The sequence below is a fragment of the Jaculus jaculus genome, chromosome 1 (genome assembly GCF_020740685.1).
Source record: "Jaculus jaculus isolate mJacJac1 chromosome 1, mJacJac1.mat.Y.cur, whole genome shotgun sequence".
Taxonomy (NCBI): domain Eukaryota; kingdom Metazoa; phylum Chordata; class Mammalia; order Rodentia; family Dipodidae; genus Jaculus; species Jaculus jaculus.
Genome location: NC_059102.1, coordinates 248981970 through 249126148, shown reverse-complemented (window position 1 = coordinate 249126148; position 144179 = coordinate 248981970). Strand labels below are relative to the sequence as shown.

Sequence of the window (144179 nt, the reverse complement as noted above, 5' to 3'; positions counted from 1 at the left end):
CAGTCCTCTGCTTGTGATCCTTGGAGCTCAGACCTCCAGATGGGACCGTTAGGGCTCAGTCCTTTGGCTGTGATCCTTGGAGCCTCCTCCCTCCCTCCCTCCCTGTCTTTCACATTCACACATATATACCTATGGCATGCACATTCACACTCAAAAGCACATGCACTTACACAGATATGCCCATATATGTTCACTGAAATACACATATGTAAACACTTAAGTCACTAAGAATGTGTTTGACAAGCATCATCCATGCATCAAATGACCATGTTTAAGACGTGTGTATATCTATAATCACACACATAAGCATACACCCCAAAACACTCACACACATGCACACACACACATGCACACACACACATGCATGAACTATACACATACATGTATTCACACATGGACTCTTACCCAGATGGGCACATGGGTACATCAACCTACATGTGCACACACATGCTCATAGTGGGATTTCAGCTGTTGTTTCTAAGACTTGATTGTTTATTCAAGAAGATGAAAGAAGCTAGCCAAACTGCTGACACTCCTGGAAGAAAGACACTATCAACCCACAGGCTTACCACCCACTAGTCCTCCTCCCCGACCATTGATTCCCGCCCTGTGAGAGTTCGAACTCATTTGTTTCCACAGAAGATGCGTCTGATCTTGAAGAGATTTCAGGATCAGTCTCCTGGCTTTACAGGTGCCCTGCTCCCCTGGAATAGACTCCAGGCTCCCCCACCCCCCACTTGACACCATTCTGAACATTTCCCTCACATGGAACATTCCTGCCTCCTGCAGCAGGAGAAAGAAATGGAGGCAGGGGCTGAGTAACAAGGGCCAGGAAAGCTCCCACTCCTGCCTTCATGGTAGGGAGGAGGGATGTTGTAAGAGCAACTAGAATCCTGATACAGGATAGATGATCCCAAAAGTAGGACAGCTCATTCTAGTAAAGGTGTGGCTGCATGGGGAGGCACAGAAAGAGGAGCGCATGGTAACTGAATTCAATTCTACACCTGGTTAGTTTTGAAAAGGTTACAATGTTCCGTCCAGTTCTGAAGAGCTGTGAGCCCTCTCTGTCCTATTTAGACCCCTTGGGATTGAGGGTCACTCTCTAAGACACTGGCTCTCAGGACTCGCAAATGTGAATTCTACACAGACGCAAAGGCTAACATCATGAGTCAAGCCATGTGATACCCACCTATGAACAGTAGGAACTCTGTGGCTGTACATTCTCACAAGATACAGTAACATGACTATGGTGTAGCTGTTTCCTCCTAAATCAAAACATTGACCCTGAGGGATCTGAAGATTCAGCAAGCTTCACAAGACCAGGAATCTCAGAAAGTTATGAGATTTATGAGGTTCCTCCCACAGGTCTATGAACAGCAAGCCTTACTAGGGACAGGAGACTGCAAATTGGCCTGCACCTCAGGAGACCCTTCCCCATCATGAGAGCAAGGGGGAGATAGTGAGTATCACTGGAGAGTGGGACAGGAGAGGCCATGGTCTTAGATGGACGACTACCCCTACCCACCCACCCCCTTTTGCATCATAACCAAGCAAGAAACCTGTAACAGGACCACAGGCGGCTGAGCTGACCACCTCAGCGCCTGCTTGGTCCATCTCTGCCCAGTACAATGCAGACAACGCATGAACTTGCTGCTAAAAAGAAACCAGGGTCTAGAGTCCTCTGGGAAAAGGGGTCCTGCCTCCACCTACCCTGTAGGACTCCACCCAAAGCATCACCTTCCCACCTGCTACCAAATCTCAATGGCTTAATTAAGGTCACCCAGCCAAAAGGGAGGTACACACTGATGCCCCAATAGCTAAGACCAGTGACTCCTGGGCCTCAGGGCTGGGGATTGAGAAAGAAATGGACCTTGGAGGGATAGGCCTCCTCTCCCTGGCTGCTCAGAAAAGAAACCAGCAAATCCTTTTGAATGTTGTTTAGTTCAACACTTCAAAACACAACGTAGCCGCAGAAATCACACAGCTACTCTAAGCCTGGGCTGTGTCCACCCTCCAGTCACCCATCCCAAACCTCCTCCAACTCCATCTCTTTGTCTTATCTATAATAAGTGCCCAAGCCCCAGAGAAGGAAAACTTTTAAGACCCAGTAAAATAATATCACAGGCAGGAAGTGGTGCACATTAGTGAGCTCAGCACACTCCTCACAGCTTCCATCCTGCACCTCCCCCGCCCCCGTCTAGGGAAGATTTTCCTGAAGTCCAGAACTCCCTCAATTAGTCAGTACCACCTAGGAAGAGCTGTACCCAAGCCAAGTGGAGGCCAGGAACTCTGTCTCTGCTGGCCTTTCTACATGTCCCAGTATGGATCTGCCCGTTGTCAGGGCTACAGCCAGCCCAGAGCCAATGCCCTTGCCGCCCAGAATGTCATGGGCACAGACCCCAGATTGTCTCCCTAACCTCCTGTCAGCTGCTTGGAAGGGCCTAGGCAGGCCAGCCAGCAGGAGGCTTGGTCAAATCCATTCTCTCCCCGGGAGCTGCACACACATTTGGTTTTGCATTGGCAGAGGCGTGAACGGCCAATGGTGCCGGCTGACCTGGGATGGGAGCACAGGCCAGCAGCCAAGGGCAGGTCATGGCATGAGGCTTCCCAGGAGCCCCACTGGCTCCTGGTTGGGTAGGAAGGCGCCCATTCCACAGGCACAGCCCAAGAGTTAGCTCTGATGTGCTCTTGGATGTGCAAGAGCCACGAGAAGCCAGGGCTCAGCTGCAGGGGCCCTGGGGCCCCAGGAAAGAAGAGAGAGCAGCTGGAAGAGTCCCAACAAGAGAGGGTTTCTGCCCTGGCACCTTGGCCCCCATCTCATAGGCCGTTCAACCTTTTTCCATCCATGTCTCCATGAACCTTCAGCTCTCGTCTGTGAGGCAAAGAGAATGGCAGCAGGCGAGAAGCGCCCAAACGGCCCGGGTCTGAGCCTGGCTCCATGTCTGTGACAAGGCCAAGGCATGTAACCTGCCTGTGCCTCAGTTTCCTCAGCTGCAGGCTGGAACCCACAGTGCCTGCCTGAAAGCAAAAAATCATATGGAACGAGACACAGAGGTGCACACAGTTAACACTCATTAAATCACAGCAGTGGATGGGCTGGGGAGAGGACTCAGTGAGTAAAGTGCTTGATGCACAAGCCTGGGGACTTGAGTTCTGATCCCCAAGGTGGTAGTTACAATGTGAATGCATGTCCCCCGTAGCCTGCGGCATTTTTGATTAGGCTTTCAACTTGAGTCTCCAGCAGGCAAGGCCCTGCTGGAGGAGGCGCCACTGGGGGGTGGATCTTGAAGCCCTAAGGTGTGTTCACAGAAGCTGGAGCTCTCGCTGTGTTTGCTGGCCATGTGGTGGTGTCTCTCTGCTAGGCATCTATGGAAGTGAGCCAGCTTCTTCTGCCACTGATGGAGCTTCCCTGCAATCTGTAGCCTGAAATAAACCCTTTCCTCCAATAAGCTGCTCTGGTTAGATTATTGTCCAGCCATGTGATGGTAACAGCAGCACTCCGTATGCCTGTAATCCCTATGCTGGGGTCGCAGGGACGAGAGGATGCGTAGGGCTTGCTGGCTGCCTGAGTTCAGTGAAAAGCCATGCCTTAAAACTGAGGAAGACACCCAACATGATTCTCTGGCCTCCACATGCACACACACACACACACACACACACACACACACACACCCTCTCTCTGTCTCAAAAAAATTTTGAAATAACAAATATTGGTGTCATTAATAATTAAAATTATTATTTCCAAATCAGAATCTGAGTGTCCAACTGAATTGGACCCAAATCAGTGAGTTGGGAACCCCAGCCCTGGGAGTTAGGACAGGCCTGCTCTCTGCCAGCCCCACCAAGTGCCTTCCATTCTAAACCATTCTGCTTGACATGGTTCCATCGCACGTAAGACATATCTCCAGCTGTACTGCTGGGAGTATAAACAGTTTGCTGGACAAGTCTTCACAGCAGCAAGTCTCAAACCCCCTGCAATATGCCACTTCAAGGTGAATCTTGGCTGTGTGACTTAAAGCAGGTCTCTACTCCTCCCTGGGCAAGTTTTGTCACCCTCTGTGCCATAGAACAATTAATTTCAACTAACAATGCCCTCCTCATCCTACCGGCCCTCACAAATGTGGGTGTTTGGAGCTTTGGAATGAGGCCCATGACTGCATGAGGCCAGAAGAAGAAGGCGAACTGCTGGTAATATTGAAGTCATTAAAAAAAAAAAAAAAATCAGAGGAGAGTGTGGAACATGAGCAGTGGAAGAGTGTATTTATAGGACCTTGTACAGGCGGGAAGTTCCTTTGATGAGTCTAGAAGCAAAAGCATGTGTGTTCGGCAGCCCTGCTTGATTTAGACGTGGTATAGCGACTAGAGTAACACCAGCTTCCCCTTTGGATTTTCTGATTTGCTAGGGAAAGGCAGAAGAGGCTTCATAAGGAAAAGATATGCTTGAACCAGCCCAATACCATATGCCTACATGCCTCCCTTTCTTTTCCTCTGCTCTGCCCCCCTGCCCAGCTTTGAGTGGGCGTCTGGGTAGCAGAGCAAACAGGGCCCTGGTGAGGTCTCCACAGCCCAGGCCTCCAGCCCTGACTGCAGCCAGTGTCCTTCCCTAGCAGCTGCAGACAATCGTATCCAGATGTGCGTGTGGTGAGCCAGCCAGGAAGGATGTTGGCAGCCAGGGCTGGAAAGCCTAGCAACCAGAGCCATAAAGCTCCAGAAAGATTGGGAGTAGAATCTGGTCTAGGCTCTGCTAAGCCCGTTCATTGCTCATACCCGCTTACTGCTGTCACAGACACATTTTGGGTCTGATCCTTGTAGGAGACTTCACTCAGCTCAGGGCCCTGGTTTTCCTGGACTGTAGGAGAGTGAAAGTACCCCCCATGTAGGCTTTGGGTTTGAACAGGCAGAGGATCTGGGTTGCAGATCATCATTCTACTGCTATATCCTGCTCTCTACAGATGGCTGGGCTCAAGCCTCATTAGTGTCTACGTGTCTTCTCCTATTGGAACCCTGTGATAGTCTATTTCCTGTGACTATAACACAATTCTTGAGACAGGCTCGGATGAGAAACTCATGGCAGATAGCGTCACACTAGCAAGAGCAGGAAGGGAGTAGTCACATCTCCAAATAGGAGGCGGATAGTGACTGGGTTAGGGAGAGGGCAGGGACTGGGCAGAAAGCTCAGCCAGCAAACTGCTTGCCTCACAAATATGAGGACCGCAGTTCAGATCCCCAGTACCCACATAAAAATGCCAATGGTGCACACTGTAGAGGCAGTCTATTCTAACTGATGGGCTTCAGGACAGACCCTGCCTCAAACGCAGTGAGTAGCATTCCTGAGAATGAAAAGCCAAAAGCTGTCCTTGACCTCTACACATATGCCATACATCCATGTACACATGCATGTGTGCCCACCCAACTGCACACACACACACACACACACACACACACACACACCAAGAGAAAATGGCTCAGGGGTTAGACTTATAACACCTGCTCTTATCACAACTGCTCTGGAGACAGCTCAGGGGTCTCATAGAGTTTCCTTAATCCCACCAAGGGATGTTCTCCCAGTGACCTATGGTACTCTCACTAGGCCTCACCTCTCAAAGGCTCAGTCACCTCTCACATCACCACAATGAGGACAAGCTTCTAAGTTATGAACCTTCAGGAGACAAACCACACCCAAACGCAGTGGGTTCTATTCCACAGATGTCATCAGCCCTTTTCCAGACAAGCCCTATAGCTCAGACTATTCAAGAGGCAATAGAAGCAAAATGAATGAGTCTTGTGAAGTTTCACTGTGGCCCTAGGTGCGCAAGTCCTGTGGGGCAAGTGGCTGGTCAGCCACATCTGGAGGGGGTGCTCAGCACTGAAGCCTGCTCCCACTGCATACAGGTGGGGTCCTCACCAAGAGGGCTTGGGACATCAACACCCCCTACCCACAGGCACCCCCATCTCACACAGGCACCCCCATGCAGGAGCCGTGAAATGACACTTGCTGCCCCACAGCTCTGGTCTGTCCTGGGCTTCTCCCGTTCTTGCGTTCCCAGGGCTCATGCTCACATCAGCCCTATGTGCCACATACGCACAGGGTCAGAGAAAGGGAGGTGGGAACACGAGGAAGGAGCCTTAAAGGCAGAGAAAAGAAGAGAAGAAAAAGGAGGCAGGGAAGCGGTGGAAGAGAAGGAGAAAGAGGGAAGAAAAAGAGAGGAAGGAGGAAGGAAAGGAGAACCCAAGAGCCTGTGCGCCACATGAGTGCCCAGCCACACCCTCAAGCCTGAAATCAGACATACCCTAAACTGGACTTCAATCGGCTGTGTAACCTTATGCAATTTACTTCACATTCCTAAGCCTTGGTTTCTTTTGCTATGAAATCAGGATAAGGGCTGGAGAGACGGTTTAGCTGTTAAGGCACTTGCCTGTGAAACCTAAGGACCCATGTTCAAGTCTCCAGATCCTACATAAGCCAGACGCACAGAGGTGAGGCTAGCATAAGGTGGCACATGCCCAGTAGGTGGCGCAAGTGTCTGGCGTTTGATTATAGTGGCTGAGGTCCTGGCACACCAATTCTCCCTCCCTCTCCCTCTCTCTCCCTCCCTCCCCCTCCCTCCCTCTCTCTCTCTCTCTCTCTCTCTCTCTCTCTCTCTCTCTCTCTCTCCCTCCCTCCCTCACTGTCTCTAAAAAAAAAAATTAAATTAGGATAAAAGCCAGACTAGCACTTGGAAGGCAGAGGTAGGAGGAGCACCATGAATTCAAGGCCACCCTGAAACTACATAGTAATTTCCAGGTCAGCCTAGGCAAGAGTGAGACCCTACCTCAGAAAACCAAAAACGGAAAAAATAAAACCGGGATAATATGGTTGTTACATCAAAGAGGAGCACGGAACGTGAGAACAGCACCACGGGAGGGCTTGAGGAAGCTGGAAGGCAGAGTTCACAGGCTACCGGGTGCCCACAAGGGGCCACATGCACTGCACACTTGGCTCGTGCTACAACCTCAGAGGACAGCTACTGCTTCTGTTTCATACATGATTGTCATCACTGTCACAGGGCAGGCCCACTCTCAACGCCTTCATGCCCACCATCTCACCTGACACCCAACAATCTCGCAAGTGATTACAATGCTGGTTTACAAGTAGGACGGGGAGGATGAGAGAAGCTGAAAAATTATGTTCAAGGACACACAACTGTCACGTGTCAAGGCCAGGCTTAGGAAGAGGGTTCCCAGGACCTGCGCCATGGCCCACGACAGAGCAGAGCATGGCCAGATGAAACGGTGGTGCTCCTACTGTGGAACACCCACTGAGCTCTGACTGCACACGAGGCCCTCAGCTGTTTCCTGTGTGTGCTCGAATTCTCACAACAGCATCGTGAAATAAGTACTATTACCATCGGTTATCATTATCATTAATTTTTAAATGAACTACTGAGGCACAAAATGGATAAGTCATTTGACTACAGTCACTAGTCAGTAGGGGAAGGGACTCGTGTCCCCAGAGTCAGGGAATGGCCTTAACTACTCAGCCAGACACAAAGTAAACTCAGATAGGGATACTGAACTATCTCGAAGATATATTTTTAAAACGTATTTTAAGTTAAGGCAAGGTGTAGATCAGCCTGTATAATGTGTTATATTTTTAAAGAGAGACATGTGGACGTATGTGTTTGTAGTTTTAGAGTATCTGGGAAACTGTGCAGGAAGCTGATACTAATTGTTGCCTCCGGGATAAGAACTGAGAGCCAAGGTCGGAGATGGGGGAAATTCACACGTTTATGCCCTTTATAGTTTTCATATCTGCCTTTAAAAATATGAGTTTGTAGGTCCCCTGTTCATAATGTTTAAATTCTTTTCATTACCTTGTCAGCTCTGTGGAAACACAGTGCTAGCAGGAAGGCTGGGAGAGGAGGCTAGGGTGGTGGTGAAGGAAGGCCAGCATACCAAAGACCGCCCTGCTTCGTGCCCAGTCCTCTGCCAGGAGAGTCCCTGGCCGCAGGGTCTTTCCCGTTTACAGGACTCTCAGATTGGAAACCCTCTCCTCCTAGGAAGACCCTAAAAACTTTATGTAGCTCACCAGTGCCTCCCCCAGGCAGAACCTGGCAATACATCGGCCTAGTTCCTACTGGGGAGCCCCTCTTGCCGCTCAGGTTCCTTATGGAGTCTAAAAGAGCAAACACCAGCACACCCAAGACGTCCCCCGCCCCGCCCGTGTCCCTGAAAACTGCCTCCCACCCCTTTCCGATCTCCACCTCCCCGCTTCTCTAAGCCTCCCAGCCTTCTCTCCAGGGTCCAAGGACTCAGCTGCTGGGCTCCCACCGGTGACAAATGGCCAGCCTGACACCCCAGCCACATTTTTACCCTCAGTTCGGAGGCTCGCCCTCCCGGACCTCGGAAAGGTCAACCTCACCCAGAGTGACGTGAAAACGGGCATTCAGGGAGAGCCCCACCTTGCCCTGGCAGCTTGAGCTGGGTGAGTATGTGCGCTTAAACACCCTCCCCTTCCCCCCTCCACCCGCCACAATCCTGATGCGGGTCAAAAGGGTCCAGTTGGGTTCGGGGGGGGGGCAGAGGGCTCCAGATCATGGGTCTTGTCTGGAGAGACTAGAATCAAAGTGAGTTCTCAGCTGGCCAGCAGCTAAGGAGAGGAGGGAGGAAGGGAAGGAAGAAAAGAGGGAAGGCAGGAAGGAGGGGAGAGAGGTGAGAGGAAGCGAGAAAGGAGGGAGGGGAGAGAGGAGCATGTAACAGTCTGGCAGCCAAGTGAAGAAGGCAGGGAGGAAAAGATGGAGAGAGGAAGTGAGGGAGAGGCTGAAGTCAGAGCTGGTGAAGGGGTGGAAGGAGGGGAGGGAGGGAAGGAGGAATGGAGGGGAAGAGACGGGCAATAGCTGGCGCACCAGAAAGACTTCTGGCTATCTGAGTTGGGCACCAAGTTCCTGGGCCCAGTGCCCCTGAGTATAGAAACCAGAGGAGAGGTCCCAGACTGAGGGGTGACCACCAGGGCGCCACCGGGATGCCGCTTCCCAGACGCTCAGATTTCTCAGTACGGTCCCCACATTCGGCAGGAGTCCGGCGCGGCCAGGGCAGGGCAGGGCTGGGCATCCCGCACAGAGCCCAGGCGGGGCGGCCGCGGCTGCGTGCCCACAGCGGCCCCTGGCGGCGACTGGCCTCCGCGCGCGGCGACCGCCTGTCTGTCTGCGCAGCTCAGGACGCTCAGGGCATGGCGGGGGTGGGGGGGGGCGTGCGCGGTGGATAGCCCTGGCACCAGAGGACTGCCCGGTCCACCCCTGGCGCCCTGAAAGGGCGAGCCACTTGACATTAGGCCTTGAACAAACAAGGTGCCCCTCTATGCACTTAAACGGGGACAGTTGGGTGTCCACTGTTATCACCCTTCCCAAAAAGGATGCATGCCTCCGTTCTGAAATGGTACTTGACCACAGTGACTGCCAGATGTGGAATCCCAAATACTAAAGAGACCTCTCTCCTAAGCTCAAGCAGCAAGCGCATGTCTGAAAACTCCCTTTTCTGTGCCTAGTGTGTGTTCTGAAGAGCAAGACATTCCCACCCTCACCCTTTTAGCAGCCTTCCTCCCCCTGGGCCAATTCCCAGAAGCGAGCCTGGGTCAGGCCTGGCACTATCGTCATACGGATGAGGCAACTGAAGCACAGAGAAGGAATTGCACATCGCCACAAAACACAGGTAGAAGGGAAGCCAAGACTTTTAAATTATTTTTAACACTTGCATACGTGTATACGATAGACTTTGATGTTATCCCCCTCCCCATTAACCTCTCATCCTCTTCTCCCCCCCCCCACTAAAACCTTTCTTCTTCCCAATTAATCCCCTTCCTACTTCCATGCCTTTTATTTTCTCAACTGAGTTAAGTTAGAGTTGCTTGCATAAGCACCCGTGAAAGATTTTAACCCCTGTAGCCCTGATCTGAAAGAGAAAAGGGTGTAAAAGGAATGGAGGGTAAAGAAAAAAATTCACTTCTAAGAGGATGTGATAATGTGAAGGGGGGCCCCATCTTGTCTGAGGAGGCAGGAAGCCAGTAGGAGTCTCGCTCCTACATAGGCCCTGGCATGGGGGTCAGGCCATGAAGCCAGGGCTCCGGGATGGGCTCACCATGGTGAGCTGCTCAGGATTCAGGATGTTTTTCCTGGATGTGTGGTGTAGGAAACCGGGCCAAGAGTCCCCTTTGTGGCCAACTCATAACCCCATGAAATGGGTGCATCTGCAGGAAATCTTGACAGGGAGGGGACAAGGGAGAGGAGCATTTACCCACACACCAGCCTGACTTTGCTGCTGTGTCACCACTCCCTTGAGGAGGACACCAAACATCAGATTCTTAAGATGCATTACCTTGTTCCATAAGGGCACACACCCACCAATTCCCCCCACACATTGTAGAACTGAGGGAAAATGCGTATACACACTAAACATACTCACCCCCTCTGTGATAAACGGCTAGAGCTAGACCTTGGTTTAAAACATGCTAGAATCTTGTTTCTTTGGAGTACAGGGGACAGAAATACTATGGAACTGGCAAAAACAGAGGCGTAGGTGGGGGGAGGGGCATCATAGCCTTCCAAGAAGAGGCCATGTTTCTCCTCCTAGCCTCCGAGAGATTTCTTCTGTGTCCCTCAACCTTCAGCTTCAGGAAAAACAAATGTGACTTTCTCAAGGACGCTTTCCTAATGCATTCTTGGCGGAATCTAGTGTAAAGCTCCGAGGCAGCAGGGGTGAGGGCAGGAAGCGAATGAGTCAGCCAAGTACAAGCTCAGCGAAGGTGTGTGGTGGATACTGCAGGGAATGAGTCATGGTCTTCCTGGGGCCTCCAAGTAGCAATGAGAGCAGGGCTCTTGTGGTGTTTTGAGCAGGGGTCTTGTGGTGTTCTGAATGCAAAGCATCTCCCGTCGCCTCAAGTGTCTGTGGGAAAGCCTCATACTCAGTCCCCAGCTGGCAGAGCCTTTGGGAGGTGGAACCTTGCTGGAGGTGGACCTTGAGGTTTCTTAGCCCAGCTCCAAGCCCAGTACTTAGGCTGCTTCCACTCAGAGGTGTGATCCAGCTTCTCGCTCTGCCATGCTTTCCCCACTCTGATGAAGCTTCCCCTTGAAACTGTAAGCCTGAAATAAACCCTTTCCTCCCATCAGCTGTTTCTGATTGGGTGTTTTGTCCCAGCAATGAGATGTCCACTGAAGCAGTCTTGAAACTGGACCCCTAAATGAAAGGAACCTGGAGCACTCATCTCCCAGCAACCAGATCGCACTGACTAAAGGATGCCCTCCTGTGTTGACTATTGTTCCTATTTTCTGTATTCCATGTTCTAGCATTTGACGCCTAGGCTCTAGAGACACTGCCTTCCCAGAGTTGACCAGTTTCTAGCTTTAAGGAAGACCCTCCCACCTAGACAACTCAAACCAGTACTCAAATACCCAAACCAGTCAACCCATAGCCACATGCCACCTATCTACTTTATCCATCTCTCTCACAGCAAGCAATATGTTCCCCCACCCTAAATTGCCCAGGGTCAGTTAGCAGGCAACTAGATGATGCCTTCCATAGCCCAGATTGCACCAAAATTACTCAAACCACTTTCTCTTTTATTTTTGGTTTTTCGAGGTAGGGTGCCACTCTAGCTGAACCAATCTTTCCAACCTTCAAATTCTCTATTCTTAAGCATTTTGTTTGCTTCCAGGTGTTTGATTTTTTTTTCAAGGTAGGGTCTCACTGTAGCCCAAGCTGACCTGGAATTTACTATGTAGTCTCAGGGCGGCCTCAAACTCACAGCCATCCTCCTAACCTTGGTGCTGGGACTAAAGGCGTGCACCACCATGCCTGTCTCAAACCACTTCTAAGCTAACTTCTTGTACCTACCTGCCTCTCCCATCCCTTCTGTGACGTCCCCCACAAAGGCTATTGTACATGCCTTGCCATCATTACCTTCAGCCTCCAGGCCAATCCTGACGTACAGTGCGCCATGCACCCTGTGTTAGGGATCTGTGAGCATAAATTTCCTCCAATGCAACCATCAATTCCATGTCTGGGCATCTCAACACATGTATCACTTCCTTTCTTGTTGCTGGGACAAAATACTCAACCAGAAGCAGCAGCTTAAGGAAGAAAAAAATGTTTATTTTCAGCTCACCCTTTGGCGGGGATGTCCGTCACGATGGGAAAGTGTGGCAGGAGCAGAAAGCCAGAGTGACATTGTAACAGCCGCAGAGAGGAAGGAGAAAGCGTGATAAGTGCTAAGTACTCAGCGAGCGCTCTCCTTTATGCAGCACAGGAACCCAGCCTGTGGGGTGGTGCTGCCCACAGTTAAGGTGGGTCCTCCCATTTCAGCTTATCTAATCTAGAAAGTCCCTCACAGACATGCCAAAAGATTTGTTTTCATGGTGATTATAAGTCCAGTCAAGTTGACAAGCAAAACTTAACCACCACACTCTATCATACTAAAATAAATACTAGGTGCATTTTATTAACACGGGTCCCATGGGAGCACACTTACATGGGTGAGAGGAACTCACAACAGAGAAGGGCTCAAGGCAGAGAACCAGCAGGTTCCGGGTACGCACTTGAATGGATGCTGGGAGAGAAAATTGGGAACTGGCCACCAGCTGCACAGCTGGGCTGAAGTCATCCAGTGGAGGGATGTGATGAGTGACGTGCCGAGGTGTCTGCCACATTCCAGGTGCTTGTCCACCTGCTCTCTCACCATCGACCCCCAGCTCCCAGCAGAGTGCCGGTACAAGGTAGGGTCTTAGTGCTCACATGTTGAGACTGTGAAGTACTAATTTACAGACTGAATGATCATTGTAAGGCTGACCTCCAAAAGAGAAGGACTAACAGTCTAACAAAAGACACCCAAAGGTCTTCTGTCAATTAGATCCAGTGGTCAAGTCCTTCCCCAGCAACAATCTAGACAATAGCTTTGGATACCGCAAACTCAGTCCAGCCACCAAGTCACCATGGCTGGTATGAGCTGGACAGGTTGCAGAGCTGTGGTCTCAGAAGGTACATGAGGCAGCAGGCCAGTGGAGTTTGTAGGATGCTGGGTCTTCCCTCCTCCAGTGCTTTACATTCAACAAGGTTTCCTCGAGGCCCCAGGAATCCACCCTGGGCAGGACCAGATGGGACAAACCCCATAGCAAAGAACTTCAGGATATTCCAGATTTAAGCCTGCCCCACCTACAGGAGCATCTATACATCATAATCAGAGGTGTATATTGCTCTTGGATTCCAGCAGGTGGCAGTAATGAAACTCATGCGAACAAAACCAATATAGTATAATTTTCCCATAGGTGGAAGTAAAGGTCCTGAGAAAAAAGATTCTCACCTGACGTGTTTAAATGTGCCCTGTGGCCAGGTGGCACATTTTTCTCTTTCCTTGGTGGTGTTCTTCCAGGCTCAGGAGCCCCTAAGACTTCCAGAGCAAAAACCAAGGGAAGTTAGAAAGTCATTAGACACGCAAATGAGGAAGCTGGGGCAGGTGGGCTTGATAAGCTAACAGTTAAGAGACCTTGGACCGTGGGGGTGTTTAAACAATATCAGAATTTATTAAAACTATGGGGACTTTTAAAGTTGGGCTGAATGCATTGCATTTTAAGCATCTTGGATGGTCATCAGCTTATGGGGGCTGGGGTGGAATATGCTGGTTTTGAATGTTTGATCCCCAGCTGATGGCAGTTTGGGAGCTAGAGCCTTTCCAGAGGAGGTGTCCTGCTGGAGGCGGACCTTGATGGTCCTAGCTTGCCAGTGTTCAGTCCACTTTCTTGCTGCTGTTTCCACCTGCTGTGGCAGAGGTAATGTCAAGCCTCTGCTCGTGCCACACCTTTCCCTTGCCATCATGGAGTTTCTCCTTGGGTCTGTAAGCCAAAATCAATCCATTTCTCCCAAGAGCTGCTTCTGGTGGGTATTTTGCCCCAGCAATGTGAAGGTAATGGCAAAGAGGCAAGCCCCATGAAACCCAAGAACTGCAAAGACCACAGTCCCACACAGAGATGGCAGGGAAAGAAAGCGAGGCATTGCCCAACAGGGACCGGGCTACCTGCTTAAGGAATCTGAAAGAGTGAAACCTCTATGCCAGAGCCCAGAGAAAACTTACACCAGGAGAAGCTCCAGAGGCTATAGCTGGGCTAGTTGGTAAAAGCTGTCATTGGCACAAAGCCAGTCGCTAAAGATCAAGAGATGAGGTTGCTTCCTCAGATGCTCAGATCACAACAAGTTCACAAGACATTCAGATACAGAGAAAAGCACAGATTAATCAAATGAACAAAATAAAATTCCAGAAACCAACCCCAACGCAGTACAGATGGCTGACCTTCCTGACAAAGAAGTCTAAATAACCATGTTAGAGATGCTCAAAGAGCTGAAAGAAAACAGGTAGACAACTAAATGAAATCAGAACAATGACGCATGAGCAAAACTAGACTATCCACCAAAATGAACTCAAGGATAGACTCAAACAGAAATTCTCTACCTGAAAAAAAAAAAAAATACAGTAGCTCAATTGAAAAGAATGCACTAATATTATTCCATAGCAGGTTTGACCAGACAGAATCAGCTAATCTGAAGAGGGCATTTCAAATCACTCAGAGAATGAAAAAAAAAGAAAAAGAAAAGCTTATAAAGAAAGGTAAAGAGAGTCCATGGAATTTACCAAGCTCCACCAGGCTCCATAATGCCAACACATGCACTATGGAAGCTGTGGAAGTTCGAGGAGAAAGAGACTGGGACTTTATTTGAAGAAATAACGGCAAAAAGTTCCCAAATACGAGGAAGGAAAGGACCATACAATTCCACACTCTATGTACTGCTAGAAAACCTGCATCCAAACATGTTCTAATCAAACTGTCAGGAGCCAAGATAAACAGGATCTCAAAAGCAACAAGAAAAAAGGGACTCCTCACCTAGAAAGAAGCTTCTATAAGACGACCAGTAGATTTCTCAGCAGTAACCTTGCATAACATAAGGTAGTGTGATGATACACTCAAGTGCTTAAAGAAAAAGAACTGTTACCCAAAACTATTCAATCTGACAAAGTTATTCTTCAAACCTGAGGGGGGTGGGGGAAGACGTTCTAAGATAAAACAAAAACTGAGGCAGTTTGTTACCACTAGAGAAACCACTAAGGGAAGCTGCAGGATATATTTCAGGTTGAAACAAAAAGCACAAGAGAGCAACGTGCAACATCTCATGTTCAAGATTAAATAGTGTTAAGATGGTAAAACTCCTCTCACTGATAACTGTGCACGCACAGACACATGTGGAGTTTTATTCAGTCATAAGGAAAGATGAAATTATGTCATTTGCAGGAGAAAGGATGGAACTGGAGACCATCAATATTCAGAAAAATAAGCCACAATCAGAAAGACAAGTATCATACATTTTATGTCATTTAAACAAGCTCAGATCCAAGTCCTTTAACCTCCTTGAGCCTCAGTTTCCTTGTATATAAACATGAGGATGTCACCTGCTTTCTTTTTTTTTAATTTTATTTATTTATTTATTTGAGAGCGACAGACACAGAGAGAAAGACAGATAGAGGGAGAGAGAGAGAATGGGCGCACCAGGGCCTCCAGCCTCTGCAAACGAACTCCAGACGCGTGCGCCCCCTTGTGCATCTGGCTAACGTGGGACCTGGGGAACCGAGCCTCGAACCGGGGTCCTTAGGCTTCACAGGCAAGCGCTTAACCACTAAGCCATCTCTCCAGCCCAGCACCTGCTTTCTTGAAAGGAGCAATTGGAATTATTGCTGTTAGCTTTGAGAGTTAGGCTGGGGCTGGTGTAATATCTGTTTTCATTTTGCAAGTAACCAAATCTGTCCAGACATTGAAAATGCATTGCCCTATTCCCATGGATAGCCAAGAGTGTATATTTTCTCAGATTAAATGAAGAATTTTAGGGTATTTCCCTAATGACAGAAGTCAGTGAATTCTACCACCTATATGTTTGGTACCAGCAGCACATGAACTTGGCTTGGCGTTGCATGCCTATAATCCCAGTGTTCTTCAGGTGAAGGCAGAAGGTTCTGGAGTTTCAGGTCATCTTCAGCTACATAGGGACTTTAAGGCCAGCCTGGACTACATGAGACCTTGTCTCATTAAAGAAAAATAGAGCTGGGCATGGTGGCACATGCCTTTAATCCCAGCACTTGGGAGGCAGAGGTAGGAGGATCGCTGAGAGTTAAAGGTCAGCCTAAGGCTTCATAGTGAGCCTGGACTAAAGTGAAACCCTACCTCACAAAACCAAAACAGCAAGGAAGGAAGGAAGGAAAATCGGGCTGGAGAGATGGCTTAGTGGCTAAGGTGCTTGCCTACAAAGCCTAAGGACTCATGTTCAACTCTCCAGATCCCACATTAGCCAGACACACAAAGGTGAGGCAAGCACAAGGTTGCCATGCCCACTAGGTGGCACAAGCATCTGGAGTTCAGTTGTAGCAGCGGAGGCCCTGGCATGCTAGTTCTATCTAGCTTGTCTATCTATCTCTGTCTCTCTCTGTCTCACTAAAATAAATAAATACAGATAAAAGCATTCGCAGATAAGCTGAGGAGTGTACAAACACACATACAAACACGGTGTGTTTCTGAAATGGCCATGGAACCTGTGTCTCACTTCATCAAAGGGGCTGCTTGCTCTCCTGGAACTTAGGAATATGGAAAATACTACCCTGGGTTCTGCATGGTGGGGGAGGGGGCGGGAGGTTCCCACTGTGCCAAGGAGCATCTAGAAACAAGACTGTGAAACAGGAGAGAATCATAGACTAAGGGAGCAAGGATACATGAAAGAGGGACACTCAGGCACCCTACCTGGCTGACACAGCCCGATGGAAACCATGTTCCACTTTTCCTGGGTACAAAGCGAGGTAGCACATCCAGCAGTCTGGAAGGCAGCGATGAGAATGGGCAAAGGCTCAATAGATTCATTAGCAACCCTCAACCATGTGCTAAGGACCAGAATCTGCCATAGAGGAGTAGGTCTCCAGACTGAGAGCTGGGGCTCAGATATGGGGGCATCAGGTGAATTACTGTTTTCTTGCACCAAACTCTGTCTTGCTGTTTATCTTTTGTATGTGTCTGTTCCTCTTGTCTCATGTCATTGTCCCTCCTGCCTGAGATTAGGGACCCTCTATAGAATAGACAGTTTATGGGAGCTGATGGGTGAGAATGCATTAGAGCTTCCCATCCCTAGAGAGAAGTTTGTGGGTTATGCATCTTCAGTTAGAATGAACAGATTCTTGGGCTGGAGAGGTGGCTTGGCAGTCAAGGAATTTGCCTGCAAAGCCTAAGGGCCCATATTCAACCTCTCTCCAGATCCCATGTAAGCCAAACACACAAAGGTGACACAAGCACAAGGTCACACATATGCAGTAAGGGGCACAAATATCTGGAGTTCGATTGCAGTGGCTGAAGCCCTGGCATGCTAATTCTGTGTGTGTGTGTGTGTGTGTGTGTGTGTGTGTGTGTGTGTGTCACTCTTGCACTCTCTAAAATAAAAAAATAAACATCAAACAAAATAGAATGAGCAGATTCTGTATTAAAAGCACATATGCCCCCTATTGCACATTATAAGTCTATATCTACTATTGGGACAAGAATCTTGTTATAGCATTTCTAAAACAGCTATCTGCCTGCTTCCAAAGGCACAGTCTCCTGCTCTCCCTCTGGAGATTCAGCACCAGCCCCTCGTTCTTAGAACTGGCCTGGCCTGAGCCCACCTTCCAGGTGAGGTGTTCAGCTTCCAGCCTCTCAGGACTGAAGTCCATTTCCAACTGATAGAAAAGAGAAATGAGGGTGGAAAGAGCCCTGGTCGTATGTGGCATCAGACATGCTGTATCTGCCTTCTCAAGAGTGTCCCCACAGAAGAGCACTAAGCTCTGGGTAGGGTGAGGCCAGAGAACCAGGACAGGGGCCTGAATGAGGAATTCAAACACCATGCAGGGGAAAGGCACTCTACTAATTTCTGCTCGTCACATGCCTCAGAGCCTTCCATGGAACAGGATCCTGCAAGGCATGCAGCTGGGGGAGCGTTAGGAGAACACGTTGAACACAACCACCACATCCCTGAGTGATTCCCAAGAAAATTACAATCTGAGGACAAAGTGGACTAGATGCCAGAAAACAAAGAAGAGTGGCATGAAAGGACAGAGAGAGGCGCTGTTCAGCCAGACAAACTTCCATCAAGTGGGGCCAGAGAACCAGAGCAACCAAGGGCCAGCCACAAACATGCCAGCATGCACACAGATGGACCGAAGAAGCCAGTGACAGGAGAAAGCCCAGGCTCTTAGGAAAGCAGGTTCTTTGTAGCCACCAGAGAAGGTTAATAGGACACTGGACAAGGTTCTTTGTTCATCTGTTTGGTGCCAGGCAGAGTACAGCAGCTGGTGGGAACTTGGACAAAGGGTCCATGGGAGTGTTAGGACCGGAGGGCTGCATGAGGCTGCGCTCCATCCCACGTCCCATCCCTTCCTCCCTGACAGCGCTCCCGTCCCTTAGAACTCGATCATTCTTCAGAGCACTTGCTCCTCCTACAGCCAAGAAGCAGGTGGAAATCCTGTTTCCTTTAATAAAAAAAATCACATCTCCTTGCCTCACCCTGGCCTCAGGCTGATTCTGGTAATACAGAGCTAGGCTGGTTTAGTTGTGTCGGTATGTTTTAATAAACAAGAGCCATTTCCCCAGACTCGTGTTAAACAAAAAAAAACTCTTCTTCTTCAGAAGGGCTCTGTGGTATCTTTAGAAAACAAAACTGTAAATTAAAATGGCCTCTGACACCACCCAGAGAATGGGGACAGTGTTACAGGCTTACAGAATGGGGGACGAGAGACAGGTCATTCCTACCCCACCACCTCTTCAGCTGCTAAGCTAGGGGTCCCCAGACTCACCCCTGATCCCATCACTGAAAGTGACAGGCACTTCCCCAGATCCACAGCAGGGTTCCTCTTAAAACAGACCATTCAGGATCGTGCTCTTGCCTGCATCACAGGTATGCCAGGGCCTCCAAGCTTGTCCCTCTAAGATTTGTAAGTGACAGAGCCAGGGCTGCACCCAGCCAGTGTTATGTGATTGTTTTTTAACTAGGTACATAATATCTCAGAGGCAGGCATCTATAAAATGAGCTGTTCAGCCTTGGCAATGGCAGTTGTAAATAAAAAATAAATAATATTTTTAAAAAGTGGGTTTGGCCGGGTGTGGTGGCACACGTCTTTAATCCCAGCACTCAGGAGGCTGAGGTAGAAGGATTGCTGTGAGTTCGAGGCTACCCTGAAACTACATAGCGAATTCCAGCCTGGCTAGTGTGAGACCCTACCTCGAAAACCAAAAACAAACAAAAAAAGTAAAAAGAGGGTTTGTTTGTTTTTTTTCAAAATCTTCCACCATCCTGAGTAGAAAAAAAAGACAATCCCCTCTTGACAGATTGACTCAGGGTGGCTTTTGGGGAAAAACTAGAGTGGGAACTGGCTTCACACAGGACGTGGTCTCAGCACCTTGCTTCTTCAAGATCCCACAGTAGCTTCCACAGTCCCAACAACCAGGGTGGAAACCATCCCCAAGGGGACACGTCCAGGTGGGGACAGAGTCTAGGGCCTCACAGTCCTAGACAGCAAGGGGAGCCGGGCATATGACACACAGATCTGAGGTAGTTTCATTACCTAGTGCAGCACAAGATCCTTCGAACCCAGGCGGGTCCTCATACTCCTCAGACAGGACAAGGAGATCATCCCACAGAAGAAAGTGTTCCTCCCTGGCAGGGATGGGAGAGGAGAGGAGAGGCCTCTGGCTAGGGAATGGCCCAGTTGCCAAGGTAGGGCTCTAAACAACATCAGTTAGAAAGAGAAAAGTCATGAGGAGTCCTACAAGCAGCAAAGCTCAGCTCATCGCACCTCTCCCATGATCACCGTGGTCTCACCATGGGCAGTGACTGGCTGGCCCCAAGGGGAAATTAGTGGACATGAGAAAAACAACAGAGATGGGAAGTGTGCTCCCCAGGCGAGCTTGCCATTTGATGCTGCTAAGAGTGCCCCAAGCAGCATATCCAGGGATAGCCGCTGTACCTCCAGCCCCGGGCCCAGGACAAGGCAGGGATGTAGAGACCTCAGCAGCAGAGCTGCCCCAGGGAGACACAGTTTGTAGCTCCAAATACTCACCATCCTGAGGGCCTCAGTTGGTGTGGCTGCTTCTTATGCAGCACTACAGTGGCAATAGCTGGCGAATGCATCTTTCTCTTAGGACAGTTTGAAAAATTAAAATAATGTAGAGAAAACCCCTGGGCAAAAAATTAAGTGCCAAGAAATCATCTTCAGTATACAATTCCCTCTGTCTCCAGTCTCCAATCTCCAGGGTGATCTATTGAGACTGCTAATCTAATCACATCTTCCTTACTTAATGACTTTCAGGAGTTTTCTATTGCTTTCAGAATCAAGACCAAATTCATTATGGCAGCTAACCCATGTCTTAATTGTCTGTAATGTTGGCCACTTCCCCAGCGCTCACCTCTCTGCGGCAGGGCTCATTTCTGGTCATGATTCTCTCAGTACACCAAGCCTCTTGCACCGCCACTGTGTTGCATGTGCATTTCCTCAGCCCCCTCCCCCTGTTGTCTGCCTTCTGGGCCCGCGTCCACTCTCCAAGTGCTCACCCACCTCTGGAGTTAAGGAAACATGTCTCCACCACTGTGCATACAGCTTGCCTCCTCTATGCATCCTCACCAACCTAGAATCAAACCTGAGGCTAAACCAGACTAAGCAGGGACAGGGACAGGAAGTGGGTGGAGCTGGAGACTTGCCCCTGCCCCATAACCCAGCCGTGTCTCATCCAGTTCTGTCCCAGGGTTACTGCAAAAGAGCCACAGGAAAGACCCCACCACCACCACCACCACCACAAGACTTTCCTCTTGCCTGGTGCTTTTCCCTGAAATGGTCACCAGGGCCACCATGCCTCCTCCTCAGAAGGTCCAGACTTCAGAATCATATCAAAACCTCAGCATGGGAACCAAGGGCCTGGCCTCTGGACCATCCCTGGCTCCTCCAGGCCCAGTAGGCTCTGATGGGGAAGCATGGTGAGGGAGGCAGGTTGTGCGTGCTAGTGAGGCAGGCACGGCCGTCAGTGAAGAAGGCTCGGTTAGATCGACAGGTCATGCCTGTCCATCATCTACTCAGCATGTCGCCTATCTCTGAATCCCTGCACACACCACCCGATGGGCTGTGCTCCAGCCACAGCCAGTGGAGAGCACATAGGGTCTAGACTTCCCCCTTGTCGTTTGTACCCATGTCTGTTCTTGTCTTGGCCCCCTACACTATGCCCCAGGCACCTGTCTGAAGTCCTGTGAAAGCCAGCTTCCAACGCCAGTGCATGTTCCGACCAAAGCCCTCCCACTCAACCCCCTCCTGCTGTCACAGCTCTGAATTCCTGGCGTTATGACCTCAAATGTAAGCAGGTGAATGAACCTGGCTTTAGACACTGAAAGCATTTCCACTGGTTGTGGCCCGTGGGGATCCTGGTTGGGTAATAAGTAGTCTCTTTACCCTCCTCCTCAGCATTCAACACTCGCAGCCCTCCTCTTACTGTCTCCTGTACCCCAACCCACTACCTCACCCTGTTAGGCGTCCCTGGTCCATGGTTACCTGACCATAAACAGATGAGAAGAAATGTGGAAGATTAGAAACCAACATGTTCACGTATGTGCCTTGTGATCTTCCAGATAGATGGAAGAACAGTGACAAACTTTCCAGAAACTCACCAGGTTTCAGGGCAGGCCCATCACATCCTCAGAGCAGCACAAGTCAGACGCTACCACGTGCAGACAAGGCGCGGGAAAGCAGGACTCTTGCAAGCTGCAGGTAGGGTGTGGCTGGTGCAGCCGTTCTGATTAGTGGCTTCCATCGAGAATAGCATCCCTTGGCTATGTTTGGGGAGTTTCCCCACTGCGGGTCCCTAGCAACCCATACATAAAGAGAGATACAGAAGGACGCCCCCTGCAGCTGTGCTTCAGACAGCAAAGAGAACAGGGAAATGACCTACACGTCTGTGGTTAATAGGATGAATGTTTTTTCTCATATAGAACACAGCACTTAAAAAATGAACTGGAATTGCCAGTTTGGACATAAAGCTACAAATCACATTGTTGAGTGAAATAAAGCAAGTTGCAGAGTGATGTGAATAGCATAATGCCATTTATGAGAGGGAAAACACACATGGGGATATCATTATTTCCTGTGGATATGTGAGTGCGTGTGAAAGGCTTCTCCCTTCTTTTTCAGGGTTGAATACATCAAACTCATTATAGAGGAATACCGCTGGGAAGAGGGGAAGGGATTAGGATTTACAAAGATAGAGACCTGAGATTTATCTGCTGTATTCTAAATTTTTTCACGGGCAATGGAGCACTGTAGACATATAATACCTATGCAATTTGGAACAACTATGATAAATGTTAACATGGGAAATCTGAGAATTGTTATTTCTGAGTTGACGCCATTATGTATGTTCTAAGTTTTATTTTTAAACAGTCATGGGAATTCTTCAATAAGCTACTGAGGGTCCACTGGGTGTCTGGCCATTGCAAGGTAGGGCTGTGATCATGAAACGCTCCTTTGAAGACAGGAAAGGTGCAATGCTGGGGGACGTGGGGGGTTGCAGAATGGGCTCTGTGACTGGTGATGACTGAACTATGGAGGGAAATCGCCAGCGAGTGGAGAATGGCATTTCAATTTTAATAGTGATGGAGACTAATCAAAACCAGCTTCAACTTGGAAGTGTATTAAGAACCCAATTAATAACTTTGATTCAAGCAATTACTTAAAATTGGAATTTGCTAAATGAGGAGAATGAGGCATTCATTAGCTCAGAGACGTGTTTTACCTGGCAGGATCAGGAGTCCCAGAGTGGAAAAAGATACGGAGGGGATTAGCTGTCACCTCCTGGGGACTTCCTTACAGGGTAAGGAGACTACTTATTACCCAACCAGGACCCCCAAGGGCCACAGCCAATGGAAATGCTTTCAGTGTCTAAAGCCAGGTTTATTCACTTTTGTGCTCTTTTCATTGTAAAAGCTTTCTGCATGTACTGGTTTGGATCTAGTCCCCTCCTGCTGCCCCCCCCCCACACACACACATATATCATGGACTCCAGAGGACCAGAGACAAGGGTTCAAGTACCAGTTGTTTACCTAGAAGAAGCCAACACCAGCATCTGGGCCAGGAAAGGAAGGCTGCTAGAGTGGCCACCACAGGAGTGATGCAGGACAATGCCCCCATGGTTATCCACATCCTGATCCTCAGACCCTACAACTATATTACATTACATCATGAAAGGGAATTAAAATTGGAGTCAGTGCTGGGGACCAGCTGATCTTCAGACGGGGAGATGATCCTGGGTTATCCATGAGGGACCAATGACATCACAAGGGTCTTTATCTGGGAAGAAGAAAAAGAGGTAGAGTTTGAAGATATGATGTGAGAAAGACCCAACTGGCCACTGCTGCTTTGGGACATGGAGAGAGGCAAAAGCTGAGGAAGACAGGCAAGCCCTGAAAACTAGGTAAGGGGTTCTCCCCTGACTCTCCAAGAAGGCCCTGCAATACCTAGACCTTGGTGCAGCAAGACCTGTTCCAGACGTCTGACCCCAGAAACTACAACCCACACGCTGTGGTTTAGCTAGGAAGTTTTGTCAGAGTATGTTACAGCAGTGATAGAAACGGGGAGCACGGATGGCTACAAGAGCCTCTGGGAGGTGGGGCTGGCTGCCCGGCATCGGCGCTGTAGGAGAGAGGGGACACATGAGTATCCGGTTACTAGTTGGGGCCTGTACAGCTGGGCCAGGACAGAAGCACAGTCTTGCATCCCTCCAGCAAAGCTGACAGGCACCAGGATGCGCATATCGGAAGCCCACAGGGACTCACAGAGCAGCACAGTGTAAAGGAACAGGAAGCCCATGGCTGAGCCCGGAGAATCTCGAGTCATCTAGGGGAGCTAAGTCCTTACTTAGGTGCCATGGCATGCCCAGCTCAGAGCAACTTGTAGGCCAAGACAGGTGGAACCCCGTTTCTCTTACATGATGAAACAGAAGCCTAGAGACACTGACTTGCCTGAAGTCACACAGCTCACCGGCAGCAAGGCCCGGGTTGAAACCTGATCCCGGTGGCCTTTCTACCTGCCACGACAAGAAGGTAAACATGCAGAATGCTGATAGGAAAACAACCCACAGGGATGACTGTCAGGGACTCCAAGTCCCTAGTTACTGGCTCCAAAAACTGCCCAGGCAGCCAGCCAGGGCTCCGAATCCTTTCTTCCCATCTCTGTTTGGCTTTTGACCCACTCCCTGATTTCCACCAGGAAAAGAGGGCAGAGACCATCCTAACCCCAAGGCAGGCGCTGACTGCATCAAAATGCTGGTCAATAGTGGATACATGGTCTTGGGACCTCACTGAACCTTGCCAGAAATCCCTGGGCCTCCTACATGCCTCCTCACACGGAAAGCGCCATTCTCCCAACTGGAGATGGAACATCAGAGGCTGAGGAGTTCATATGGGCCTCCAAGGTGCATGAGGAGCCCCAGGGCCAGGTTGGAAGAGTGATTCCAGGGGCAGCTTTTTCTTATTCCTAAAATGAGGACCTTACAGCAATCACAGTGAGAATTCGACATGAGCAACTTACCACACAGCCCGTGTCACATTGCAAACCCTCTATACGGAACAGTGACGATGACCCGGCTAGAGACAAGGCTACAAGGATGGTCCTGATGTTTGCATACTGACTATCCCCACCTCCACTGAGCACCTAATGAATTTCAAACCTGTCCAGATGCCCCAGGGAAAAGGAGGGCTCTGAGTCAGCAAATCTGGGTTCTAAGCCCAGCTCCACCACCTATCACCCTGCTGACCTTGGACTTATTTATTTATTTATTTATTTATTTATTTATTTATGAGTGACAGACAGAGAAAGAGGCAGATAGAAAAAGGAGGAGAATGGGCACGCCAGGGCCTCCATCCACTGCAAACGAACTCCAGATGCGTACGCCCCTTTGTGCATCTGGCTAAAGTGGGTCCTGGGGAACCAAGTCTCAAACTGCGGTCCTTAGACTTCACAGGCAAGTGCTTAACCACTAACCCATCTCTTCAGCCCAAATCCCTAACTTTTGATCCTTGATCTATGAAGCAGGAATAATCAGACTCTCTCATGGCACCATGGGGAGGGTGAAAAGGTCTCTAAGCAGAGAGCCTGGTGTGATGCCAGCCAATAGGCAGTTGGCATCTATTCATCATCCTATGGTAGAGATAGATCTAGTAACCCAAGTTATCATGGTCCTGTCCTTGCTGGGTCAGGAAAAGGATGGTACCAGAGGGGTTCCCCAAGGAGACCACCAGATGCTTCCTGACCCTCTGCCCAATGACTGATCAGGCAACTGCCTGGACAGAGAGGAGAGCTCAGGACAGCTCCCTGAAGAAGGAGCCTGCCTAGTCCTGGAAGACATTGAAGGGTACTGTGAATAGCAGCAGAAGGGGCATTTGTTGAGAAGAGGCCTCCCCTTATATCTCTGCCCCTCTGACCACCCCTATATCCTTATAGTCCCTTCCCCCAAGGAAAAAAGGACTGCTCACTCAAGGGGTCACTCTTGGCATTGGAGCTAGCCCGGAGTTCCTCCCTGGCACTTCCTACATCCATGTATGAACAGGAAGGGGGTGGAAACCTTCCTGTTGGGCAGACATGGCCACCCCAGGTGCAGCAATAGGAGGAAGTGTGCTTTCTTTAGGCCTGGTAGCCAAGCCGCGGCCCGCTCCAGCTTTTCCCAAACACCTGACACATGCTGGCCCTGCTCCTAACAAGCCCATGCCTCGCTTCACTTTGCCTACTGCTCCTCTGTGAATACTCTCTCAGGCAAATTCCCAGGACAGCTGTAAAAGAGACTCTGGTTAGTGGTGCCTTAAAGATCAGCTCAGTGGATGCCTCAAGTGGCAGCAAAGTGGCCCAGGGGAAGGGAAGAAGCTGGGACTCCAAGCAAAGCTCCGACACCTGTAGCAGAGGGGTGCCGTCCAGCTGCCTTCTGTCCCAGGCCCTCTCAAGGGCTCCCCACTCTCTGGGTGCCAAAGGCGTAGATACCTCAAGGATGAGTGCATTCTCAGTGGGCTCCTTGCAAATGGGGTTTGAGTTAGGGAGATTCATGGAGGGCCCAGGAGAGAACCACCGGGGGAATACAGTGGGATTGGACACAGCTGACTCGCAGGTGGCAATTATGGTTTCAGCTGATTCCAGGGAGCTCTGGAGCCTGGGTGGTCCTTCCAGTTGGCTTAAATTGAGGCCAGTGGGCCAGGTCTTTATAACGTACACACAGCCCCAACACACACACACCCAACACACAAACACACACACCATGAGCCACTCATTAGCTATGGGAAAGGACTTAACCTTGACGGAGGTTGTTCCCTTCAGCCAAGGGAACATTCCTTCCAGTGAGGTATGCAGCTAGGAGAGGTCCCAGAACCTGGGGACTGGGCGCAAGGTCCTAAAGAGGAATTAGGTGCAGACACCAGGACATACAACCTGCTAGTAAAGACAGAGGAGGGAAGGATCTCCTTGTCACTTTTAATCCCAGCCCATTGCCCCTGGGCTCTTCACATCTCCCTGTGCCTCCTCCTGAGGACCCTATAAAGTCCCTGCCTCCCATTCCTCATGGTCCAGGAACCCAAATAAGCTGGCCTGCCCCCTTCAGAGAAGCGAACAGAGACATCAAAGCCATACCTTCCAGGCATTCAAGCAGCTTTGAAAGGTATTTCTGAGATGTATGCGCCCTCCAAGATGAAACGTCCTCCTACTGAAGAATTTGAAGGACTCCAGCCTCAGAAACAGACTGGGTGGGCTCCGGGATGTGGGAAGGAGGAGTGCTTTGTGCACCAGGCACTGTATAGGAAATCCAGAAATAGGGATGCACAGAACTGAATCTTAGTTCTAACAAGGTAGTGAGGACATGCAGAGCCCCAGCGGGGGTCAGGATAGTGAACACATGGCCAGGAGAAAATAGAAGACCGGCCTTGATTCACTCATTCATGCATGCTTGAAGGAATAATGGGCACCTACTAAGGGTCAAGTACTGCCAGGGGCCTAGGGACAGAGGAGAAGGACAGACCTGCCCCTGTCCCTAGGTGCTGATAGCCTGCCAAGGAAGGCAGATAGCAGACAGGGAGATGCGCTGAGATGAGGAGGCACAGGGACCGTGGGAGGCAGGTGGGAGGCAAGGAGGGCTTCTGAAGGAAGCAGCTCCTAAACTGAGCTCCAAGGGGTGTGTGTGCAGGAAAGCGGAGCCGGAAGAGGAGGGTTTGAAGGAGGCGAAGAGAGAGGAGCTGATGTGGAGAGAGGACTATGATGAGATCACACAAGGCCTGGAAGACAAGACAGGAAGTGGGGGGCCCCGTCAGGAGGCGTGAGGAGCCGTGAAAGGGCCTTGAGCGGAGCGGCGCCTTGTCCCATGTGTGGGTCAGGACAACAAGCAGCCCCAGAAGCCACTGAGGACTCGCGTCTAAATTGATGCTGGGTGGCAGAACCAAGGTGCCTGCCTTCAAATGCATGAGGGCTGAGGGTGGGCCCAGTCAACGCCCCTTGGCTTGTCAATCTGTGCCTGACATGGCCCTGCCTATGCCTCCATATGCAGCTTTCTCTCGGAAAGCCACAACCCGCCCCACTCCCCGCCCATGCGCATCTGCATGTCCTCGCCACGCCGCTATCTCACTCCCGCTGGCCCCGGCTTATGTCATTTTAAAAGTCTGGAAGGCCTCCCCCTGCCCATGCGCCGGAGACACCCACCTGTCCCAAACCACCATCAGCTATCACCATCCACTCCACACTGGTCAAGAGCACTTCTCGGGTCTGCCAGGTGAGAAGCACCTGTGGGCATGTCTGTATACCCAAGCACAAGCTGAACTCTTGAAGGGCAGGACCTCGTCCATGCAGACTTCAAAGCACACCCGGGTTAGTTCTGCTCATACCTTGTAGCCCTGGCTCAGGAAAAAACCGTCAAAGATCATCTGACCCAAATCTGCTATGGTCTAAATGTTCCCCAAATTCATATGCTGGTACTCAGTTGTTAATGGGATCGCATTAAGAGACAAGACCTCATGAATAGGGCTAGTGACCTTATGTCGGAGGCTTCAGAGAGCTGATTCCTCTTCTACCCCTTTCACTTCTCTATCTTGTCACAAATAAGCATCTGCCCCTTGAGGAGGATGCAGCAACAAGGCTGAATCAGAGTAACGATGGAGTCCTGGCCAGACAATCACCTTGCACCTTGAACTGGGACGTCCTAGCTTCCAGAGAATTCCAGAGAATTCAGCTGTTCATAGATGACTCCTCGAAGGTACTTGTTATGGCATCCCAAATGAAGGGGAAGTCTCCTCCTCAAAGCAAGAAACAATGAGCAGGAAGCCATTGCGCTCCTACTGGCTCTGAGCCTTTTCCTAACATCCTATCTTATCATCCTTAAATACTTGGTCCTGCTCCAAGTGCTCAAAAGTTCAGTGTTTGTCCAAAGCCGCTGGGCTGATTCAGAGCAAAGCTGAGGTGCCCCAGCCTTTTCCAAGACTTCCCTTGGGCTTGTCCCCCAAGTCCTTCAAAGACTAACAGGCAGTACATCTATCAAAATGGTCTTAAACCTGATGACCAAGCCCACGGATCATAATCCCAGGGCCCTGCATTGTCATATATACTAGGTGCATCCCCCGCCCCAGATGGGGCTATAGATCAGGTAGTCAAGAAGAAAGAATGTCAGGCTGGAGAGATGGCTTAGCGGTGAAGCGCTTGCCTGTGAAGCCTAAGGACCCCCGCTTGAGGCTCGATTTCCCAGGACCCATGTTAGCCAGATGCACAAAAGGGCGCACGCGCCTGGAGTTCGTTTGCAGTGGCTGGAGGCCCTTTCGCACCCATTCTCTGTCTCTATCTGGCTCTTTCTCTCTCTGTGTCTGTCGCTCTCAAATAAATAAACAAAAATTTAAAAGAAGAAGAAGAAAGAGTGTCACTATGGGCTCAGAATCACCACTGAGTGGGCCCAAGCCAGTCCCCTCCTACTTCCAAGCCCCACAGCCACCCAGCCAGCACAACAGGACGTCCTCACAGCTCAGCATCCTCATCCTTTCCATACTCCCATCAGGCACAGGGCTCGCAGATGCTACCAGGAAGTTTCCTTGAGGCAAGGGAAGCAGTTGTTGGTTCTGTGTCATCTGAGAGAACTAGGGTGGACCAGCATCCCTGTGATTCTGCAGCCCCGGAGTCAGGCAAGCCTTCAGACCTGACAAGACGCCCTTCTCTGCCTGCCATGGGGGCTCTGAACCTAAGCAGATTCTCCTGCCATGTGTGTCTGCCTTGCCCACTCTCACAAGTTGAGAAGTTGCCCCGTTTAAAAAATATTTTTTATTTTTATTTTTTTATTTATTTAAGGGAGAGAAAGTGAGTATGGGCAAACTAGGGTCTCCTATAACTGCAAATGAATTCGAGATGTGTACATCGCTTTATGCATTTGGCTTTACATGGGTACTGGGAAATCAAACCCAGGCCATCAGGCTTTGCAAGCAGGTGCCACTGAGCCATCTCTCCAGCCCAAAAGTACCCCTTTTTATAATATTCTTGCCATGCCTGCTAAGATACTGGGTCAAAGCAAATATAAAAATCACAAGGAGGCTGGGTCAAGAGGGGCATGAGAGTGTGAGGAAAGTCTGACCATGGCTGGAATTCCAAATTAGCCACTTTGATTGGGAAGACAGCCTGCTGATTAGGCTTGCACAAGGGAGCCTGGGATGCTTTGAATCAGTACGTGGAAACCAGAAAGTTCACCCGGTATCAGGCGTTTTACTTAGAACACGTGTCAAAGAAGAATTTTCTGCCCCTAAGGATTAGGGAAGTGAGAACAGTGTGGACTATGAAGAGCCACAGGACGCAGGACATGCAGCATCATGACATGAATAGTCCTTATTTCCATTTCATTATGACTTTGTTGAGTGTTTTCATGTAGTTCATCTTAAATCCATTGGGGAATAAAGCAAAGCAAAATAAATGCTTAAAGTGTGGGAGGGACGGCATGCAGTCGCAGGAGTGATTGTTTGTGTCATAGAGGGGCTTTATACAAAGCCACATACATTCACTCACTACAACAGGCAGTAACAGCAATTCCAATCTAGATATAATGACACTTGCTTGATGCCCCAGAGACAGGTTTACATGTCCAATTCATCCCTAGGTAATCCGGGGCTTATAGGACCATCTCCTTCCTCAAGTACCCCTGAGCCTAGAACTCTCCTATAGAGACTGACAGAGGAATCAGAGCGTGTTCCAGACTCCAAGGCCAGGTCACAATTCACAAATCTGTGCTCTATCACTTCTTTCATGTGACTCAAGGCATGCCTCAAGTTCTTTTTTATTAGTGTATATCCATTGTATGACATAATGGGTTCCATGCACATCCTGACCCCTCCACTGCCCTCTTCCCCCCACTTCTCCTCCCCCTCCCACAGTCACCGTCCTCTTCCCAAGTAGCCCCCTTCTCCTTTCATGTCTTACAGGTTTGTTTGTTTGTTTGTTTGTTTTTGATCCAGATATGAAAGGAAACATGATGCTTGTCTTTCTGAGTCTGGCTTTCTTCACTTAACATGATGATCTCCAGTTCCATCCATTTTCCCGAAGGTTACATAATTTCATTCTTATGTCTTAATAAAACTCCATTGTGCATATATGTCATTCATATTGTCTTCATCCGTTCATCTTTTGACAGGCATCTAAGCAGATTCCATAATCTAGATATTGAGAATACTGCTGCAACAAGCATGGATTGTAGAAACCTCCACAGTACAGCTGGACCAAATGGTAGTTCCAATTGTAGTCTCTTGAGGAGCCTCCCACAGATTTCCATAGTGGCTATACTAGTTTACATTCCCACAGTATATAAGGGCTGCATGCCCAATCCATGCCAGTATTGGTTATTGTTTGATTTCTTCATGATAACCGTTCTGATTAGGGCGAGATGGGTTTTCAATGTAGTTTTGATTTTCATTTCCCTAGTGACTAAAGATGTTGAACGTTTTTTATATATTTAGTGCCTGCCTCAACTTAAATTCTTGCAATTGAAATGAAATAGCATCGCATCTGCCTAGGCAAAGTGGGCTTGAGTTTAATGCATGAAGGGGGTTCATTAACTATCAGCCCCAACACCAGAGCTGCCCCCCAGAAGTCACCTCCCCACTTGGTGATGGGGGGTATGACTGGAGGGAGATTCCTGGAATAGGGCACCAGTCCCATGCCGTGATCTAGACTGGGGATCCCAAAGCAGGGGATGGCTGGAAAGTTTCAGGAAAGTTCCATGAAGGAGGAAAGATGCCTCATTACAGAAGAGGACAAAAGTCTTTCAAGTCTCAGAAATGAGAAACACATAGTGTGGAGGACCAACAGCAAGCTAAACTGGCCGCCCATGGGAAGCAGGAAAAGCCCAGCTCAGAAAGGTGAGTTAGCTCCTGGGAACACTGCAGCAAATACACCTGAAACTGAGCTCTGGTGTTTGGTTTCCCCTGCTTGAAGATCGCAAACTAAGCAAACAGACCAACTAGACTGATCCACAGGCAAGTGGTACAAGGCAAGGTTCGCTTGTGACATGGATGGCATGTAAAGATTTGAAGCAAGTGAACCAGATCTAACTGGCAAAGGTCCTGGAACTCTTTCAAGTGTATTCCTTCCTTTTGCTTAATTTAAAGAACTGAAAAGATGAGCTGGAGAAATGACTTAGCAATTAAGGTGTTTGCCTGTGAAGCCTAAGGACTCAGGTTCAATTCTCTAGCACCCATGTAAGCCCAGATGCACAGGTGGTGCATGTATCTGGAGTTTATTTGAGGTGACTAGAGGCCCTGGTGCACTCATTCTTTCTCTCTCTCTCTCTCTCTTTCTCTCAAATAAATAATAAAATGTTTTTTTAAAGCTTTTTAAAAAAAAACGAAAGAACTGAAAAGATGCTTGTGCCAGAGGGGAAAGAACTCATGGCTTTAGTGAAGGCTACAATACTAGCATCTGGTAACCCTCAGTAAACAGCTGATGAACTCATGAAGTAATGAGGGAGGAAGGAAAGAAGAAAGGAAGGGAAAAAATATCCTGACAAAAATCATGTAAAGAAGTTTTGTTCAATTAGTTATTTATGTATATTTTGTGGTGGGGAAGACATGGGGGCAGGGACATGAAGCAGCTGGTCACGTTCAATCTGTAGTCAGGAAGTGGGCTACCGGAAATGAATGTCTGTGCTCAGCTCATGTTCTCCTTTTGATTCAGCCCCAGCCCATGGAATTGTGCTGCCCACAGATGGGGAGAGGGGCGGTCTTCTATCTCACAGACATGCACGAAGATTTCTCTCCGGGTGATTCTGGATCCAACCAAGTTGACAATTAGCCATCACAGAAAGCTACTGATATTTTTTCAAGTGTAGCCCTTGCTGTCTATGAGTTGGAGAATGGCTGTAAGTCTCGTCAGCTGAAGTTATAATATGATACCTCAATAGAGAATATGGACTTCCAGGCCAGAAACCTCCAAGATTAAGACTTCCGTGGTCTCATTATAAACGTGCGTAAATCTTACAAGGGGAACCGTCCTGAGCACTGTTGACATGGTGGTAGGAGCAGAAAGAGCTCTTCTGACTGGGGCTACAGGCCCTGCCCTCTGTATTGCCCAGTCTCTTCCTGAATATTCCTCAGGTGACCCACTTCCTTCTACTCTCCATGCCCAGTGGACATTCAGCCTGACTCCACAGAGGGAGAGTTAAAAAAAAAAACACAACTGCTTCTTTCCTCTGCAGTCCCCATATGCCCCTGCTACAAAGTAACCCTCTTCAAATCATGCACAATTATTAAGCTCCTTCTGTGTGCCTGCCCCAGTGCCATCCACCTTGTACGCATCATCTCATTAGCTCTTCCTAGCTACCCTTCTGAGAACATAATGCCAGCACCATTTTCAGATGTGGGAAACCAAGGCTCAGAGAGCTCCAAGGCCACACCAGTGGAAGAAACGCCAGGGCCTCTAAAGCCTGTGTTCTCAACACCTCTCCAGTCCTTGGATAAACATCGGGACTTGTGCAACATTCACATATCACCTATAATGTTGTTTCCTTGATATTTATATCTCTATATTTATTTTTTAATGCCTTTAAAAGAAATAATACATTACGATGGAATGTGCAAGTGTTCATTCTCTCAGTAGTAACCGGGGAGGAAAACAGTGAGTGAAATCACACTGAAGACTGCTGCCTACTGAAGACTCAGGCCCGGGGCCTCTTCCCTGTGCATTCTAAGGGCCAGGACGGGAGAGCCCAAGGGCGCAAACCTCCTACTTCACCACCACAAGCAGGAGCCTTCAAAGGGTCCCACTCACACTTAGGCCCAGTGCTGCTGTGTGTAGGGTCCTGGTAACATCCCCATGTTACCCGACTAACCTGAGTGCTCCAGCTTGTCCTGGATCGCACACATCTGGGACTCGGTGCTGGGGACCTGCTCAGGCTGACCCCAAGGCCCCAGCCCACAGTCAGTGCTCACCCACACACCCGAAGTTCATGCCTGAGTAGCACACCCAGTGAAGGAGCCTAAGCCAGGAAGGAAGGCGTTCCCTGAGAGTGCCAGGCTGCGGGTGGCTTAGATGGGGATCAGGCGTGTCTGCCATCCCTGCCCTGACGGAGGCCTCCGTCCAGTGACAGAACGGCAGTGTACCCCAACAGCTCCAACTAGGCTAGGCAATGCTTTGGAGGACAGACAAGAAAATGTTCCAACTGAGGACAAAAAGCTTGGGGGTGAGGGATGTGATGTCACTCAGCACTTAAGAAAGCCTCTCTCCCATCAGCCTGTGTGATTGTCCATACAGTACCTGAGAGGGCCTGGCCCCATTTTACAGGTGGGGAAGGAGAGATCCAGCAGGTTTCAGTTGCAAGGCCCTTCCCCATTGAGCTATGGCTGACACCCTTTCACCATGCCTGATCACCATCGCACCATTCTCCAAATGGACACTCAGCAAAGGCTCAAGACTCGAATCAAATCCCTGTGTCTTCAAGTTGTGTGCAAGAGTCATTTCTTGTCTTTTTCATAACTCTCCTCAACCATCCTCTTGTGAGTTCAGGCCAGCTCCCCATTGCCCTCTGGCTCCCACAAGTCCATCATAAGGTCCCCTGCATACCAGGCATGCATAATAGAATAAAGAAGGATGTTGTGCTGGAGGGATGGCTTAGCGGTTAAGGCATTTGCCTGCAAAGCCAAAGAACCCAGGTTTGATTCCCCAGGACCCACGTTAGCCAGATGCACAAGGGGACGCACTCGCGTCTAAATTGGTTTGCAGTGGCTGGAAGCACTGGCGCACCCATTCTCTCCCCTTCCCTCTCTCTCTCCCTCTCTCTTTCTCTCTCTCTCTCTCTCTCTCTTTTTCATTCTCTCTGTTAAATAAATAAATAAATAAATAAATAAAGGAGAATGTTAAGAACAGGGTTAGGGTCTTTATTGGGAACATGTGGGCTGGAACAGCAGATTTCAGCTACATATAGAAACAAATCCTTTATTATAATTATAATTATTTTTAATTATTTTTATTTATTTATTCGAAAGTGACAGAGAAAGAGGCAGATAGAGACAGAGAGAGAATGGGCACGCCAGGGCCTCCAGCCACTGCAAATGAACTCCAGACGCGTGTGTCCCCTTGTGCATCTAGTTAACGTGGGTCCTGGGGAATCGAGCCTCAAACCGGGGTCCTTATGCTTCACAGGCAAGCACTTAACCACTAAGCCATCTCTCCAGCCCTAATTATAATTATTTTTGTGTGAAAGTGTTACATATTCTTTCACTTGTATGTACAGAGAGGTTTTCTGAATATTTTAAGGGCTAAATCGCTTCTGCTTGTGTTTATTACTGCTTGAAGTTGTGCCTTTTAGAGTATTTAAAATATAGATACCAACAAAACTACTCTCTCAAGGAAAATATTGCCACCATTTGTAGACCATGTAACCTTCAAGTATGTGAAGTATGTGCTATTTTTTGTCCCTGTATCTAACTCAAATCAGGAACGGTATTTTTTTTTAATTGGCTTTTGAAATTTGAAGTCTTGGAAACAGTGTGATGCACATACTGCACATCTAGCCCCCTACGAGTTTTCTGTGCAAAATTTTGAGAATCAATAAAGATGGAAGGGAGACCTTGGGATGTTTGAAACTCAGCCCTCAGAACTTTAACAACAGCACAACAAATTAAAAACAACTCATGCCACAAAAAGAGAGAGAGAGAGCAGAAGAAGGGAGCTGGAGAGATAGCTTAGTGGTTAAGTTGCTTGCCTGCAAAGCCTAAGAACATATGTTCAAATCTCCAGGTCCCACATAACCAGATGCACAGTGATGCCAGCATGTCATCATGCGTACAAGTGGGCTCATGTGTCTGTAGTTCTTTCACATGGCTGAAAGACCCTGGTGTGCCCATTCTCAATCTTATTCTCTCTCTCTCTCTCTCTCTCTCTCTCTCTCTCTCTCTCTCTCTCTCTCTCTCTCTCTCCCCCCCCCCCCATCTCTTTCTCTGTCTCTCTCAAAAATAAAATAATAATAAAGAACAAGAGAGAAGGAAGAGAAGAAGTAAGTGAACACATTCTTTGGGTTTCTTGCTAGGAAGATTGTAAAACGGGGCCAGGGCAGTAATGGCGGGGAATTCCAGGGGTAACAAGAGGAGTGAAAAATCCTCGGAAAGGTTTCCTGAGACACACAAGACCCAACGTGGCTTAGAGATCCGGGCTTGGCGAACGCTGCCCACTCTTCCAGGCTCTTCAGCCACCCTGCGCTTGTGAAGACAACTGTTGGAATCCCAGATGGAAACCAGGAGTGGTGGTGCACACCAGCCATCTCTGCATTCAGGAGGCTGAGGTAAAAGGATCGCAAGTCCAAGGTCAGCCTGAACTACACAGAGGGACGCTGTCTTAAAGGACAAAGAAAAAAGACAGGGGAAAGGAAGAAGAAAAAGAACGCTGGACGCGGCGCCAACTCCTTGGGCAGTAGAACAGAAAGGGCTTTGCCGAGGGCCCTGGCTCCCTCTAGTGGCCGTGGGGGGATCGGCACGCGGCCCGGGACGCGGGTCTCAACCGCAATCCGAGAGCCAAGGTTAAGCCCTGACCGCAGGGAGCCCTGAGCACCCTCGCGCCTGCACCTGGCTCGAGGACTACTGCCCAGCCTGAGGTAGGGCAGCCCGCAGCGCTGCGGTGTGCAGGGTCTGCACAGTGTACGGGAGGCCCGCGGAAATTTCCTGAGATTAAAAATCGGAATTTTTATGAAGGTCCTTTAACTCCCCCTACGGACTTTGGTAACCAATGTTTAAATATGATCTTGGAGCTGGAAATTAGGAACACTGCTATTAACACTATGTGGGCTTTAAAAATGCCCCTAAAAGCTTTTTCCCCAGTTCCCCGTATCTAAATAATTGATAGTTTTGAATAGTTCTTGTTGAGCCGATGACAGCCTCTTATTAAGGCACTTATCCCGAGTTTTCTGCCTCCTTTTGTCATAGAGAGAAAGGAGAAAGTTTGCTGGGTTGCCGGTAGCGGCAATCTCAGCTGCTCACCAGCCTACCGCGACCGGTGCAGGCGCCCTTGGCCTCTAAGCCAGGCTACTCCGTCCTCTCCGGTCCCGGGCGCCGGACCGGAGGCCCCGGGAGGCGGAGCTCACAGCCTGGGCAGGATGGGGCGGGAACATCCCGGAGCCGCAGAGCACCAGGAACCACGCAGAAAATATCTCTTGGGGAGAAACCACCCTTTGGAGTTTCGGCTCCATAACTGCCAAGCTCAGCGCGGCCAGAACCCCTGCAGGAGGGTGGGGTTCGCACAGGGGCCATGGAGAGGAGCCTGGGGGCTGAAAGGGGCACAGGTAACTCTCCAGGGCCCTGCTGTGTGTGTCGAGGGGGTGGGGGAGCTGGGGCTGGGGTACTTTGCTGGAGGGACTGAAGGGGGGCTAGATGTCCCCCCACCCCACCCCCAGGAAACAGCCACACACGAGCTGAGCTGTTTCCCCTGCAAGGAGAGGAGTAGATGTCCTGGAATCCCGCATTTATGGAGTGGAGCTGCATGGTCAAGAAACAACCCTTGGCTGAGGGTTGTTACTCCTGCCCGAGAGAGGGAGGAGGCCCCAGAGCAAGACGAAGGCCCCGAATCCACATCAGAGTTTCTACACGTCTGTCTGACCCCGCAGAACACTCAGCTGCCAGCTACTCTCTGTTTCTGTTCTTTCATCTCTAGCCCCCCCCCCCAATTTCTAATCTCGGGCCTCAGCACCCAGACACCCCACTGGTTCATCCCAAAATCACTCTCTTGGGTCAAAACTAGCAACTTCACCTGCTCCCGGTCAGACACTCGGGTGCCCTTGTCACCCTCTAACGGGCATGACGTTTCTTTCCATTCGACCCGCCCATTTGCCCTTTTCCTGTGGTGGTGGCGGTGGTTGGTAGTTACTGTGTTAGCATGACAACCGGTGTGTTCTTTGTCTTTTTACAGATAATCATCTCTCCGCAGCTCCCTGGGAGAAGGGTACAGTTGTCACCTGCCTGGACCCTCAGCCGCGGGTTGGGCCTTGGTCGCCTCTCCCCAGGACCAAGTGCTAGGAGAATGTCCCACAAACCTCATTCTACAACAACTCACTCCCTCACTATTTTCACAGCTGCCATAAATGCACGCCCTCCCCCCCCCCAACACTCTCTCCAATCTTCAAGTGCTCCAAAACCACTTATATTTCATTTGGGATAAAACCCTTATCTCTGATTTGACAACCCTGGTGGGTGTTTTGTTTTGTTTTGTTTTTTGAGGCAAGGTGTGGCTGTGTAGCCCAGGCTGGCCTTCAACTCGATAACCTCCTGCATCAGGCTTCGGAGAGTGGCGATTATAAGCAAATGCCACCATATTCAGCCCTACCAGGTGACTTATGATGTCACCTCCCCAAGCTCTCAGCACCACTGTCCCAATGGCCATGTGGGGCTGTACGATGCTCCTGGATACATGTACCTTATCTTGTCCCTGGGCATTTGCACACACCCTTTCCTCTCTGCAGTATCCTCCCTTTCCACAAAATAGTCACCTGGGAGGGGAAAAGCTACTTGGCTTATAAATCCTGACTCAAATGTTGCTCACCCAGGAAGCCTTTCCTGGGGTTCCCATCACCCCTTCCTAGCCAAAGAAGGCAATTTTCTCTCCAGGCCACACTCCTTGATACCTAGATAAGCCATCTACCATACACATACACAGCGTTGCTCTGTAGTATGACGCAACACAGTGCTCTGACTTCCTCGGTCCACTCCGCGTGTTTCAGTGGGGGGCTGTGGGCAAGCTGCTTCTACTCAGCCAACATTGTAGAGCAGGGTAAGGTTGAGCACTACACCCTTGAAGCCTAGGAGTGGTTGACAGAATTGGCGAGTACCACATTCTTGGAGCCTATTGCAGGGCCTGGGAGTGGTTGGCAGAATTGGTGCTCAGTGAGCAAGTAGCCACGAAGCACTGCAGTGCTCCAAGGGGGTCCTGGATGAAGTCAGCCGTGGCAGAGGTGGCAACAGAGAGCTGCTTGTGGATTTGAGGACTATCCTGGCAGTATAGACAAACTACAAACTAGGTCGGGGGCAGGAGGGTTCATGTCAAGAAGTACAAATCAACAATAAAAGAACAAATGAAACCATTTTTTAAGTGGATAAAAGACAGGAACAGACACATCACAAAAGAAAATGTATGAATGCCTAATAAGCATGAGAAAATAAGCTCAACACTATTATTCATCACAGAAATGCACAATGAAACAAAAATGAGAATCCTGTCACCTCTTATCCACTAGGGTGGCTAAAATAAAAACATATTATGTTGGTAAGGATGTGGGGCAACTAGAATTCTCTCACATTGCCAGTGAGAGCATGAAATGGCTCAACCACCTCGGGAAATGTTTGGCAATTATGAAGTTAACCATACAGCTGCCTGTCGCTCAGCAATTCCATGCCAAGTGTCAAGCATGGAGAAATTTCTAAGAAGCTTTATTCATTGCAAACAACTCAAATGCCCATCAGTAAGTGGAGAGATAAAACTGTGGTCTGTGGTCTATACAATAGAATGCAACTAAACAGTAAAAATATGAATGAATCTCAAAAATGTTTTTCTGAGTGAAATGTATATAACATTTCTACAATATTATGAAATAAAATTTGCCTATGGTAGTAGCAGTCAGAGCAGTGGATACCTCCGTGTGGTGGCTAGAAAGACATGAAGAAAGATGGGAAAATGCTGTGCCTTGCTTGGAGATACGACTCCGTAAGTGGATGCATCATTTGTTCATGGTCATTGAACTGACTATTTTAATTACCCTCCACTAAAGAATAAAAGATTGCATAATTAGACAACTCATCCAAGTCCTAGCTCCAGTTGACATTACCAGATTCCATTTTGTTGTCTATATAATGGGAATAGGGCTAGAGGGATAACTCAGTAGTTAAGGCGCTTGCCTGCAAAGCCTGAGGACCCTGGTTGGATTCCCCAGCACCCACATAAGCTAGATGCGCAAGGTGGCACATTCATCTAGAATTTGTTTGCAGTGGCTAGGGGCCCTGACATATTCTGGTATTCCCTCTCTCTCTCTCTCTCATCTGCTTCTCTCTAATAAATAATTAAAGTATTAAAATGGAAATAAAAGTAACTTTTACCTGGGTGTATTTACATTATTAGTGAGATCATTTGAATGTGCACGTGTGCTGTGTGCATGTGTACACATGGGTGCACATGCACATGGAGGCCAGAGCATAACCTCAGGTATTTCTCCTCAGGAATGCCATCTTTTTGTAAACTTTTTATTGAAGATTTCCATAAGTCTAGACAATGAACTATGATAATTCCCTCTCAACACCCCCATTTCCTCCTCCCAAATCCACTCTCTTTGTTCTAATTAGTCTCTTTTCTATTTTGATGTCATTGTCTTTTCCTCCTATTACAATGATCTTATTTAGGTAGTGTTGGGCAGTGTGAGGTCATAGATATCAAGGCCATTTTGTGTCTGGAAGAGTGCATTACAAGGAGGCCTACCTCTCCTGTGGCTCATACAATCTTCCCACCACCTCCTCTTCAATGGTCCCTGAGCCTTGGAGGCTGTGATAGAGATGTCTCCATGCTGAGCACTCCTCTGTCACCTCTTCTCAGCAATATGGTGAGTTCTGAGTCACTCCAGTGGTCCCTGCCATCTGAAAAGCAAAGCGTCTCTGACCGAAAGTGAGAGAGTGGCATTGCTATCTGGGCATACACAGAAGTGTTTAGAGAGGCCTTGTTTCAAAAAAGGGGGGCTTATAAATTCACCTCTTCTTTGAAACAAGGTCTCTCATTGGCCTGGAATGCACCGATTCAGCTAGACTGGCTGGCCAGTGAGCTGAGGATCTGCCTGTCTCAGCCTCCCCAGTACTGGGATTACAAACGTGCACCATCACACCCAGCTTCATTTATTATTCATTTACTTAAGAAACAGAGAAAAAGAATTAGAGGGAGAGAGAGAATGGGTACACCAAGGTCTTCACCCACTGCAAACTCCAGACACACGTGCCACCCTGTGCATCCAGCCTATGTGGATTTCTGGGGAATCAAATCTGGGTCCTTTGGTTTTGTAGGCAACCAACCGTCTTATCCACTAAGCCATCTCTCCAGCCCACACCCAGCTTTTTTTATGTGAGTTCTGGGGATCAAATTTAGGTCCTCATGCTTGCAAAGCAAGCACTTTACAAATTAAGCTATCTCCCTGGCTCCCCAGGTGAGATAACTAATGTGTGTGAAGAAACTCTTAGACTTGGAAGCATGTATCATAAGTGTTGGTTGAGTAAAAGCAGCTTTTCTCGGGGCCTGGAGTGAAGCAAGAGGAGCGTGGAGCAAGTGAGGATGACCCTGAGAGCCTGGCATGGACAGAGACAGAAGAGGATGGGGGGCAGGGGGAGCGAAGCAGATGTATATTAGCCACCGGCCTGGAGTGGGTGACAGCCCTGGAGGAGATGACACAGGACCAGAACCCCTGGAGAAGATCCAGTGCTGGAACCCAAGACATAAATAGGGGCTGACGTTGTCATTTGTATACCGGTCATGATTCCTTGCCTGCGGGCAGCAGAGAGAGAGGTAGATAGGTGCTGCCCAGTGACTCATTGAGGGAGGTCTCAAGATAAAGAGCCGGCAGCCCCTCCTTGCCTAAGCTAGGAAACAGACAGACTTGGAAAGTGGGTGAAGGGCTGGGTGGGGAAACCAAGGCATAGTTACAGACTATGAGTCAGGGTGGGAAAGCTTTTCTAAACATGACCTCCCTACAACTCTGGCCTTCTCCCTGAGCCTAGGCATGTAACTGAGCCCCACTCTACCTGCCAAGCACGCAGGGTGCCCTCTGTAGCTCCAGGCTCCTTACACAGCACAGGATGCCCGCCTCCTGCTGGCACTAGTGGGTCTCACCCCCCTACACAACCACAAAGGACCAAAGTCAGACCACTGGGGCCTGGCTTGTCACCATCACACCTGTGGGGGACCTTCTTCTCAGCAAACGACACTAATTAATTCGTGATCCTTGGCAGGGGGTCCACCGCATCCTGCATCTGCCAACCTAATTATAAAAATCACTCTTCCAGGCCGGCTCAGGGCTTGGCTGATCCCAGTGCAGGTACCAGCAGCTGGAGGACGCAACAACGACTATCACGATAAATTAAGGACCATAAATTAGGGCTGCTAGTGCTGCTATGAGGATCACACCAGCCAGAGCATTTGTTGAGTTCCTACGAGGTGCCATGTACCATATATGTCATCCTCCACTTTTCCAAAATTCCCAGTGTGTCATGAACATCATTTCCCAAACCATGTGTTACAGGGGGGTTCTACTGGAAGGTGGTGGAAGCTTTAGGAAGTGGGGCTTCACAGGAGGCCTTTAGATCATTCATTTGACAAGAACTGTAGGACCCAGGTCCTTTCCTCTTTCTGTTTTGCTCTCTGGCTGGTGACGTAAGCACTTTTGCTTAGCCACACTCTCCTGTCACAGACCCAAAACTCATCTCAAGTGGTCTCCATCCACAGCTTTGGAGCCTTCAAAACCATAAGCCTAAATAAATCTGTCCTGCTCTGAGTTAACTGTCTCAGGTATTTCATTATCGGTATGGAAAGCTGACTAACACAGATGGGTCACCCAATGCCTGTACCTGGCTTGAATTTTTCTCTTCCTAATTTCTGTTCCTCATAACTTTTATTGCCCCTAATTCATTTAGTTGGTGTTTTTGACAGCCTGCTCATCAGAGATTAAAAAAATAATAATCTGCAAATAGAAGAACACAATGGAATGTTCTATTTGAACATTAGGAAAAGGAAATGGGACTCAAAAAGAAAAAAAAATTTGCTTCGAGTCAGTGTGACATCATCATGCATGTGTGTATGCATGCACACACACACACACAGACACACACACACACACAAATATACAAAACATGCATGCACACACCCTTTTGTGGAGCCTGGTCCTCTCTGAGACAGACAACCCCTGTCTGGGGAGAGGATACCCACCATAGGCTCCAAGAGCAGGAAGGGGTCTTGTAATGAACAGGGCTAGCCTGCGACCCTCACAACAGGGCCTGAATGAAGGGGCAGGATGAGGATGTGGGGAAGCTTGGCACTGTCTGCATTTACCCAGGGCAGCCCTGGCTCCTGCCTCTCCACAATGTCCACAGCAAGTCTCTCAGGGAAGTGTGTTAACCACATGGATTCCCAGATACCCAGACTGACATAACCCAAACTGAGAGGAGGCCTGGGCATCTATACTTTCAGCCATTTCCCCAGATCATCCTCAGCCCCGTCCCCACGCCTGCAGTGGGGTGACCACCTGCCCTGCACCCCAGCACTACCACCAGCGCCTGCCTTGACACTGTGAGGGGCTGGGCCCGGCAGCTCCTGGGGCCAGTACCCTCTGATTCCTTAGAGGTCCCACAAAAGCAGTCCTTCTTAGATCCAACTATACCTTTTCCTCCCCAAAAAACAGTGCGGTGATGTCTCCAAACAGCTAATCCCTTCCTAGTCCTGGACATTTCCTCACATGGGGCGCATCAACCTCCTCCAGCTCTCACCCCCGCCCACCACGCATACTTCCTTCCAGCACCTCCCTGCTCCTTTCTAGACATGAGGCGGGTGAAGGAAATGCCATCCGCAGCTGCTTGTCCTAACTCTTTACATGGGCATACTGGTTATTTCTTTTACATAGGACTCTTTTTTTTTTTTTAATTAATGAAGCTCTTCTTAGTCCACTGGTTTCAGCAAATGAATGGCTTAACATGTAATACCATTTAATACTTTTGACACAATAAACTATAAGGAAACAAGGACTCTCATTCGTTGAAGGCCTGCTGTGCTCCAGACCATGCACTTGAAGCTTCCTGTCCAGGAGCTGTTCCCATTCCCAGCTGAGTGCTGGCAGGGCCTGGGAGTTGGTTTGAAAGGCTAAAGTTCAGACCTCTCCTCCTAAGGATTCTGATAATATGGGGGAATATGGGACTCTGGGGGGAACAGGGTACCATATTATTTTAATCACCCTGAGATTCCAAATGCACCATCAGGTTCCAGAGCCACTGACTTGATCCTCACCAGGGCCCTTTAAGGTGGATGTTATTGGTCTCTGTTGTGTAAGAAGAGAAGTGAGCTCCAGGATATTTGGGAAGAGGTGGAGGTAGAAGACCAGAGAGGAGGTATAGGCCAAGGACCTAATGTGGTCCCCACCCTGTTGGTCCCTAAGTAGATCCTGAGGTTATCACAACTCACCAGCAAGCACTTTGGTTACAGGAAAGCAGCCCACACTAAATGAGAAGGAAGTCCTAGCTGGTGACCCCATGACCCCTGGACAGAACCCCTCCAGGTAATGACTGTGTAACCTCCTCTCTCATTTCCCTAGGGCCAGGCCTCGGCAGGACAGGGTAACTGGCAGGTTGGGACTGGCCCAGGCTGAACTAGGAGGTAAGAATAAATGTCAGATAGAACCAAAATTCTGCAATGGAAACAAAAGAACAGCAGCCCCATAAATAACATGTTGGTAGGAGGCTCTCCTGTGCCCTGATCATCCTGCTTTGATTTCCATGACTGGCAACAAAGCGGCCCCAGGGATGTGCAATTAGCAGCTGCTTTTACATCAGCGTGTGTGACATGTGCTCGCTAGCCCTTAACCCAGGGAGAATGCACATGACTTACACCCCAACCTCAATCCAGTCCACAGAAAATGTGGAAGGCAGAGGGGAAATGTGGAGGTTGGAGTGGGTGAGGAATTCCTGACTGAGCCTCTGGACCTAAGTGGTCAAAACATGCCCAAGACACCCATACACAATTAGCCACCAGTCCCCCCCCCCCCCCCGTCCCTTCCAGAGACCAATTTCCTCTCCTATCAGAGCACATGTGCCTAAGGGACCGAGCATCCACTTTCCCCCAAAGCCTCATGCTGGGCCCAGCAGCATTGCTTAATACAGCCCACCAGGAAGATGCTCTGTGTGTTCATCAATCCAGGACAGTTTGGGATTATGAACATTTGACATGGTTCAGCAGGCAAACCAGACTCAAGGCTTAGAGCAGACAGGCCCTTGGGCCTCAGAGAAGCTCATCCGGGTTCACAGGGGTTGGAGGAGGGATACTAGACCTCATTCAGAGGGTCTAAGCCGTGATCCTCAAAGCGCATGTCATGCGCCACCCATGCCGCTTGTGGTATCTGTAAAGATGCTGATTTCAAGACCCCTCCACTGCCCTGCTGAATCACTCTGGAGGTGGCAGCAGGCACACAGCCTGTACTTCTGAGATGGAGCTTCTCTCTGTTGCCCAGGCTGGCCTCAAACTCCTGGACACAAATGATCCTCTAGCCTGGGACTTCAAGCGCATGGCACCCTGCCCGGCTAAGGGAATCTTCACTTTCAGCAAGCTTCTCAGCTAGCTTATGTTCACATAGAGATCAGTGAAACCTTAATCTGAGGACATGGAAAGAGGCCACGTGGTCACTAATTCCAGTGGCCAGACTGCCAGGGAGAGCTGCTCCTAGAGGTCCTGAGGCCCCGCGGCTGCTATCCCCTGACACATACACTCTCATACATTACAACATGGGGGGTCCCCATGGCCCCAGTACAGACTAGGAACCTGAGCATCCCAAAAGTTCAGGCCCCAGTTTAAACCTATCACTTCCTCTCACAGACCATGACCCTGGGAGCCACTGGTCACTCCCTGATACAGACACTTAAAATAGATATTATTTTGTTTAGTGACCAATTTGCATGTCTTGTCCATCTGGCCCCTCTGACCTTAACAATCCTGTTTGTCACCATGACCCCAGCACCCAGTACTGAACGACAGAGGCACTGTTGGGGCTCACACTCACACCCAGGTTTGGTGAGTCCGGAGCAGGCCATGGACCCAGAAGGGCACGACTTGGAGCCACACTGTACCTTCTTCATGCTGATCTGCATTGGAGGAGCCAGCTTTGACCTGAGCCACTCTGGGTCACAGCTCTGCTGAGCAAGTGAGAAGTCTGCTCTAGGACGGGACCTGATGGACCCAGGGTGTTCACCTCCCACACTCCGCACCCCTTCCCTCCACCCAGGGGTGGAGTTCTTTCTTTCCCATCCAGGTTTGAAGGCTGAATCCCCAGGTGGGCCTCGGTCAACCAGCCCCCAGCCCTCTATGGTTCTGCTAGGGTCTATGAAGCCAGGCAAGGCAGGATGGAATGTGGGCAAACTGCCCGGTCACATCCGTGGGCCAGAGACAATTGCAGTTGAGCCTCTTTCGGAGAGAGACTAATATTTATGCTGCATGTTAAGCAGCTGCGGCAGCTGGTCCACGATGAGGCCCTCAAACCCGCCCCGCCGGCGCCTGCTCCAGCCCAGAAAATGGACTTTTAACAGGCAGCAAATGAACATGTCAAGCCCAATCATTCCACAGCCCGTGGGTAGGGGAACAATGGAGGGCCTGTGACCTCGTGGCACAGCTGTCCTGATAGCCCGGGCCTCCTCCCTGTGCATAGTAATCTGCTCAGCCGCCGCCCCTTCACATCCAATCACCGCTCACATCCTGCCCTTGCAGAGGCCATCCGTGGCGGACGGTGCCAAGGAGGGAAGAGGAAGCTGGGGGACTGGGGCTGACGCTGACGGCGACAGAGCCGGGCAGGTCAGCCCTGCATATGAAGCAGACTGCTATGAGGGTGGATGTGCTAGCCCTAGAGCCAGGGAGGGACCCCCCACACAACATAAAACCAGGAAATGCCTTTGCTTACTAGCTCAGGGGCCCCAAACCAACGTCAGCCTCACCCGCCGACACCCCTGAGGACATGTGCCGTCTGGTCCACGTTCTCCAGCTGCTGCCACCTACTTCCCACATCCTTTACCACACGTGACCCAGCCTCTTCTCTGTTGAGACAGAGCTGTGCAGCCTCTTAACACTGTAGAACGTTGTCATCTACAAAGATTTGGAGCCACAGGTTAGACACGTCCTGACATGTGGTCCACAGGTCACGGGGTGGACAGCCCAGTGGGTTTCTGCTGGTTGAAGGCAGAGAGGGGCCCTGCTGCACTGGATGGAAAGCCTTAGACGGAGGGCTTCGCCCAGGCTGAGACCTCTGCAGGCCACATGCCCTAAGAGATGACTGTCAGTACCACATCTACCTGGAAAACAGAGGTTAGTAGCGTCGAGACTCACTGAAGTCACACGCCACGAGCAGCAGACCTGCACCACGGCAGGCCACACCAGAGCACACGGCACACACTAGACTGGAAGCAGTGTGTCCTTTCTGGTGTCTGTTTGCCTATTCATTTGTTTGGGATAGGGTCTGTCAAGTTAGTCCAGGCTGGCCTTGAACAAATTCAAATGTTCAAAGGCACTTGGAAACAGCAAAAGATGAGAGCAGGAAGGAAGTTGAGAGGAATAGATATTCAACAGCCATGTCCAGATCTGTGCCCAGAAGACAAAGGTGAAGGAGCCTGAAGGCAGGCCAGGCAGGCTCACTGTCCCAGCGCTGGGGAGCCGGTCACAAGGGACAGACAACATGAAGAATGAGAAGGGGGCTCCAGGCCCTGCACCTGCCTCAGACCCTGTTTGGATATAGTACATTGTGTGTCTCTTCTGCCTGGTCTCTGACACCTTAGACCCCTCACCTCTGCCTCCCCAAAGGCCCCTTCTGCCCCTGATGCAGCACCTAGTGTCCTGCTTCTTAGCCTATGCCCCGTTCATTTCCCCTCCTGGAAATTGCACCATGCACGCCTCAGTCCCTCTTGGTCCTCTGCTGGGCAGAGTTACTGAGCCTCATCCATTAGGCTATCACCACCTCACTCTCACCTTTGAGTTCCTTTGAGGAGGGAGGCTGATAGAAGGTTATTTCAGACAGGTTTGCATTGCTGGCAGAAACCACCAGAACAAGAGCAGCTCATGGGGGGAAAAAAGGTTTATTTTCTCTTACGGACTCAAAGGAAAGCTCCACGATGGCAGGGGGAAAATGACGGCATGAGCAGAGGGTGGACATCACCCCCTGGCCCACATAAGGTGGACAACAGGAACAGAAGAGTCTGCCAAACACTGGCAAGGGGACACTGGCTGTAACACCCATAAGCCCACCTCCAACAATACGCTGCCTCCACGAGGTGTTAATTCCCACATCTCCATCAGCTGGGAACCTAGCATTCAGAACAACTAAGTTTATGGGGGACACCTGAATCAAACTGCCACAAAGGTCATGGAGAGAGGCCAGGCTCCTATCCTGGAGGGTTAATGCTTCTAAGTGAGGGAATACTCAGCAGGCATGCCCAGTCCAGCCTACCATGACTAAACCCTCAAATTCAAATTCGTGTGGCCCCTCTGAATCCCCGATGGGATCGGAGGTGGAGCCCTGGGAGCTGTATCAGTTACCTTCTTGTTGCTGAAACAAAATACCTGACATTCCCAATTTGAAGGAGGGTTCATTTGAGTTTCCAGCTCCAGGTTCCGATCCATCGTGGCAGGGAAGGCAGGCAGCAGGTGCCAGTCACAGTCAGTCCAACAGTGAAGAGACTGAGCCGTGATGAAGGCTTCTGCTCACCCGCTCTCTCCTTTTTACATCAGCCAGGACCCAAGTCTATGGAATGGCAATGTGTACAGCTAAGGTGGATCTCCATGAACCTGATCTAGAAAAATCTCTCATGGCTGATTCTAGGTCCTGTCAAGTGGATAGTCCACACCAGCCAGTACAGAAGGGGGTTCAAGAATGAGAAAGGAGGCTTCATGATGGGTGTGGCCTGATCCTCTGGAAGGAGCTGGCTGGCTGGCATGAGTGGAGCCCGGTGCTTCCCCACTCCTTGGACTAGCTATGTGCAGAACAGAGGAGATGTTGCAGCCCAGCTCCTGGAAAGGGACACTGTGTGTGCTTCCAAGCTCTTGGCAGGGACACTGTGCTTGAGGCCAGGCCAGCAGGACATGCACAGCTCACCAAATAAGCTAAGGACACTGGCACACCTGGCTCTCATCTCATTGTAGACCTGGCATGTAACCAGCTTGGGCAGCGCTGGGCATGGGAAGCCGTATGTTGCTCCTCAGCAGATCTCTTGGATCTCTGGTCCCAGGCTACTCTCACTGCCACTTCTTCCCCCACTGACTGCAGACCCGATGTCACCATACGTGCACACTCACAGATATGCATACACTCACAAACATTTGTGCACACTCATGTGCTCAGGTACGCCTACTTGCATGCACAACCATGTACACACATGCACACACAAACCCATGCCTGGGTGCCTGCACACCTTTCCATAGGCAGATTCATCTACATGCACATATACTTGCACACACCCATCCACGGCCATGTATCAAAAGCCAGGAGCTGGAAATCACAGATTTACACACACACTGAGAGCTCTCACTCACAATGCCCAACTTCCCAATTGCACCCACAGCTTATATTTAAAGCATTTTCCTGGCTCACCAATGGAAAATAAATTTCTTTTTCTCACTTTCCAGATTTGCTGTCATCAACCTGGTGCCAATTTCCATTTAAAAAAATGATACCCCAGAAAGAGCAAGAACCTGGAAAGAAAATGAATCGCAGCCCTGACAGGTGGACCTGCACCAGAGCCTCCCTGCAGTGACACTGATGTCGAATGACCTGTCTTTGTAGCTGGGGTGCAAGGTCATGGGCAGAGGGTGACATGTAAGTAGGCATGTGGAGCTGGCACCATGGGTAATCATCAGAGAAAATGAAAGGGGTGAGGGATGCGTGGCCTCCAGTAGACAGAAGTGGGCAGGCAAGCAGGTAGGGGAGGGATAATGCACCAGGCACGTTGGCGGTGGCATACACGTGCCGTCCCAGCACTCAGGAGTTGGAAGCAGGGAAATCATGAGCTCATAATAGCCCGGGTTGCATGGCAAGATGCTGTTTGAAACAAAGAAGAGAGGGATGGGGAGATGGCTAAGTGAGAACCTGAGTTTGGATCCCCAGCACCCGTGTAAAACGCGACGGTTTGGTATGTATCTACAATCCCCGAGCTGCAGAGGCAAAGGCAGGAAATCCCTGGGGCTCAGCGGCTGTCCAGTCTAGCAGAATTGGTGAACTCTAGGTTCAGCAAGAGGCCTTGCTTCGAGTATAAGTTGGAGAGCAACTGAGAAAAAGTCCAACATCGACCTCGGACCTCCACAGACACGCACACAAGTACCTGCACGTGCATGCGCACACACACACACACACACACACACACACACACACAACACACAGAAGAATGAGAGAGCATCATTAACCAGTACATTACCACTCTCTGTGTTCATGATCACTGCACCAAAGATGGTACTGCCAGAAACTCCAAGAGGGCAGGGATAGAATGGGTGTCCCAGGAAGTCATTGTGGAGCCTGAACCCTCATCAGAAGCGATGTCTCCTAGCAGGAGAGATGGCTTAGTGGTTAAGGCTCTTGCCTGTGAGGCCTAAGGACCCATGTTTGACTCTCCAGCTCCCACATAAGCCAGATGCAAGGTGACCCAAGTGCACAAGGTCACACATGTGCACTAGGTGGTACACACATGTAGATTTCCATTGTAGTGGCTGGAGGCACTGGCACACCAATTTTATTTCTCTCTCTCTCCCTCCCTCCCTCCCTCTCTCTCTCTCTCTCTCTCTCTCTCTCTCTCTCTCTCTCTCTCTCTCACACACACACACACACACACACACACACACACACACACACACATACACACACTCTTACTTTCTTGCATAATAAAAGCCAGTCTGTTGGGCTTGCCTCAAAAAAAAAAGTGACGTCTCCCTTTGTGTTAGAATGAACATAGAAGAATAATGTACCAAAACTCAAAGCTCTAGAATGAGGGAAATCAGAAAAGCCCTTGCATTCATTTGAAAGGTGTTCCAGTTTAGATCTGAAATGTCCCCCACAGGCTCATGTTTTGAATACTTGTGGTTCACGACTCAGCAGGTCAGCGGAAAGACAGACCCCCCAGCGGCAAGGGGCCCACCTTCACAATTTTCACAGAAAATCCAGGCCCTGTGCTGTTTTGGAGTTTTCTGTTGGAGTCACTTTTTTATTGTTCTTGCAGAATAATCTTCCTACAAGGACAAATGGCTTCATTTGTGTCCCTAATTGAGAATCAGTGCTGTCTTCTGTGTTGGCTGGGCTCATTAGAGCAAGGTCCACGCGGGCTCATTTTTGCAGAGTTGGTGAACAAAGTCAACCTCTTATGAAAATCAGACTTTACAACTTTAAGTGAACAAACACAGTTTTCTCCCTATATTCTAATAAATTTAGTTTCCTATAACAAGTATTCACAGTCTCGAATGTAAAAAGTCTACAGTCCTTGGAACTATTAAAATAAACCTTTCAATATTTCAGGAAAGCACCTCACCCCCTTAGGAAATACACTTGGACAGAAAATCAACTTTATGATGACAAGATACAGCATAAATACAGATTTAACTTGAATTTCATGGTAACTGGTATGTAAATATTTGGAGCACTTCTCTCATCTATCTAAATAAAGGCTAATGGCTAATCCTGGGTTTTGCATTCTCAAATGCTCTTGCCCTCTCAAGATACCCTGCTGCTCAGGCTTGAAACCAATGGTCTCAACTTTTAATCAAGTATGATTTCAGTGGTTTGAATTTATATTTAAAAAAAAAATGTTGTCAGCTCTGAGAATCAAATCCAGGGACTCTCTCATGCTAGGCAAGTATTATGCCACCTGAGAGTTTCTAAGTCTAATACTATGTAACTATTAAGAAACATTTCTTGGCTGGAGAGATTGCTCAGTGGTTACAGGTGCTTACTTGCAAAGCCTGACAGTCTGAGTTCAGTTCCCCAGTACCCACATAAAGCCAAATGCACAATGGTGGCACATATGTTTGAATGTTTGAAGTTAATTTACAACAGCTACAGGCTGTATTGTGCCTATTCTGTGTGTGTGTGTGTGTGTGTGTGTGTGTGTGTGTATGCTCTCCTCCCCCCCCCCCCTTATCTCTCAAATAAATATTTGTGAAAAGAGACACTATCACAGAGTCTTTTCAAGAAGTCATGGCCTTGCTGGCATCTGAAGGCACTTTCAGTAAGAAGATGTTACATGCATTTACTTCATGATCCTGATTGGATAAAGTATGGCAACTTGCTGAGCCTTGATTTCCTTATGTGTAAAGCAGAGACAACAATAATATCAACATCATTGGAGTGTGGTGAGATCTAATGAGATAATACATGAGTGGGGATGCTGTGATGTGCTTCACACTTCAGAAACAAAATACTCCTTCCCCCAGGTTGCTGGACTCCCTGCTAGGACACAATCCTCAGCCTTCAGCTCCCTTTGAGAATTGTCTTAGCTGGAGAAAACTATCTTGCCCAAGTCACACCTCCTTCCTAGGATAGCTAGTGTCAATGACTAATGAGTAGGAGAGTAAAGGCCTGACCACCTTGTCTCAGCAACTCTGGAGGGCCATCCCAGCTCCACAGCACTCTGGGGATGTCTGAGCTTTTGGATGGAATTGCACTATGCTCAACAAATCCCTCTGTCCACCTCCACTTCCTACCCATTTATTCTCCATGTGTTGATCTGAGACTCCACCCCTCTTTCACAAACATCCTGCACTCTGATCTTTGACTAGGAGCCCTCTTCTGCAAGAACAACCTGTGACAACGTGGACAGGGTGGAGGAGAGCACGGCATGTGGTGAGCACTAGGAATGTGCCTGTCCAGTTGAAAGGTAGCAGAGGGTTGGACAGAGGACTCAGTTGGTAAAGAGTTTGCCTCACAAGCATGAAGACCTGAGTTTCATCCCCAGAACATGTGTAAAGATGTTATTCATGCAAGCTGGAGAGATGGCTTAGCAGTTAAAGTGCTTGCCTGCTAAGCCAAAGGACCCAGGTTCAATTATCCAGTATTCACATAAAGCAAGATGCACAAGGTGGTGTATGCATCTGGAGTTTGTTTACAGTGTTCCCATTCTTTCTCTGTCTGCCTCTGCCTCTCTCTTTTTCTCAAATAAATAAAAAAAAGTTTCTAAAATATCATGGATGCGCTAGTAGACTCTTGAAATCTCAGTGCTGCGGTGGCAAAGCCAAGTGGGTCCCTGGGACCCGCTGGCTTGACAGTCCAGCCAGGCAATAGACAAGCTCCAGGACAGTCAGAGACCCCATCTCAAAAGCAGGTTGGCACTGTCTGAGAGGAATGACACTTAAGGTTGTCCTCTGCCTCCCCCATGCAAATAACCCATTCACACACATAAACATGCACACACATTTACATGAAACAATAAAAAAAGTTGGACAAGGTAGTGGTCACAGGATATCCTCCATGTCTCAGGAGCAAAAGCACTCTAGATGCCAAGTTTTCTTAGGAATAGAAACTTGAGGAATGAAATGGAAAAAAAAAGAAAGAAACATAATAATGCAGTCCTCCCCTTCAGGAGTCCCACACTGAACTCTCTAAGGAGAGAAAGAAGAAAGATCTAGGAGCAACTCTGCACCTCCCTGCCCTGAAGCCATCTGACAGAGCTACAGGGGAAGGCGGGAGGTTTGCCCTTCAACATGAGATCTCTGATGGTTTCTTCTCACTGTTGTCCCAGAGCAAGAACACCTGGGACGAGTTGAGGAGCAGAATGTCAAGCAGAAGTGGAGTAGACATCTGTGACAGCTCTTAGCCAAAGGTGCCTGGGGCTGGGTGGGAATTTTCCATTGAAAATGTCAATGCACAGTTTTTGCAGAAAGTGACTCACTCTGCTGATTTGGGCCTGTCCCCAGCCAAGAAATAAAAGGACTGGCCATATATACCCTAAGTCTGATCAATGATGAACTTGAATTTGCACAATTCATCTTCCATCAGAAAGCAAACAAGGGCTGGAGAGATGGCTCATAAGGACCCATGTTCGACTCTCCAGATTCCACATAAGCCAGACACACAAAGGGGAGGCAAGCATCCGGAGTTCAATTTTCTGGAGTTCAATTTCAGTGGCTGAGGCCCTAGCACACCATTTCTCTCTCCCTCCCTCTCTCTCTTTTAAAAGAAAGTAAACAATAGGGCTGGAGAGATGGCTCAGTGTTTAAGGCATTTCTTTGCAAAGTCTAACAGCCAGGATTCGATTCCCCAGTACCCACATAAAGCTACATGCACAAAATGGTATATGAATTTGAAGTTTGTTTGCAATGCCAAGAGGCCCTGGTGTGCCCATACTTTCTCTCCCCCCCCCCATCTCTCTCTCTCCTTGCAAATAAGTAAATGAAAATATTGTTTAAGTAAAACAATAATGACATAAGAGCAGCACCCTACTAAAACAGGGCTTCAGCTATGTTGAAACCCCACAGAGAATGGAAATTAGTTTTCTGTGGAGCTGTTATGATGGACATCCCAGAAAAGGTGATGTGTGAGGTAGACCTTGACAGATAAGTAGATGTTCTCCCATCACACAAAGGACAGGGAGTTAGCACACAATAAGCAGGATGTCCAAGAAAAGTATAGGTGACCCATTTATGGGAGCTTAGAGTACATGAGAACTGGCTTGAGAGAAAGTTAAGGAATCACAAAGGCACCTGATTTGGTCTGTCCCAGAATCCTAAACAATTTGAATTTTTCTCTGAAAACACTGGAGTAACTGCAGAAACCCCTATGCAAGACATATTGCTTGGGTGGTTTGATAAAAGGGATAAAGTGATGACCTCACCTGGCTACAAGGGATGCCTTTCTAGTTTGAGCTGGTCAAGTAGGAAACAGAAATCTACATTTTGCTGCTCTAAGTGAAAGCTGTAAGGCAAACACCAGTTTGGAAAAGGCAGAAGGGCCCCAGTTAGAGAAAGCCGGGGAGCTGGAGTCATCTCCTGCTAAACAGCTGTGGCGTATGAGTGTTTGGATTTGGTTTGGTTATTTAAATGAAATGTGCTTCTCACTGTCTCTCCTTGTTTTATATCAACATCAGAGGTGGCCGTAACACTATCCAAATTATCCAGGGACTGGCTCTGCAAACAGCAGACGCTCCGCCACGAGCCACAGCTGGAAAGCCCATTTTGCTAGGGAACTTTCAGCTGTAAAGGGACCCAGATGTTCTGAGATGATTTTTTTGGAGGGGTGCTGAAAATATGCCAGATCTTTGCAAAGACCTGCCAAGTCTTAGAGTGACTTCCTTGGAAACCAAGTCTGGAAGGAATATTGGCATGCTGGTTTATTGGGACGTGCTTCTGGCTGAGACACCTATGAGGGAGTGAGGAAGACAGAGTTGAAAGGAGGGGGAAGTTGACTTGCAATACAGTAGCGACTGACATCTCAACCAGTCCTATGGGAGCTTGGGAGGCTCCATACTGGGGGACTGAAGCCCTGATTACTGCACACATCAGCTGCCACTGGCTACAGATGTCCATCCAGGGTCAAGGAAGCTGCCACCAGCTGAGAGCAATGTCCAGTGAGTGGTGCAGCTATGAACTGGTCATCTCAACAGCAGAGCCCTGGAGAGGAGAACTGGACAGAGTCCCCATGTAGACACCATTGTGGGAATCTCCTGATCCAGAAATTCATAAAGCATACCGACTGTATCACTATACTCAATTGTGAAAGGCCTTGAATTCTTTCTCCTGCTCAGACTGGCTGGTGTGCAGACTTTAGTAAACCAGTGAAGACATAGGGTCACACACTCAGGTGCCTAAAAGGATCAAGTGGGCATCGTTGTTAGATCAAATGAGTTGAATGATCTATGATAGAAAGACGGGGAAACCCAGGGGCATGGGAAGGTAAAGATACCCTTCACTCAGGAGTCAGTTTGAAACCTCTCACCTGATAAGAAGCAAGAAGGCTAACCCAAGTAACACTTGCTTAAGGCCCTTCTCCTTTTCCAGCCATAAACCTGTAATTTTCTAGGAATCTCACCAGAAACCTTTGCAGTGAAAGACATATTTTAAACCTCTTGTGCAATACTAGTGGCTCCTGGTTCTACCTTATCAGATTATAATCCCATCCTAAATCACTGTGGGAGCCTCACTATAACCTCACTTATCAAAAAGAAAGGAAAGAAAAGTTCCTTAGCAAACTTTTGAGATGTAATATGAAATCCAGCACAATATATAAAGCTAAGACACTTAACTGTGACTTTCCACCTGGAAGGCCATATCCACTCTTGGGTATTTCTTTCCCTCAAAGCTCCTCTCTTTCTCTTAACCCTCATGCTTAAAATCTACATTTAAAGCATTTTTTGTAAAACTCCAACCCTGCTTCATAACAGCTAGTCCTGAAATTCTTTTCTGTATTGATCCCATGAATCCTGGATTTGTCTTTGTTGAGAACTCTAAAAGATTAAAGGAACTCAACAGGCTGTTGAGAATGACAGCATGGAACTAAGCTTCTCGCTACCTCACTGCTGACAAGGCCGGAGTTAATACAAAGTAGACAGAGAACACCCCTTCTACACTTGGTGGGTGACAATCAGGACTTAGCTCCAACTGGGAGCAGCAGAATGGGAACAGGGGCGTAGGGAAGCCAGGGAGTTCCATGTAAGGGAGGAGTGCAGGTTTCTATGGACATCTCTTCATTCTGAAATGTTAACCATTCATTAAAACACTCTGAAACACTCTGCCAAACCTAATCTGTAGGTCTGATTTTTTTGTTCTTGGAGTACCAACGTATAACCTCTGCTGTCAATCACCCCAGACCAAACAGTGTGAGGAGTCCTGCATAGAAAAGTATAGCACATGTGTTAACCAGTATGAACTATCATGAGCTAGACAGGCAAGACTATCCTTCTTCATTTGACAAGAGTAATCCCAGATTGGAGAGTATAGACCATACTGCATTAGGCAGTATGAATAGTCCTAAACTGGATGGAGTAGACCTGATATTCTCAAATAGGAATGATTTTTCCCCCTGGATGGATATTTGTTTAAGTTTGTTCAGGTCACAACTTGGGGGCTCATTGACAGCTGGTGGTTAGAAGCCAAGTTTGTGGCTGAATATTCTATACTGCAAACAGAGCATCTCCTGTCCCAACAAAGAACCACCTACTTAAAAATATCAAAGCCCTTAAAGAACCCTGGTATAGACCATCTTGGATGAGAGTGTGGCCATGCCTGGACTAGAAAGCGTCAAACATCCTAGACTCACCAGCATGGACAGTCCTGGGTGGAACAGGGCAGAACTCTGTGGTTCAAATGAATGCACTACCACACATCTACAACGGAGTATTTGCAAAATGGCTAAATTGAGTAACTGAATATTTTATTTCATCGTAACCTAATTCATATTTCATGAAACCTAAATACAAATCAAGTATTTCTAATGAAATATTAACATCTGAGTGAGATGTGCTATTAGTATAGATTCAGTCATCATGTTCAAAAATGAAATTTCTCATAGGTCATTTTAAATTGGTTTGATGATATTTTTGATCAGTTATGTTAAATAAGTGTTATCAGCAAGCAACCACTTGTTCCTTTCTCTATTTTTAGACATACCTAGTAGAAAATTGTACAAGAAGGCATGCATTGTATTCCCATTGGTTAGAGCTGGTGTGCAGTGACTTGATCCTCCTTCTAGATGGTGGTGGGTGGAACAGTCAATTATCCAGTGTGTTGGTATGGATGACGTCGGATTGAATAACACAGACCATTCTGGACTTGTGGACATGCAGAGCAGGGCTGAACAGAGAGGCCCATTCTGGATGGGAAACGAGACAGGGTAGGTTGACAAAAGCAGATTGGAAGGTGAGTCACCAAGTAATAGGGAAGCACCAAGGTGCTTTACACAAGGGATGGTACTACTGGATTTGTGTTTCATTAGGATCCCTTTAGCCACAGAGTACAAAAATGGCATAGAGCCAGGGGTGGTGGAGCATGCCTGTAATTCCAGCACTGAGGAAGCAGGCGCAAGAGCTCATGAGCTTGAGGATTGCCTGGGCTACATACTGAGACCCTGTCCCAGAAAAATTGAAAAAAATAAAAGAAGACAAACTGGAAACCAGCTTCTACATAGAGATAGCCAGCAAAGACTGTGACTCTATTTTTCTCATTATTTTATCCCTGTGCCACTTTGTACATGTATGAGTGTCACTTAATAAATATTTGTGGGACTCGATCAATCAATCAATATGGAGGTGGTAGAGGGACCTCTGAACTATGTTCCTGGTCCAGGGCTACACATGAACATGAGCCTGGAAGCAAAACAACCTTTTCAACCCTCTTCTCTCTCTTCTGAATACACATGAATTCCCAGCTCCCATAAAAATAAGAGAAACTGAAGAAAACACCACTCCTTGTAAGGAAAAAAAAAAAACAAAAACAAAAAAACTTCTTTGTCTTGTAGGCTAATCTTCCTGTTCAAATACTTCAATAAAATTATGTTACTTAAGGAGGGAAATCAAAGACATAAAACCATAAACTCCAGTAACAGTGTTCCCTGAACAAGGTGCTTCTTTTCTGTACAGAGAGAACTGGTGGGAGTGACTAGAACCCCCTGCAGCTGGGGAACGGGTACTTGGGAGCCACAGGGAGATGAAAGGGAAGGGCTTAGCAAGGAGGAGCCAAGTGGTAATAGGGACTTCAGCGCTGAGCCCAGAGCCGATAGCACCTGGGCCATGTAATGCTGGGCAAGGGGGTAGGCCTCCTGGACTCACCTGTTTCCCGGGGGATGACCACGTTAGCCCAAGGACAGCTCCAAAAGGCCTGGCAGAATATCTATGGGTGAGGAGGACAAGGTGTGGGTACAAAGAGAGCAAACAACTCAGGTGTGTTGCAGGGAGGGTCCCTGATTCTGGGCTACCGTTTCCCCAACAAAGGAAGGAATAAATGGAATTGTCCCTAAGCCCTGGGCAGGGCAGAGTTTGTGAGCTCTCCTCTGCAGTACCTGTCCAGTGAAGCTGGGGTCTAAGAGGAGGTGGGAGTGGGAACAGCCTGCCTGAGTGGACATGGGTCCCTACGAATCTGGGATGGAGAACGGCTGTTAGCCTCCAATGATGCACAAGGCTGGTTCTCCCTGGTTCCCTCCCTGAAGCTTGGCTCTGCCCCAGCCTGCCTCAAGGCAAATAAAGAAACAAGAGAGTCATGCTTTTGCTGTGACTCTGGGGAAGGGGCAGGCATCCTTGCTGGTGATCTCATGAGAAGCTAACCGCAGCAAGTGCTCTGACTGGTTTATAGCCAGTGTGACCTGAAGCCAGGAGAAGCTAAGGGGCTCTTCCCCTCCACCTTCATAATCAGCCCCTGGAAAAGGGAAACCCCACAGGGGACAGTGGAGTCCTAGGAGAGGTGGGAAATGTTAGGAGCATAAAGCTGAGAATCTGGAGAGAGGCTGAGAAGGTCCCCATCCTCGAGTGATGTGAATACAGCACCTACATCCTACTACAGAGCCCAGAGACATCCGAGTGAGGAGAGAGTCACCCAGCAATGCATGTGAATCATCTATGATTCCTCGGAAATGAGAATGAGAAGCAGCAGGAGGCTCTGCAATTTGCCCCCCTCTCGTCCCAGAACCAGGGGAACACACAACTCAAAATATTGACTGTGGGCTGGAGAGATGGCTTAGCAGTTAAGGTGCCTGCCTGCAAAGTCGAAGAACTCATGTTCAGATCTCCAGGTTCCACGTAGCCAGACGCAGTGATGCAAGAGTGTAATGTCATACATGTGCCACAAGGGGCCGCACACATCTGTGGTTCATTCGCAGCAGGCTGAAGGTCCCAGCACACCCATTCTCCCCTCTTTCTTTCTCTCTCTCAAAAATAAATAATAATAAATATTGATTGCTCCTTCCCACATGGGGCTTCACCCGGCTTCCACCAGGGGCATCCTCTGTGCCGGATAAAGGGACTGGAGAGCCTTGCACCCCATCCTTTATTTTAATTAATTTATTTATTTATTTGAGAGTGACAGACAGAGAGAGAAAGACAGATAGAGGGAGAGAGAGAGAATGGGCGCACCAGGGCTCCCAGCCTCTGCAAACGAACTCCAGATGCGTGCACCCCCTTGTGCATCTGGCTAACATGGGACCTGAGGAACCAAGCCTCGAACCAGGGTCCTTAGGCTTCACAGGCAAGCGCTTAACCACTAAGCCATCTCTCCAGCCCACACCCCATCCTTTTATTTGCCACATGCCACATGTGCTCCACCCTCTGCCTCGGGCCTCTGCTGCAGTCTGCCTCGTCCCCTGCACTTCCCAAGCAGCTCCTTCTGACTGAATCTTGCTTTCTAAATAAGGATCAATGACCCACTGTGTAAGATGCCCTCATAATCCAGGTGCTGCTTAATTTGCATAAGAAGCTGTGAAGCTGAAAGCAGAGTTACTCCTACTTGTCAGATGAGGATATTGACATCCATCCCTCAGTTCAGGTTCCCAGGAAGCTGACAGCCATTCACGTAGCTGGAGCAAACTCCGCTCATGCCTTCCTACTCTCTCTTCCCCTGCCTCCAACTTCTGGTCACTACCTCCATACTATCTGCTTGAGAGTCACAGGGTCCACGTCAGCAGTATGAGGAGATAGAAAGGACACAGGCATTGGAGACAGACACACCCGGGCTGGAAACCTGGATCTGCCCTGACTGACTTACTGATTTGGGGCAAGTGGTCTCATCGGGCAGAAGCTAAGTAACTGTAGTTGCAAATGGGATGTAATGATACTCGAGCATGCTGCAGTTTGGATCTGGAAAGCCCCTCAAAGGACTATGTATTAAAGACTTGGTCCCCAGAGTGGTGCTACTGAGAAGCAGTGTGGCCTTCAAGAGCTGGGGCTTAGTGGAAGGGCTCTGGGTCATTCTAGGGAAGCCTCTGGAGGAAATTATGATATTCAGTCCCCTTTACTCTTTCTGCTCCCTTACTGATGAGATGTTTGGCTCTATCACACACTCCTACCATAATGCACTGTCTCGCCACTGGCCCAAAAGCAACTGGGCCAATCAATTATGGACCAGAACCTCCAAAACCATGAGTGGACATGAACCTTTCCTCATTATGAGTTGATTGTCTTTAGTGTTTCATGATAGTGATGGGAAACTGACTAACACAGGGCCCTATCAAGTAGCCTGAAGGAGATGGTGAGGCCACATGGACAGCTTGTTGTACTGGGTCAGAAGTGTACACATTTATCAGTAACATGGCTGTTGTACATCGCAGAATCCAAGAGGCCAGAGATGCCAAGGGCCTGTGGCAGGCAGGCAGCCAAGATGGGCTTCATGCTCACGTCTCCTGGCTCCAAGTTCAGGGCTGTTTATTCCTCCTTGTATCTTTTCTTTAACTTGCTTTCCAAACAAAACAGGCTGAGTAGCTAAGAGACCAACTGCTACAGAACCCATCGAACAAGGGAGCTCAGCTTGTCTTAATGCCCACACCCCACCTTGCCCCGGCTGAGAAACGAGCACATAGGTCAGCAAGCACAATTTTCAGGCCAGTCCCCCGAGGCAGCTGGCTGACCAACAGCCCCAAGCAAAACATGGCCAGGGGACTCAGGAAGCCTCGTGCAATTGTGCACTTAGGGAAAGTCCATTGTTGCCCTCCAGTGCCTCCATTAATGCCAACCTCTCCCAGGCTTGACATTCATGGCCCAAACGGAAAATAAAATACATCTGGGGGTGTGGGGGAGTTACCAACGCTTTAGTTTTTTACACTGAATTGTCTTATTCCACTTCCATTGCATGAAGCCCTCTGGTGCTGCCCTCTAGTGGTAGATGCTATGTTGTCGCCACTAGTAAAGAAGCAACTTCTGTCAAACAATTCAAATTAAACAAACTTCATCTCATATTCCAAGTACTGAGTGGCCACTTGTGAGTAATGGCTCCCATGTTAGCGGGGACAGAAAGAGAACATTTCCATTGTCACAGAAAGTCCTATTGGTCGGAGCTGGCTTCTCCAAGGGTTCTTCATGGCTGTTTTTGTTGCCGTTGTTGTTGTTTTGTTATGTTTTTAGGTTTTTCAAGGTAGGGTCTTACTCTAGGCCAGGCTGACCTGGAATTCACTTTCTAGTTTCAGGCTGGCCTCGAACTCTCAGCAATTCTCCTACCTCTGCCTCCTGAGTGCTGGGATTAAAGGTATGTGCCACCACGCCCTTCTCATTGCTGTTTTTGTTGTTGTTTTGTTTTGTTTTGTTTTTTTGTTTTGTTTTGTTTGTCGAGGTAGGGTCTCACTCTGGCCCAGGCTGACATGGAATTCACTATGTAGTCTCACGGTGGCCACGAACTCATGGTGATCCTCCTACCTCTGCCTCCCGAGTGCTGAGATTAAAGGCGTGCGCCACAACATGCACTTATCATGGCTGTTTTGAGAATGAAAGGCACACCCCTGTCCATCAGGAGGTCTAGCCTGCCTTCCTCTCTTCCTCTGCTTCATTGAGAAGTGGAGGCTTATAAAGTGGTTTTCGCAAAGTCAAAACAGATACAAATAAAATGTTGGAACTCAAATTTGAACGCATACATGGCCAGCAAGCACTCACCATCTTTCAGTTCCTGAAACAGCACTGAGGTTAGAGCCCTCATCCTGTTCTTGCCAGTCACAGCTCAGCTTTGTGTTATGCCCCTGCCCAACAGCCAAGTCAGGGGCTGAGGCGTCAGCTGCCCGTAAGCATGCCAGAGCCAAACACAGAATAAACAATTGGGTAGCCTGGGGTCTTCTCTGCCATCTTCAAGGAGGTATTGTCCTGCACTGATGGCTTTTGTTAACCACAAATTTGAAATAGGAGAGACAGAGGCAGGACCCAGCACTCAGGAGGCAGAGGTAGGAACATCACTGTGAGTCCAAGGCCAGTCTAGAAATAGAGTGAGTTCCAGATCAGCCTGGGCTATGAGACCCTGCCTCAAAAAAGAATAAATAAATTTCTTTTTTAAACAAAATGTTTTATTTACTTATTTGGGAGAGAGAATGAGTGCACCAGGGCCTCTAGCCACTGCAAACAAACTCCAGATACATGTGCCAACTTGTGCATGTGGCTTTATGTGGGTACTGGGGAACTGAACCTGGGTCCTTTCACTTTGCAGGCAAGTGCCTTAACCATTAAGCCATCTCTCTAGTCCTGAAATATTTGTGGTTGCTTCATCTTGTTTGTTGAGACAGGGGCTTGCTATGTAGCCTAGGCCAGCCTTAGACTCGCCTAACTCAGCCTCCTGGTGGCTGGAATGATAGGTATGCAGCATCATTCCTGCTAGGTGAAAATTTTGGATTGTGACGCACTTGTCAGATGCCTGCGCAGGTGCGGCAGTGCACACGCTAGCTGTATACACATGCACAGAGAAACACGTTTAGGGCTTATACATGCTGGGGATATAGACAAGCAATGCCCACATCCAAAGCATTTCAGGAAGACAGCCAGGAAAGTGTCCCCCAATTCAGTACAGAGCTGTTTCTATGACGGTGCTGGCCTTCCAGGTTTATCTCTGATGAATTCATCTCCCAGTTCCAGAAATAAGCAACCATGAAGGCAGTTTGGAGGCACCCAAGCAGCCTTGTGATTAGCTATAGCCAAGGAATACAGGGAGAGAGAAAGTGATGGGAGAGAACACCTAGATACTAGAAGGTGGCTCTCAGTAGGAGTGGCAATAAGACCAGAGAGACAAGCACAGCCTGTGTCCGGTGCACTACCCAGGTAAGGCAGGTGCCAGAGCCACCGCTGGCCTCCCCAGGGGCAGTATGAGACCCTACAGCACCATCAGGATCCCAGGCCAGGCACCCTAAGGTGCAGTGGCCCAACAGGTGGCGACAGAGAGAAGAGTGCAGGACAGATGGACAGGATGGGAGCACAATAGGCCATATCAAATGCTGAGCAGATGCTCAGAAATATCTGCAGAAAGCCTGAGCTGAGGAAACGCTCTGGTTATCACATCCCCCAGCAGGAAAGAACCCAAGTAAGAATGGGAAGATGGAGAAACAACGTGTGATCTGTTGCATCATCTATAGAATACAGTGGGGTATTGTCTAGTGATTTAAAGATGAACTTGAATACAGTAGCTACAAATGAGTCTCACAGGTACAGCAGAGCAAAAGCACACGCACAGAGAAGGACCGGCAACTGTGGAACTGTCTTCATCTACAACTCAGGGACTGGCAAGAGGAATCAGTGTGGTCAGAGTCTGGCTCTGGAAGGGAGGAAGTTGGCATGGACTTGGACTTGGAAGAGATGTCGAAGAATTTCTTGGTGGCTAGAAATGCACTTGTATTTATCCACACATTTAAGATGTGTGAACTTGACTGTGTGTATGTCATTTCTGAAAACTATACTGGGAGGGAGAGGACCTGCTCAACACCCATGTGGAATGTGGTAGAACATGCCCGTAATCTCAGCACATCGGAGGTGGAGGCAGGGAGTCACTGGGGCTCCTTGGCTACTTAGTCTAGACAAATCAGAGAGATCTAGAGTCAGTGAGGGACCCTGACTCAAAGAATAAGGTGGAGAACTACTGAGGAAAACCCCTGATGTCAACCTCTCACACAACACACACACACACACACACACACACACACACACACACACACACACAGCCAAAAAAAAAATTTAAGTGCATATATCATTGCCCTCTTTTTGCCCAACCCATAGCAGCTTATTGGAGGAAAGTTCATTATAATTATTATTATTATTATTATTATTATTATTATTATTATTATTGGCTTGCAGTGTTAAAGGGAAGCATGATGGCGGCAGGGAAAACATGGCATGAGCAGAGGCTGGACATGACCTCTGCAACAGCAGGTGGAACATTGCAGCAGGAAAGTGAGCCATTTTGTTCCAAGGGGGAGCTGGCTATAACATCCCTACATCACTCATCAATAACATGCCTCTTCCAACAAGGCTCCACCTCCCAAATTGCCACCAGCTGGGTAGTAAGCATTCAGAACACATGAGTTTATGAGGACATCTGATTCAAACCACTACAGGCCCCAGCAGGGAGAACGAAGACAGTGAATACAGGAGCTGAAAGCTGGGGCTGCCCTGTGTCCCAGATTTGGTTCAGAAATTGAATGTCCATTTTGGAACTGTTGGGAAGCTATGAGCTAACTAGGCCTGAAATTTAGAATCACTATCAATTCAAATTCTAACCATCAATTAAATTATGGGAGAAGGGAGGCAAAACACTTTATTTCTAGCACCAACCATGACTGATTGGTAGTGAATCTTGGGAAGATGCCTGTAAGTATGTATTAACTGCAATAAACCCAGTTCCAAAATCTTGGTCACTTAACAAAACAGTGGCTAATTTCTGGCTCACATTATAAACCAGTATGGATGGCTCACCAAACAAATTCCCTTAAAGTGGCCATGTATCCATCTAGGTTCCTTGCACTTTATGAGGCTTCCCACTCTCATGAAGGGCTCCACAATCACCCCAGAAGAGGAAGACAGAACTCTTCATAGTCTGATGGGCAGACCTAGAAGTAATATACAGGCAATTAACCACAATATATGCCCCAACATACCAGCAGGGGAGGCTGGATAGCAGAGCCATCCTTAGTGTCCAGGAAGTAAAAGTTGGATCACTGGTGGTCTGATTACTATTGCAGCATTAGCCTTAGCCCTGGTGAGGATGAAAGAGATCTGTGATTGATTAGCAATGTCTGTTACTGTCTTGTGAATGTGAAAAATCAGCTCTGTACCCCGGGCATGAAGTATGAATGAATGCAAGCCTCTTCTCCAAGGAATACGTCTGCACTTTAAGCATTTTCTGTCTCCCCTTCATCTTCTTTTGGCTTGAACACTTTGCTTTCCCCCTTATCTCAAGTCTCCTTAAAATAAATCTCGTAATTTACACTTCTCTGAGTCCCGGTTTTCAGTGCTTTGTTACATGGACAAGAACTTGAGACTTAAGAGCTACTGGTATGGAAGTTCTAATCCCACTCAGAGCTCTTGCCCACATCAGTCCCAGGGATTCATAGGCGAGGTGTTTCTTCAATAGCTCATCTCTCCACCCACCATGACCCTACCAACCATACCCCATTGAAAGGAGGAAAAAATTGTCACAGGATACCACAGCCTAGACAGCCTCTTGACATATGGCTCCAACTGGTCCACATCCCCATGACCAATTTAAAGCCAAAGATATGAAGTCATCTGTATCACCTCGGCCATGGCCCAGAAAACATTACAGAGGGAGTGGAGGATTAACTATAAGGGCTGCTCTCACAGCTAGCCTGAGCACCTCCTCCAGGGAGACGGTGGTGGACACTGAGGAGACGCAAAACTCATCAGTGCAGAAGACCAAAGGCTGCTGAGAGCTCAATGCTAAAAGAGATTTATAACATTCCCCCTAAGGCTTGGGGGACATTGCAGAAGAAGGAGAGAGAGAATGTAAGAGCCACAGGGTAGGAAGGTGCATTCTGCAGTATTATCCTTCCCAACAGAGACTAACTGTTCCATTCATGACCCCACAGTGAATATTGACAACCCCACTAAGGAAGAAGGGGGATAGGGCAGGAGAGCATAACCCAGTAGAAATATGATCAAATTGTAATGTGTTCATATATTAGAGTAGAAAGCATAAATAAAAAATAAATAAATACAGTACTCCATTAATGAGTTGAGCATTGCATGGGCAAAGGACAAGGAACTTTTGACTCTTAAATACTTTTAACTTTTACTTTTTACTTTTAAATACTCTTAAATTCTTTAAACATTTTTTAAAGGAAGGCATTTAAAAATCCAAAGAAAAGGAAGAGATTTAGGAGTATCACCCATTGGACTGTGATGATCCAGAACACACACACACACTCACGCACACACTCCTGCGCACACACACCATCCACAATGCAATCACACTAATCCCACCTGCTGCTCACAACAGTTCTGTGGAGTTTGTTACTTTTAGTGTGTTGTCTTCAGCGTGGTCAGCATATTTCACTCCTGCACACATTGTTCTGGGTCAGGAGTGCAACCAGGTCACTGAAGAAACTGGGCAAAGTGCACAGCTGAAGATCAGTCAGCATCTCTACACATTGCTGGCCAGTACTGGTCACCTGTGCTGTTCAGGGCAAAGGTACGCCAAGGCCGAGGAAACCCAGTCACATTGTTTTAAGTGGGTGGATTATATGGTTGCAAGATTAATTTCAGGGTAAGTTACAAGGCAGGAACTTAGCAGAAAAAGGCATGTCACAGCAATATTCTCAGAAGAGTTATTTGTTGTAAGGGCCATAAGAAATATTCCCACAGTCCTTTCCCATAATTCACTCCCATAGTTCATTCCCACATTTTCAACTTTTGCCCCCCAGCAAGTGGCTTTATTTTGGGAGACTGTGGAACCTTTAGGAGGAGGAACCCTCTGGACAGAAGTAGGTCTCTGGGAATGGGCCTTGGAGGGTAGTAGGCTGGCCCTAGTTCCAATCATGAATTCTGCTTCCTGGCCCACCCTCATGTGAACAAGCCTTCTTCCCATTAGTTGGCTATGTTGGGTATTTTGTCACATTGATGAGCAAAGTAACTAAGGCATGAGGAATCCCCCCCCCCCCGCCCCCGCAGGATGTCTAGAAGGAAGACAGCCCTGCCGGTCTGCCCCGACCTGGGTGCTCACAGACGTGAGCTCTCATTCCACCACTAGCTGTGTAGTGATTGTTGTCAGAGCAATAGGGAACTGTCGCAGTCCGGTTCGCATTGCTGGTAGAAATCACCCAACCAAGAGTAGCTTCTGGGAAAAAGAGATTTATTTTGGCTTACAGGCTCGAGGGGAAGCTCCATGATGGCAGGGGAAAACGATGGCATGAGCAGAGGGTGGACATCACCCCCTGGCCAACAGAAGGTGGACCACAGCAACAGGAGGGTGTGCCAAACACTGGCATGGGGAAACTGGCTATAAAGCCCATAAGCCGGCCCCCAACAATACACTCCCTCCAGGAGGCATTAATTCCCAAATCTCCATCAGCTGGGAACCTAGCATTCACAACACCTAAGTTTATGGGGGACACCTGAATCAAATCACCACAGGAACCAACACATGATAGAATTTGTGGCCAGTTACTGAGGAATATGGAAAGGAAGGAGGTAGGGGCATCTGAGCCCTCTTCAGTTTCCTAAAGTCCACTCCAAGAAGGTGGACCCACTCAACATGCACAAGTGAATCCCTGTTGTAGTCAGGTTCGCATTGCTGGCAGAAATCACACAGCCAAGAGCAGTTTGTGTGGGGGGCGGGGAAGGTTTATTTTGGCTTACAGACTTGAGGGGAAGCTCCATGATGGCAGGGGGAACAATGGCATGAGCAGAGGGTGGACATCACCCCCTGGCCCACATAAGGTGGGCGACAGCAACAGGAGAGTGTGCCAAACACTGGCAAGGGGATACTGGCTATAACACCCATAAGCCCGCCCCCAACAATGCACTGCCTCCTGGAGGTATTAATTCCCAAATCTCCATAAGCTGGGAACCTAGCATTCAGAACACCTAAGTTTATGGGGGACACCTGAATCAAACCACCACAATCTCCTACTGTGCAACAGGACCAGTATGAGACTATGGTGGGGAAACCAAGGTCAAGGCTGCTCCAGGGTCTGGCACACAGTAGGCACTTTTATGAATGGCCAGTAAGAGAGAGAAGGGATATCCAGGAGAAGTCAAGAACCCTGAGCTCTCAGAATGGAATTTAGGGATGGGGGCAAGTTCAGGGACTCTAGGGTGCAGAAGGACAATGACAGTGAATCTTCCTGGGGAAGGTGCATAAGGAAGGTGTGCGGGGGGGGGGGGCGGGGGGGCGGGGGTCAGGAAGGGCTCATTAGTGTGGTCCCAGAATAGCAGTACCTGCCACTTGTTCAGCTTCTTCTATGTGCCAGACCCCGGGGGACAGCTTCTTCTTCATCCCTCACATGTAAAAAAGCCACAGCTGCCATGTACTGTCATGCTAACTATGGACCTCACGGTCCCCGCAGCTCGTACACTGCCTGCTGGAAGTGTTCCATGTTTCCCAGGGAGAAAACCCAGCCTCAATTCACCTGCCTGTGAACACGCAGCTCGGAGGCTGGATTTCATGCTGAGGTGGTTAAGGTGCCAAGGGTGGAAGGAGACCAACCTCTCGCTGCTCTGTCTCAGCAACAGAGAATCCCCGAGAGGGCCCACAGCCCCCCCCCCTTCCCCACACCCACCACATGCCTGGCAGCACTGTGGTGTCTCTGTCAGGGCTGCCAGCCTAGCAGCTGGCGAAAGTCTCCAGGTGGGATGATGGGTTTTGACTGCCTGCCCCACCCACCCCTGCAGCTGCCTGCCCCACCCCCTCAAAGATAATTCTCCCTGATGTTTATTACTTCTGCTTGGATTTATTAGCCCGGATCTCTCAAAAATTTATGCCAAATCAATGCTGTAGCAACAGGTCAGCTCAAAGGATTGATTTCTTTTATTTAAGGTGAAGCTCGTTTAGTTTGGAGCACCAGAGCAAAAGCCTCCTACCGGCTGAAAAGACACTGGTGGCAGGAAGATTTCTGGGAAGCCTCCCAACGTGAGTCCCTCCAAATGAGTGGCTTTTAGCCTGCAAGGTGGCACCATCTGTCCACTCGGAGGAGAACCACTGAACAAGACAAGCTCATTGAGTATCTCCCACATGCAGAAGGTGCAGGACATGGTGTCTTAGCAATGCAGGTAAAGGCATTTCTCTTCCCCATTCCCTCCTTCCTAAATGAGGCAACTAAGGCACAGAGAGGGCGAGAAACTCTCCCAAGCCACACAGCTAACTCAGGCTCGCCTCCCTCTACATAGATCTCACTTCCCTGACTCCAGTGGCTACAGAAGTTTTTATCACCAAAGTAAATCTACCAAGTTTCTGAAACCACATCACCAAGTGGATTGTGAATTGACCATAGAAGAACAGCATTTGACATCAGCCTCACTTCCTTCCCAAGATGAGGTGTGTAGTTCAAACAACACCAACCCTGTGTCATAAACACAAATGGGCAGTGGCTATAGACATCTTAATGGTCACATCAAATTGGTCACAGTTCCTAGAAATGCATATGAAAATCTCCAAAAAGAGTAAAAGTAATGTACACTTTTCATATGTAAAACATACCACTTTTTCATATCATTAACAACTTTTAAGTGATATAGGGATAGAAGATGGCTCAGTAAGTAAAAGAGCTTGCCACACAAGTTTAAGGACCTAAGTTCAGATCTCCAGAAACCACATAGAAGCTGAGCATGGTAGTGCCCACCTATAATCCATGCACTGGGGAGGTGGAGATAAGAAGATCCCTGGGTGGTTAACTAGTCTAGTCCAACCAGTGAGTCCTTAGTTCAATGACAGAGCCTGTCTTAAAAAATAACGTGAGGTCTGGAGAGATGGCTTAGCAGTTAAGGTGCTTGTCTGTGAAGCCTAAGGACCTGTGTTCAACTCTCCAGATCCTATGTTAGCCAGACGCACAAAGGTGAGGCAAGCACAAGATCGCACATGCCCACTAGGTAGCGCAAGCCCCTGGAGTTCCATTGCAGTGGCTGAAGCCCTAGCCCATCAATTCTCTCTTGCTCTTTCCCCTTCTGTCTGTCTCTCTCATTATCTCTAAAATAAATAAATAAATATTTTTAAAAATAAGGTGAAAAGGCTAAAGAGATTGCTTAGTGGTTAAGGCACTAGCCAGTAAATCCAACGGATGTAGGTTTGATTCCCCAGTACCTACATAAAGCCAGATGCACAAGGTGGTGCATGCATCTGGAGTTTGTTTTCAGTGCCTAGAGGCCCTGGCATGCGCACGCTCGCTCCCTCTCCCTCTCCCCCTCTCTCTCTCTCTCTCTCTCTCTCTCTCTCTCTCTCTCTCTGTCAAATAGATAAATAAACTATTTAAAAAAATAATGTGAAAGAGTGAGGAAGACTCCCAATGTCAATCTCTGGCTTACACACACACACACACACACACACACCATACCACACCACACCACACCTATGCACACAAAAGTGTTCTAGCAGAACTATGGAATTGCTGAGGAAGAATGAACCTGGGGTCTCCATCACAATAGTGCTGACAAGCTCCAAAGACAGGGAATTGGCTGCCTCCCTTGCCCCCTATTCTACTTGAAGTTAAACTTCCATGCAGCTTTTCTCCATGCATCTCCAGTTCTCTCAGAAAGGAATGAACACAGTGTAGTCAGGAGCTGGCCAGGCCAGAGTCACACCCTAAGAAGATCTAGTCCCTGTCACCTACAAGACCTATGACTTTAGGCAAGTTATTCAACCTCTAGGAAACCCAATTTCCACATCTGTTGAATAGATTTCAATAACAATAGCTAGAGCTGGAGACATAGCTCAGTGGTGGAGCACTTGCTTAGCACATGCAAGACCCTAAACTCAATCCCTGGTGCTGCTATACATATATATGTAGGATATATATCCTACCTCTATGTGTTCTTGTGAGGCCTAGCAAGCTCTCAATTTTATTTTGTTTTAGTATTTTATTTTTATTTATTTATTTGAGAGAGAATATGAATATGGGCACACCAGAGCCTCCAGGCACCTGTACCACCTTGTGCACCTGGCTTGCATGGGTCCTGGAGAATCAAACCTGGGTCCTTGGGCTTTGCAGGCAAACACCTTAACTGCTAAGCCAGTTCTCCTGCTCTCAATTTCATTTTTGCTAATGTTACAACCCTAGACCAAGTACCCTGTTTCTCTTATATATGTGTTGCAGTCCGGTTCACATTGCTGTTAGAAATCACCCAACCAAGGGCAGCTTCTGGGAAAAAGAGATTTATTGGCTTATAGGCTCGAGGGGAAGCTCCACGATGGCAGGGGAAAACGATGGCATGAGCAGAGGATGGCCATCACCCCCTGGCCAACGAAAGGTGGACCACAGCAACAGGAGGGTGTGCCAAACACTGGCATGCGGAAACTGGCTATAAAGCCCATAAGCCCGCCCCCAACAATACACTCCCTCCAGGAGGCATTAATTCCCAAATATCCATCAGCTGGGAACCTAGCATTCAGAACACCTAAGTTTATGGGGGACACCTGAATCAAACCACCACAACATGTTTGCTTTGCCTTTGGGCAACTGCTCTTGACTGGGGTTTTTAAAAAAATATTTTTATTTATTTGCAAGCAGAGACAGAGACAGAGAGAGTATGGGCATTCCAGGGCCTCCAGCCGCTGCAATGGAACTCACGGTGCTTGCGCCACTTTTTGCATCTGGCTTCATGTGAGTACTGGGGAATCCAACCCAGGTCTTTAGGCTTTGCAAGCAAGTGCCTAAAAACAGAACCAACTATCCATCCCCTTGACTGGGAATTTTGCTTTGCTTGCTTGCTTGTTTTAGTTGGTTGGTTTGCTTTGCTTTGCTTTTATCTGTGGGTGTATGGCATGTGTATGTAAGTGGGTCTATGATGTGTGTGAGTGTGCATGCATGTGGAGGTCCACAGACAACCTTGAGCATCAGTCCTGGTCTTCCATCTTGTTTAAGGCAGGGTCTCACATCCACCACAGCAAATGCCAGGCTAGCTGGCCCACGAGCTTCCAGGAGTTCTTGTCTCCGCCTCCCATCTCCCCATAGGCATGCTGGGATTATACATGTTCATCCAGCTTCATATGACTTCTGGGAATCCAAATCCAGGTCCTCATGCTTGCACAGCAAAGAATTGTATCCCCTGAGCCATCTCTTCAGGCCATGCATTGTTTGTTTGTTTTTTTAATTTACTTAAGCCCAAGTTCAGGACCTTTGATTCATATTTGCAATGTTACATATTTCTGTTTTGGATCATTTTATTGCCCAGGCAAAACCTTTGGACCCTGTTGCCCATCCTATTCCTGTCCTGTCTTCTGATTCAATCAATAGCCTATCAATTGCATCTGAAAGCAAGGGGTCAACGATGGAGCATGCTGATCTAGATGGAACCTTGTGGCATAGCACTGGACTTCCCTCTGAGTCAGCGTTTCCCAAACAGCGCTCTCTGGGAGTTTTTCCTCCTGTGAGATGCCATATGTATTTGGTAATAAAGAAGCCTGTGGCCAGATGCTCCAGTAGCATTAACATAAGCAAGTGGAAGACACAGCACCTTCCAGTGGTATGAACAATTCCATCAGTTCTGTCCAGTCTGAGCAACTTTTACGAAGGAACTGCTCCCTGGAAGTATCTTGAGTTCATAACGGTCCCTTCCTCCTTTCTAGCATGGCCTTCATCTATCTACCCATGCCATCCCAGTGAGAATCTGCAGCACCCCAGCCTGAAATCCTTCTTAGGCTCTTGTCTGTCCGTTCAAGCCATCTCTGTGGGCAGCAGCCCTTAGTGCCCATTCATCTATGTGGGCCCCTGTCAAGACCCTAAGCACCAGCATCAAGAGATGGCCCCTCCACAATCACGTTAGCTCCTTCCCCATCTGGGAAATCTACCTGCCCCCTCCGACCTGTCTGCCTTCCATAACAGTATGGAGGAACAGATCTTCCTGAATTGTGGGAAGCTGAGTACTGGAATAATCTTATACCTCTTCTGATATCCGAAAGCCAGCATCTTCCCCAGACTGTCAAAGGAATCAACGTCCCAAAGGTCTGGACCCCTACCAGATGGGTTGACTGTTCTGCCTGGGTGAATGTCTAGCATCCCCAAGCCCCATTGTTTAAAGGTCAGAAGCGCCAAAGGGTCTGGTCTTCTTTTTGTCCCTGGGGGGAGTCCTTCCACCCCATCTGAGAAGGTCCTTCCTGGAGGATTAAGATTTCTGAGAAGGTTGCCCTTTTCCAGAAATCCTGACCCCAGACACCTGCCATCAGGACCAGACTGGCTGGACTGAATAGGCCAGCCACGCATCCAAGGGGCTCACATAAAAGAAAAAAAAACGATCTGGGGCTGGAGTGCTAGCTCAGTGGTTACAAGCACTTGCTTGCAAATCTTGATGGCCTGGGTTGGATTCCCCAGTACCCACATAAAGTTAGATGCATAAAGCGGCTCATGTGTCTGTAGTTCATTTGTAGCAGCAAGAGGCCCTAACATGCCCATTCCCTCCTCTCTCTTCCCCTCCCCTCTGTGTGTGTGTGTGTGTCCTTCCAAATAAATAAGTAATATGTTTTATAAAACCCAACCTGAGGCTGGGAGAATGCTCAGTGGTTATAGGTACTGCTTGCAAAGCCTGAAAGCCCAGGTTCAATTCCCCAGTACCCACATATGATGATTTAAGTCAGAGGTTCCCCATAAACTCATGTGTTCTGGATGCTGCATTCCCAGCTGATGGCAATTTAGAAGGTGGAGCCTTACTGAAGGAAGTGTATTATTGGGGGCGGGCTTAGGGGTGTTATAGTCAGCTCTCCCTTTACCAGAATTTGGCCCACTCTCCTGCCGCTATGTTCCATCTGCCTCGGCAGAGGTCATGTCCAGCCTCTGCTCATGCCATGCTTTCCCCCATCATCATGGAGCTTCCCCTCAAGACTGTTAGCCGAAATAAAAATAAATAAATAAACACCTTTCCTCCAATCAGCTGCTTTTGGTCAGGTGCTTTATCCTAGCAATGAGAGGATAACTAATACCACATAAAGCCAGATGTACAAAGTGGCACATGCATCTGGAGTTTGTCTGCGGTGGTAAGAGACCCTGGCATGCACACCTATTCACCCTCTCTCTCACACACACTCTCTCTCTTTCAAATAAATACATAAAAATAACTTTCTAAATCCCTAACCTGAGGCCCAAGGTGAGCTTCACAACCCCCCCCAAACACACACACCGCCCTGCTCACCTCCTTGGGTGAGAGCCCTGCCTCCCTTCCTCTCTTAAACTCTTCTACATTCTAACATATTTCTTAATCTTGTCTTCTGGTCTATGCATTTCAATTCTTTGAATTCATAAGACAAGAATCCAGAGGCCTCTGACTCAGTGTAAACTCTGTCACCTTGACTGTCTGGAGCCCCAGCTCCTGAGTTACTAACTACCCAACAGCCAAGATAAGCCTACATTGCTCTCAAAGGAGACTCAAAATTTCTATAATATATATTGGTGTGTTGGTCGGGAAATTAGAGGGTAATTGTTCTGCTTCTTGCCTTCCTCATGGCATGAGGAATGTGGGGGTTTGTATTAGGTGCTCCCCATAAATTCATGTGTTCTGAATGCCTGGTTCCCAGTGGATAGCAATTTGGGAGGTGAAACCTTGTGGGAGGAGGTGTGTTGTTGGAGGCTCGCTTAGAGGTAGTAGAGCCACAGCTCTCCTTGGCTCGAGTTCATATTTCCACCTGCTGCGGCCGAGGTCATGTCCAACCTATGCTCATGTCATCTTTACCCTGCCATCATGGAGCTTCCCCTCGAGACTTTAAGCCTAAATAAACAAATTTCCTCCCATCAGCTGCTTTTCTGGTTGGCTGCTATAGCCAAGCAATGAGACGGTAACCACAACAAGGCATGAGGTGTTCCATCTCCTAGTTCTCCTTCTTTGCTGCAACTCTCTTCTGCTTGGGAAATGGGCACATTTAAAACTTGGTAGATGGCAGTTTTGGAAAGTTTCTATAGGAGACATATGATACATATTAAAACTTTGTTTTCTCTTTCTGCCTGCTTCAAAGGGCAATAGGAAAGTGTAAATGATATGTGTATAGAATGTTGACTGAGCTTGTCAGGATATATTTTGTGTTTGCTCTGTGGGATGTTGACCAGAGTTTAAATGCTTATGACCAATGCTAGTTTGTGGGGAACATGTAGATTCTGCCTGGGATTGCTGTGTTGGGTTTGTACCAATGAAATGTTTGGAGACACAGACCATGCCACACTGTGGCAATATCCCCGAAGAGAGCCCAGACACACAAGGCTACAACATGCACGAGGTGGCAAGCAGTGATGAGATGGTGACCAAGAGACCTCATACCACAGCTGGACCCCATAAGCAGAGACAGTGTGGCTATGACTCACTCAAGTAACAAAAACAGATTCATGCTTAGAGAACAGGCTCAGTCTGCCACCTAGGGGGCTGAGAGATTGCTCGATGGTTAGACACTTGCTAGTGATCATGTCTGTTTGATGGTTTCTTATTTACATTTTTGTTTTCCATAAAGTAAGATGTTTTACCTGCAGACAATTTTATTTTCTACATTACAGGTGATAAATTATGGCATTGATTTTTTTCTTTTCTCAGAATAGTATTTATTTGTTTGCAAGAATAGGACAGTGAGCAAGAGAGAGAATGTGTGTGTGTGTGTGTGTGTGTGTGTGTATGGGTGCACCAGGGCATACTGCAAGCAAATTCCAGACACATGCACCACATTGCGCATCTGGCTTAACGTGGATACTGGGGAATCAAAGTCAGGCCAGCCAACTTTGTAAGCAAACCAGGGTCTTTAGGCTTTGCAGCCTGACAGATTTTTTTTTTTTTTTTTTTTTTGGTTTTTCAAGGTAGGGTTTCACTGTAGTCAAGGCTGACCTGGAATTCACTATGTAGTCTCAGGATGGCCTTGAACGCATCATGATCCTCTTACCTCTGCTTCCCAAGTGTCGGGATTAAAGGCATGTGCCACCATGCCAGGCCATTTTTAAATTTCTGCCTTACAACCTTTCAAATTTTAAAAAATATATTATTTATTTATTTATTTATTTGAGAGAGAAAAGGAAGGAGGGAAAGATGCATGTGCCCCCTTGTGCATCTGGCTTACATGGGTCCTGGAAAGTCGAACCAGGATCCTTTGTCTTTGCAGGCAAATGTCTTAATCACTAAGCCTTCTCTCCAGACCTGACAGATTTTTATAAGGAATTCACCCTGAGTTCTATCATGTTCTCATCCTACCTAGATAAGAGTCAAAATGTTTTAAGGAAATATTTAGAGACTCAGTCCACCAGAGTGTTGACACTCTCCCTGTCACATATAGTTATTAGAAGCTATTTGGCTTCCCTGGCATAGGTCTCAATATTTATTCTGGTGGGGGAGGGGTTGTTTGTTTGTTTGCTTGGATTTTTGTCAATACAGTTTTAGTGGCTGAAACATGTTTAGGGGCTAATTGCATGAATGTGTAACTGAGAAGAGGTCAATCCATAGGCCCTGTACAGGCAAGCCAAAAAAAAATCTCATCTGGGACTGGAGAGATGGCCCAGCAGTTAAGGCACTCGCCTGCAAAGCCTAAAGACCCTGGTTTGATTCCCCAATATCCATATGAAGCCAGATGCACAATGTGGTACATGCATCTGGAGTTCTTTTGCACTGACTAGAGGCACTGGTGTGCCCATTCTCTTGCTCTCTATCTCTTTCTCTCTCAAAACTAAGTAAATAATTTTAAAAAGTAAAAAAAATAATAATAATCTTTTAAAGGGTCTGGAGAGATAAGATTGCTCAGCGGTTAGGGCACTTTCCTGCAAAGCCTCAGGACCCTGGTTTGATTCCCCAGTACCCATGTAAAGCCAGATGCACAAGGTGGCACAAGTGCCTGGAGATCTTTTGCAGCGGCTAGAGGCCCTGGCATGCCCATTCTCTCTGTTTCTTTCTCTCCATCTGTCTCTCTTCTCTTTGTTTCCCTCTGCTTGCAAATAAATAATTAGTTTTAAAATTTTATATGGATGGTGGATATTAATATAGGGTCACATGGTCAGCTATATCTATAGGCCCTGAGTAACAAGACATAAGATTCTTTATGTTACTGATTAAAGTAGTCCTAAATGGTGTGTATCAGATTGTTTGTTATAGATTCCTATTTTAGGATTAAATTTGTGTCTAGTCCAGTTTAGACAAAAAAAGAGGGTTAAAGCCACTAAAAATGTACACAGGTACATCGATGTATTCTAAGGTGGTAATAAATGACTAGAAACAGGCTCTAGGTTTTCAGCTTTAAAATGTAAAGTGCCTGCTCAGGTGTTCTTAAGTATAAACGAAATGCAAAACTTCAACTCTATATTTAGCTTGCCTTAGAGACGCAATTAAAAGGTCAAATTTTAGATAGGCTTAAATGTTTACTATAATTTATTTAAATCTTTGACAAATTGCTTGATTTGTCTGTTTTTTCTTATAGAACACAAGACTAGTAAACTCTTTTACCGATATTTGCAACTGTGAGATGTTTCAAAATAAGTTATTTCTTTTTGCTCTGAAACGATAGTTACAAATGAGAGGTTAAGAATAAAAGCTGAGGGCTGAAGAGATGGCTTAGCAGTTAAGCGCTTGCCTGTGAAGCCTAAGGACCCTGGTTCAAGGCTCCCCCAGGACCACGTTAGCCAGATGCACAAGGGGCACACGTCTGGAGTTCATTTGCAGTGGCTGGAGGCCCTGGCACACCCATTCCCTCTCTATCTGCCTCTTTCTTTCTCTGTCTGTTGCTCTCAAGTAAATAAATAAAAATGAAACAAAAAGATTCTTGAGAAAAAAAAAGAATAAAAGCTGAGGGATAAGGGATGGCTTAGTGGTTAAGGTGTTTGCCTGCAAAACCAAAGGACCCAAGTTTGATTCCCCAGGACCCACATAAGCCAGATGCACAAGGTGGCGCATGCATCTGAAGTTTGTTTTCAGTGGCTGGAGGCCCTGGTGTGCACATTCTCCCCCCCCCCCCCGCTCTCAAATAAATAATTTTTTTAAAAAAGAATAAAAGTTGATATTAGGGCTGGAGACATGGCTTAGCAGTTAATGCACTTGCCTGCAAAGCCTAAGGACCCAGGTTCGATTCCCCAGAACCCATGTAAGCCAGATGCACAAAGTGGCGCATGCATCTGGAGATCATTTGCAGTGGCTGGAGGTCTGCTCTTTTCTCTCATTAAAGAAAAAGAGTTGATATTAAAAGGTTATAAAACTAAAGTGTGCTTACTGTCTAAGACAAGTCACGGTGATTTGTCCCATGCTCCGGTGTGTAAAGGACACCCTTCCTCCCACAGAGGAGCTTCCACAGGAGGTGACGGCACTCGAGCCAACTGCCTTTATGCCAGGGCTCCTTGAGGACGCCCTCCCTCCCTCCTACGTGAGTCAGGGGCATCGCCCCAGTCCTCCTTATCCCAAACATCAGACCCTCTAGGGGCAAGGAGACCTGGCTTCCTGAGGGGATAATACTATACTTCAGCTAGGCCTGTTTTACAGGAAAAAAAAAAAAATAGACCGTGGTCTCCTATGTCCGACTCTTTCTACCTCTGGACCTGAGCTGACCCAAAGACACGGGTAAAATAAGCCAACTGTAAATAGTCAGTTCTTACTGATGGCCACTAGATGGCAACTCGGAAAACATTTTTGTCAAAAAAAAAAAAAGCAGAGCTTGGGATCTTACATGGTGCCACTTTAAATTAAAAGTCGGTGGTAAGAGGAAGAGGAGGAGGAGGAGGAGCGGGAGCAGGAGAGTGTGGGAAGGAAAGCACTTAGGACGCCTGCTTCGCATCCCTCCACCCGGCCGGGACGCGTCCTTTCCTCTCTCTGAGCTGCTGCTCCTTCAAGCCTGGATGGGCCCGGAACCCCTGGGGTCCCTGCCGCTGACTTGCTCATCAGGCTGCTCCAGGTCAGACAGCTGAATTTGCTGATGCTGCAAGTCATGCCACATTTCCAAAACTTCCACCTTGGAGAGCAGGGGAGTTCCCGAATCGATGTGAACTGGGCTTACAAAGCGCTTGGCTGGCCCCAGGAGGCTGTGTGGTCATTTCTACCAGTCCGCCTGTTGTGCAACACGAAATAGAAGTTCAACAATTCAAGTCAGTATGACGCTACCCTGGTAATTAGGCAGGCTGAGAGTTCAGTTCCCAAGACAGCCCAACTCCAGAAACCAGCCATCCATGTCACCCCCGGGTAACTCTCACGGAACAGACCCAGAGGTCCCCACAATCCTCCCTTATAACCTTAGACTGGGGAACAGAGTCTTAGATCTGATACCATATCTCAATATATAGCATCCTAGCATTGAAGAAATGAGCAGAGGGGCTGGAGAGATGGCTTAGCGGTTAAGCGCTTGCCTGTGAAGCCTAAGGACACCGGTTCGAGGCTCGGTTCCCCAGGTCCCACGTTAGCCAGATGCACAAGGGGGCGCACGCGTCTGGAGTTCGTTTGCAGAGGCTGGAAGCCCTGGCGCGCCCATTCTCTCTCTCTCCCTCTATCTGTCTTTCTCTCTGTGTCTGTCGCTCTCAAATAAATAAATAAAAAATGACCAAAAAAAAAAAATTTAAAAAAAAAGAAATGAGCAGAGGCTGAAAATCACTCCGACCTTCTCCCTGAAGCACGAGGGCTCACTGAAAAAACACAGTCTGGTGTCACAAGCTTGCAACCCTAGCACTGCGGAGGCAGATGCAAGAGGATCAAGAATTGGAGCCAGAGCTGGAGAGGTTGGTTAGCGGTTAAGGTGCTTGCTTCCCTGCAAAGCCAAGAAACCCAGGTTTGATTCCCCAGGACCCACCAAAGCCAGGTGCACAAAGTGGTGCATGCATCTGGAGATTGTTTGCAGGGGCTGGAGGCCCTGGGGTGTGTTCTCTCTCCCTCCCTCTCTCTCTCTCTCTCTCTCTCTCTCTCATAAATAAATAAAAATAAAAATTAACTTTAAAAAAAGAATTGGAGCCAGCCTGAGCTACATACAGAAATCTTGTCTCAAAACAAGCAAAAGGAAGCACCCTCCTTGAGAAGGGCCCTCGGTTCATTACCATTAGATTACAAATCTTTGTCCTATCATAGCTCTCCATTAGTTCAAGCATAAAACCCACAGGTTTCTCTGGGTCTTGGAGTCTTCATGTCTGTCATCCTGTGGAACAAGTGTGTGTATGTTTTCCTCTTGTTGTTCTTTTTGTTATACAGCCTCAGCAATGAACCTAAGGTAAGAAGATTTCTTTTCTCCCATAATACCAAAAGCAAAAAATAAATACAGCAAAAATAATTTGAACTTCACTAAAACTAAAAGCTTTTGTATTACAAGGACACCATCTAAAAAGGTTAAAAAGCCCAGAGTTTGGACTAAAACATTTAAGATTACATATTTGATGATAAACTATATCTAAGATGCATTTTTAAAAACTCTTAAAACCCAGCAACAAAAAGACAAACAATCCAATTAAAATCTGGCAAATGATCTGAACAGACATTTTCCAAAGAAGCTAGTGTATATGGCTCATAAGCATGAAAAGTCACTGGGGAAGTGCAAATCAAAATCACAATGAAATAAAACTTCACACCCACCAAGAGGAATGTAATCAAAAAGACAGCCAATAACACATGTTAGTGAAGATGCAGAGAAATTGTAAACAACAGCACTGCTTTGGAAATGGGTTTGACAGATCCTCAAAAGTCTCAAAGTAGAGTTGCCATGTCATCGCGCCTCTCTTCATGCCAGGAACCTCGGGGCTGCTGTCCCTGCTTCAAGTCCATCTCCTGTTTCTTATTGCCCTTGTCCACTTCTGGGATTATAGGAAGAGCAAGCCAGGGATGGAGGAGAGAGGGAGGAAGCTTTCAGCAAAGATTATGGAATACGCTAGAGATCTATAACTTACATGATCTACTCAGGCTGCCTGTGAGTTCTGCAAAGTAAACTGAGGTGAAGGGGCTGAATGGCCGCCGGGGCAGAGCCTGTGAGATCAGGAGGGTCTCTGGCTGTCAGACTCTGGGTCCCAGAGATCCTAGAGATCACCGGTTAGCTTATTAGAACCGTATGGGAACCAAGAGCTCAGCAGCTCAGCAAGGACGCCCCTTAGTGTAGGGCACTAGCAGCAAAGGGCGAGGAGGTCAGGACCTTGTTTTTTTTTGTTTGTTTGTTTTTTGTTTTTTTGCTCACTCTGTCTCAGTGGCATGCGGCAGAGGGTTTGGAGAGCCCAAAGACCCACACCAGCTTAAGGGCTTAGCTTCATACAATCTAGGGTCTCTTAGCAGCCTTCTTCCCAACCCACACTGTACTTGCACTGGCCCAAGGATCTGGAGATGGGGCTTAGAGGGCTTGTCGGAGTCTACGTTCCCCCTCATCCCCCACCCCCCCTCCAGCCCCGGCCCAGCCACGGTACAGAGCTGGAGCAGTGCCTGTGTCTGTTCACTCAATCAAGCCAATCAAGCCCCATCCACCTTCCTGCCCCACAGATGGTGAAGGCTCCCAACCATTGTTCTCCAGGATGCTTATACCAAGGGCACACTGAATGTGGGACCTGGAAACAGGAAGGTTCAGCTTCCGTGCACTGTGGTCTGCTAGACTCAGGCCTGCCCTCCCGACTGGGAGGCAGGTTCCCATCCCATACTGCCCTGCGCAGCTGGTGGGTCACTCTGAGCAAGGCCTCACCTTTTCTGGGCCTCTGCAGGAGATGAGATTATAGGACGCTTAATCAGTGGGGTAACATGGGCAGAGCACTCAGATCATGGGGGGTATTATTCAAGACACAGCCTTCCCTGGGCTTAACTGTAACCCTTCAGTGCAACCAAACGCTGCACACAGGGCACTACCTCACAGATGCCTCGCATACTCCATGGGTAGTCTCACACATCCATGTCACCACACAAACACGTGTCCCCTCACACACAGGCGCCTCGCTATTAACCTTTCTGCTGTATCACTTTCACTACCAATGTTTACTGAGCACCCACTGTATGCCAGATTGCTCTACTTGATGTGAATCATCTCAGGTACGCCTTTCAGCATCCCTGAGAAAGGCACACAATCACCGCCGCTTTACAAAGACAAAGGCAACTAAGGCCATGTTGCTGGTTCAAAGTTACTGAGGAAGTAAAGGGAGGCTCAGGCAGATGTTCCCAAGCAGAGCCCTGAGCAGCATGCTTATAGTCTGGCTGCTCCTGCCTCATTGTCCCCTTTGTGGTCCCACTTCCCTGACAGCATTGCTAGTATGTCTGAGGGAAAGCAAGACAGCTGGGAAAGTGCTCTTTGTGCTTGGTAACCCTGTTCCCACAAGGCCTGCAGACAGGCATTGTTCTTACTGGTTGGAATTCAGTCCCAACTGCTCCTTCCTGGCTTATGAGATTCTGTCCTGCCCTCGCTCCTCTTCCTCCTCAGGCTCCTCCTGCTACATACAGCTGCTTGGCCTATAACCCCTCACCCCACCTCTGGCTGGTCCTGCCCATCACCATGTCTCAGGTCCCCTGACAGTCCCTATGAGGACATGATGGGCCAGACAGGGAGATTCACCTAAAATCAGAGATCCTTGATCCCTTGCAAGACGTGTGGCCCTTGGGTGTTGTCCCCTGACTGTGCGGTCAGTATGGCACAGGAGGCCCTGGCCTTGTTCCCATCCAGCCCCTGCTGTCCAGGCCAGTACCTGAATGTTCCCCTCATAGAAAATCTTTCCAGGGCTGGAGAGATGGCTTAGTGGTTAAGGCACTTGCCCGTGAAGCCTAAGGACTGGTACTTGACTCTCCAGATCCCACATAGGCCAGAAACACAAAGGTGAGGCAAGCACAAGGTCACACATGCCACTAGGCGGCACAAGTATCTGGAATTAGATTGCTGTGTCTGAAGCCCTGGCAAATCAGTTTTCTCTCTCTCCCCCTTTCTTCTCTCTTTCTCTCTCTCTCTCTCTTGCTCTCGCTAAAAATAAAAAAAAAAAAAAAATTTAAGAAAATCTTCTTTCCAGATAAGCTTCTATTTCTCATTTCTCCTATCCGGTACTTCCCTCTACCTGTCAGCCTTTCCCCTCTCTGTGTTTGGTGAGCCCTTCCCCATCATCTCAGAGCAGCTTGGGGAGCCCAGACCACCTTTCTGAGCACTCCCCACACAAAGCACACTCTTGTCACCAGTCTGGGCCCCTTTAGCGTGGCTCACACTCATGTGGACATCTAACTCTCCCAGTAGAGGGTGAGCCGCCCACACCCAGCACAGAGTTGGGCATTGTTAGTAAATGCTGACCGGTTATCAGGAATCTGAAGATGCTACACCAGTGAAAACTGAACTCAAAACAGGGCAGTGAGGTTGGAAACCTAGCTCTACTGTCAAGCTGAAACGCTGGGCAGGTTACTAAGCCTCTCTGAGCTAGAGCTCCGTCATTAGAGGGAAATGAAGACCTGAAAAAAGTAACTTTAGGAAGGAAAGGCTTGTGTGGCTTACAGCTGGAGGGGCTACAACCCACCATGGTGGGAAGTGTAACAGCAGGTGCATGAGGCAGCTGGTCACGTTGCACTTGCCGTCCGGAAGCAGAGATGAATGCTGGCCCTCAGATGGCTTCCCCTTCACTCCCTTTTTACTCAGTCTTGGGCTACAGTCCAAAAGAGGGTGCCCCCAACATTCAGGGGAAATGCCCTCACAAACATCCCCAGAGGTATATCTCCTAAGTGACTTTAAATCCAGTCAGGTTGACAATAACAATGAGCCATCCCAGAACCCATAAAGCTTTGAAACTGAATAAGTGGAGTGAACAGAGTGTGACAGGAGCTTCTTGGGGACAGGATGCTTTGGGGGATGGGAATTTAGAAGGCTGGAAAGAGGAGCTGTGCATTTGAGCTTGGCACTGAAAGGCTCAGAGAACCTGGGCTGGCACAGAAAGGAAGGAAAAGCATTCTAGCAGGCAAAGACAGCATGGCCGATGACTGGGAGGCAGGAAGCCAGAGCAGCCCAGGCCAGGCTGGTCTACAGTGCTCAGTGAAGCCATCAGACATGCACTAGTCTGGTTGGAACTAGATGGGGCCACGGCTGGCAGTTACTCAATGCTGTAAGGTAGGCAGATCTCACCTCAAGGCCACCGTGATTATCAGAGATGAGCTACAAGAGGCTGGCACAGGGTGGCACATAGCAAAGCCTATCGTAAGAGCCTCAGAGCAGCCTCTCCTATCTGAAGCATTGCATGAAAGAAAAGGAAAACATAGGAAGCTTTATCAGCAAACAAATCCAGCTGTAGATAGTCCACAGAGTAGCTAAATGTCAGCTGACTTCTCATGAGAGGGCCCAAACTTCAGCCCTTGCTCTGTGTTCATCAGTGAGACTCAGACAGGCAGGAGTACCAGGTTCTCAGCATACACTGGATAGAAAAAGAAATCAAGAGCAAGGCATGATGGTACATGACTATAATCCCAAAATTTGGAAAGCTGAGACAGGAGGATCATAAGTTTGTGACCAGCCTGGGCTACAAAGTGGAGCCCTCTCTTTAAAAACAAACGAACAACAAGGAAACCGTCATGGAACTGGCTTAGTGATTAAAAGGTGCTTGGTTTGCAAAGCCTGTACCTGGGTTCAATTGCTCCAGCTAAGCCTCTCTAAACTGCAGCTGAATGGGCATTCCCCATAAAGCTGAGTGGGAATTCTCTTGCAAGAACCCCTGGTGTACACACCCACACATGAGTAAATAAGGAAACATTTTTTTTAATAAAATAAAATAAGAGGGCTGGAAAGATGGCTTAGAAGTTAAGGTGCTTGCCTGTGAAGCCTAAGAACCTAGGTTCTATTCCCCAGGACCCAAATAAGCCAGATGTACAAGGTGGCACAGGCATCTGAAGTTGGTTTGCAGTGTGGGTTTTCTCCAGTGACTAGGAGAGGTTCGGAGTCATCCGAGGCTCATCCTTCTCCTCAACCCCTTGGGAGGAACCAACGGGCCTGGTCCTTCCTCAGCACTACCTGCCCACCAGGGAGGAGCCCGGCATCTGGCGCCTAATGTGGGGCTCCGGGAACCCAGCAGACTAGTGCCCCATGAGAGGCATTCGATGAGGAGGTCAATCGGTGTGCAGGCGAGTGTACCCTCATGAGTTATGAGACAGTCTTCATATTTAATGCGCTAAACTTTGCTTCTACTTGCTTGTCAACATCTCTTCATTCTCTTTCTCTTTCCTTTCACTTTCAGTTCGGAGACAAGCTGCATCTGCAGCCTTTGTACAGCATGTTTATCTATCTTTTGGATCTTTGTGGTTGTGTTGTACTTGTGTGTCTATGGATTGCTATTGCCCTAATTTTATGGACATTTCTCTCTCAACTTTATAATATAAGACAGTCTACCTCTAAATCCAATCCTGCCTTAGAATCTCTCAGGGCACTCCTAAAGAGTAGAGGGCTTAATTTGACTGATAATCAGGCTCGACAGACCTGGGATTGCCTTCTTAAAACTGGCGCCATGGCTGCCAGAAGGAAATCTCTTTGATTGGGACACGTGGGATAGGGTAGAGGCCCTTGTTTGTCAGGCACATGTGGAGAAGGGTCAGATACCCCCCCTCAGGGGTCCTCCCTACAATCTCAGCCCTCAAAGACTGCTTCCCTCCAAGGCCAACCAAACATAAACAAAAGACAGAAGAAAAAGAGAGTATACAGCCTGATCCGGCTACTCCTCCTGGAGATACAGCTTTTAAAACTCCAGAAAAGGGTACATCTTTATACTCCTCACTCAATCCCTCTGGGGGGGGGATGACCAACGCCCCTCACACCCACTGCCCTAAATGCAAGAAGGGGTTTCATTGGGCTAGGGAGTGTCAGTCGAAGTTTGACACACAGGGAAAGCCTTTAAACTCCTCCCGGGGCTCCCCCAGCCCTGTTAAATCAGGGGAAAGAGTCCATCAAAGCCCACTGGCCCGTCCCTCTGGTCCCCAGCCATAGACCCAAAATTATTTTAAATACTGGCAATAAAAATTTCAAACTTCTCATCGACAATGGAGCGGACCAAATGGTCCTGAGAAAGGAGGAAGAGCCCCCCTCCTGGCAGCTTGTGCCTGGCCCTCCTCTACTGGGTGTTGGCAGGCAGTCCACCTCCTGGGAGACTGCCACATGGCTCCCTTGGAGGACCCAGGTGGGGACAGGGGAAAAGTCTGCCCTCTCGTGGTGACTGGGCTCACTGCTAACTTACTGGGGCAAGACATCCTTGGAGAGCCAAGGCTTTCATCACTACTGACCATAAGGCCTTTTATAATGATTTGTTAGATAAAAAAGAATATCAACAATGGTTTGAGGAAGGGAGGGAATGTCACCCCAATTACTCCAATGAACACCCCCAACTCTAAGGGACACTGCCTAGCCCCCCCCCCCCGTTTAAAATCCAGTGGAGACCGGGGGATCCTATATGGGTTGAGCAGTGGCCTCTCCCTTCTTCTAAGTTACACCAACTCCACATACTTATTGATCAACCGTTGAAGGCCGGACATATCCGTCCCTCCACTAGTCCCTGGAACTCTCCTGTCTTTGTCATAAAAAAGCCTAATGGGTCCTGGAGATTTTTGCATATATCTCCTCTGATGATTCAAGCTCGTTCCCTACTCAAAGAATTAACCCCATTTTTCTTCAACATCTCAGGGGTCATCAAAACTTACCAGGATTTCTCTCTCGAGGAAACAATTTGACTGATAAAATGGCTTCTATGCCTCAATATAATACTATTGGCCCTTACCTTCCCCCCCCCCCCCACAACCATCCTGGAATCCCCGCCGTCATTCCCAACATTATATAGGCAACTGCTTGTATCAATAAAGTGAGTTCCTGCTTCGACAAGACTCCTGACTCAGTGTGGTTTTTCTCCGGTGACTAGGAGAGGTTCTGAGTCGTCCGACATTTATCCCTTCCTCCTCAACCCCTTGGGAGGAACCAGCAGGCCTGATCCCTCCTCAGCACTACCTGCCCGCCGGGGAGGAGCCCGGCAGGTTCTCACGCAGATACAGTTCCAAATCCACCTTTGGAGAGTGTCTGTCTGGGCCCGTGCTGGGACAAGCACTCAAAAGACACATGGGAGTGGAAGAAGCACGACGAGCAGGTGAGTGGCTTCTACAGCAGATGCAGAGGAGGTGAAAGCAGAGAGCTGAAGGCTGCGGGGCTCTGCAAACAGCACAACACACACGTCACAGGGGGGAGAAAGGAGCGCAGGAGGTAGAGGAGCATGGGCAGATCCCAAACTTGAGGCCATCGAGAGTCACAGGACACCTACGTTGAAGCCAGAGGCCTCACTTCCCTGCCCTGACGCTGACCATCTCATGCTGGGGGTAGAAAGACAGGGAACTTTTGTTTGAGGAACAACAACTGTACCCCCACCGCAGTGCAATGGGCACAGCTATAGCAGGGCAGAGTAGTCTGGTGGGTAAAGAGCGGTGGGTACGAAGACCTACTTCAGAATTCGCACCAGTACAAGCTCTGAAACCTCAGAGCACACTTAACTCAGGCTTCCCATCTGTATAACAGGGTTAACAACTGCATCTCCTCACCCTCCACCCCACCTCACCCCCGCAGTGGGGTTGTCCTGAGGGCTAAAGGAAGAGCTCCATGCCTTGCCAGCATGCAGGGATGCTGTAGTCCTCAAACAGAAGTGCTCACACATGTGGCCTGGAGGACTGCCCACACGTAGACCTCAGGGCTTTATCTCTAGAGATTCTGCCTCCATCCATCTGGGGTGAGGCTCAGGAATCTGTATTTCCAACCCCTGTGCTCACCCACGTGATTCTGAGGCAAGTGGCTTAAGGACCACATGCTGAGAAGCACTTTCAATAAGGCTTGCTACTATAGTTTCTTTTCATCTTCTGGTAGCTCTAAAAAGTATGACCTGGGGGATACAGAGATCGCTTAGCAGTTAAGACACTTGCCTGCAAAGCCTAATGACTGAAGTTTGATTCCCAGTGACCACGTATAGCCAGATGCACAAGGTGGCACATGCATCTGGAGTTCATTAACAGCAGCTGGAGGTCCTGGTGTGCCCATTTTTTCTCTCTCTTCTCTATCTCTCTCTCTGCTTACAAATAATATTTTTTTTAAAAAATGAAGTACAACCTGGCAAACTCTACCACATCTGCCAAGGTCCAGGAGAACTTGCAATGGGAGCGGCAACATGAATACTGCTCTCACTGCAAGCCTGACAGCCAGTTCCAGGGCAATGGTGACAGACAGAGTGATCAATCAATCCCTATCAAAGCCGAAACTCAGAGGCTACAGAGAACTCAACACTAAATGACACTGTCAACAAGCCCGCTATGGCTCAGGAAACACTGTGGAAAAGGGGGTGGAAAGATTTTAAGAGCCACAGAGTAGGCAGGAATACCCTGAGGCATGGTCCTCTGCTAACACACAGGGGACTAACTGAGGCCTTCATGACCCCACAGTGAATACCATAACCCCACTGAAGACGAGCCCCCAGGGTAAAAGGAGCTGGGGCTGGGTAACAAAAGAATATAACTTGTTATAATATATAACATAAAAATAAAACATTAAATTAAAAAAGAAAAAAAGCTCTTTATACATGTTACAGGCATAGATTAACCTTATTATGTTAAATAAAATAAGCCAGTCACAAAATGACAAAAGCTGTATGGCTCCGACAACTTACATGAGTTGCACAATAGTCAAAATCATGAAGACAGCTAAACAGTGGTCACTGGAGCTTAGAGGCGTGGAAGGAGTGGTTAGCTGTTGATTAATGCCAGACAACAGTTTCAGTTTTGCAGGGTAAAAGTATTTTCTAGAAACTGACCATTATGCTTATCAATACTTAACATACTTAACAGTACACTTAAGAATAGTTAAGATGAGGGCTGGAGAAATGGCTTAGCGGTTAAGCGCTCGCCTATGAAGCCTATGGACCCCGGGTTCGAGGCTCGGTTCCCCAGGTCCCACGTTAGCCAGATGCACTAGGGGGCGCACGCGTCTGGAGTTCGTTTGCAGAGGCTGGAAGCCCTGGCACGCCCATTCTCTCTCTCTCCCTCTATCTGTCTTTCTCTCTGTGTCTGTTGCTCTCAAATAAATAAATAAATAATGAACAAAAAATATTTTAAAAAAAGAATAGTTAAGATGAGGCCAGGCGTGGTGGCTCACGCCTTTAGTGCCAGCACTTGGGAGGCACAGGTAGGAAGATGGCCGTGAGTGCCGTGAACTCAAGGCCGCCCTGAGACTACAGAGTGTGTCCCAGGTAGTCTGGGTTAGAAAAAGACCCTACCTCCAAAATAAAATAAAATAAAACACAAGAATGGTTAAGATGGTTGCTTTCATGTTATGTGTATTTTATTGCAATTAAAAATAAAGGAGGCTGGAGAGACAGCAGTTAAGGCACTTGCCTACCAAGCCTGAGGACCCAGATTCCCCCAGAACCCATGTAAATCAGATGCACAAGGTGGTGCATGTGTCTGGAGTTCATTTGCAGTGGCTACAGACCCTGGCACGCCTATTCATTCTCTCTCTCTCTGTCTCTCTCTGTCTCTCTCTCTCTCTCCCTCCCTCCCTCCCTCCCTCCCTCCCTCCTTCCCTCTCTCTCTCTCTCTCTCTCTCTCTCCCTCCCTCCCTCCCTCCCTCCTTCCCTCTCTCTCTCTCTCTCTCTCTCTCTCTATCATAAATAGATAAATAAATAAATAAAATTGAAATTAGAGAAAAACAGCCAGGCATGGTGGCACACGCCTTTAATCCCAGCACTTGGGAGACAGAGGTAGGAAGATTGCTGTGAGTTCAAGGCCGCCTTGAGACTACATAATGAATTCCAGGTCAGCCTGAGATAGAGTAAGACCTTACCTGGAAAAGAAAAAAAAATGTATGACCTGAAGGTCCATTTCTCATGTGAGAGAAGAGACTCAGCAACAAATCAGCTCCCCGGGTCACACAGTCTGCCAGGCCCACAGCTGGCCAAACAGGGGCTTTTTCCCTGGTCACCCTTCTGGCAGAGGCCAGGTGGCCATCCTCTGCTGAGTTCTCCTGCCCACCCCATTGTTGCTTCCTCCTCCAGCTTGTGGCTAATCTGCTCCAGCAGCCCCTCTCCCGTTTCCTGCCCTCTAGTCCCTCGGCTGTCTCCTTTGCTCATGGTGACACTTCCTGGCCTTGTACCCTCCTGTTACCTTCTTTGCCTCCTGGGAATTTGGAGCAGGGGCCAGGCAGTGCCTGAGATCCTCAGGGTGCCTGGGTGACACTCGGCTACAGTCCTGGGGTCTGAATTACCCCTCCTTGTGGGGAGACCTCCAGCCCGCTGCTAGGGCTGAGGCACGTGCAGGGCTTGTCCTTCCATTGTTTACAGAGGGCAGTAACAGCCGTCTTCTGAGCAGTCAACATCCACAGGATCATGGGGTACAAAGGGAGTTGGCAGTTGGTGGCGGGATGGGCCCTGTCCCTAGCTGCCACCAGCACTGAGTCTGGAGTCTAGCAGGAAGTGATGCCCAGGCTTGCGATCTCTGTGAGCACACAGAGCTGCTGAGAACAGGCAGCCAGCACAGGTGAGGAGGGAGCAAGGCTGCTGGGGGGCCAGCAGGCCCTGCGGTCAGACCACTGTGAGGTGAAAGAGCTATTGGCTCATTCCACACAGTGATTTAGTGACCTGGATCCTGCTCAGAGCCGTGCTGGGGATAGCTCCCCAGGGGCAAGTCACTCTCCTCACTTGGAGTCCTCATGCATCTTCCCAGCCCTTGGGCGTTGCATGCAGTGTCTGCACAAACTTTCAGCTAAAGCTTAAACCCTGTCCCATGCCTCTGCTGACAACGAGAGTGAAGACGATTGACTTTGGGGTGCCGAGAAGGGTTGAAAGTTGTAGTATAGGCCCAGGGCTCCAACAGCCAGGTACTGAGCTTGAAGTTCAGGAGCCTAGGTCTGGAATTGCCATCTGCGTTAAGTGCCCCAGGCAGGTCCAAGACCAATCAGAAAGTGCCTCAGGCTGCCCAATACGGGGCCCTCACAAAGGAACAATAACAGGAAACCATCCCAGGGGAAGTGGGCCAGGCCCAGCTGGAAAACCTGCAGGGGCAGTGGCCAGCCTCCCTCCCAGGCTGGGTGTGGTTCCCCTCTCCCCTCCTGAGGCAGTCCACAGAGCTCCACACCACACTGGGATCTGACCGACTAGCGACTAGCCTAGTGGACAAAGCCCTCAGCTCACAGACACGGTAAGTGGGGATCTCATGCCCCTCTCTACCTTGATCCCTTGGGCCAAAGATGGGAGGGTCCTGGCTTGATCATGAGGAGGATGTTATCATGAAATCCCTAGGGCACATCAGCCTTTTTCTGGGTAGCCTGCATCAGAGCAGAGCGGGGAAAGGTACCTCCAGCAGTGGGTCCTGGGCACAAATAGACATCTCAGGGCTGTCTGGGACAAAGGGCTGGGCACTCTCACAAGTGGATCCTCCAACTCAGTGTGACTTCCCGGCCAAGTGGCTTCTGTGGGTACTGGGCTCAGTGAGGGAGGATTCTTCCCCTGTCACCCAGCATGCTGGTGGCGCCCAAGCCGTGGATCTGAGTGGTCAGATCCACTGTGTATAGAAGGACCAGGCAGCTCCTCATTCCTCCGCCTTCTGCCAGGAGAGTGGGCTGTCGCTCTGCAGCCCTGCTTCCCCCACTGTGCCAGACGTGGAGGAGGACTTACCAGGGCTGGCATGGTACCCCTCAGTCCTACCCACAACCCCTCAGGCACTACAGTGGGATTGGGGGAGCCCTGAGCTTCAGTCCCTCTCCTCAGTGCCAGAATGGCAATCTTGGGCTCAGCTCAGAACAAGCCGGGTCCTCCCTGTAAAATACCGCTCCATGCCCTCCACAAACACCCCTGACTGGGCTTTGTTCTTTGAGAATTGAAGGTATGAAGGCAAACCATCCTTTCTCCCGCAACACCCAAATACCCAGGCCCTAGAACTAAAGAATGCCTGTGGCCCTATAGCTCAGGTAAGTCCCTGGAAGGCTCTTGGGGCAGGGTAAAAGCCGTACTACTCACTTCCATGTGGCCTTGGGACAGTTACCCAAGGGGCTCATGTTAACAATGGGGTTATGATTTGCTCAGTCTGTTGTGAGAACTGGTATAGGCAGAAGGTTCTGGAACAGTAGGACTCCTTATTTTACTACTGACAGTACCAAAAGTAGTGTCTTCATGTCTCAGAAAAAATAACTGGGATTTGGAGAAGAGCCAGGATGGAGATTTGAACCCAAACCTTATCAACAGCCTTAGGCTCTTTCTTGCACCTGTGGCTTCTCAGGGTCTCTAGTTTCTCCTCTGTGACATGGGGACCATGGTTTCCTCAGTTGATTTTGTGCGATGTACAGCCTTGGCCCTGCTCATAGCAAATGGGATCTTGCTCATGGATCACTAAGGAATTGTGGCTGAATTCATCCTCTACTTTCATTTATTTATGTGAAAGATGAGAAAGAAAAAGAGAAAGAATGGGCATGCCAGGACCTCTAGATGCCGCAAGTAAATTCCAGATGCACGCACCACCTAGGGCATCTGGCTTTACCTGGGTACTAGGGAATCGAAGCTGTGTCCTTTGGCTTTGCAGGCAAGAACCTTAACTGCTAAGCCATCTCTAGCGCCCTCATTCTCTATTTTTTTTTTTTTCAAGGTAGGGTCTCACTCTGGTCCAGGCTGACCTGTAATTAACCATGTAGTCTCAGGGTGGCCTCAAACTCATGGCAATCCTCCTACCTCTGCCTCCTGAGTGCTGGGATTAAAGGCGTGCACCACCACGCTTGGCACATTCTCTATTTTAGATCAATGGGTAGCTATGAATGTCACAAGGCTTTGGAACCCCACAGTGCCCAGAGGGATTGAGCACCAAGCATGAGAAAGGAAGGACCACCTCTACCACAAGTTCCTCTGAGCCCCTGTGCCCCTACCCCCAAGGAGTGCAGTGGGCAGATGGGATGGCGAAGCCAGTGGACAGTGGGACCTGAGCAGCTCAGAGGATCTGGGAGGCTGGTGGAGCTCAAGGTTCTTAGAGCAGAGTGGAGGCTGTGTGGGCAGGAGGGATGATGACCTGAGAGCTCCAGAGCCTCAGCTAGTGTGTGCTGGTCAAGGAGCCACAAGGCTCTTCCCCATCTGTCCTGAGTCCAGCCATCTGGGAGCCCCAGTCTGGAAGGTGGCAGATGACCCCAAGGGGCCCAGGAGCAGCCAAGTACCCAGATAGCCCTGCCAATTCTAGCTCTCTGAACTGAGGGCCAGAGAGGGACCCACTGCCTTGAAGGGGTTAAGCTGCCCACCCTGCAGTCTCAGCCTGACCATTGTACAGCAAAACAAGGGCCGGACATGGGGCAGGAAGCCAGAAGGGCCACAGTTATTTTCTCCCAAAGTTAGATGACTCACAGCTGTGCGGCTGCCTCAGAGATTACATGGTGGATTCTGTGACCACCATCCTAGCAAAAATCTCTGACCCCTTGCCCAGATTAACTTCTTTGCGCCCCCTCAGCTAACTTGAACAATCCTCTGTGAGGCCCAGAGAGGCTAAGCAGCCAGTTTACGGTCCCACAGCTCGTAGCACAAGGTGGAAGACAAGTGAGGCCAGCCCTTCCGACCCCACAGCCTACACCACCCTCCATGCTAGAGCTCTGAGAAGAGACAGTAGGGCATCTCAGAAGAAGCCAGCACAGGACGAGCCAGGAGCCCAGCAGTCCTGAGGAGGAACTGCCCTGGGTGACAAACCCTGCACTAAGGAGCTGGCTTCTGGTGGTTAGATAGGAAAAGTCCATCATGATCCTGGTCTAAGTTGGCACTGGGGAAAGAAATCACAGAGGGCTTCCTGGAGAAAGAGCAGGAGACCAGGATGTTGGAGGGTCTTGGGCAGCCCCTGCACAACTTCAGTTCCAGTCTCCCTATCTCTCAAGGGCAGAAAATGGACCTTAAATCTATTCAAGGACCTCTAGGCTCTTGGATGCTGGCAGGTACACAAGCCAGGAGGAGACAGGGCAGCAGTAAACAAAATTTCTTTCAGGGAAGAAACCAGAAAATAGAAGATGGCCCCAAAGCAAGACCAAGAAATGGGGTCAGGTATGAGTAAGCCAGGAGAAGGCACAGCTTCAGGCTTGAGGAGGTGGGAGGGGACATCAAGACAAGCTTTTACACATAACGAGCACCTTCTATGTGCTCATGACTGCCAGTGACCCTCCTGTCCAGAGAACCAGCTGTTTGTTGCTTTCATTACAGATGCAAAAACTGTGGCCCAGAGATAGTAACAGAAGGACCCTAGACCACACAGCTCATGGAGAGCGGGACAGGTTCAGACAGACAAACAGACAGACAGACATGCAGGCCTTATGCTGTTGTCCCCATTGTCCCACAGTCCTGATTCCACAGGGTAAGCAAATGTCCTCGGACATAAGAGACAGGGCCTGGACTGGATGACCTAGAACCCAGAGACTCAACACAAATTTATTTCAAATTGCAAGTGAAGTCTGGCCTGCTGGTAGACTCTATCTCCAAGGTTGTATTGAGGACTCAGAGAAATAGAAACTGTGATTGATTAGTGATGTCTGGCAGGAGTGTGCGAAGGGGCAGGAAGCAGCCTATGAGTATTGGTTTGCTAGCCCTGTCTTAAGTGGACCCTGCTCAAGGGTATGCGAGTGTTGACTAGGGTCTCTTAGAAAGGATAATCTAATTGGTATTCCCTCCAGAGGTTCTAAACCTTAGTGGCGGATCTAGCAATGTGAGCATTGTTAAGAGTAGCAATTTGGGGATAGGAAGAAGCTTTTTTGAGGAAAATCAAAGACTGCATTTGCTCTAACCACCCCAAGTGATGTCTGTGAGTATTTAGGCTGGTTTTAAATCCTGTCGGAGGGACTTCACACCTTCCTTGAATCTACACACTAGGACAGGGGAATGAAATGGAGAGTTGAGCCTGAATCTTTCTAGGTAGAGATCACAGGCCAGGAGGCAGAGTCTGTGCTGGGAGCTGGTGCCAACTGGGAGACTATCTGGAGGAGGTGGCCTGGAGCTGGGAAGGAACTAACCCATTCTACCAGAGAAAATAGTGAGGAAGGGCATTCCTGGCAGGAGACTATGCAAAAAAACCTGCTAGAAAGAGGGAAAGTGTTGTACCTTCTAGAAACTACTAGGTCTTTTCATGACTAGAAGGGGCAGCAGGGTGGAAGAGAGGAGAGCTGGAGGGGGGCAGGGGACCCACTGTGGTGGCTGGCTTAAGAGGCTTCATCTTGCAGGGAGTGAAGAAGCTGTAAGGGGATTCTAGGCAAGGGAGACTCAGCATGGAGCCAAGCCACAAAGCAAGAGAAAGTCCCAAAGGGCCAGCTGGTATCTAACTGGCTTCTCCCTATCTCCAAGATTCCCTCCTAATGTCTGCAGCTGCCCAGACCAGCTACAAACACGGGGACCCAAGCAGACAAGGCAGGAGTCCCTAGAGAAGTCTGCGGATCTTCAGTCTCACCCCTGTCCTAGCTGAGGTTTAAGATATAGAGCAGTCAGGCAAGGGGTGATGGGACAGCGGCCCAGGGCCACACATGGAGCTGGGGCTGCAGGCAGGCCAGGGCCACAGGCACGCCCCTACATGTTCTAGGTCGTCCCCGCCCGCCGCCCTGCCCCTCATCCCTGACCCAGGACTCCAGGCTAGAGTCCAGAGCCTGCAGGGGACGGGTGAGGCTCAGCATTCCATCCACCTCAGATGCTCTCTCTGGGGCTCCACTCAGCTGCCAGATCTCATCCTCGTCCTTGCTGAAGGCCGTGGGCTGAATGGAGTAGGGGAGCCTCCCTGTGAAGGGATCAGGGACACCTCTGACCTTGCTGTGGTCACATGCCTGTGCACAGGGTTGCTCTGGACTTAAAGAGCATCGGGGTCCATGGGGCCTTAATTTGGAGTGTGTGTGTGTGTGTGTGTGTGTGTGTGTGTGTGTGTGTGTGCGCGCGCGCGCGCGCACGCGCACGTGCATGCACGCACACTCCCCCAAGGCCCTCCAGGTTATTCAACAACCCCTCAGAGCCCAGACCTCCCCTCTGGAAACTAACGCTTGAGTGGGCCTCTGGTCAGATGCCCGTGTCAGGGGAGTATCACCCAAGGTCATTGGCCTAGTGCCCCACTGAGATACCCAAGTTGATGCCAAACTTCCTGTGTCCATCTAACTACAAAGCTAAAGCCTGGCTCCAGGGAGCCCCAGAAAAGCTCCAGTGCCTTTATACTGTCATAGCCTCCTCTCTGGCTGTGCGCCAACCCTCCTCTGCCTGTAATCTAGAGAGCATGAAACAGCCCACCTCACAAACCCTTCAAGGCCAAACCCCAGAAACAGCTGGGCTTTAAAGACATGGGAACAAAAGGGGCTTGGCCTGATGTCCCAGCAGGTGAGTGAGAAAGGGTTCCCTGCTGAGACAGAGGTTATGTCAGGGCTTCCCCTCACACACACACTGGCCCTCCTACAGCTTCCTGAATCCCTCCATCCCCAGCACTCATCACTTTTTAATACTGTGGAGTTTTGGGTTTTGTTGTTGTTGTTTTCGCTTGTGTGTATGTAGGATGGTTGTGCTGCTGCTGCTGCTGCTGCTGCTGGTGTGTGTGTATGTTGATGGTGATGGTGGCGGGGTGTGTGGGGGTGTATGTGTGTGGTGACGATGGTAGTGGTTGTGTGTGTGGTGGTGGGTACGTGTGTGTGTATCTGTGTGTATGTGGTGGTGGTGGTGCTGTGTGTGTGTAGTGATGGTGTGATGGTGGTGGTGGTGGGTGGTGATGGTGGTGCCGTGTGTGTGTGTGTGTGTGTGTGTGTGTGTGTGTGTGTGTGTGTGTGGTGGGGGGCATGGTGGGGGTGGTGGTGGCGGCGTGTGTATAGGGGTGTGTGTGATGATGGTGCTAGTGATGGTCTTGGGTGGTGGTATATGCACCTGTATGTGGACTTGTGCCCTATGGTACCCTTGTCCTTTCCTGCAGTGGGTAAGGGAAGTGGGTACTCACATGCAGTAGCTGGAGCAGAATGCTAGGTTTCTACTCCATCACTTTTCTACCTGTTCTTGTTTGAGCTAGAGTCTCTTAAAACAGAACTTACGGCTTTTTGTGAGCCCAGGCAGTTGATGCCATGGCCTCTACTCCCCTTAGCAAGACTGGAGTTATAGACATAAATGGTCACACCCAGCAGTTTACATGGGATGTGGAGATTCACACCCAGAGGTCTGAGGCCCCCTCAGGCCCTCACGCTTGTGCAGGAAACACACCGCTGAGGCATCTCTCTCGCCCCGCTGCGTCGATTTTGTTGTGCCATTGTCACGTGAACCCCCCTTCTCACCACTGTTACTGCCTAGCACAAATCAGGAGCTTCATCAGGTTTGTTGAGTGACTCTCATCTGCGGGCTCTCAATAGGGCTTCAGAGAAGTCGGGCACCGTGTAGCCTAGAGGAGCAGGAACATGACCAACCCAGTGGGAGTGGGAGCTTCCTGGAGCACAGGGCCCATGGCTGGACCTACGCTCACAGTGTCTCCTGCAGACCACCTGGAGAAGCAGCCATGAAACTGGACAGCAGTGGATCGAGCCACAGGGCCGACCTGTCCTTCTAGGACACCCAGTTGGCTCAACCTTCAGAGCCTCCTCTCGATCCTCAGGCCCTGGCCCAGGTGTCTGCTGTCTGACTCCTTGGGTACCAGCCACTGTAGATACAGACCCAGACCCTCCAAGGTCCCGACCCCTATCAGATCCAGTTGGGCCCAGGCATCCCCCAGTTCTCTGAGGTTCTGAAGCCAACTTGCTTTGTGCTCCGTGCCTTCTCACAGAGGTTGGAAACCCCTCTATTGTCCATGTCAAGCCCTCCTGGCCTTGCTTGACTGACTGAAGACATAGAGGAGCCACATCGTGCATTGAAGCTGTACCCAGAGCTGGAGCATTGTCACAGATCCCGGGCGACACAAACATGGGTAGCCCTGAGTGCGCCATACCCACAGCTGAGTCACCAGGCATATCCGCTTCCCTCACCACCATGCTCACGCAGATTCTTGGCTGCTCAGCTGGGATGCTCAGCCCAAAACTCATGTCCCCAGCTGAGGGTGTCACTCAGTGGAAGTTGCTTATCTAACTAGCATTCACAAGGTCCTGAGTTCAATATCCAGCATCACATTTAGAAAAAGCGGGGAGGCTGAAGAGATGGCTTAGTGGTTAAGGCATATGCCTGAGAAGCCTAAGGACCCAGGTTTAATTCTCCAGGACCCACGTAAGCCAGATGCACAAGGAGCACATGCATCTGGAGTTCGTTTGCAGTGGCTGGAGGCCCTGGTGTGCCCATTCTCTCTGTGTCTCTCCTCCCTCCCCCTTTCCTTCTCCTTCCCTCCTTCCCTCCCTCCCTCCCTCCCTCTCTCTCTTTCTCTCTCTCTCTCTCTCTCTCTCTCTCTCTCTCTCTCTCTCTGCTTGCAAATAAATAAACAAAAAGAAATTAAAAAACAAAAACTCATGTCCCTAATCCATCCCAAATCTACCCAGCAACATCCCAAGCCTCACCAAAGCTGGTGAGGACCAACAAGAGAAGTGACACTGCTGAAGCAAGTCTGACCCTGGCTGTGCACGTGGCCATGCTTCCTGGGTAGAAAATTCCATTTCCTGTGCGGCCACAGCAAACCTGGCTGCCTGGCTTTCTCTTCATGAACGGAGAGGACACTGGTTGCCCTACAAAATCCTTCCTCTAGGCCAATTTCTATCACAAAGGCAGAAGCCAAATGAGCGTGGTGTTTCGAATGGAGAGTTCCCTGGGTCCCTCTGAGGCTCTGGGCAGAAGGAGACTAAGTCTTAGAAGACAGGTCTTGTTGATGGACCCAGCTCTGTCCTTTATTAGCTGTTTGTCTCTGGGCCTCAGTTTCCCCATCTGTCAAGTGAGAGTGAGTAGTCTCTTTGTGCTTTGTGCTGGGGATGCTGGGGAGACATAAATTAAAGCACTTTGTAAGCAGTGTATTATGACACGTGCCACTAGAGACAGAGGTGCTGCTGTTTGACTGAGCTTCCACAGAGCCCCCCCCCCCCCCCCCCCCCCCCCCCCCCGTGCACAGCTGCAAAATGGTACAGCAGGCAACTGACTTAGAGGGCCGCAGCAAGGTTCAAATGAAGTAGCATGCTGCAGAGGAAGTGGTTAGGGGCACTAAGCCCTTCTGTACTCCAAGAAAGAGGGCTATTTGAGGAGGCATTCCAAACTTCAGCCTGGGGGCAAATAGGCTTGCCCGATCCCGTCTCTCAAAGGCCAGGATTCCCCGCTCCTGCGCCCCCACCAGCAGTGGACCTGCTCTAGTGACTTGAGGGAGAAATCTCTCCCCTGCTTCTCCATTTCACTTCCTGTTGTTTTAATTGTCCATTTCCAAATCACTTCTCACTTAAGGGAGACTGAAAACTCCAAGACTGGCAGTTCCTTTCTGGGTAACGAAGGAAATGACCCACATAACCCTGCCTGCCGGGTTGGGGCAGTGGGTCACTCTGCCGCCTCCTTGAATCAGAACCAGCATCCGGGCCAGACCTCCTCACCTCCCCCACCCTCCTCTAGCCCTTTGTTTACTGCTTTCCTCCTGCCTGGTGTATCCTACCCCAAAGACCCCTGGGGCCTGTGCAAGGGAGCCCCTGAGGCCTGGGGGAACACAGCCTTCCCTTGGCACAGGCACCTGCATCCCAGTCCCTACCCTCCCCATTCTGAAACTCTGGAGTCCACTTCCTCCTAGGACGGAGCTGGAGGGCGGGAGCCATGGATGCTAAGATCCGCAAGCCCGAATACCAGCCAGCCCAGCATAGACACCCTGGCCCCCACTGAGGCTAACCTGGCGCCAGCGGTCCAAAGGAAGTGTTACTAGAGTTTAGGAACTTCCTCTGATTCACTGGGTTCAGGCCTTTCTCAATAAGCCCCTCCTCTGAGCAGAAGAGGAGGTCACCCTGTCCAGCACCCTGAGTATTTACATCTTTCCAGATACACACACACACACAGATTTTCACTCCCATCTGCCCACTTTCTTCCTGCACACCATCCCAGGAGCTGCAGGTCAGTGACACAGGAACCAAGGATGGGTGGGTAGGATGGGTCAGGGCAGATAAGGTGTGCTGGCAGTCACAAACATGGCTTCCACCACCATGGGGACCAGCGGTAGAAAAATCTCCATTCCTGAAATTCAGGGTAAAGTCAGGCCTTGATCTCCAATGACCCATATTCCTGGCCTGCAGAACTGCCTTCTATACTGTGCAGCTTATTCAGCTGTACTTCAAAGGGTCCCCAGGTTTGGCTTAATGTTCTTTCATCGCTGTCTCAAAGGTCTTAGTAATTTTTGAATAAAACATCACCCACATTTCCATATCGCACTGGACCCACGAATTGTGAAGCCAGAGCTTGGCATCCAGCCTCTCCTCCCGTGCTGCCCACTCTTGCTCTTGTGATAGCACCTAAGGCGGTGGGTGAGCTCCTGTGAGTCCCGGAGTGAGGAGCTAACCCCTAGATTAAATTTTTTGAGCTTTGGCAGGGTGTTGGGGGTTCTGTTAAGAGGAGCCTTTAAATTCACCCCAAGGAAGTTTTCTGAGGCCTGGGAAGGCATCAGGAAAGAGCTTGAACTTTGGGCCAGAAACTTAGTTCAAGTACTGACTCTGCTTCTTACAGTTTGAGAGGTATTTGGAATGTGACAAAGCCTCGCTGTGTCTCGGCTCATTTGGAAAATGACGGTGGCTACCATATCAACCTTTAAGGTTAGAAGGAAGTTTAAGTGAGATAGCATGTCTGAAGTGCTTAGACCAGGCAAATAGTGATTTCTCACTGAAGATGAGAGGCTGAGGTCAGACCAACGGCTGCCTTATCACTTTATGAAGAGTAGACTTAAACTTCCTGTGCCTCAGTCTCCCGCTCTGTAAAATAGCAATAACCCAAGTGCCCCCATGTGGTGCTGTGGTAGCTGCGTGAGCATCAGCATGGCCCTTGTCCTGGTGTCCTACCCCGAGGCCTCCTGGGCCTCCCACACTCCTACACCTGCCTTCTCTCCGGTCTACGTGCATGTAAGCAGGAACAACTTCCGGGCCTGCCCTCCTCGCTCAGATGAGAAGCCCCTCCATCAGTTCTTGCTAGTGTCCGCAGAGTGACAGATGAAAGAACAGACAGAAAAGTGGAGTTTGCTTCCCTGTCTGAGCTGCTCACCCCTCAGGAGATTGGCCACCGTGCCCTGACACTGTCATCCTCTTCTCCAAGGTCTGTCTCCCCCGGGAAGATGCCGAGGCTCACAGTGCTCGTCACTGCTCTGAGCACCTGCCTGGGCCTGCTGGCAGTGACAGCAACCGCAGGCCCAGATCCTCTCCAATTGGACACTCCCAACAGGCAGCTTGCTCACCGGCGCCAGAAGAGAGACTGGATTTGGAACCAGATGCACATAGATGAAGAAAAAAACAGCTCACTGCCCCATTATGTGGGCAAGGTAAGACTTGGGTTCCAGCATAGGAGAGCCATGGACAGCCAGACCATAGTGATGGCCATGGTGGTAAAGACAGTAATAGACAATGTAGTAGTTGTAAGGAGGGACATCAGAGCTTTACGGGTAATAGCCACAAGGGTGAAGGGTGGTGGGGATGGCAGATACGGTGGGGAAGGTTGGACACATAGTGGAGGTGGTGGTGGTGGTGATTGTGATGTAAGTCCTGATAGAAAAGGAGAAAGTGACAACAGTAATGGTGAAAGTGATGGTGGTAGGAAGAGTGAAGGTGACACTGAGACAGATAATGGTGGTGGTGATGTTGGTGGTGGTATTGATGGTGGTGGTGGTGGTGATAATGATGGTGATGGCAGTGATAGTGAAATGGAAGGTAAGGGAGTTGGTGGTGATTGTGGTAATGGTGGTGATGGCAGTGATAGTGAAAGGGAAGGTAAGGGGATTAATAGTATTTGCTCGGTGGTGGTAATGCTAACAATAATGGTGGGAATGGTGATGGTGAAACAACAGGTGATGAGAGTGGTTTTCATGGTGATGCTGTTGGTCCTAGTGGTGGAGATGAGGATGGTGATAGTGACCATGTCAGCAGTAGCAATGGTGGGAGTAATGTGGTAGTGGAAGCAACAGCAATGCTACCGGTGGTAAATGATGGTGGAAATGATGTGGTGGTGATGATAGTGAAGTAGAAGGTGATGGTAGTCATGGTGATGGTGACTATGGTGGTGACACTGTAACAGGAGTTGTAGTCAGCTTCACATTGCTGGGATGAATTTCCAAACAGACACAGTTTATGGGAGGAATGGGATTTATTCCAGGCTTACAGATCCAAGAGTGAGTTCCATCAATGGTGAAAGAAGATGGCACCGATTCATAAATCCAAGCACAGAGAAAGAGAGAGAGAGAGACACCACCAGGCAGCCAGCAGCAAGGACCCAAGCAGAACTCACTCTGCACACCTCAGGCTGGAATTCAGATCTGCCCCAGTGACAGGCCACTTCCCCTGAGCAGGAGCCTACCTGCCAGGGGCAGAAGCTGCAAACTCAATTTTAATAACACCTGAGTTTATCGGGGGACATCGATTCAAACCACTATAGGTGTGTTATGATTTGAATCTTGACGGAACCCCCAAAGGTCATGTGCTAAAAGTTTTTTTACCAACCTGTGGTGCTATGGGGGATGTTTCATAGTAAGAAGAAAGATCATTGAGTGTGTTCTTACAGATGTTAGTGCCCAACCTCCTCTTTTCCTCTGTTTCTTGACCACCATGAAGTTTCCGGTCATGGTGTTCTGCCCTTTAAACAGACCCACAGCTATGGAACCAAGTGACTATGGATGACTAACTTCTGAAAATGTCAGCCACGATAAATCTTTCATCCTTATATGTTGATTATCTCAGATATTTCTTCACAGCAATGGGAAGATAGCACAGAAAATTAATGCAGAAAAGCGGGGCCATTGCTGTGACTACACCTGATGATGTGGTCCAAAAGTGTTCAGAATTGGTTTGTGGGAAGGATTTGAAAAGGTTTGGAGGAGAATATTACCGAAAGCTTAAAAATTCTGTGAGTAGAACATGATGGGTGATTCTGGTGGAAGCCAGACCAGAATGTTCATAGGAATGAGGAGAATATAACTGTGCTTATAAAGTTTCAAGTGGAAATGAAGACGCTAATTGATTATGAGCCATTTGTGTTACATTCTAGTGAAGATTTTGTCTACATCATCTATGATGAGACTTGGTGGTAAGCTCAGTTTAAAGATAATTAATTGTTTTATTGAGCAAAGAAAATTTGAAGGGCGCTAAGCATCCACTCTATTGCATGGATATTGCTGGCTGCTTTTAACCATAATATTTATAGTGAGAACTGGGTGCAAAAAGGAGAATATTTGGAAAATGTTCAGCTTGGCATGAAAAGGCGCATATTTAAAGTCATGATTGAAGAGGGTGCAGTTCCTAAGTACATTAGTGCTATTCAAAAGGAAAACTAGTACTTTGCATCATTACAATGGGAAAGATTCATTGAGGGCATCTCGGGAATCAGCAAGACCCCACCTTTCTCAGGCTTAAAGACTTTTGTATGAAAAGAGACTTCTGGGGTGCCCTAATCTTAACAGTGTTGCCTAAGGAATTACTTCCCTAGAATTGGGACTAGTTCCCCGAAATTGGAATTCATTTCTCTGGGCTCAGCCATACAGGCCCCACAGCAATGATCTAAGCTGGCGTAGCTATTTCTGGAGCTGGTAGCAGACCTTGGCATCATGCACATGCTGTCGGTTAGTAGGCATGAAAAATGCAGGAGCTGTCGAGTCTAGGAGCCTCCTACAAAAGGAAACCCTGGAAAGTCAGTGGTGTGTGGCAGGTTTGGAGTCCACGGGGGAAGCTCCTGAGAGGGCAGCCCGTAAGCCTCTGAGAGTGAAGCAGGATCTGCAATGGAAACCCTAGAAAGGAGAAATGCCAGAAATGTAGAACACCTGTCCAGAGAACCTGCACGCAGAAGCAGAGACAGCACAAGAGAGGGTCTTGGTGGTTACAACCAGAAGAGCCATGGGCAAGGCTTCCTAAGCCATTTGGAGCTCACATCGTTTCACCCTGAGACCCAGATATGGAGTGATAGGATTTGATGTTGGCCATTCTGGACTTCCATCTTACTTTGATCCAATCTTTCCTTTCTAACCCCTAATTCCTTTTGTTTTTATTCTGTTTCTTTGTTTTGAGATATATATATATGTATGTATGTATGTATGTATGTATGTATGTATGTATGTATGTATATTTTACTGACAACTTCTGTATTTACAGACAATAAACCATATTTCCCTCCTCCCCCCACTTTCCCCTTCATAACTCTGCTCTCCGTCATATCCCCTTCCTCTTTCCATAAGTCTCTCTTAATTTGATGTCATTATCTTTTTCTCTTATGAGGGTCTTGTGTAGGTATTGCTAGGCACTGTGAGGTCATAGATATCGAGGCCAATTTCTGTCCTGACAGTTGCATTGTAAGGGGTGGTACCTTTCCTTTGGCTCTTACATTCTTTCTGCCACCTCTTCCACAAGGGACCCTGAGCCTTGGAAGTTATGAGCTGTTTCAGTGCTGGACACTCCTCCATCCCTTCTTCTCAGCACTATGTTGCCTTTTGGGTCATCCCAGTGGTCATCGCCATCTGAAAAGAGAAGCTTCTCTAACCAGAAGTGAGAGTATCATTGATATATGAATATAAACCTTAAGTGTAGTACTCTCAGAGCAATTTGGTGAGAATAATATATGCATTTATCCAGTCAAGAGCAGGCTTTATATCCCTAAGGCTCATGATCTCCCTTGCCATAGGCTTTTGATTAGGTTTTCAGTACCAGACATGTATTCCCTCCCATAGAGTGGGCCTTCAGTCCAATTAGAGAGCAGTTGGTTTCCCCCAGAGCAGACATGCTGCTATTGCACTCACTCAGTCACTTGGCCTGTCTGACCAAACTTGAGGCTTCCAATGAAAACAGTGTCCACTGTTTTCATTGCTGATGACTTCTGTCTCCCATAAGACTGCATACAGTATACCTTGTTCCAGCTTTCATTTGGCTGATCCACAGGGTGAAGGTTTTCAGCTCAGCCCCAGCTTGATGTCTCAGTGACTTTGCCACTTGGGCATGTGAATTCTTCAGCAATAGGGTCTTACCATCTCTTTCTCAGGGAAAACCAAGGGCCTTGGCAGTAGCATATAATGTTTTGGAGGCAACAGAAACCTCCCTGGCCAACAACTCACTGGAAGGTATCCCATCCCTGGCCCTGAAAATTTTTTAGTAACAATCTATGGCTTCTGGATGTGCCATTATTCAAAAAAGTAGGTTTTCATATGTTTTATTCAGAATATCTTGAATTTTGATTGACCCTCACTCCCGCCCTTCTTTTACATGATCCCTTTCCCTGGCCTCACTTAGGTCTTTCCCCTCCCTGTAATCTGTTCTTCTACTTACATATATACAATACCATCCCATTAATTCCTTCCTTCTTCTCCCTCCCTTATAGCCTTTTTCTAGTTTACTGGCCTCTGCTACTGATTATTGGATCCAGCTCACACACGTCTATACATTTGTAGCTAGGATCCACATATGAGAGAGAACATATGACATTTGGCTTTCTGGGCCTGTGTTACCTTGCTTAGTATAATCCTTTCCAGATCCATCCATTTCCATGCAAATTTCATAATTTCATTTTCCTTTACAGTTGAATAGAACTCCATTGTATAGATGTACTACATCTTTATTATCCATTCATCTGTGGAAGGACATCTAGGCTGGTTCCATTTCCTAGCTATTGTGAATAGAGCAGCAATAAACATGGTCATGCAAGTATCTCTAAGGTAGTGAAAAGATTCATTAGGATATATGCCTAGGAGTGCTATAGCTGGATCATATGGTAAATCTATTTTTAGCTGTCTCAAGGACCTCCACACTGATTTCCACAATGGGTGTACTAGATTACCATCCACCAACAGTGTAGAAGGGGTCCCCTTTTTCTACACCCTCACCAACATTTATTGTCATTTGTTTTCTTGATGGTAGCCATTCTGACAGTAAAGAGATGGAATCTCAAAGTAGCTTTAATTTGCATTTTCCTTATGACTAAGGATGTAGGACACTTTTTTATATGTTTATATGCTACCTGCATTAATCCTGGTGAGAACTCTCTGTTTAGTTCCATAGCCCATTTTCTAATTGGGTTGTTTGATTATTCAGTTTTCACAGTTTTTTTGCATATCCTGGATATTAACCTTCTGCCAGATGTATAACTGGCAAAAATTTTCTTCCATTCTGTAGGTTGTCTCTTCTATTCATGGTGTTCTTTGCTGTACAAAAACTTTGTAATTTCATGAGATCCCAGTAGTGGTTTTATTTCCTGAGAAATTGGGGTTATATTCAGTAAGTCATTACCTATGCCAATATGTTTAAGAGTTTCCCCTACCTTTTCCTCTAGCGATTTCAGAGTTTCAGGTCTGATTTTAAGGTCCCTGATCCACTTGGATTTGATTCTTGTGCATGGAGAAAGACAAGGATCTATTTTCATCCTTCCTCATAATAGATATCCAGTTTTCCCAGCACCACTTGTTAAAGAGGCTGTCTTTTCTCCAGTGAATATTTTTGGCATTTTTGTCAAAAATCAGATGGCTGTGCTGGAGAGATGGCTTAGCAGTTAAGCACTTGCCTATGAAGCCTAAGGACCCTGGTTTGAGGCTCGATTTCCCAGGACCCACGTTAACCAGATGCACAAGGGGGCTCATGCATCTGGAGTTCATTTGCAGTGGCTGGAAGCCCTGGCGCGTCCATTCTCCCCCCCCCCCCTTCTCTGTCACTTTCAAATAAATAAGAATAAACAAAAAAAATTTTTTTTAATCAGATGGCTGTAGCTCCATGGATTGACATCTGGATCCTCCATGCTATTCCATTGATCTACATGTCTGTCTTTGTGGCAATACTATGCTGTTTGGGTTACTGTGGCTTTGTAATATAGCTTAAAATCAAGTATGGTGATACCACCAGCCTTATTTTTGTTGCTCAAAATTGTTTTGGCTATTTGAAGTTTTTTGTGCTTCAAAATGAATTTTAGGATTGTTTCTTCTATTTCTGTGAAGAATGCCATTGGAATTTTAATGGGGATTGCATTAAATGTGTAGATTGATTTTGGTAAGATTGCCACTTTTACAATATTGATTCTTCCAATCCAAGAACATGGGAAGTTTTCTATTTCCTTGTGTCTTTTTGCAATTTCTCACTTGAGTGTCTTAAAGTTCTCGTTGTAGAGATCCTTCACTTCCTTTGTTAAGTTTATTCGAAGGTACTTTTTTTTTTTATGAGGCAATTGTGAACGGAAGAGAGTCCCTGATTTCATCCTCCACATGATTGTTGTTAGTATATAGAACAGCTACTGATTTCTGTGTGTTTATTTTGTATCTTGTTACATTGCTAAAAGTGTTTGTCAGCATTAACAGTTTGCTGGTAGAGTCTTTAAGGTCCTTTATTTTTAGAATCATACCATCTGCAAATAATGATAATTTGATCTCTTCCTTTCAAATTTGTATCTCTTTTATGAGTGTCTCTTGCTTTATTGTTATAGCTAAGACTTCCAATACTACATTAAATAAAAGTGGGGACAGTTGACAACCTTGTCTTGTTCCCAAATTTAGTGGAAAATTCAAATTTATCCCCATTTAGTATTGTGTTGGCTGTAGGTTTGTCATAAATAGCTTTTATTATGTTGAGATATGTTCCTTCTATTCCCAGTTTCTGTAATACTTTTACCATGAAGAGATGTTGGATTTGGATTTTGTTGAATGCCTTTTCTGCATCTATTGAGATGAATATGTGATTTTTGTCCTTCAGACTATTTATATGATATATTACATTTATTGATTTGCATATGTTGAACCATCCCTGCATCCCTGGAATAAAGCCAACTTGATTGAGGTGAATAATATTTCTAATATGTTCTTGTATTCTGTTTGCCAATATTTTTTTTTAATTTTTATTAACATTTTCCATGATTATAAAATATATCCCATGGTAATTCCCTCCCTCCCCACCCCCACACTTTCCCATTTGAAATTCCATTCTCCATCATATTACCTCCCCATTACAATCATTGTAATTACATATATACAATATCAACCTATTAAGTATCCTCCTCCCTTCCTTTCTCTACCCTTTATGTCTCCTTTTTACCTTACTGGCCTCTGCTACTAAGTATTTTCATTCTCACGCAGAAGCCCAATTATCTGTAGCTAGGATCCACATATGAGAGAGAACATGCGGCGCTTGGCTTTCTGGGCATGGGTTACCTCACTTAGTATAATACTTTCCAGGTCCATCCATTTTTCTGCAAATTTCATAACTTCATTTTTCTTTACCGCTGAGTAGAACTCCATTGTATAAATGTGACACATCTTCATTATCCACTCATCTGTTGAGGGACATCTAGGCTGGTTCCATTTCCCAGCTATTATAAATTGAGCAGCAATAAACATGGTTGAGCATGTACTTCTAAGGCAATGAGATGAGTCCTTCGGATATATGCCTAGGAGTGCTATAGCTGGGTCATATGGTAGATCAATCTCTAGCTGTTTTAGGAACCTCCACACTGTTTTCCACAATGGCTGGACCAGATTGCATTCCCACCAGCAGTGTAGAAGGGTTCCTTTTTTCCCACATCCCCGCCAACCTTTATGATCATTTGTTTTCATGATGGTGCTGTTTGCCAATATTTTGAGAAGTTTTATATCTATGTTCATGAGGGAAATTGATCTGTAATTTTCTTTTTTTATTCTGTCTTTGTCTCGTTTTGGTATCAGGGTGATGCTGGCTTCATAGAAGGAGTTTGGTAGAATTCCTTCCTTTTCTATTTTATGGAAAAGTTTGAGAAGCAATGGTGTTAGTTCTTCCATGAAGGCCTGGTAAAATTTATTAGTGAATCCATCTGGGCCTGGACGTTTTTTAGCTGGGAGACTTATAACTGCTTAGATCTCCGTACTTGTTATAGGTCTATTTAAAAGGTTTACCTCATCTTGATTTAATTTTGGTAGGTCCTGTGAATCAAGGAAATCATCCATTTCTTTCAGATTTTCAAACTTAGAGGTATATATATTCTTAAATTATGTCCTTATGATTTTCTGAATTTCTTTTATTATCTGTTGTAATGGTACATTTTTCATCTCTAATTTTATTAATTTTTGTCTCTTCTCTCTTTTTTCTTGTCAGATGTGCTAAGGGTTTATCAATATTGTTTATTTTTTCAAAGAACCAACTCTTTGTTTCATTGATTCTTTGGCCCACATAAACTGTTAACCATCCATGATGTAAAATGCCATGCATTCAGTCCATCTTTAAAAGTCCCCATAGTTCTGGGGGCTGGAGAGATGGCTTAGCAATTAAGACATTTGCCTGCAAAGCCAAAGGATCCTGGCTCAATTCTCCAGGACCCATGTAAGCCAGATGCACAAGGGGGTTTATGCATCTGGAGTTCATTCACAGTGACTGAAGGCCCTAGTGTGCCCATTCTCTCCCTCTCGCTCTTTCTCTCTTTCTGCCTCTTTCTCTGTATGAAATAAATAAATAAAATATATTTTAAAAGTTCCCATAGTTTTTAATCAATCTAAATGATGTTCAAACATCCCCACAATCCAAGATCTTTTAACTGAGAAATAACACCCAAAAAATCCTCCCAAAAAACCATAATGGCACAGAATAAACACACTGCAAAAGATGGCATTGGGCATAGCAAAGAATTACTCAGCAATACATTATTTAAACAGTCAAACACCAAACTCTGTAGCTCCAAGTCCAACAACTCTAGTTAGTGACAGATCTCTAAGTCCGATAACTCTAACCAGCAACAAGTCTCTGGCCTTCCAATTCTGCCCCTCCAGCTAGGCTACTCACAGTCCTGGAAAACTTCATCGGAGCTGGCAATTTTCCTTAGCAGCCATCTCATGGTCCTGGCATCTCCACTGGGTCTCCACTGCAATCCATGGTTCATCCTCATGCCCCCATGGGATATCCATGCAGGCAACCAGCAAACCTGCTTCACACTGCCCATGGCCATTTCCAAAACACAAGACTGTGTTGCAAACTCAATGACCCTCTCTTTCCTGCATTTCTTATACTCCTCAATACCAGGGAGGGTGCCACTTTGTTAATCCAGGGGGAATAAAACAGACTTTGAAGAACAGGATACTCCTTGAACACTCAGGCCCCTCCAAAAGAGTCTACATTCTTCCTATTGCCCCAGTGCAGGTCAGCTAGCCCAGTCTCAAAGGATGTAATCTCTTAATTGCTGCTGAATGGGCAACAGTTCACTGAAAGATTTTTCTTCCTGTGCCATATCCCTCTGCTCACACCAATCCATTTCTACACAAAACAACCCCGCACAACTTCTCAGGACATAGGCATAACGGCAAGCTTCTCACACAGACTGCTAGCCCAGTCCAAGCAGAGCTCTTTCTCACCTTCATAAGCCAAACCTCACAGTCCATAGTTCTTACTGCATTCAGGTCTTGCAGCTCTGACCAGAATAGTCAATCAAGCTGTACTTACAGCACTGCAAGGCATCTCTTAGGCCAAGATTTCAAATCCTTCCACATTCCTCTTGAAAATCTGCTCCAAAAAGCCAAAGCCACACAGTCAGGTGTCTAGCAGCAATCCCACTCCTCAGTACCACTTTACTGTTGCAGTCCGGTTCACATTGCTGGTAGGAATCACCCAATCAAGAGCAGCTTGTGGAAAAAAGAGGCTTATTTTGGCTTACAGGCTTAAGGGGAAGCTCCACAATGGCAGGGGAAAATAATGGCATGAGCAGAGGGTGGATATCACCCCCTGGCCCACATAAGGTGGACAACAGGAGCAGGAGAGTGTGCCAACACTGGCAAGGGAATACTGGCTATAACACCCATAAGCCCACCTCCAATAATACACTGCCTCCTGGAGGTGTTAATTTCCAAATCTCCATCAGCTGGGGACCTAGTATTCAGAACACCTAAGTTTCTATTTCATTAATTACTGCCCTGATCTTTACTATTTCTTCCTGTCTACTGATTTTTGGTTTGCCTTGTTCTACTTTCCGCAAGGCCTTAAGGTGAAGCATTAAATTGTTTACTTGTGGACTCACTAATTTCTTAATATAGGCACTTGAAGCTAAAAATTGCCCTCTTAGGTCTGCCTTCATTGTGTCCCAAAGGTTTTATTTTGTTGTATTTGCATCATAATTTGATTCTATGAATTTATTGATTTCCTTTTTGATTTATTCAATGACTCTTTCATCATTCAATAGTATACTGCTTAGTCTCCATGAATTTCGGTGTACTCTGTAGTTATTCTTGTTGCTGATTTGCAATTTAACCCCATTGTGATCAGATAGAGTACAAGGAATTATTTCAGTTTTCCTGCATTTGTTGAGATTTGCTTTGTGTCCTAATATATGGTCTATTTTAGAGAATGTTCCATGTGCTGCTGAGAAAAATGTATATTCTGTAGCATTCAAATGGAATGTTCTGTAGATATCCATTAGGTATATTTGTTCCATGATATCATTTAATCTAGATGTCTTGCCAGGATGACCTATCAATTGATGAGAGTGAGGGAGTCACCAAATTGAAGTCACCAAATGCAATTTTGTTTGGTGTTATCTGTGACCTTAAGACTAATAGTGTTGTTTTTCTTTTATGAAATTGGGAGCCCCCAAGTTAGGTGCATATATGTTAAGGATTGTAATGTTCTCCTGTTGGAATGTTCCTTTATTCAGTATAAAATGACCTTTATCTTTCCTCATTAATATTGGTTTGAGGTCTATCCTGTCAGATATTAGGATAGCAACCCCTGCTTGTTTCCTAGGCCCATTTTCTTGAAATACCATTTTCCATCCTTTCCCCCTAAGACAGTGTCTATCTTTTATTTAGACAAATTTTCTGGAGGCAACAAATGGCAGGTTCCTACCTTTTAATCCAGTCTACAAGCATGTGTCTTTGGTCAGGGCATTGAGCCATTCATATTAATAATTATTATTGAAAGGTATGTATTTATTCTCACAGTTCTTTCTATTTTGTAGTGCTTCCTGTCTTCCCTTTACTCACTTGTTTTAACTGTTGTTTGAATAAGGTTTTTTTTTTCCTATTTCTTCCTGTGTTTTGCGTTCTCTTCAGAGTGAAGAATTCCTTCAAGTATTTTATGTAGAGCTGGATTAGTTGCCATAAATTCCTTTAGCCTGTTTTTGTTGTGGAATGTTCTTATTTCTCCATCAATTTGGATAGATAGCTTTGCAGGATAAAGTAACCTTGGTTGACAGTTGTTACCCTTCAGAATTGGAATACATTATTCCAAGCCCTTCTGGCTTTTAAAGTTTGTGTTAAGTAATCTGCTGTGATCCTGATGGGCTTGCCTTTGTAGGTGACTTGCTTTTTCTCTCTAGCTGCTTTCAATATATTTTCTTTGGTTTACATGCTTAGTAGTTTAATAATAACATGGCAAGGAGAGGTTCTTTCCAGGTTTTGTCTGTCCGGTGTTCTAAAAGCTTCTTATATCTGCATTTGCATTTCTTTCCCAATTTGGGGAAATTTTTCTTCTATGATTTTGTTGAAAATGCCTATTAAGCCTTTGGATTGAAATTCTTCTCCTTCTACTATAACCTGAATTCTTATGTTTGATCTTTTCATAGTGTCCCAGATATCTTGAAATTCCCATTCAACCCTTCCTATTAGATTTTCTTTGTCTTTGTTGGACTGCATTAGGTCTGCCACCTTGTCTTCCAGTTTAGATATTCTGTTCTCTCCTTTATCCATTATACTGGTGAGACTTTCCAGAGGTTTTTTTTTTTTTTTTAATTTGACTGACTGTGTTCTTCAGAGCTAGAATGTCAGCCTCGTTTTTCTTCAGTATTTCTATTTCCTAACTCATGTCTTGTAGTGACCTCCTTATTTCATTAAGCTGGTTTCCTGTGTTCTCTTTCAGGAGTTTCTTTTTTCTTTTTTTTTTTTTTTCTTTAATTCCTTTGTTTTCTTCTTTGATTCCTTTCATTTCTTCTTTGATTTCTTAGAGTATATATACAATCTTTTTTATAAATCTTTGTCTGGCATTTCATCTAAAACAGTCTGATTGGTGATCATTTCTGATGGATTTATAATTTTTGGTAGGATTGTATTGTCTTGATTACTTGTGTTTCTTGTATTATAATGTAGCGACTTTTGCATCCTGAATTGATTTGATGCTTGGGTTTTCTACTTATCTGCAGTGTTCTTAGACGTGGTGATCCACCTTTATATACTTTCAGGATATGAGTTTAAGGTGCCAGGTGTAGCTCTTGTACTCCAATCCAACTTCAGAATTAATCCTAGGTGTTGAGTTTGCTTGCTAAGCAAGTATTCTAGTGGACTGAGAGGAACAATTTACTGGCAAATTCTAAATTTCAACTGAGCAATATACACATTCAATAGAAACCAGCACAAAGTATACTATTATGGGTATTAAAATAGATAGTCTTATAAAGCCAAAATCCCTAAGGGTATGTGTTGTTCTATATCCTTAATCTTGTCATCTGGGACATAGAGATTTCTGTTCTGAATTGGGTTCCAAGTCAGCCTGGATATGAATCAGACCCTGCCCCCAATAACGACAGAAGCAAAATACAAAGGCCTTAAAATCTGAAAGCATTAAGGCAACAATATTCAACTCCCAAATATAGCTTATTTGAAAATAGTAAAACCAACCAAGAATATGTAACCACCTCCCCTGACATGGAAAGAGAGATTATCTCTTCCAGTGCAGACCTTTGTACCTGTTTTTTTGTCAGCTGGCCTCGTTACCTTTTGGGGTGGCGTCCAATCTCAGCGATGCTGAATGCCCACCTTGATCCCTCTGTGTTGTACTGTGGAGCTGGAGTTCTAATCAGCTGTGCTGGATGCCCTGCCATTGGGGTCTGGATGCTGGAGGTTTGCTGTTCCGATGTTGGCGGATGGAAGAGTGCACAAGCCTGGAGTTGCTCAAGTAGCTTCTTAGTTGATATCAGCTGTCTTTCCTTCAGATTTCTTGACTTTGCGAGAAAGCTGATGAGGTTGCAAAATCCCCTTGTTTGGTCTCTGCTGCTGCCACCACTTGGTGCACCTGGCTGTGCAGTGCCAGACAGGTGTGGGAATCTCATGGATTGGAGACCGCAAGCACCTCAGTGGGATTATGGCCATTTTCCTCCTTCCTGGTGGATCTTGGTCTCTTCTTCTCTGCTATGTCTAAGAATAACCTATACTCCTTCACTTTTTAGAAGAACATTGTATTTTGCTCTGGTTTTTCTTAAATCCCTCCTAGTCTGGTTTTGCATGGCTCCTGTGCTGCCATCTTACCAGGAAATCTACTCCTTCCTTTTGGAATGGGAATGTTTTACCTGGGCCACTGTGTCTTGAAGATGTAACTTGACCACTATGTTCACAGAGGCTCACAACTGAGATCTTGCCTTGAATCTCAAATATGCTTTGGTCTTGGACTTTTAGACAATATAACTGAGGATTTGGAGACTCTTGGAGATAAATTCAATTTGTTATTGTGAGATGACATGAGCCTTTTGGAGTCAGGACCAGAATATTATAGTCAGGATCTTAAATATTCCCCAATAGGCCATGTGCCAAAGGTGTCGTCACTAGCCCATGATACTGCTGGGAATGGTAAAGTGTTTAGAAGTGGAGTCTAGTGGAAGGAAATTATATCACTGGGGATATGCGCTTTGTTGTAGACAGCTTCACTTTGCTGGGATGGACCTCCAAACTAGACAGTTTATGGGAGGAAGGATTTATTTCAGGCTTACAGATCTAGGGAATGTTCCACAATGGCAGATGAGGTTGGCCCCCTTTCACAGATCCAAGCAGAGAGACACCACCAAATAGCCAGCACCACAAGCAAGCACAGCCCAGGAGCAAGAAGCAGGGGCCATCCACAGCTCAGACTTCTCTTCATACCTTTGGGCTGGAAATCAGATCTACCCCCAAGCACACCTTAGGGCTGGACCCTAGGATCCACCCCCAGGGATACTTCCTCCAAACAAGAGCTGTAGACAAGCTTTAATTAAACACCTGAGGGCTGAAGAAATGGCTTAGCAGTTAATGCACTTGCCTGTAAAGCCAGATGACCCAGGCTTAATTCCCCAGGACCCATGTAAGCCAGATGCACAAGGTGGTACATGCATCTAGAGTTTGTCTTCAGTGGCTGGAGGCCCTAGCATGCCCATTCTCTCCCTCCCTCTCTCTCCCCCCCTCCCTCCCCCTCTCCATCCTTCTCTCTCTTCCAAATAAATAAATAAAATAGAAAAATAAATTCTCGGGCTGGAGAGATGGCTTAGCGGTTAAGCGCTTGCCTGTGAAGCCTAAGGACCCCGGTTCGAGGCTTGGTTCCCCAGGTCCCACGTTAGCCAGATGCACAAGGGGGCGCACGCGTCTGGAGTTCGTTTGCAGAGGCTGGAAGCCCTGGCGCGCCCATTCTCTCTCTCTCCCTCTGTCTTTCTCTCTGTGTCTGTCACTCTCAAATAAATAAATAAATAAAATTTTAAAAAGAAAAAAAAAAAGAAAAAGAAATTCTCACAAAAAACACCTGAGTCTATGAGGGGACTTACATTCAAACTACCACACCTTTGAAGGAGATACAGGGACCATAGCCCCTCTTGCTCTCTCTCTCTGCTTGCTGGTTGCCCTGAAGTGAACCAGTCTGTTCTGTCACATGCTTCTAACACAATGAACTGCCCCACCACAAGCCAAAGGCAATGGGGCTAAGTGATCATGGACTAAAATCTCTGTAACTATGAGCCAAAATAAACCTTTGTTCCTTTTAAGTTGACTGCCTCAGGTAGTTTCCCACAGTAAAAGAACTGTGGCAGACACAGGGAGACGATGGTGGTGATAATGATGGTAATAGTGGCAGTGGTGATACTTGTATTACTTTTCTTACTACAGTGACCAAATACCTGACCATAAGCAACTTAAGAAAGGAAAGACTTATTTTGGCTTACCAGTTAAGAAGGGATGCATCCCATCACAGCAGGGAAGATACAGTGTCATGCGCGACAGGGAGCTGGTCATAATGCACACTCAGACATGGGACAGGAAGTGAGACCAAGTCAGACATGGGACAGGAAGTGAGACCAAGCTATAAAACCTGAAGGCTCACCCTTAGTAACCCAGTTCCACCAGTAAGAGTCTACCTCTTAAATGTTTTCACAGTCTTCCAAAACTGTGCCACCATCTGGGGACAAATTTAGAGGACATTTCATATCAAACTCCAGCAATGTTGAAGATGAGGGAGGGTGATGATGATGGTCACGATGGTGTTAGCTTGACTTAGAAAGGGGGTGTAACTGATGATGAAGGAGTAGGTGATGGTGGTGGTGGTGATGATGGTAATGGTAGTGACAGTGAAGGGGAAGGTGGCCATGCAGGGGGTGGGTGCTCGTGGTGGTGGTCTGGTGATGGAGAGCTAAGGGGATGTAATGATGGTAGTGATGATGGAAGGCATGATGGGAGAATTGGTAGCGAACTGTGTGACTCACTTTCTCCCAGACTTTGCTCTGCAGAGCAGACATCACGTGTGAGGGCTACCTTGTGCTGAGGCTAAGGAAGCCACCCCGGCTTGGAGGTTCCAGGCTTAAGGAAGAACCTACCAATGCTTCACTTAATGCTGTCACTTGAGAGATGAGGAAAGGTCTGAGCAGAGGATTTCAGGCAGTGTTCACTGGCATGTGATGTGACAGCAGGTGCTGTGTAAAGTCTACGTGCTGTCTATTCAGAGCCGAGGCAGCAGGGCTCAGGGCCACCACAACCGCCTTAGACTCACTATGCATATGGATTTTGAAATAAGTTTTAGTTGTTGAGTGTTCAGAAACCTTCCACTGTAACTAAATACTCTGTGATCTCCCACATTGAGTCACATGACCCCATGCATAATGGCATGCCATACTTTGAAAAGCTGAGGTCTAGAGGAAGATGACATGTCCAGGAAAAGGCCCCCCAAATGGTGTGATGAGAAGGAGGTGGTTCTGGAGATAGAGGAACAGGCTGTCAGGAGCCATAGATGGACATGACACCAGAAACGCTCCACATTTGTCCAGCTAAAGGAACCAGGTGGAGCTATATGGGACACGTCTACTCACGGCCCCACCATGGCCAGCTGACTGCCCAGGGTCTCCCCTGGCTTCCAACAATGGCTTTCTGGAAGTTATAAATCTTGCAGCCTGGCCAGTCAGAGGGGAAGACCCAGGTCCAGGGTCTCACTATGAGTCCTGAATAGTCGTTGGAGAATCTGGATTTCTTGACTTCTGACACAAATATGAGCCATTTGTCGTAGAGGAAAATGTTGTCATCCTAGCTACGTACTTCCCAATGGGATGATTGTAGCATGAATCATCCTCTGAGGGAAATGGCCAGCCCAGAGGAACATCTAAGGGGAGTCAGGGAGTTGGCAGAAAACAGAAGCACCCTCATAGTGCTCAGAGTGCCAGCTCCTCGCTGGACAACACTTGGAGGGCTGGCCCAAGGGCCCGTGAGCAACAGGAAGCGCGCCAGGCCGACATCATGTGACACAGAACCCACGTGGCATCTAGCATGGCGGGGGGCACAGGAGCCACATGTCACCCCTGCCCTGGGAAGAAGCAAGGATACATGGTTAGTTAGATTCAGGCACAGGGCTCTAAGCTCCCACCTCCCAGCAAAGACACAATCCCAGGGCAGGAAGTGCCTGTTGTTCAAGGTCAAATCCTAGAGCTTTTGTTTACAGAGCTGGATGGACAATAGGAGCCAGGCCTGAGCAGCCTGCCAGAGACTGACACTGAGACACTCTGTCCATATACAGTGATGTTAGAAAGGGGGGGGGTGGCAAAACCCACAACCCTAATCTATTAATGAGAAAAACATCACAGAAATCCAAATAGAAGGGGAGCCTATAAAATTCCTGACCAGTTCTCCTCAAAAGAGTCAAGATGTTCAAAAGCAGCAAATGTCTGAGAAACTGTCACAGCTAAAAATATTTTAAAGAAACATGATGACTAAATGTAACTTGGTGTCCTGAATGTCATCTTGGAATAAGAAACAGGGGTTAAGGAAAAAACAAGTATGAACTGTAGATGTGAATTAATAGTGCTGTATCAGTTTTGGTTCCTGTATGGTAAACCTAACGAAGATGCTAATGTTAGGGGCAAATGGGATTAATCTAGAAAGTCTATGTACTAGCTTCTCAATTTTTCTTTAAGTCTGTAAAGAATTATAAAAGATAAAGCCTGAGCTGGAGAGATGGCTTAGCGGTTAAGTGCTTGCCTGTGAAGCCTAAGGACCCCAGTTCGAGGCTCGATTCCCCAGGACCCACGTTAGCCAAATGCACAAGGGGGCGCGCGTTCATTTGCAGTGGTTTGAAGCCCTGGTGTGCCCTTTCTCTCTCTCTCTCTCTCTCTCTGCCTCTTTCTCTGTCTGTCGCTCTCAAATAAATAAATAAAAATAAACCAAAAAAATTTTAAAAGATAGGGCTGGAGAGATGGCTTAGCGGTTAAGCGCTTGCCTGTGAAGCCTAAGGACCCCGGTTCGAGGCTCGGTTCCCCAGGTCCCACGTTAGCCAGATGCACAAGGGGACGCACGCGTCTGGAGTTCGTTTGCAGAGGCTGGAAGCCCTGGCGCGCCCATTCTCTCTCTCTCTATCTGTCTTTTTCTCTGTGTCTGTTGCTCTCAAATAAATTTAAAAAAAAAATTTTTAAAGATAAAGCCTATTTAAGGAAAACATGGGTCAGGTGTGGCAATAGGCACCTAAATCAACAGTACTCTGGAGCCTGATGGAGACTTTCAGGCCAGCCTAGGGTACATAGTGAAACTGTCTCAAAAATAAAGGGGCAGCCAGGCCCAAGCTTTTAATCACAGCACTTAGGAGGTAGAGATAGGAGGATCACTGTGAGTTTGGGGCTAGCCTGGAACTACAGATTGAGTTCCAGGTCAGCCTGGGCTAAAGTGAGACCCTACGTCAAAAATAAATAGATAGATAGATAGATAGATAGATAGATAGATAGATAGATAGATAGATAGATAGATAGGTAAAGGGGCATGCTGAGGAGATAGCTCAGTCAGGGTAAGGGGTTTGCCTGCCAAGCATGAGGACCTGTACTTGATCCACAATACCTATGTAAAAATGCCAGATGCAGTGATGCATGTCTATAAACCCAGGGCTGGGGAGGCAGAAACAAGATGAATCCCTGGAGCTCACAGGACAGCCAGTCTAGCCTAATTGGTGGGCTACAGGCCAATGAGAGACCCTGTCAAAAAAGAAAAAGGTGGATAGAATTTCTCAGCAATGGCATCTGAGGTTGTCCTCTGGCCTCCACACATATGTGTGTACGGGGGGTGGGGGGTGGGTAGGGAGGGAGAAAGAGAGATAAAGAGAAGAAAAGAAAAAAAGCATCAGTGCAGGGCCGGGGCGGGGGGAACAAACTTAATGCCCATAAAATCTGTGCTGTTCAGTACACACATCCAACCTGGTTCACTCCTCAGCATTGACCATCCTCAGAGTCCAGTTAAGACCACCATCTTACCTTAGCCTGGACCTACACAGTGCCTCAGACTTACCCTCTCCTTCAGTCCCACTGTCCCTTTATACCACAGGCTCAAGCTGGGGGCATGGATTCTTGTCTCTGTTCAGCTGTCCATCATCCATCCCATTACTTGTCCCTTGCACACCACAGTCATACATCTTTGTCATCACTAGCTGCTGTCTGACTCCTTCTCCCAATACCCACCAAAGAGAAAGGGTCCTCCCTCCCTGTCTTCATTCCCTCACCTTCCAGAATCTTCCCTGTGTTCTGTCATCTGCCATCTTAGCCCACCACCTAGCTGTAACCACTTTCACAAGAGCTGCAGTGACTACGCTACAGCTACACCCTGGGGACACTTTCTAGTCCTTCTGTGAGTGGACCACATCCTTCAGGCATCTCCCTCTTCTCCCCTGAGGCCAGTGTTCTTATCTCCCAGGACACTCCTCCTGACTGTCTGACAGTCCTCACTGGACACCTGCTCACCAGGCTCTTGCTCCATCTGACCCTCAGGCCCTACTTTCCCAGGAGTGACAGCCTCTGAGGCTCCAAGCCTCAATCCTGGGGGCCAGGGTAGGATTTGCACTGTCTCTAGGACTTTGCAGGCACCCAGTTGCTATTTTTAATTTGTATTCATTTTCTTTTTTAATGTTGGATTTTTTTACTTGAGATAGAGAAAGAGAGAGAGGGAGGGAGAGAATGGGCAGACCAGGGTCTCAGGCCACCACAAATGAACTCCAGACGCATACGCCACCTTGTGCATCTGACTTACTTGGATACTGGGAAATTGAACTTGGGTCCTTAGGCTTCACAGGCAAGTGCCTTAACCACTAAGCCACCTCTCCAGCCCTATTTATTTTCTTTTTCAGGATGTGTGTGTATGTATGGTGTGTGTGTGCATGCATACACATGTTCATATTGTATGAGCACATGTGTAGCACATGCATAGGTATAAACATACATGTGGAGGCCAAAGGTCAATGCCAAGAGTTTTACTCACTCTCCACCTTATTCTTTGAGACAGGGAGTCCCACTAAGTCTAGAATTCACTAATGCTGCTAAACTAACTAGCCACTGAGCCCCAGGGATTCACTATTTCTGCCTCCCCAGTGCTGGCAAGCACCATCACAGTGACATTTACATAAGGTCTGGGGGTCCAAACTCGGTTCTTCAAGCACAGCAAGCGCTTTACCCACTGAGCCACCTTCCCAGCTCCGATGTCTATCTTTTTTAATAAAATTCTGTTTGGGGGCCATTCTGACCTTCTAGAAAAATATAATTTTATGTGTATGAAATATTATCTTATGTATATAACATCCTCCAAAATTACATAAATGGAATGTTGCACTTGTGACCTAAAAGCCTTGGACTTATGGATCTATCTACTAACATTTGCTTAAAACTGTTTAGTGCAAGATCTTGGACATGCATTATTTTCCAAGCCTTATTCCTAATAGTGAGTGTTATAAAGAACAATGGTCCAGTGGTCTAGGAAGTACAGGAAATCCTGAGTAAAACAAGGCTCTCACCAGGGTTCTTTTCTATGGGATTAGACATTGTAAATCTCCAAGAGGAGAGTATTTTATACATCATTACAAAAGTAAATTGATAGGAACCAATGGTATGCTAATAAGTGCTTCACTATTGGCTCTCTGGAACAAAGGTCCTGATGTATATACCATTTTCCAATTCCCAAAATATAAATATCCTTGCTATGTCTGACTTAAAGCTATGCATGTGATATCCCTGAAGGCAGAGTTGGGACAAGATAGTGCATTGCCATATCCTTACTTAGTATTGACACTATACTCATCCAGAGAACATGCATAACCCTGAGAACATCATAAAATGTAGTAACATAATTAGCAGCTGGTAAATTCTAAGTCTTTCTGACATATTCTAACTTGATTGTGTTAGTTACATTTCTCATTGCTGTGACAAAATACAACCAAATCAACTTATGGGGGGCTTATTGTGGCTCACAGCCTGAGGGAACAGTCCATGCTGGCAGGGAAGGCTTGGCAGCAAGAGTGTGAGGTAGCTGGTCACACGCTGCCTGTAGTCAGAAAGCAGAGAGGAAGATGCTGGGCCTCTCCTAGTTTTTCTCCTCTTTATTCAGCTTGGGAACTCCAGCCTACAGAAAGGTGGTACCCACATCCAGAGTAAGTCTTACCATCTCAGCTAGTATGACCCTACAGACACACCCAGGAGTGTGCCCCTTGAGTTGATTCTAAATCCTGTCAGCAGTTAAGACCAACCACCAAAACGATTTATTCCATTGTAAGTTCATGGATTTGTTTAATAAGGCAGCGTTTAACAACCATGTAACAAATAAATATCCCTATGAATTTTAAGCTGCCTCAAAAGTCATGTTGATACAAGCCAGGCCCAGTACATCATTGTCAGAAACCCCATTATATAAAGGTGGCTCTACCATGAGTGCAAATCTATCTTAGAAGTCCAATTAGCTCCATTTTAGAGATGTGAAAATGACAACTAATGACTTCTAAGAGACACTTGCCCTCCAGTGACACCAAATACACCCTCCCACTAGGAAAAGTGTGTTCTAAGAACCTACTGGCCTCAGGAACCATTCTAGACATAGGGTATGGTTAAACAACTCACACTGCTGCAGTGACCTGGCAGAGAACACGTTAGTCACCAAAGGTTCTTTTTCAAAACCTCAGTGTCAGGCTGGAGAGATGGCTCAGCAGTTAAGGCACTTGCCTGTGAAGCCTAAGTACCCAGGTTTGATTCCCCAGTCCCTATGTAAGCCAGATGAACAAGGTGGCACATGTGTCTGGAGTTTATTTGTAATGTCTGGGGGCCCTGGAATGCCCATTCTCTCCCTCCCTCCCTCCCTCCCTCCCTCCCTCTCTCTCATAAATAAATATATATATTTGAAAACATCTCAATGTGGGCTAGAGAGATGGATCAGCAGATAAACACTTGCCTGCAATGCTTAACAACACAAGTTCAATTCCCCAGTACCTACGTAAAACCAGTTGCACATAGTGGCACATGCATCTGAAGTTTGTTTGCAGCATCTGGAGGCCCTGGCATGCCCATTTTCTCTGTCTCTATTCTACTTCTTTCTGCTTAAAAATAAATGATTTTTTAAAACCTCACTATGGGCTGGAGAGATGGCTATTGCCTGAAGTGCCTAATGACCTTGGTTCAATTCTTCAGTACCCACACAGAGCCAAATGCAGAAAGTGACACATGCATCTGGAGTTCATTTTCAGTGGCTAGAGGATGGCATGCCCATTCTCCTTCTCTCTCCCTCCCTCTCTCTTTCTCTTTGCAAATAATTACATAAAAATATGGTTTTTCTTTGTTAGAGAGAAGGAAAGAAAAAGAGAGAGAGGCTATCAGGGCCTCTAGCCTCTGCAAATGAACTCCAGATGCATCTGGCTTACGTGGGACCTGGAGAATTGAACCTGGGTCCTTGGGCTTCGCAGACAAGTGCCTTAACCTTGAAGCCATGTCTCCAGCCCAAAAATATCTTTTAAGAGAACAAACCTCACTGTCAAGCTAGGGATATGACTCAGGGCTTAACATGTACTTACCTCAGTGTCATAGCTAGGATCCCTGCTCAGCATCACATATATGCCTATGTGTACATAACTGCAGACATGCACATACATACTCATGTGCACACACATTCACAAATGCTAACAGCCACACTGCCCATTCAAAGCTACCATTGCCTGTTTCTTCCCAGATCAAGTCAAGTGTGGTTCGCAAGAATGCCAAGTACGTGCTCCAAGGAGACTCAGCTGGCAAGGTCTTCAGGGTCAATGCGGAAACAGGGGATGTGTATGCCTTTGAGAGGCTGGACCGGGAGAAGATCTCTGAGTATCACCTCACGGCCCTCATTGTGGACAAAGACACCAACAGAAACCTAGAGCCACCTTCCAGCTTCACAATCAAAGTTCATGATGTAAATGACCACTGGCCTGTGTTTACACGCAAGCTGTTCAATGCGTCTGTGCCTGAGATGTCACCTATAGGTATGTAACTAACCAGTCCCTCTTCCTCCTCCTTCCCTCAACTCCAAGTTGAAGACATCTCTCAACTTAAGCCACCTCACTGCCTAGGTCAGACTTCAGTGAACTCAGAAAACTCAATATAATGCTTGTGTTGCCACAATATATGATTTGAAAAAAATTGTCCCTAAAGGCTGAGCCCTGACCTAGCCTCAAATAGAGCCTTGACCCTCATGAACTGAGCCCTGGAGCTAGTAATAGACTTATGATCCTAATCATGGACTGAGTCCTGGTCATCAAACACACGCATATCTCACCCCTGTATGGAGCAAACTCAACCAACTGCCCCTGACTCCTAGGTCTTTGCCTGTGAACTATGACAAGGCATGCCACCAAGACAGTGGAGTGGAGGTAGGGCCAAAGTCCTGGCCCCAAAGTGTGTCACAGCATAGGGAACCGGCATCCTTCCATCCAGGATCCCTGCCCAGGGTTCTGAGGCCATACCTAAGAGAACCCTAGAACTCCAGAGGATGAGAAAGGTGATCCCAGCCTTTGGAGGCATTTCCATTCTTTCCAGTCCTTTGGTCTCACCCTAGAAGAAGAATGAGAAACAGCCCATTCCCCCCACCAACACCTCTACCATCCTTCCCTCCTCATTCCTCTCTCAATGGGCAAACCACCTGCCCTCTGTGCGCTCTTCAAAGCATGTCTTCCTGGGCCCACTGCTTCCAGCCCTTTCTCCTTGTGCTCGCCCATAAGCAAACAAAAAAGCCCTCCCCCCCCCCCACCTCAGCCAGGGGAGGTAAGAACAGCAGAGCTTCAGACGCCCTCACCTGGGAAAGGTGTGAGGAGCCACAGTCACGGGCAGCTACCCCAGGATTCTCTCTCCACAGGGACCTCGGTCACCCGTGTGACAGCAGTGGATGCAGATGATCCCACTGTGGCCGACCACACCACCATCACGTACCAAGTCCTCAAAGGAGAAGAGCATTTTGCAATCGATAATTCTGGTCTGTGTGACTAACCCTCCTGGGCAAAGGGATGAGGGGAGGGCATGAATCTTGCGGATGCAGATGCCAAGGAAAAGTCCAGTCTGATAGGTGCCATCAGCCACAGAATCCCACTAACCAGGAAAGAGATGGATATTATACATAAAGACAAAGCAGGGCTAAGTAGGGGAGAAGGAAGCTGATAGGTGCCCAAGAGATGGACTCAAGTCCAGTCACAAAAATCAGCATCTTGTCACCTTAGCAGAGACTAGGACCACAAACACACCACTGGTTAGCAGGTCTGTGTTCAGACAGATCTGATTCCGATCCCAGCTATGCTCCTAACTCCTAACCCCTATAAGACCTTGGACAAGTCAACGAACCTCTGTGAGCCTCAGTTCCCTTATCTAGAAACTGATAATGCATGTAGCCATTTGTACAGTAGTTGTGAGGTTTTGATTAAGTATGAATAGTGAAAGTAAGCCACACAGTTATTTTGTGACTTGCTAAAAAAAAAAAAAAAAAAAAAAAAACTTCTACAAATTAAATTTACCATTTAATTGAGCAAAAAGTGGTTCACAAATTGGGAAGCCTCAGAACCAAATGGGTTCAGAGAAACTCGGGTTGCCACATAGTCGGATAACATTTATAGTGCAGAAAACGGAATTGAAGTCCAGAAACAACTCTGTCGGTTCCAGCTGGGACTTTCGCCTTATTTGAACGGCTTTGAACAGGTGGCAGCCTGCAATTGACTGGAGCACAGCTGCTGTGATTGGCTGAGCATGCTCTAAAATTGGGTTTTCAGCTCATTTACATTCTATTAGATTATGGTTTATTACGGAAGGATTCAAATCAGCAAGTACAGGATTCTCAGTTCAAATTTAGTTTGACTTAACAGACTTAAAAAAAAAGTGTAAGTACTGAATCTTGGAAGCAAAAAAGAAGGCCAGTTGGTCATGCTATGCACACTGTCTTTCAGAGGATTAGCAAACACACAACTCCAGTCACCACCTCTATGTGCACCAAGGTAGACATTATTAATCCATCACAGCACTCTCATCACCCATTCAAAGTGCAGCTGCCAGCTGTATGGTGCACCAAGACAGACATCAATAATCTATTCCAGCACTGTCACTATCAGCCTAGACATGGCCTGAAGATCTTCCTAAACACAATGTTCTTAGTTGTTAGAGCCAATATTGGACCACACGCCATGGCCAGCTTTAGCTCATAGAGCTGGGCATAGAAGAAATAGACTATAGACCTGTGGTTCTCGATCCCAGCTACAAAGTGAAGTTGCCTAGGTTTTCTCTAGGTAGGACCTGGGTAGCCATATTTTCTCAGAAGTCCTTGGGTAATGTGGCTCTTGTTCGGATACTTTTTGCAGGTCTCATTTTCACGATGGACAAAAACTTGGACCGAGAGATGAAGTCCACATACGAGATTGTGATAGAAGCAAGAGATGCCCAGGGCCTGCGAGGGGAATCAAGCACGGCCACCGTGCTGGTCACTCTGAAAGACATCAATGACAACTTCCCCATCTTCACCAAGTGTGAGTCCCTCTCTCAGGGTTGTGGCTAGACAGGGGCTGGGACAAACAAGACTCAGATATTTGGTGGCTCTTAGTGAGGCGCCCCAAGTACCTCGACCTTTCCCTGAGCCCTGGGGGTGGGTCTGAAATTTGTAGAAGTCAGATGTGTGCTTGGTGGCCCTGCTGCATCCCTATGCCCCACCCCAAGCTATCAAACTACCCAGCCACAAAACAGACAGAAACCTACTTGATGCCACTCCCATGTCCCCAGTCCTAATGTGAGACAGAGATTCAGGCCCCAGCTAAAAAAAATCCCATAGACCTCACCCAGAAACTAATTTCATACTTGTCCACCCCCCCTGAAAAAAAATGCCTGCCAAGAACTTTTGTCCTGGCCTGAATGGGTCTGGACAGGAAAACCAGGTGGGTGTGTTCACGGCAGGCTCCAGTGCTGACATAATGCAAGCTTCAGTAACCCCCCAAACTGGCCGGTTCCACAGTGGCCTTATTGTGTATGGCATAAGCTCCTCAAAGACAAGACTTGTCTTTTTTGTCCATTGATAGCCCCTAGCTTAGTGCCTAGCATACAGAAGGAATCCAAAACCACTTTTAGACCAGATAGAGGTATGATTAAATAGACGAACGACGGGGCAGGCCCCTTTGCTCTGCCTTGGGACTCAGAATCCCGGGGGTATTATTATATCATTGTTAACATTAGTTTACTATGCCTATTTCCTATAGCAACATGTTGTAGGATAGCTAGGTGTGGTGGCACATGCAAGTTTGAGGCCAACTTGAGCTATATACCAAGACTCTATGTCAAAATTCTGAAAGCTGGGGATGTAGCTCAGTGGTCAAACTCTTACCTAGCATATACCAGGGCTCAATCTCCAACACAGTGTGTGTGTGTGTGTGTGTGTGTGTGTGTGTGTGTGTGTGTGTGTGTGTTAAGATGAAGAAGCAGTTGTCATTTCATTAACCAGTGCTCTTTGGTGTGTCCTCTTTACATAAGCCACATACATATTTACGGTGCCTGAAGATATCCGTGTGGGCACTCCCCTGGGCTCTCTCACTGTTGAGGACCCAGATGAGCCCGAGAACCGGAAGACCAGATACAGCATCGTGCAGGGCGAGTACAGGGATACCTTCGCCATTGAGACAGACTCCAACCGCAACGAGGGGCACATCAAGCCCATGAAGGTGTGTATGGCCCACTGTGGGATATGGGACTTGCAGCATCCACACCACAAGACCTCCCTGGAGGCTGCTCCTGGACCACAGACCATCAAAGGAGAATGCTCTTGGGCAGCTCAGAGACAGTATAATCCTGAGTCTCACACTGGGTTACCCCAGGTATAGACCAGAGGACAAAAATTTAGATACGAATTGTTTATTTGAAAGGGAATCTCAGAAGGTTCCAGGGGCAGTGACAGGTGGACAAGAAGGAAGCTATTTCTGAGCCCTCTGAGGAGCAGTCACAAGTGGGATCCAATCCCGTAGGGCAACGTAGAACACATCTCAGAGCTGCGCCAACTGGGGGTGGCGCATTGATGGGAGATTACTCCTATGAGATTAACTCCCTGGCACCTCAGGCCTGCTCTGTGTCCTAATCACTAGTATGTATGCCTGATGTATGCGTAGGGCTACAGATGTCCACAGACAATGACTTTTGCTGGTAGCAAGCAGAGTCAGGCTGTCTAAATCCAGAAGAGGGAGAAAAACTGTCAAAATTCCAGGATGTTCATGTACAGAACTGGGCAAATCCACACAGCCCATAGAGTAAGCAAAGCTCTCAGCAAGTGGGAAAGACACAAACAAAATAACTATACTTGATGAGTTCAGCACAACACAACAACCAGGCACAGTTGCCTTTGTCCAGAAGCTTGGTGGGTAAAGGTGCTCGCCACAGAAGCATGAAGACATGAGTTTGGATCCCCAGCCTGGCGGTAGGTGCCTGTAATCCCAGTGCTTGGGAGGCAGACACGGGATCCAGGGCTTATTAACAAGCTAGTCTAACCAAGCCAGTGAGCTCTGGGTTCAGCAAGAGACCTTGTCACAAACAATAAGGAGGAGAGAGAATGAAGACACCAGACATCACACACGCATGCACGTGCATACACACCCCAACACAAACACGTGCCAAAAAAAAAGCTCTCTCAAGGTGGTGCAACACTGAGAGGCCAGACAGGTGGATGCCTAGGACGCACTGGTCAGCCAGTCTAGCTTACCTGGCCAGTTCCAGGCCAGTGAGAGACCCTGTCTCAAAAAAGTGTAGATGGTACCTGAGGTCCAATACCCGAGGTTGTCTTCTGACCTTCCCTTTCATGTGCATGCCCCCACACGCATATGAATACACACACAAACACACATGCACACACAAGCACACACATACACAGGCACTCCCTTGAGGAACTGTGAATGGAACCATGCAACTGTGACTCTCTTGAGAGCAGGACCAGGGCATGTCCTCAGCAGTTGGCATGGGTACAGGCACAGAGGTGGGGTTAGGGGCCACAGGCTGGCAGAACGAAATGAGCTGAAGACAGTCACTGTACTTCTCTCCCATGCAGCCTCTGGACTACGAACTCATCCAACAATACACGTTCTCCATAGAAGCCACAGACCCGACAGTCAAACTTGGTTACCTGAGCAACACCTTGGGAAGAAACAAGGCCCGCATCATCATCAACGTCACAGACGTGGATGAGCCCCCTGTCTTCCAGAAGCCCTTCTACCACTTCCAGCTCCAGGAAAACCAGAAGAAACCTCTGATTGGCTCTGTGATGGCCAAAGACCCTGACCAGGCCCGGCGCAACATCAGGTAAGGGGTGACATTCTTTTATCAGCTGACCTGAAACCAAGGTTGAGCAAGGGAACCAGGCATCTCCCACACATCCATGGTAACTGGCAGAAGCTGGACTAGACACCTGTAACTCCTGATTGTTCTGACTGGATCCTGTCCTGTCCACCTTGCACAGTACAGACCATCCTCTTCTCTACGTTGAAAGGCCTTTTTTATGAACCACAGCTCTCACGGGACCCATCCAGTGAGACCCAACAACAAGAGGGTAGTCTTCAAAGATGTTTTACTAATTTTGTCTTTCTAAAATCATTCAAGTAAAAGTCAGAAGTATGGGTCATGAATGCCCCCCACACACACACACATCTATAAAGAAAATTGGTTGAGAGTGGCTTAGCAGTTAAGGCATTTGCCTGCAAAGCCAAAAGATCCCCATTCAACTCTCCAGGACCCACATAAGCCAGATGGACAAGGGGTGCACGTGTCTGGAGTTCATTTGCAGTGGCTGGAAGCCTGGCATACCCATTCTTTCTCTCTCTCAAATGAATAAATAAAATGTATTTTTTTAAAAAGAAAGAAAATTATAGGGGCTAAAGATGTGTTATAGGTTAAGGCATTTGGCTGCAAAGCCTAAGGACCCAGGCTCAATTCCCCAGTACCCATGTAAGCCACTTACACAAGGTGGCACATGCATCTGGAGTTTGTTTGCGATGGCTAGAGGCCCTGGTAAGCCGCCTTCTCTCTATATATGTGTGTGTGTGTGTGTGCCTCTTTCTCTCTCTCTCTCTCATAAATAAACATTTTTTTTAATTTTTTATTTATTTATTTGAGAGCGACAGACACAGAGAGAAAGACAGAGGGAGAGAGAGAGAATGGGCGCGCCAGGGCTTCCAGCCTCTGCAAACGAACTCCAGACGTGTGCGCCTCCTTGTGCATCTGGCTAACGTGGGACCTGGGGAACTGAGCCTCGAACTGGGGTCCTTAGGCTCCACAGGCAAGCACTTAACCGCTAAGCCATCTCTCAAGGCCTAAAGAAACATTTTTAAAAGCAAATTATAGGACTGGAAGGATTGCTCAGTGGTTAAGGTATATGCCTGCAAAGCCAAAGGTCCCAGGTTCAATTCCCCAGGACCCCCATTAGCCAGATGCACAAGGGGGTACATGCTTCTGGAGTTTGTTTGCAGTGGCTAGAGGCCCCGGCCTGCCCATTTTCTCTCCCTCTCTTTCTCTCCCTCTTTCTCTGTCAAGTAAATAAATAATATTTTTTCTTAAAAAAAGATAATCATAGTGCTGGAGAGATGGCTTAGTAACCAAGGCATTTTCCTGCAAAGCCAAAGGATCCCGGTTTGATTCTCCAGGACCCATGTAAGCCAGATGCACAAAGGGGTGCATGCTTCTGGAGTTCGCTTGCAGTGGCTGGAGGTCCTGGTACACCCACTGTCCCTCTCACTCGCTCTCTCCCTGCCTCTTTCTCCCCCTCAAATAAATAAATAAAATCTTTTAAAAAGAAAATTACAGTAATTCTCACTCTCAGAAAGCTCATGGGAGATGCTTAACATGGTCCTAGAACAACTGTCTTTCATGACCACACCAAACTTGGGGACTCGGTTTGTAACACATCAACTTTGCGGGACACATTCAAGCCACTACAGTTGCTCCTCTATCTGAACTAGATTCCTCTCATCCACCCAGTGGGACAAAATGACAGCTCTGCTCATGCTTCTTGGAGCCATATGGTGCTTGGTAGTAAGTACGAGTTCGATCCAGTCTTAGTCTGTCCCCCACACGTAGCCAGCTGTGCCAGCTCCGCTGATGGACTCTCGTCATCGTCCCACAACTTGATGTTCACACAGTTCTCACAAACAGTCTCGATGCATGTGCCATCTTGTGCATCTGGCTTATGTGAGTCCTGGAGAATCAAACCTGGGCCCTTAGGCTTTGGAGGTAAGTGTCTCAACTGCTAAGCCATTTCTCCAGCACTGAAACATTCATTTTTGCTAATGAACTTTTTACATATGCACATGTATGTAGTTTGCAGTGTATGCGTGGTCATATGTATGGGCACACATATGTGTGGGTGCATGTGGAGACCACAGGCCAATATTATGTGTCTTCCTCAACTACTCTCCACGTTATTTATTGAGACAAGGTCTCTTACTGAACACAGAGCTCACTTGCCAAGTAGGCCTTGAACTCACCTCTATGGGCCAGGCAAGCCTTGAACTACCAATCTTCCAGATTTAGCTTTCCTAGTAGCTGGTATTACAGGCTTGTTCTGCCAGGCCCAAAAACATAAATCCCTCCATTTTGGTTACATCTTACAAGTTTAGGGATTATCATTTTCATTACCATTCTGTTCTACATGGTTCATAGTTATAATTTTTGTCATTTCTTTGACCAGAGAGTTTATTTATATTAACTTATTTGCCATGGCTTTGTTCTTTGACATGTGGTAGGGACTGAGGAGGTGTCTTAATGTATTCTGTGTTGTATTACAATTGTTCTTGTGTCCAATTTCACTAAAATATCAGTGCCTTTGTTTTGTGTGTTTTAACTTTTCTATTCAGTTAAATAAGGTTTACAACTGTTTTACCTTCATGATGGCTTATAGCTTTGTCCAGGGCTAGGGATGGAAGGCAGGGTCAGAGCATGTTAGTCAGGTGCCCTGCCCACATTCCTAGCTTTCTTCCCGGTGACGTTATCCAGCCCCTTTGGTTCCTTGCTGTCTGATGTTAAACATGCCAGTCCTATTTTCATGTTATTTCTATGGTCCGGCACGTTTCCAGCTTTTTCTTCTAACTTTTCTAGATCACTCAACATTAAGTTATTTCTTGAAAACAATGCACTTGGCTTTGCTTTTTAATCGAAATTAAGATGCTTTGTGTTTTAGCCTATTTAAATCTTTCATCATCTTGACATACTCAATCTTACTTTTTATATCTCTGGTTTTACATTTTTCATTTCATAGATTTTCCTTGTTCCTCATCTTTACTATAGCCCTTTTTCCCTATATATTTTCCTAGAATATTTGAATGGAGTATATTCATATTTACTTCTGCCAATGAGATTTACTTCTGTCTACATAATCTTAATTTTTTCTATGTAAAACATCACATACACACACACACATACACCACTACTTTCCTATATGTGATTAAGAAATCAATAGACAGTCGGGCATGGTGGTGCACGCCTTTAATCCCAGCACTCGGGAGGCAGAGGTAAGAGGATCGCCATGAGTTTGAGGCCATCCTGAGACTCCATAGTGAATTCTAGGTCAGCCTGGGCTAGAGTGAGAGCCTACCTCGAGAAACTTAAAAAAAAAGAAAAGAAAAAGAAAGAAAGAAAGAAAGAAAGAAAGAAAGAAAGAAAGAAAGAAAGAAAGAAAGAAAGAGAGAGAGAGAAAGAAAGAAGCCAATAGTCAGTTAAGGCACTTGCCTGTCACTGTTCAACTCTTCAGATCTCACTTCAGCCACACACACAAGGTGACAAAAGCACACAAGGTTGCACATGTGCACAAGGTTGCACACATGTCTGGAGTTTGATCACAGTGGCTGGGGGCCCTGACACACCAGTTCTCTCTTGCTCTTGCTCTCTCATGTTAAAAAAAAAAAAAAAAAGATCAGTCTATTGGGCTTGTCTCAAACAAAAAAGAAAATAAATCAGTAGCTTCATTTCTATTCCACCCAAAGTAGGTTTTTACTTAGATTGAGAAATTTCTGAAAGTTTTCAAAACCTAATAATTCTTTCAGGACCCATCTTTGTGAATGGAACGTGTCTTAAGTTCTTACATATTTACAAAAAGACGATGAGCTCTTTGCCCCCTTACTTTAAGATCACTTGAATGTGCTCAATTAACCTTCAGGTCATGGGTGCTTCCCTTAAAAATACTGCCAATGTGTTCTAATATTTCATTTTGTGGTGGCATCTGGGAAAAGTTGAATTTCTCCTTCATCAGGGGGCATCTCTTTTTCGTCCTGGGAGCCTGGACTCTTTTCAATGTCCTCAGGTAGCTTTGACTTTCAAAAGGATCATCAGGATATGCCTAACTGTTCTTCTTATTTTATAATCCTGTCTGGTCTTAATCATATCCTTTAATCTGTGGGCTCAGGTATTCTTGTCAGAAAAATTTTATTTTATTATATTTTGTATTATTTATTCTGTTTTATTTGCCCTGGAAACTTCTTCAGTAACTAACTGTTTCCATGCTATGATACATAAACATATCTATGTACATTGACATTCATATTCCTTTCTTCATAACCTTTTCCCTGATTTCTAGAAGAACTTTTCAAATTTGAATTTCACAGATTTTATTTTCTTTCAGTTAGTTATTTCTTCCAGCTCCTTTTGTGTTTCTTATGGCCTCTTGCCTATGTATCTTTTCATTAAACACACACATGACTATGATATAGCTGACTATGGAATCACCTACTCACTTCTGAAAGTGGTACTGATGGATTCTCAGGCACCCTGTTCAGCCACAAGGCAGTATCATCACTTGAGCCAGACATCACTTCACTCTCTTGAAACCCTGTGTTGATGGGAGGTCTGTTCACTGCTCTGGGTGGTAAAAATGCAGTAATCAATGAAAATGGAGGATGGGGAAGGATGCAGCTGATGGCTCCTAAAGCGTCTTGTCTGTCATGCTAAGGAATTTGTACTCAGCAAAGGACAAGAAAAAACAAACATGAAACTCTCTCCTGAACAGGTACTCTATCCGCAAGACCAGTGACAAAGGCCAGTTCTTCCGAATAACCAAACAGGGGGATATTTATAATGAAAAAGAGCTGGACAGAGAAATCTACCCCTGGTATAACCTGACTGTGGAAGCCAATGAGCTGGATAATAAAGGTAAGCAGACTTATATGAGGGGGGTCTGAGCTCTTCTTATCCCTTGTTCTTGCAAAACTGGCACAAGCTGTCTTTTGGGTTCTCTAGAAGTAGCATAATCATCCACAGAAGCACTCAGTGTCTGGGAATCTGCCAAGCGGCCATGCCTGAGTGTGGTCCTCTGACCAGCACATCTGTGGACCTGCAGCCTTGCAGAACCCAGACTCTCACGTACATCATTGCCTGGGAAGCACTGTTATGAAACAGGCTGCACCAATGCTTCTGAAATGAGAGTCACCAAGGGCATTTTCTAAACACAAAGCTTCTGAGACACCTCTTGGAGAGCTGGTCCAGTGATCAGAGGCAGAGCTAAGGATGGATGTGCATGCACCAAGTGCCTCTGATTCACTTTGGCAAGTACACATAGGGAACACTCCTTTCTTTGTGTGGGGGAGTTGTCTGTGCACAAGCTAATGGGCTGAATTCAAAACATGAAGCAGCTTTCAACTCACTATTGTTAAGTTCTCCAAAAATTGTTAACTGTCACGACTATCCAACAGGAGGGTATTAACATTCCTACTGTACCCAGGTCCTATGGGAGCCTAAGGAAGGAGAGATATTATTTAAATAATTACATGACTATTTATTAAATTACATTAGTTTAATCAATTGTATTTATTTTATTTGTCTAATGATCAACTTAATTAAAATCTCTTAAAATGAATTTATGTTGTTTAGCTTTGGATTCTTAGGAGTAACAGTTCATTAAATTTCCACACATGAAGATTTACCTTCTTGGACTTTTCCACACTCCTTTCATCCCAAACACCATCCCTGGCCTCTCTTTAGAGGCTTACATCACCCTGTCCTGCAAAAATAAAAGTGGCCTCCACCACATAGCCCTCCAGGACAATGCATCCATGTACCTTCCCCTCCCCATGGACCACCATCAGCTGATCCCACTGTGGTGACAAGCTGTCTCCTCTGCAGGTATCCCCACAGGCAAAGAATCCATTGTGCAGGTCTACATCCAAGTTTTGGATGAGAATGACAATGCTCCAGAATTTGCTGAGCCCTATGAGCCCCAAGTGTGTGAGAATGCTGCCCAGGGCCAGGTAAGGACAGCTGGCTGAGTAGAACCTCCTACCCGGCTCGAGCTCTGTGGAGCTTACCGTCATGTGGACAGCAGCCAGGAAGGACACCCTATCCTCATTTTGCCGGTGGAGAGAGTATCTGAAGAGTAGGTTAGGGAGAGGTGGGACAAGATGGCGGTCCACAGAGTGGATCTGGGGAGACCATTCAGGACAAAGCTACAAGTGAGAGGCTGCAAGGTCAGGTCTAAACCCAAGGCCTCCGCCATGGAACCCCAGGCCACTCCAAAACCACACTGACCATCTCCCATTCCCCTCATTCCAGCTGGTGCTGAAGATCTCTGCAACAGACAAGGATATAACACCACAAAATGTCAAGTTCAAGTTCGCCCTGCGATCTGAGGACAGCAACTTCACCCTCACGGATAATCATGGTGTGCCTTACCACAGCCTTAGCCGGGTCTTAGCGGGTCAGGATACTGAGTATTTGAGTCTTGAAGACTGGGCCACCAGTAGAAGTGAAGCCCCCACAGGGATTTTCAAGATATGGGATGCTTTGAACAAGTCCCACCATATACACTCCGGCCAAGCCGCCAAGTCCACAGGGCCTGCCTTTATCTTTAAAAGGCTCTGCTCAGGAGCAGTGCAGAATAGACACAGGGGTACAGGCACTTATCTCAGTCTAAACTAGCCTAAAGGTCCCCTGATACACTAGGAGCTCCACATCTTAGCAAAATGTCAAATTGTTACATGACATGGAATTTTGGAAGGTCAGTCCCAAGAGTCACAGCTGGAAATATGAAGTCATAAATTGCAAGAAAACCACGAGTTTTGTTTCAGTTCAGCTACAATGACTATATAGCTCCAGGTGGCCCTTGAACAGGATGTGATCCATCAATCACAGCTTACCACAGCACATCTGTTTAGCCTATCAGAGCCCACAGAACCCTGTGAGTTCTCTAGTGGGGCCAGTCAGAATTTCTGGTGAGTTCTGATGCTGAGTTGACTTAATTCCTACCAAAAGGGAGGCAGGCTTCCATGGTCTCTACAACTTTCTCAGAAAAATAGAGAAAACCAGTACTAGGGATAATAATAGCTCAATGGCAGAGTACTTGCCTAGCATCTGAGATGCCCTGGATTCAATCTCCACTATGGCAAAGAAAGAAAACTCCCTTAAACCACAGTAGACCAAACCTCCACCCAAATAGCAAGAGGAGGATCTCCAACACTGTGAGGATCCCTGCATTGAAACAGCCTATGGCCACCTTTGAGGAACAGATGCAGGGGATTAGCCATAGATCCACCAAGCAAGCAGACCAACACTCCTAGCCCAGAAATGAGGAAGGCAGCACTGACAATGACAGGTCAACCCTTAGCTGTCTCTAGTCCTGCCACTCCGTTCCCAATGTCTACCTCAAGTGAACTGGTAGGGCTGGGGTCTGCAAAGGGTTAGAAAGTTTAAGTGTTACCCCAAAGACACACCCCATGTGCAACAACAGGTAAGCCTATTGTCCTCAGAGTTATTTACCTGCAAATGCCCTGCATGTCAAACTTTCTAATTTCTCTCCTTAAAGTGGCAAAGTGGCATCTCATCTGTTTTCAGTCACAATAGGCTTAAGACAGATATGTAATGATTTTAAAAAATGAGATGCAATTGGCTTTCATTTGAAATTCTTGAGTTTTGGTTGATTTCCTACATGTGCCCACCCTGTATGACTAAGTAAGTCCTCTGACCACTGGCATTACAACCTCCCAAGAACCTAAATAAGTCAAATTATCTGTCCTTTGCCCATAGCCACTGAAGAGGGGTGTGTGTGTGTATGTGTGTGTGTGTGCACGTCTGAGTAAGGGAAGGGAGAGGTCAGAAAATCAGGATGTTTAGACAGCTCCCTAGATGTTTCTGTACAGGAAACTAGGGATTGGAACTAGAGGTTGGGCAGTATTTGGATAGAAGCTTGGTCCCCGTTGCAGACGACCCAGGGCTCCCCTCCCCCAGTGGCAAACATAGTCCCTGCCAGGGCCTGAGAGAACACTGTTTACCGTCAAACTTTCTTGGCACTAATGCATTGTCAGAGACAGCATGCCCAGCCTTAGAAATTAGCCCAGTGCTCAATAAAAAAATGATTTTCTCTTCCCATTTGCTTGTAGAAGCTTAAAACAATACAATAACTAGTTGAGCCAATAGAGAAAGGCTCCCGTTATAGGTGTAGAGTTGGGGACGAAGAGGACAGGCACGTGCACATTGTCACAGCGACTTTACACCCCACCCAAGCCATTCTCCCAGGCTGGGTCGAAGCAGCCGCACAAACTGTGGCCTCAGTGAAGGAACAAGCCCAAAACATGGGTCAATGTGTAAAAGGCAGAGAAGCCACCCAGGCTACTGGCTCAGTGCAGTCCCCCAGGGGCTCTCTGGAAGAGCTAGAGCTTCCCATGGTCCATGGGGGGACAGATGCTCCTCGGCAGGGCCTCACTCTGTGGCTTTGATGTTTCCAGATAACACCGCCAGCATCAAGGTCAAGTATGGGCAGTTTGATCGGGAGCTCGCTAAGGTCCACTACCTGCCCATGCTCATCTCCGACAATGGGACGCCCAGCCTGACCGGCACCGGCACGCTGACGGTGGTCGTGTGCAAGTGCAACGAGCAGGGCGAGTTCACCTTCTGTGAGGAGCTGGCGGCCCAGGCCGGAGTCAGCATCCAGGCGCTGGTGGCCATTTTCCTCTGCATCCTCACCATCACAGGTCAGTGGCCCAGGGCGAGGCACTGAGGAGGCTTGACAGGAGACCCTGCCCAGCCCTGCCTCCAGTCTGCAAGTCAACTGTGGATCAGTGCAGGACCCCGAGCCTCAGGGTTCACTGTGAGGATACAGCCACGTGGAGCCCCCCAACCTCGGTGCTCACCAGGGGAGAGAAGGAAGGAAGGACAGAAGGAAGAAAGGGAGGGAGGGAAGGAGGAAGGGAGGGAGGGATGGGTGTCAGGAGAGGTGGGACACAAAGCCCCGCCTCCACTCTTCAAGCTGGCTCCATTTCAGTAAACCTGTGGCTGGGGGCGTAGCTCAGGAATACAGCCCTTGCCTCGTGTGAATCAAGACCCAGGTTCAACCTCCAACACTACAAAAAGGAAAAAGAAACCCGCCCTTGGCATTCTCTCATTTAGTGTTTACATTTTAAACACTTATTACATTGTTTGGAGCATTTACATAATTCAAGGCTATTTTTATTTTTTTAAATAACTACTAAATGGAAAGTTTGAAAAGGTCTAGTTTAAAATTGCGCCAAGGGTTTTCTTTGCTTTATTTAGTAGGGTTCCTCCAGCTTTGATCCTCCCCCACCGCCTTGTTCTGGCTTCATCACTTTTAGGAGCATTTCAGGCCTTCCTTAAGTTTTCCATTTCCCAGGCAGCACAGTTTGGACGAGGACCAAGTGTGAATTGTTTGGGAAGCAGACATGAAGGGCAGGCTGTCACCAAAATCAGCCTGCCTGTGCTAAGGAGCTTCCTCAGGCACAGGGAGCTGTGTGGAGCTTCTCTCTCCCACCCCCACCTCACCCCCACCCCCCCCAGGCAGCACAGCCCCGGCTTACCTGCCAACCCCATAGTCAAAGTCTGGGGGCTCCTTCAAGGGTGTAAATTCCCTCCTGCTCTTCCTGCTCCATGTTCTACGACAGGCCAGGATGCTGTGGGTCACCTGCAACGTCTGCCCCAGGCCTTTCTTGCCAGTGGCTTTCCTGGCTGGGTGTGTCTCCTTTCCAGAGCCCCTGCAGCAGGGGTCCAGACTCCCCTTTTAATAAGTGTCTTTATTGAGAGCTATAAAGGCATTGCTGCCACCCACAGAATTGCATTTAATCTCATCACCATCTTTCTCAAATCTGAGCAGAACAGCAAATTCACTATTTGCACCTTACAGACATGGAAACTGAGACTCCGGGAAGGGTTCCTCAGGCCATTCCCACTTTACTTTGTATGTAACAGCTTGGTAATTAACTCAAAGCTAGAAACACGGAGCCCACAGGAATGTCTTTAGCCTGATTTTGGGAGCTCTCAGCCCACATTGTCCAAATCCTCCCCAGGGACCTGAGACCCTCACACAGACACACCCTCCAAAGCTTCAAGCAGGATCAACCTCCAGGCCACTGACATGGCATTTGAGCGAGTCCCTGGGCCTCTCTGAGCTCCCTCTGCTTGCCTGTAAAGTGAAGGGGAAACCACAGATACTTAGTGAAATAATGTGAGACTGTGGCCAATGTAGTGCCAAGTATGCATACAGAAGCCAAGGGGGTCCTGCCGACCCCACATGGTCATTCACATCATCCCAGTCTCTCAGCAAGGAAAAGCTTCCTGTCTTTGCCCTCCGAATTCAAACTGCAGCCCTTTCCCCATTCCTCCCCCAGCCTCTGGCCTTTTGGAGATACCTGGAAAGGTTTGCCTTGGAGAAAGGAGGAGGCAGGAGGTGGAGGGTGACCGAAGAGAATGAGGGAACTGCATTCTGTCCCCTACCCCCAGTATTGACCGCAGCCAGCCAGCCAGACCCCGGGGGGGATGGTGGGCAGGGGAAACCCATGACCGTGTCTCTCAGGGTGAGGGTGCACCTGCCTACCAGGGGCCCAGGAAATTTACCTGCTGAGCCTGGGGGAGGGACGGCCTGCCCTGTCTGACCGCGTCTGTCTGTCTGTCCGTCAGTCATCGTCCTGCTCATCGTGCTGCGGAGGCGGCTCCGGAAGCAGGCGCGCGCGCACGGCAAGAGCGTGCCCGAGATCCACGAGCAGCTGGTGACCTACGACGAGGAGGGCGGCGGCGAGATGGACACCACCAGCTACGACGTGTCGGTGCTCAACTCGGTGCGCCACGGGGCCGCGAAGCCCCCGAGGCCCGCGCTGGACGCCCGGCCGCCCGCGTGCGCCCAGATGCAGAAGCCGCTGAGGCTGGAGCCTGCCGTCCACGGCGGGCCTGGGGAGATGGCCACCATGATCGAGGTGAAGAAGGACGAGGCCGACCACGACGGCGGCGGGCCCCCCTACGACACGCTGCACATCTACGGGTACGAGGGCTCCGAGTCCATCGCGGAGTCACTCAGCTCACTGGGCACGGGCTCCTCTGACTCGGACATGGACTATGACCTTCTCAACGACTGGGGGCCCCGGTTCAAGATGTTGGCTGAGCTGTACGGCTCCGACCCCCGAACGGAGATGATGTTCTAGGGGGTCACCGGCCACTGTGCCCGGGGACCCAAACCCACTTCAGCCCAAGCCAGACACCTGGTGCCACGCCTTCCAAGAGTGACAGCGACTCCCTAGCTCAGCACCCCTTCCTTCGTGGGTGCTAACCCCCACCCCCCCAGGGTAGCTAGCTCCAGGTCCCTGAAATATCCAGAGAGATTTCTTGGATGGCTACCCCCAAATGCTAGAACAGTCAGGCCAGTGTTCTGACAGCCAACCACTGCTATATCACCCTGTCCGCCCGCCCCCCAATCTAACCCCAAGCTCTCTCCTATCTCCCCAAAGATGCCAAGCAAAGCAGCTTAGATTGAACTACTGGGAGGAGGGTCTTCTCCTGTGGTTCCCGACCCCTGATGAGGCTGTTATGATCCCCAGGGTCGTCTGCCTGGAGGCAGAAGGCTGGGCAGCATGACCTGTGGGGCAGGAACCTCTGCAGCCCTGTCCCAAGAGTGACTGCCCATCCCATGTGCCCTCAGAACCCCAGGCCCGCTGTGCCTCCCTCACACCTTCCCAGTGCCCAGGCCCGTGGAGGGAGGAAGGGGCCACATGGCAACCCCTCACCTTGGGTCCTGAGATGGTCCCCTGCCGTACTGAATGCGCACCCGCTCAGACAACTTCAGGAAAGTGGCTTGCTCAGCTTGAAGCGACTGTGAATTCATCCTGGAGGGACCGAGGCACCGAAGGGTGATGGTTCACAGAGTGAGGGCCACCTCCAGCCCACCTCCCACCAGGGTCTGGAGGAACTGAGACTCTGATTTGACACTCACTGATGCCCACCCAGGTTTGACTACAGGAGGCAGAAGTTTCTGGAGAAGAGCCCTCCCCATCACTGCCTCACCTGATTATTCATGGTCCGTCCCCCCCCCTGTCTGTCTATCTATCTAAATCTATCTATCTCTTGACTTGGAGGCACTTAGGGTATGTCCCTCAGCACGTCTGGCTAATGCTCAAACACAACAGGACTGCGTTACAGAGCCTTTATGCATCGTGTGTAGCCACATCTCAGGGAACCACCCTCAGGCACCCCCTGCGGAAGTCAAGGCCCCTACCCTGCCCAGGTTCGATGGCATCTGTGCATCTCCCATTTGACAGGGCATGAAGAACTGTCCATTGCAGTCATGCCTGCAAAGGGTGACATACAGACAGATGGACAGGGCAGGGGACACACCTTTATTGTGGCCTACCCAGGCAAGGCCCCTCACACTGCAGGGGAGTGTAGATAACACGGACATTATTTTAACCTATAATTACTTTTTCATAGTCATGATTTGTTTTTTACTAATAATACTTACATGTTTCTAGCTCTCGCAAGTGTAGAATAAGTATTTCGGGGGGGTTCTTTTTTTGTTTGTTTGTTTTCATAAGATGCAGGTCGCTGTTTAGGTTAACAATTTTAATGCTGGGTTTTCCATTTGAGTGAGCAAACCCTGTAACCTTCTGTTTCCTGTCATTGTAGTAACTGCTTTAAAGATAATGATTCCATATTGGCCACACTGGTGCATGAGATGTACTGTACTTTTTTAATATATATCTAAATAAAGAGATCTTGGAATTCTTCCATTTCTAGAGCTGACAGCACATATGAAACATGCACACGTATGCATGCAAACGCAGGCACGTGCCCACAGCTCCACGTATACACCTGTCACCATCATCAACAAAGGAGCCCAGAGGGCAAGGGGACCCGTGAGTTACCAAAAATAAAATAAAATAAAAAAACTATTGTAGCAGAAAATGACAAGGGACACCAAGTGCAGATGTCTCCAGCACCTATGCAAGTCCCGTCTCTCCCACTCCCCGTCCACACAACAGACAGGGCCGCTGGTATTTGGCCCTGTAACACCATTTGCAATTCGTAAATAGCCAAGGTCTTCCTTTCCTGAGCATGCCAGGCCTACAGTTGTTGCGGGGGGGGGGGGAGGTTCTAGGTAGGTTCCAAGGAATATTCCAGAGCTTTTCAAACCTCTCTACAGGTAGCTGGTTCCTCAACCTTTTCTTTTCAAATGTTTGGTCAGCCTCTTGCCATCACCGGCTAGGACATCTTCCTTCTTAAACCATCAGCACAGGTGGTTTTCAACAAATGCTCTCAGAGGAAAAGGCTGACTGAATTAAGTGAGCCCAAGTCAGGTCAAAAGAGCATGGTCTTACAACTGGGACCTTCCAGCAAACTGTCATACAGATCAAATTCTCACTTACTTGAGAATAAGGCTTTGCAGACACGCAGCCCTTATGCTGCCAAGTTCAGCGACTACTGGGCACCCTTGGAAGCCAAGGCAGTGAGCAGGTCATACAACCATAGTAAATTGAAATGCCAAAAAGTTCTTGTTTCTTAACAAAACTTAGCCATTTTTTTTTCCTTGAGTAGACACTCCTTGGCTGTTGCAAGGTTGGGGTTTATTTCCAAAGTTTGGCGTTCTTGTAACCCCCTCAGAGTCTGTCTGAAGAGGCCTGTGATCTGAGATCACAGTGGCCCATCTCCTAGAGCCCGTGATATCGGTTCCCTACTTACCAAGCAGCTATCCTTCTCCCCAGGCACCGAGTCACCCCCAGGTGGGACAGTCCCTGACCCTCCAATCCTCCAGTAGAGCCTGGCTCTGAATTCTGGCCCATTCTGGGCCACCTCCCCTCTTTGGCTGCTGTTCACTCTGAGGCAGGAGCAGTGATCCTCATGAAAGCCCGGGGCCCTGTTCTGAGTCTCCAGGCCTCAGCTGACACCACAGTAGGGTGCAAATCCAGCACCCTAGAATCTTCTCACCACCTACTTCACCAGCTGTGGGCTCCCAGGCTAAGCAAAGTCTGCAAGAAAAGCAGCAGTCTTACCCCTCTCCCTGGGCCAAATCTACTCGACCAGCCTATTTCACAGATGACCACCCAGAACAGGGTGCAATGTGGCTCCCAGCAAGTTAGAGGCAAGGGTTGGAACTAGAACCTGCTTCCTACCTCACCCCCAAGATGCAAATAAGAAAAGCTTTCTAGACCTGGGCCTGAATCAAGAAAAATGCCCACTAGAGGGCGTGCTGCGCCTACAAATGCTCGGTCCTAACCAGCATCCAGCCACTGCACATCCAGGCAGGATATCCTGGTGTATAGCCTGCAGGCTCTGGAGGACTTCAACATGGACAGAAACACTGTATAAAAGAGGCTGTCTCCACATCTGGTGGCACAATCCACTCCTCTGTGAAGGTGCTCATCTTAGAGAGTTTAGCTATTGCTGCCCTTCCTAGTCCTAGGGTTGGGGTACTTGTGGCCTTTCCTGGCACTGCAGACAGAATGTCACTCAGTTTACCAGAAAGAGAGGGGGAGTGACTGGCCGCTGGGTTCTTAAGCTTGTGATGTCTCCCCCTGATGCCTCATGTCTCCCTGCTTCCAGAGGTAGGCCTCCGGGTCCACGCCCAGCCCCACTGCTCTGCACCCAAGTCCCCCACCCTGCTCTGATTTCTGCCAAGCAAGTCCTAGAGGGTTGGCTCTGAGCCAGAACCCAGGACTGCAGTTCCTGATTCTAGGGCCTCCCAGATCAAAAATCAATCCTCATGCCAAATTCTACTGTCCTACAGGTGACAACCAAAGCCCCAGGCCACCCGGCAAGGCCTCCTTCTAAGGACCCCTGAAAGGGTGGCACCTGCTGGATCTGCCTAGATGCAGCCTTATTGACAAAGCAAAACCCTAGAACCAGTGCAAACGTCCAACACTATGAGGTCAGTTAGGCAAACTACCGCACAGGCCGCAAACAAACCTGGCCCCACTACAACAGAGGGGGTGATCTTAAGGTAAAAGAAAAAGCTGAACCCAACGCATTACTTACATGCAGATGCCAATATTTTTCTAGCAGACATCCACCTACAGATTGAGGGAGAGATAGGAGCAAAGTAGTTCTTTTTTTTAAAAAAATATAGATAGTCAGCTAGGAGAAGGCCCAAAGAAATGCCACACAGCCTGCTTCAGTAGAACTGGAATTTAGCATCTGAGACAGTGTCATTCCTCAGCGGAAGCCCCCTAACTCAGATGTGCTAGCCTCTTCCTGAGCCAGCCCTCTAGTCCAGACCAATCAGCTCACTCTCATAATTCGCCCGCGCCTATGAGTGAAACCCACCCACATAGATTATAGCTAGATGCTTACCTGGTGAGCAAGGCCTCTTCCTGGCTGGTCATCTCTGCTGATGCCTGGGCCTCCAGGCGCCTGCTCTGGCAGGCCTTCCCCGTCCCACACTGGCTGGGGGGGTTGTGGGGAAGGAGGGAGGCCTTACTCTCTGACCTCAGCTTTTCCTCCTGATGTGAAGGCAGAAGGCTTACGTCCTTTTGCTTCACTTCCCATGTGAGGGGGTGGGTGGGTATTTCTTAAGCTCGGGTCTTTGTCCAGTTTCTTGGGGCTTTACCCTCTCCTGCCTTCCTTTACCCTCTTGTACCCCTCCATCTCTCTGTACTTCCTTCTCTTAATCTAATGAAGTCTCTCTAAACATTACCCTGTGGTCAGTGGATTTCAGTTCTTTGAATTCATAAGAATCAAAGG

At 47.9% G+C, this 144179-nt stretch overlaps 1 protein-coding gene and 1 long non-coding RNA gene across 2 annotated transcripts; both read left to right on the top strand.

Moving 5' to 3' along the window:
• Positions 1–8318: 8318 nt before the first annotated feature.
• LOC123457623 lies at positions 8319–37715 on the top strand. The gene is made up of 3 exons (XR_006635083.1): positions 8319–8464; positions 9524–9687; positions 37493–37715. It is a non-coding gene; the product is annotated as an uncharacterized LOC123457623 (long non-coding RNA).
• A 53101-nt stretch (positions 37716–90816) lies between these two features.
• Positions 90817–141232, top strand: Cdh5 (cadherin 5). Its single transcript, XM_004663482.2, has 12 exons — positions 90817–90945; positions 100932–101154; positions 122953–123241; positions 124111–124227; positions 125594–125758; positions 126750–126937; positions 128308–128558; positions 133249–133391; positions 134361–134485; positions 134787–134895; positions 136955–137200; positions 139137–141232. Exons 2-12 carry the CDS (start codon positions 100951–100953, stop codon positions 139652–139654), a joined length of 2355 nt encoding a protein of 784 aa, XP_004663539.2. The 5' UTR covers positions 90817–90945; positions 100932–100950; the 3' UTR covers positions 139655–141232.
• The last annotated feature ends 2947 nt before the right edge of the window (positions 141233–144179 follow it).

Excerpts from the sequence above, each read along its gene's own strand:
- Cdh5 (XM_004663482.2), top strand. The coding sequence starts at position 100,951 with ATGCCGAGGCTCACAGTGCTCGTCACTGCTCTGAGCACCTGCCTGGGC. Across the intron at positions 101,155-122,952 it reads TGCCCCATTATGTGGGCAAG|ATCAAGTCAAGTGTGGTTCG; the intron begins GTAAGACTTGGG and ends GTTTCTTCCCAG. Across the intron at positions 123,242-124,110 it reads GCCTGAGATGTCACCTATAG|GGACCTCGGTCACCCGTGTG; the intron begins GTATGTAACTAA and ends CTCTCTCCACAG.